Here is a 144179-nt window from a genome sequence, read left to right as displayed (position 1 = left end):
CTCGGAAGCTCAAAGATTGAAATTATTCATATTTTTGTTGGCATTCAAACATATGAGCATTAGAAAAAAGGGCATTACATTATTTTATAAACTTTGTAAACATTCTAAACATGGGGTTCTGTGTCCCAGCATTCTACCTACCGTGACATAATAACTGCCCTCTCCCACACAACCACAACACACACCAATAAAATACACTGGCTGTTCATTTGTTCACTATGAACATGTTTGAGTGTGTGCATGTATGAAGGCCATGAAACCATAAAAAAGGAAAGGGGAAATAGATCAGACGGTGAGAATAGCAAAACAAAAGAGAGAAATTGAAAGAAAGAAGGAGACAAAATAACAGTAGAGAGAGAGGGAGAAAGAGAGGGCACGGCCACTTTGATGGATTTCAGCTGTAATCTGTCCACTAACTCATCTCCTGACATCTCTTTTCCTCTCTCTCCATCTCTCTGACAGTCCTTCTATTAGCCCAGCCCAGACAGACCCTGGCTGAGCAGACGCACACACACAGCCCATTTATCAGCCTGTCACTCCTTCCAGCCTGCTAGTCGACCCTGCCTGGCTGCCTGGAGGACTGCTTGACTGGCTGGCTGTGTGACCGAATGGCTGGTTGACAGATTGGCTGGCAATGGTGCTTATAAGACTGACTAACACACGCACACGCACACACACACACACACTCTCTCTCTCTCTCTCTCTCTCTCTCTCTCTCTCTCTCCCTCTCTCTCTCACACACACCATACCTGCCAACCTCAGACCATCCGATAACAGGAGATATTTTCCCAGGGGGGGGGGGCTCTTGACCACGCTGGGGGTCCCCCCCAGGACATTTTTAACAGAGTAGATGTAATTTCCAGTATTCTGGTGGATTTTGGGAGTTTGACACTTTTATCAGGCTTTACTTACATAGGATCCATTAAAAAGTTAAAAGTAGCAATAAAAGAGCCATATTTAACATTTTGCTGGGGACCCCCTGGAACCCCCTGGAAGGAGGGGGGGTCCCCGGACCCCACTTTGAGAACCAATGCTTAACGCTTTTTGAAAGTCCTGAAAAAAAAAAAACAAGACTCGCGCAACAAAAATCGTCAAGACACACCGGCCGTTTCTCAATACCCGAACTTGTCTGTACTCCCGTCCTCACGAACTTGTGATACGTCATCAGTCGCTGCCCAAGTACTGTTCCAATCCTAAATTCGCATTTGCCCAAGTACAGACCAAATACCTGGATGTGAACTTGATCCGCCCCCTTTATCGAGCATGCTTCAGACTCGCTGAGGACTTTTCACAGCAGATTGCCCAGAATGCAACACCGCACTGGACCACCAGCGCTTGAAAAACAGGACCAATATGGCGGACACGGACTGCGGTAAGAAATGTCCAAATTCTTTTTTTGTTTTGCCACAGAATGTAATTTTAAGATTTATTTTAGGCTTGAATGTTGTTAATTAACTTAAAATCTGTGGCTGATTTGTGCACCGAACTTTCGGACGTTTGTGTAGCCGGCTAGCCGCTGTTAACCCGGCCGCAGATGACCGGCCCGTCAGACCACTGTACCCCGCCTAAGAAGCCTTATTTGCGGCCAGTCCTTTTGAAAGTGTCCGCTGGTTCAGCTGGGTCTTCTTTGTAGTGGTTCAAATGAGATCTAATTAGTTGTGGATACATTTATTGGACTTCTATAGTCTCAGCCAATTTTGGGGAGATAGAACTGCCTCTGACTAATGTTTGATATGTGTTTATGCGAGTAGTATTAACGTTATTTTACTTCAATTGAAGGTATGCGTCCAGGGAGTTCATTCTGCGCTGAGCTGTCAACAAGACTTTTCACCAAGCAAGAGGACTTCATCCAGAGAAATATGCATGTGTTTATCAGTTGTGGAAAAAGTACTCAAATTTTTTACTTGAGTAACAATGCTGCAATGTAGAAATACTCTGTTACAAGCAAAAGTCCGGAATTAAAAATGTAATTGAGTAAAAGTACAAAAGTATTGGTATAAAAATGTACTTAAATACCAAAAGTTGAAAGTAATCCTTATGTAGAATGTCCCATTTCACAATTTTTCTAATGTATAGAAATCTTTTGAAAATAGCAGACCTACAAGTCCTACAAGTGAGCTTGTAGATCGGCTATTTTCTAATGGCCGAAATGTAGATATGGCTCAAGTAGTTGATGTATGTTTTGTAATAATAATCTAAATCTACAAAGTAATTAAAGTTTTCAAATAACTGTAGTGGAGTAAAAGTACAACATTTGCCTCTGAGGCGTAGTGGAGTAAGAGTAGGCTACTGAAAATTGGAAATATACCAGTAAAGTAAAACTACCTCAAAATTGGACTTATACAGTACTTAAGTAAATATACTTAGTTACTTTCCACCACTGGTGTTTATTAATATTTATCAAGCTTGATTCATGTCGTACGCCTGTACATCATTCATGTATTTTTTTATTTTGTCATTCCATCAATTTCACTCTGGTTATTTATATTTTGGAAATACAATTTGAGGTCCACTCTTATTTGTGTGCGATTTTGTCTGACTATAGGCCACTTTGACTTTTGTATGTGTGACTGTGAATGTAAGTTTTAACTTCTTTTGATGTGCAGACCTATTGTTCATTATAGTGTAGCCTACTTAGGCTATTTACTTTTAACTAATATAATCCACAATGACGGCACTATATTTTCAAATGTGTTAATAGCCTTAGGCTAAATGGTGTGTGTGTTTGTGTGTGTGTGTGTGTGTGTGTGTGTGTGTGTGTGTGTGTGTGTGTGTGTGTGTGTGTGTGTGTGTGTGTGTGTGTGTGTGTGTGTGTGTGTGTATTCGGTTATATATGTTTATTCTGTTTAGTTTTATATTCTATAATATACCACTCACTCAATACACAAGTGATACCTAGGGGGAAACAAATTATTACAAAAAGCCAGAGAAGTGCCATATTACAACATCACGTCGCCTCGCTCGCCAGCCTCCCGTTCTGATCAACTTTATTCCACACGGGTAATTATTTGGTCCAGTGCTCCCAGACCCTCGCCAACGCAGGCTTCTCACCCGCAATCGCCTCCTGACTCCAGCAGGTATGAGGTATGCCAACGGATACAGGATAGGTGGGCACTATGGACATCTGGGCACCTCGATGTAAAACTGGCTATTTTGTCCAAAATGTTAAAACATTAAATATTTCAAATATGGTCTTAAGTAAAGTACAGTATACATGATGTGAACATGCACGGTACATCATTATCAGACTTAATTAAGTCTAATAGTAATAAGTTTAACCATTTGAAACCTCTGCAGCGGAGGGCTGCGCCGAAATGAGGTTCCACAATCCACAGCGTCGCGTGCAGGAAAGTGACGACACGAGCGAAAATTGGTCACTATGCATGATTATTACATTTTCCCGCACATCGTATCCAAACAGTAAAGGTAGTCCAGATGTTTTACATTTTAGCGGCCAAGAAAATGTTACCGACGCGATGAAACAAGCGTTTAAATCGCTTATTTAGTCAGCCTGTGCCATGTTTTCCCAATGCAATCTTACTGGAGCAGTACAGCGCATGCGGACGGGGGTTGACTGGCCACAGGCTGACTAAAAAGCGAGTTTAAACGCTTGTTTCAACCCGTCAAAACCCGTAAAACATCTGAGAGAAGGGGGGCTGACCTTTACCTTTGTGCGGAAAAAGGTAAGAATCATGCATAGACCGGCAATAGACATTTAAAGGGAAACGAGTACAGACTACTAATCCTACATACTTACTGCTAGTAACCCCATTCATACTTTAAAATGTTCATCTTACTGTGGACATGTTTGCCTGAAAAGGAATCTTTGAAATGTTTAATAGTTTTAGAATTGTACTCCTTTAAAAGTTCAGAGATTTAGAATGGAGGTCGATGGACGAATTTGGGACCTCAAAAAAACACTTTCACCTAGAAAGTCCATTCACAGATCAAAAGTTCCACCTTACTGTGGACATGCATGCTTGAGATTTTTTCTTTGAAATCATTTGTAGTTTGGGAGATATTTAACTTTAAGCGCCCAATGCATTGTCAATACGGCAATGGACATTTAAACTTTTACCTGGGGCTTTACCTTTATTGTCTCCGCCAGGAGACTATGTTTTCACTTTCCGTCCCGTCCCCCCCCCTCGGCCAAGCTAACATTGGTCAAGCCTCACGTGACACGTGACAATACGTTGAAAGAGTGTGCTCTGATTGGCTAGTGAGACGCATGACGTATAGCGGCCTTTAAATAGATGTGTCGCTTTGAAAGAGTCTTGGTCTCTTTCAAAGTGAGGTAAGACAGGAATAATCACGAAATGGCTGAGAAATGGCGGAGCAATACATTATGTAGACACACTGGTGTCATCACAATACGTAATATAAATAGCTTAGACAGGATTAATCAAGAACAGTACATTCCAGTACAAACTGATATCACAGTTGATGACAGTTGATAGTACGGTTCTGCTGGCGGAGACTTGTGCTCCGAGGAGCACATTTTCTAGTCTAATATTGTAGTGAATACCACACAAGTTAACAGACTATGTCAGAATCTCTGTGGTGCAGTGGTTTAGATACAGGGCTTAAAACCAGAAGGTTCCTGGTTCAAATCCAACAAGGACATCTTTCTAACTTTTATCTGACTCTTGTGGTCTGTATCTAATCTTTCAGTGAACATCCTGCAAGAGACCAGAAAAACTATGAACCATGGTGGAGCAGTGGATAGGATACAGGCCTTGCACACAGAATGTTCTGAGTTCAAATCCAACAAGGAATATTTTCCAACTTTTACGTGGCTGTTTCACCTTTATCTAACCTTTCAATGAAGAACATGCAAGTGAACAGAATTAGGATGAATCAAGAGACCACAGAAAGTATGAACTTCAAATTTCTCTTTTGGGCCTTGAGTCTTGGGACTTAGGCCCAAAAGAGAAATTTGATGTCTACTTGGATCTAATGCGTTCGACTCAAGACTCTTTTGGGTCTTGAGTCTTGGGCCCTCTACTGGCCCTCTACTGGCAGTGACCAACTTTCGTTTCGGTAGTGACCCAATGGTGAAAAAATAAATTTACTAAGTCCAGAGCTCGATGAATGTTAGGGACCAAAAAAAGTCACTACAAATGGTACTACCAATCAACTCTAAATTGCCTGAAACGTACTCCTAACAGGTTTTTTGGGGGACGATTTTGGCCCCCACACTTAGTGATTTTTTCGGATTTAACTTTCGTTTCGGTAAAATAAATTTTACCGAAACGAAAATTACCAATCAACTCTAAATTGCCTGAAACGTACTCCTAACAGGTTTTTGGGGGGACGATTTTGGCCCCCACACTTAGTGATTTTTTCGGATTTAACTTTCGTTTCGGTAAAATAAATTTTACCGAAACGAAAATTACCAATCAACTCTAAATTGCCTGAAACGTACTCCTAACAGGTTTTTGGGGGGACGATTTTGGCCTCCACACTTAGTGATTTTTTCGGATTTAACTTTCGTTTCGGTAGTGACCAACTTTCGTTTCGGTAGTGACCCAATGGTGAAAAAAATAAATTTACTAAGTCCAGAGCTCGATGAATGTTAGGGACCAAAAAAAGTCACACAAATGGTACTACCAATCAACTCTAAATTGCCTGAAACGTACTCCTAACAGGTTTTTGGGGGGACGATTTTGGCCTCCACACTTAGTGATTTTTTCGGATTTAACTTTCGTTTCGGTAGTGACCAACTTTCGTTTCGGTAGTGACCCAATGGTGAAAAAAATAAATTGACTAAGTCCAGAGCTCGATGAATGTTAGGGACCAAAAAAAGTCACTACAAATGGTACTACCAATCAACTCTAAATTGCCTGAAACGTACTCCTAACAGGTTTTTGGGGGGACGATTTTGGCCTCCACACTTAGTGATTTTTTCGGATTTAACTTTCGTTTCGGTAAAATTAATTTTACCGAAACGAAAATTACCAATCAACTCAAAAATTGTCTGAAACGTACTCCTAACAGGTTTTTGGGGGGACGATTTTGGCCTCCACACTTAGTGATTTTTTCGGATTTAACTTTCGTTTCGGTAAAATTAATTTTAACCGAAACGAAAATTACCAATCAACTCTAAATTGCCTGAAACGTACTCCTAACAGTTTTTTTGGGGGACGATTTTGGCGCCCACACTTAGTGATGTTTTCGGATTTAACTTTCGTTTCGGTAAAATACATTTTACCGAAACGAAAATTACCAATCAACTCTAAATTGCCTGAAACGTACTCCTAACAGGTTTTTGGGGGGACGATTTTGGCCTCCACACTTAGTGATTTTTTCGGATTTAACTTTCGTTTCGGTAGTGACCAACTTTCGTTTCGGTAGTGACCCAATGGTGAAAAAATAAATTTACTAAGTCCAGAGCTCGATGAATGTTAGGGACCAAAAAAAGTCAATACAAATGGTACTACCAATCAACTCTAAATTGCCTGAAACGTACTCCTAACAGGTTTTTGGGGGGACGATTTTGGCCTCCACACTTAGTGATTTTTTCGGATTTAACTTTCGTTTCGGTAAAATAAATTTTACCGAAAGTAAAATTACCAATCAACTCTAAATTGCCTGAAACGTACTCCTAACAGGTTTTTTGGGCGATGATTTTGGCCCCCACACTTAGTGATTTTTTCTGATTTAACTTTCGTTTCGGTAAAATAAATTTTACCGAAACGAAAATTACCAATCAACTCTAAATTGCCTGAAACATACTCCTAACAGTTTTTTGGGGGGACGATTTTGGCCTCCACACTTAGTGATTTTTTCGGATTTAACTTTCGTTTCGGTAGTGACCAACTTTCGTTTCGGTAGTGACCCAATGGTGAAAAAATAAATTTACTAAGTCCAGAGCTCGATGAATGTTAGGGACCAAAAAAAGTCACTACAAAATTGTACTACCAATCAACTCTAAATTGCCTGAAACGTACTCCTAACAGGTTTTTGGGGGGACGATTTTGGCCTCCACACTTAGTGATTTTTTCGGATTTAACTTTCGTTTCGGTAGTGACCAACTTTCGTTTCGGTAGTGACCCAATGGTGAAAAAAATAAATTGACTAAGTCCAGAGCTCGATGAATGTTAGGGACCAAAAAAAGTCACTACAAATGGTACTACCAATCAACTCTAAATTGCCTGAAACGTACTCCTAACAGGTTTTTGGGGGGACGATTTTGGCCTCCACACTTAGTGATTTTTTCGGATTTAACTTTCGTTTCGGTAAAATTAATTTTACCGAAACGAAAATTACCAATCAACTCAAAAATTGTCTGAAACGTACTCCTAACAGGTTTTTGGGGGGACGATTTTGGCCTCCACACTTAGTGATTTTTTCGGATTTAACTTTCGTTTCGGTAAAATTAATTTTAACCGAAACGAAAATTACCAATCAACTCTAAATTGCCTGAAACGTACTCCTAACAGTTTTTTTGGGGGACGATTTTGGCGCCCACACTTAGTGATGTTTTCGGATTTAACTTTCGTTTCGGTAAAATACATTTTACCGAAACGAAAATTACCAATCAACTCTAAATTGCCTGAAACGTACTCCTAACAGGTTTTTGGGGGGACGATTTTGGCCTCCACACTTAGTGATTTTTTCGGATTTAACTTTCGTTTCGGTAGTGACCAACTTTCGTTTCGGTAGTGACCCAATGGTGAAAAAATAAATTTACTAAGTCCAGAGCTCGATGAATGTTAGGGACCAAAAAAAGTCAATACAAATGGTACTACCAATCAACTCTAAATTGCCTGAAACGTACTCCTAACAGGTTTTTGGGGGGACGATTTTGGCCTCCACACTTAGTGATTTTTTCGGATTTAACTTTCGTTTCGGTAAAATAAATTTTACCGAAAGTAAAATTACCAATCAACTCTAAATTGCCTGAAACGTACTCCTAACAGGTTTTTTGGGCGATGATTTTGGCCCCCACACTTAGTGATTTTTTCTGATTTAACTTTCGTTTCGGTAAAATAAATTTTACCGAAACGAAAATTACCAATCAACTCTAAATTGCCTGAAACATACTCCTAACAGTTTTTTGGGGGGACGATTTTGGCCTCCACACTTAGTGATTTTTTCGGATTTAACTTTCGTTTCGGTAGTGACCAACTTTCGTTTCGGTAGTGACCCAATGGTGAAAAAATAAATTTACTAAGTCCAGAGCTCGATGAATGTTAGGGACCAAAAAAAGTCACTACAAATGGTACTACCAATCAACTCTAAATTGCCTGAAACGTACTCCTAACAGGTTTTTGGGGGGACGATTTTGGCCTCCACACTTAGTGATTTTTTCGGATTTAACTTTCGTTTCGGTAAAATAAATTTTACCGAAATTACCAATTTCGGTAAATACCAATCAACTCTAAATTGCCTGAAACGTACTCCTAACAGGTTTTTTGGGGGACGATTTTGGCCCCCACACTTAGTGATTTTTTCGGATTTAACTTTCGTTTCGGTAAAATAAATTTTACCGAAACGAAAATTACCAATCAACTCTAAATTGCCTGAAACGTACTCCTAACAGGTTTTTGGGGGGACGATTTTGGCCTCCACACTTAGTGATTTTTTCGGATTTAACTTTCGTTTCGGTAGTGACCAACTTTCGTTTCGGTAGTGACCCAATGGTGAAAAAAATAAATTTACTAAGTCCAGAGCTCGATGAATGTTAGGGACCAAAAAAAGTCACACAAATGGTACTACCAATCAACTCTAAATTGCCTGAAACGTACTCCTAACAGGTTTTTGGGGGGACGATTTTGGCCTCCACACTTAGTGATTTTTTCGGATTTAACTTTCGTTTCGGTAGTGACCAACTTTCGTTTCGGTAGTGACCCAATGGTGAAAAAAATAAATTGACTAAGTCCAGAGCTCGATGAATGTTAGGGACCAAAAAAAGTCACTACAAATGGTACTACCAATCAACTCTAAATTGCCTGAAACGTACTCCTAACAGGTTTTTGGGGGGACGATTTTGGCCTCCACACTTAGTGATTTTTTCGGATTTAACTTTCGTTTCGGTAAAATTAATTTTACCGAAACGAAAATTACCAATCAACTCAAAAATTGTCTGAAACGTACTCCTAACAGGTTTTTGGGGGGACGATTTTGGCCTCCACACTTAGTGATTTTTTCGGATTTAACTTTCGTTTCGGTAAAATTAATTTTAACCGAAACGAAAATTACCAATCAACTCTAAATTGCCTGAAACGTACTCCTAACAGTTTTTTTGGGGGACGATTTTGGCGCCCACACTTAGTGATGTTTTCGGATTTAACTTTCGTTTCGGTAAAATACATTTTACCGAAACGAAAATTACCAATCAACTCTAAATTGCCTGAAACGTACTCCTAACAGGTTTTTGGGGGGACGATTTTGGCCTCCACACTTAGTGATTTTTTCGGATTTAACTTTCGTTTCGGTAGTGACCAACTTTCGTTTCGGTAGTGACCCAATGGTGAAAAAATAAATTTACTAAGTCCAGAGCTCGATGAATGTTAGGGACCAAAAAAAGTCAATACAAATGGTACTACCAATCAACTCTAAATTGCCTGAAACGTACTCCTAACAGGTTTTTGGGGGGACGATTTTGGCCTCCACACTTAGTGATTTTTTCGGATTTAACTTTCGTTTCGGTAAAATAAATTTTACCGAAAGTAAAATTACCAATCAACTCTAAATTGCCTGAAACGTACTCCTAACAGGTTTTTTGGGCGATGATTTTGGCCCCCACACTTAGTGATTTTTTCTGATTTAACTTTCGTTTCGGTAAAATAAATTTTACCGAAACGAAAATTACCAATCAACTCTAAATTGCCTGAAACATACTCCTAACAGTTTTTTGGGGGGACGATTTTGGCCTCCACACTTAGTGATTTTTTCGGATTTAACTTTCGTTTCGGTAGTGACCAACTTTCGTTTCGGTAGTGACCCAATGGTGAAAAAATAAATTTACTAAGTCCAGAGCTCGATGAATGTTAGGGACCAAAAAAAGTCACTACAAAATTGTACTACCAATCAACTCTAAATTGCCTGAAACGTACTCCTAACAGGTTTTTGGGGGGACGATTTTGGCCTCCACACTTAGTGATTTTTTCGGATTTAACTTTCGTTTCGGTAGTGACCAACTTTCGTTTCGGTAGTGACCCAATGGTGAAAAAATAAATTTACTAAGTCCAGAGCTCGATGAATGTTAGGGACCAAAAAAAGTCACTACAAATGGTACTACCAATCAACTCTAAATTGCCTGAAACGTACTCCTAACAGGTTTTTGGGGGGACGATTTTGGCCTCCACACTTAGTGATTTTTTCGGATTTAACTTTCGTTTCGGTAAAATAAATTTTACCGAAATTACCAATTTCGGTAAATACCAATCAACTCTAAATTGCCTGAAACGTACTCCTAACAGGTTTTTTGGGGGACGATTTTGGCCCCCACACTTAGTGATTTTTTCGGATTTAACTTTCGTTTCGGTAAAATAAATTTTACCGAAACGAAAATTACCAATCAACTCTAAATTACCTGAAACGTACTCCTAACAGGTTTTTGGGGGGACGATTTTGGCCTCCACACTTAGTGATTTTTTCGGATTTAACTTTCGTTTCGGTAAAGTTAATTTTACCGAAACGAAAATTACCAATCAACTCTAAATTGCCTGAAACGTACTCCTAACAGTTTTTTTGGGGGACAATTTTGGCGCCCACACTTAGTGATGTTTTCGGATTTAACTTTCGTTTCGGTAAAATAAATTTTACCGAAACGAAAATTACCAATCAACTCTAAATTGCCTGAAACGTACTCCTAACAGGTTTTTTGGGCGACGATTTTGGCCCCCACACTTAGTGATTTTTTCGGATTTAACTTTCAATTCGGTAAAATAAATTTTACCGAAACGAAAATTACCAATCAACTCTAAATTGCCTGAAACGTACTCCTAACAGGTTTTTGGGGGGACGATTTTGGCCTCCACACTTACTGATTTTTTCGGATTTAACTTTCGTTTCGGTAAAATAAATTTTACCGAAACGAAAATTACCAATGAACTCTAAATTGCCTGAAACGTACTCCTAACAGGTTTTTTGGGGGACGATTTTGGCCCCCACACTTAGTGATTTTTTCAGATTAAACTTCGTTTCGGTGGTGACCAACTTTCGTTTCGGTAGTTTGATTACAAAATGTAAGTTGTGTAAAAAATAATCTGACTATAATACTAAGTTGTTATTTGTTTGTTTAAGTCAGGCTATACTCTACTCAGAGTCATAAGTTTACAAAATGTACTAAAGTACAGTGAACGTCTGTGCGGTTTGTCTTCATCACTGAAAATAACGTACATGTAAACTGATGTCATGTGCAGTTGGGGTGAAGAAACACAACCATTTCACTCCTAATAATACCTATTTGATTTGACATCCTGACTTGCTGCTGTAGCTGAGGCTTGAACCTGTTACCTGCGGCTCACTAGTCAGTGACTCTATCCATTCACCTACAGCTGTTTCCTTGGAATCTGCGGTTCTGAAACGTTTTGTTGTCAACCCCTCAAATTGACATGTATTTGGGCAGTGGACCCCAATGTGAAAAGATGTAGTGTCAGGGCCCCCCATGAAAAAGATTTATATTTATGCTGTAACACATTTTTTTAAAGTTATTTGTCTTGTTTGTTGTTCAAGTCAAAGCACCAGGAAGGCTGTACTTGTCAGCCATCTGTTAGCTCAATGGGTTGAGACGCAGTATTCATGATCCAGAGGCCATGAGTTCAAATCCCATTGATGTCTTTCCTATGATTCTTTCCTTTACAGACTGGCTTCCAGAAGATCAACTGAAAACTAGCAGGAAGGCTATATTTGTCATCCAACTGTTAGCTCAATGGGTTGAGACGCAGTATACATGATCCAGAGGCCATGAGTTCAAATCCCATTGATGTCTTTCCTATGATTCTTTCCTTTGCAGACTGGCTTCCAGAAGATCAACTGAAAACTACCAGGAAGGCTGTACTTGTCAGCCATCTGTTAGCTCAATGGGTTGAGACGCAGTATTCATGATCCAGAGGCCATGAGTTCAAATCCCATTGATGTCTTTCCTATGATTCTTTCCTTTGCAGACTGGCTTCCAGAAGATCAACTGAAAACTACCAGGAAGGCTGTACTTGTCAGCCATCTGTTAGCTCAATGGGTTGAGACGCAGTATTCATGATCCAGAGGCCATGAGTTCAAATCCCACTGGTGTCTTTACTGTGATGCTTCCCTTTGCAGACTAACTTCTAGAAAAACAAGTTAAAACCACCAGAAAACCTGTAACTCTCAGCCAACAGCATACCTCAACTGGTAGAGCGTCTGTCTAATGACTTGACTTGACTTGAGTGGGTTCGATTCCCACTCGAGTCAAGTGTCCCCGGTAACTTGGGGCAACGGATAAATTGACTGATATCCTTAGTGATGCTTCCCTTTGCAGACTAACTTCTAGAAAAACAAGTTAAAACCACCAGGAAACCTGTAACTCTCAGCCAACAGCATAGCTCAACTGGTAGAGCGTCTGTCCAATAACATGACTTGACTTGAGTGGGTTCGATTCCCACTCGAGTCAAGTGTCCCCGGTAACTTGGGGCAACGGATAAATTGACTGATATCCTTAGTGATGCTTCCCTTTGCAGACTAACTTCTAGAAAACAAGTTAAAACCACCAGGAAACCTACAACTCTCAGCCTACAGCATAGCTCAACTGGTAGAGCGTCTGTCCTATAACATGACTTGACTTGACTTGAATGGGTTCGATTCCCACTTGAGTCAAGTGTCCCCGGTATCTTTGGGCAACGGATAAATTGACTGATATCCTTAGTGATGCTTCCCTTTGCAGACTAACTTCTAGAAAACAAGTTAAAACCACCAGGAAACCTGTAACTCTCAGCCAACAGCATAGCTCGACTGGTAGAGCGTCTGTCCAATAACATGACTTGACTTGACTTGAGTGGGTTCGATTCCCACTCGAGTCAAGTGTCCCAGGTAACTTGGGGCAACGGATAAATTGACTGATATCCGTAGAATAACTTGTGGGAGTGTGCTGGTTCAAATCCAGTCACCACCTTAGTAACTGAAACCGAATCTGGCCAATTCGGTCTCAGTTACTGAGATAGATAGAGGGTGTGTAGAGTAGGCGGAGTACCAGTTGAGCTAAGCTGTTGGCTGAGAGTTACAGGTTTCCTGGTGGTTTTAACTTGTTTTTCTAGAAGTTAGTCTGCAAAGGAAAGCATCACAGTAAAGACACCAGTGGGATTTGAACTCATGGCCTCTGGATCATGTATACTGCGTCTCAACCCATTGAGCTAACAGATGGCTGACAAGTACAGCCTTCCTGCTAGTTTTCAGTTGATCTTCTGGAAGCCAGTCTGCAAAGGAAAGAATCATAGGAAAGACATCAATGGGATTTGAACTCATGGCCTCTGGATCATGAATACTGCGTCTCAACCCATTGAGCTAACAGATGGCTGACAAGTACACTGCCCTGCCAAGGCAGAGTGCAGTAACTACGAAAACAAAAATCACTGAAAAATGGGTTTAAAAGTGATTCAACTGGTCAGCCAAATGAGATATTGGCATATAAGTGATATTACACTAATTGTACATCTGTTCATGAGGTAATTGTTTATCCCCCAACATCACAAAGGCTAATTTGACCTTTGGGCAACCCAAATAAGTTGGTGTGTCCAAAAACGTAGTTACTGCTCTTTGGCTTGGCAGGGCAGTACAGCCTTCTTGGTAGTTTTCAGTTGATCTTCTGGAAGCCAGTCTGCAAAGGAAAGAATCATAGGAAAGACATCAATGGGATTTGAACTCATGGCCTCTGGATCATGAATACTGCGTCTCAACCCATTGAGCTAACAGATGGCTGACAAGTACAGCCTTCATGGTAGTTTTCAGTTGATCTTCTGGAAGCCAGTCTGCAAAGGAAAGAATCATAGGAAAGACATCAATGGGATTTGAACTCATGGCCTCTGGATCATGTATACTGCGTCTCAACCCATTGAGCTAACAGTTGGATGACAAATATAGCCTTCCTGGTAGTTTTCAGTTGATCTTCTGGAAGCCAGTCTGCAAAGGAAATAATCATAGGAAAGACATCAATGGGATTTGAACTCATGGCCTCTGGATCATGAATACTGCGTCTCAACCCATTGAGCTAACAGATGGCTGACAAGTACAGCCTTCCTGCCACTGCCCAAATACATGTCAATTTGGGGGGTTGACAACAAAACGTTTCAGAACCACAGATTCCAAGGAAACAGCTGTAGGTGAATGGATAGAGTCACTGACTAGTGAGCCGCAGGTAACGGGTTCAAGCCTCAGCTACAGCAGCAAGTCAGGATGTCAAATCAAATAGGTATTATTAGGAGTGAAATGGTTGTGTTTCTTCACCCCAACTGCACATGACATCAGTTTACATGTACGTTATTTTCAGTGATGAAGACAAACCGCACAGACGTTCACTGTACTTTAGTACATTTTGTAAACTTATGACTCTGAGTAGAGTATAGCCTGACTTAAACAAACAAATAGCAACTTAGTATAGTCAGATTATTTTTTACACAACTTACATTTTGTAATCAAACTACCGAAACGAAAGTTGGTCACCACCGAAACGAAAGTTAAATCCGAAATAATCACTAAGTGTGGAGGCCAAAATCGTCCCCCCAAAAACCTGTTAGGAGTACGTTTCAGGCAATTTAGAGTTGATTGGTAGTACTTTGTAGTGACTTTTTTGGTCCCTAACACCACAAATGGTTTACATACTCTTTACGAATGTCTTACGCATCATTTGCTTAACATGAATGATAATTCTAGTAATTGTTTGGTGTCTGCATTCATGAAAGCCAGGTAGTTTGCAACAGGTAAGGAGAAAGTCCACATTAACAGACAGTCATAAATGATGAACTGTCTTCACTTTACTGTAGGGCACATAATAACACGTACAAAGGATTTATAGATATTTTAGGAATGTTTTACAAAGCATGTTAAACATGAACAAACACATTAACAGACAGTTGTAAATGATGAACTGTCTTCACTTTACTATAGGGCACATAATAACATGTACTAAGGATTTATAGATACTTTAGGAATGTTTAACAAAGCATATGTTAAACATGAACAAGCTACCAATAGCTTGTATATATTATGTAACATCAGTTACAAATGATTTAATAATCATTTACAGATGTATTATACATGGCTTATTCATGAATAGTTACTAATACCTTTATAGATGATTTGTAACCGTAGTTATAAAGGTTTTAGTAATCATTTACGATTGTCAATAAACAGGTTGTTAATGATTTGTTAATAGTCTACAAACTGCTTATAAACGTTTATAAATGCTTTAGAATGGGTCGTTACAAATGATTTAATAATCTTTTACAGATGTATATAAAAATCCGTTTAAATAAAATGAATTTCATTGGTGGAAAAAGTACTCAAATGTTTGACTTAAGTCAATACTGCAATGTAGAAGTTTACTTGAGTAAAAATGCAAAAGTATTGGTATCAAAATGTGCTTAAAGTACCAAAAGTTAAAGTACTAAAATGTTTGAAAATAGCAGATCTAAAAGCTCACAACGCGTCGCGTCGGCACTCCCCTCTAACCTAGTGTTACTAGCATAACATTACTGCATGTGGAAAGGACCCCATCATTGCATGTAAAAAAAACCTGAACATTCTGAACACAGAACAGACAGTAGGTCTGAACAAGTGTCTCAGGACATGGTGATGGAAGGTGCAGTGCGAGGCTTCATAGCTGAATGGAGAGAGAATCCACCTGGAGAGTTCATCGGAGTGTGTCATCGTGTCTATGAGCAAGGCATTGGACCCCTAACTGTGGTAAACCATCAGCTGGGTAAAGCTGGAAACTGAGTCTACGCCACAGGATCAAATAGGTCAAATTATTATTATTAGGGTGATGTAATGGTATTTTTTATTCCCCTAAATGCACAGGACAGCAGTTTGTCTGGTTTCCTCCTCTCTGTAAATTAAAGATCACACACACACACACACACACACACACACACACACACACACACACACACACACACACACACACAATATGTTGGGGTCTTGTAGATCGCTTATTTCTGCTACTTTTGACACTAAGTTTTAACTGACCATGATACTGACCATGTTACTGACATATGTCATTGAGTGAGTGAAAGTGTGAGGAGGGATATACACTTTTATGAGTATGAATTTATCTTGATTTTGTTCACCTGTGTGATACTCATAGCTGCACGTTATTATATGGGCATACCTAACAATAGATGCCCAAAACAAATTAAACTCATTTTTGTGTATTTTTGTATCAAAAGTCCCTAAAAAAACAATCTTAATTACTCAATCTTAAAAACGTGTTCCTTGTCAGAATCTAGTTGTATAAAAATATCAGAAAATGTCATTGCACCGGACCTTTAAGATTCAAACCCCCAATCATCAGATTTGTGAAGCATCTCCACCTTCTCTTGTGCAGCCAGGCCTTTCACATCGATGAGATGTTTAAGGGCATATTTGAGGTTGAAGGGAGAGGTCAAAAGATGGTTTGTGTGGATCGGCAGATTCGTCACTCCGCTAAATAATTCAAGATGTAAACTCCCGACAATGGCGTTGAGTGATGCTAGCGGCGGCGATGATATTTTGACTGCAATTGATGTTCTCTTTCTGTAATCAAACTGGGGAGGTTGTGGCTTCATGTGGTGTTGCTTTTACACTATGGAAACATCCAACGTAGTATGACAGCATATACTTTCTTTTACAGCATAATATAGTCTTGACTTACTTGACTTAAGTGTCCTCCATTTCACTCGGTTCTTAGCGGTTCTTTCAAGATCTCCCCAGTTGAGCCCACTCTCTAGTATAGAGCCTTTCTTTACACTCACATACACAATGCACTTTGCAATGCTTTTTTAACACATGTTTTCACCTCTTTCTTTCATCTTCGCTTTTATGTGTATGCTTTTTACAACGCTGCCTTTTCCCCATGCTAATTCACACCCTTTCTATTGCACATGTACGATTGTTTTTTTTGCCTCTATTTCATGCCTCTTCACATTCATGCCATAACATGTTTACAAAGCACCACAGCACACACCACTTTCACACAACGCCACAACAAATGTTTCCCATGCTATCACGCCTTCACAAACCAACAATGTAATGTGTAATGCCTTTTTAACACTCATGTTTTCACCTCTTTCTTTCATCTTCCCATCTTATCTCCATGCTTTTCACAACCTCGCATTTTCTCCATGCTAATTCACACTCTTTCTATGCACATGTATGATTGTTTTCTAAACGGATGCTGCTTTTTTCCCCTGTATTTCATGACTGCTAACATTAATGCCATAACATGTTTACAAACCACCTCAGCACACTGCTCTTTAACACACTGCCACTACAAATGTTTCACATGCTATCACGCCTTCACATACCAACAATGTAATGTCATCTCATGCCAAGGCAGTACATCATTCAATACAACTTCTTCACACACAAAACTATACTAAGGAGCCGTTGCGCACCACAACTGCCACCATGTCTCCATCTAACTGAATCACAACAACGCCATACACACCCATCACCTCACACGCTGTCTGTGGCCCCACTTACTGCACGTGTGTTTCTAAGCACACGCCGACACTTCTTCCTTCAGTCTAGCACTCAGTTCCATTCCTCTCTTCCCACTCTCTATGTTCTAATTCATCTCTTCACTCTTTGCCTCACTGCCTGTTATGTTGTCTTGGACCCATTACTTTCAAGACATTGTTTTCTTCGGCCCTCTTTTACATTGTCAATCCTATTGTGCCTTTTGCTGCTTCTCGTTGGCCACAGCACTTTGCACAGCAAATGAGGAACGCAGCTGTATTGTACACACCGTTATTACATTTTCATTTGCCCTCACAAGGTGTCACACCACACTTACACTGCCTCACAATGTTCCCTACTTCACAGTTTACCTACAACCACCCCACTCCTGCTTGGGACCGTCACATTGTCTGGCAGTCATGAAAAGGAAAAGGCCTGCATTGGCTAGACGACGCAAGCGGCCACACTTGCCACACACATCAGGTAATGCAGTACTTCCATTTCACCACCTTCTCTGTACGTCTCTTTCACTATGCAGTCCCCTCCATTGCATGTCCTTAGCTCTTCCCTTGCGCATAGCATTACACATCATGCCACAGCCACTATGCATACATATGTGTGTGTGTCACCACACATGCAGTCAATCCTATTCAACAACTATTAACATGCATACCTCACTTCTCAGCTGACAAGCACGAAGTGAGTCCACATCACCAGCCCTACCTCCCACACCTTCACCGCAGCAGCCTGACAGCCAAGGTGATGACTTCTGTTGTCCTCATCCCTTCCATGCAGTCTTTCCACTCTACACTATTTCCCACCTATAATCTCTCATCACCAACATATGCTCTGCCCAGCACAACAACACACCACCACTTCTTTTGTCTCACTGATTCACATATATCGCATTACTGCTCATTACTGGCGCACACTTTCCCATCATGACTACACTCACCTTCTCGCACATTCTATGTCCACCCAAAGCACGCCACGTCTCCCACCTGCACTTAATCCTTTTCATCCAATGTGTACCTCATATACTGTACATGCCACATCACTTCTCAGATGCCGGTCATGATGCCACACCACAACGCCAGCTTCACACCCCTTCATTGTAGCTGCCTGACAGCCAAGGTAGACTTTACTGCATTCCCAAACTTCCAGCCATTCTCTTCGCAAAAGCATATGTACAACCTTTTCCCTCACATCACCAACATGCACACAGAGGAACACTGCCAGTCTGTGTGTCTGTCTATGTGCGTGGCCCTTTATCGTCTGCAACACGCAGCCGTCCTTGCAATAATCACATCCACATGCCATTACTGCTCATTCCACTACCTCATCTCTAACTATCTTCACTTCCAAGCTCAACTCCTCGCAAAGGACACACACCCGCACGACCAGCAACAGCCGCCAGACACACGGACACGCACATTCACCCAGCCCCATGCCACAGGTGATGACTCATGCTATTACATTGACCTCCAACACATTCTCTTCACTTCAGGGACCTCTTTATTTCACATCCTCACCACATCACCCTCACCTACTTCTCTTCCACAGTACACCTAACGTGTCAAAAACACATTGCTCATTGATGCCTTTACTTGCCTTTCCAATGCAACAAATATATCCACCTCAACTGTCTTCCATTATTAGGTGCAGACCATCAACCCAATCGCCTCAGCACACACCTGCCTACTGGCACAGAACAACACCAACACCATCAACACAGTCACCACACACCGGAGCACGCTGCACACACAGCAGGCCCTTCCTTGCAGCTGCCTCACAAGCAAGGTACTGCCTAATGCAATTCTCATTACTTCCACTCATGCAGTCCACTGTCATCCATGTACTACCTACTCTTTCACATCACCACCATGCACACACAACTACAGCCTGTGTGTCTGTGTGTGTGTGTCTGTGTGTGTGTGTGTGTGTGTGTGTGTGTGTGTGTGTGTGTGTGTGTGTGTGTGTGTGTGTGTGTGTGTGTGTGTGTGTGTGTGTGTCTGTCTGTGTTGCAGTGTGTGTGTGTGTGTGTGTGTGTGTGTGTGTGTGTGTGTGTGTGTGTGTGTGTGTGTGTGTGTGTGTGTGTGTGTGTGTGTCTGTGTGTCTGTGTGTCTGTGTCTCTCTGTCACACAGAGTGTCTGTGTTTCACTCTATTGTCTGCACGACACAGACGTCCTTGCGCACATCTGTTGTCCTCAGGTGGACGTCCACTGCTGTTGCATTGGCCTTCACATCACACTCTTTGCCCTCATTGCCTTTCACCTTCACATTGCTTCACCTCCACAAACAGCACCACACACTATATACACCGCAACATACATGTGTGTGCAATTCTTTCCGTCTCCACCCCTCATTCCTATGTACATCTTCACACTGAACACTAGCTACCTACTACACCAGCCCCCAATATCTATCACTTACATCACACAGACTGCCTTACTGCCAATTCATGCACCTCTCATCCACACTGCATAATTGCTCCTCACACTACTTCATAGCCAATTGTCTTCACTTCTCAGCTCAACTCCTCGCAAAGAACACACGCTGCCAGCAGCACCAACCGCAGCCCAACACACCGAGACGCTCCTTGAGACTTTTGCGCCAGGCTGCAGCCACAGCACAACCTTCCTTGCAGCTGTCTCCCAAACAAACACTCATGCTCTTCTCCACTCTTGCACACATTCTCTCCACTGCACTGTCATACACCCTATACTCACACACCACATACATGCACACAGTCTGGGTATGTGTCTCCCTGTGCATTGCGTGTGTGCGTGTGTGTGTGTGCATGTTCTGTCTGCAACACACAGCCCTCTTTGCCCTTATCTCTGCTCCTCAGTTGCCCCTCCTCTGCACTTCCATGCACTTCACATTCCACATGACGGCAGAGTCATTTCACACATGCCCTATAACTAATACACTGCTTCCCCCTCCACAAACAGCACACCACACTACATACACACCAACATGCAACGCCTGCATGTACTACTCTCTCCACCCACACCCCTATCTACATTTGCCTGCCAAAGGGCCTGACCGTGCAATGGTATCTGCTGAAGCGGATGGCGTCCAACCGGCACGTGATGAGATTCGCGAGTATGTGGACATGCGGTCAGTTGGATCCAGTGAGGCCTGCTGGAAACTCTCCTCCTTCAACATATCAAAGAACCACCCTCCTGTCAAAGCCCTCCGCCTGCATCTGAAAGAGCAGCAGCAAGTCTATTTTGCCCATGGTCATGAGGAGACTGTGGTGCAGCAGGAGAGGGCCACAGAGTTGACTGCTTTCTTCGACAACAATGACAAACAGAAAGCCCTCGCAGGTCCACACTTCGACCCTACAACCATGCCGCGCTATGTTGACATGCCTCAGAAATACACCTACCTACCACAAACCAAAAAATGGAAGCTCAGAAAAAAAAGGCAGTCGGGTCCACACCGTCAACCCCGTGGCAGGCGACGTCTTCTACTTTAGAATGCTACTCCACCATGACCACTGCAGAGGGAAAACAAGTTTTGACGACCTCTACTCCATCAATGGCAGGACCCTGGAAACCTACAAGGAAGTGTGCAGGGAGCTCAGCCTATTGGATGACGACAACGAGTGGGCCACTGTCCTCACTGAGGCTGCAATCACACAGCTGTGCCCACAGATTCGTCTCTTATTCGTAATCATCCTCCTCTCAACGATACCAAAGTTCACTACAGCACAACAACAGATTTACGACACAGTCATGTCAGCTGTCACACAACAACAAAGCCTACAAGTCTTCATATCTGCACGTGGAGGCTGCGGTAAAACCTTCCTGCTCAATGCCCTCCTAGATGCAGTGCGGAGTCTGGAACCAGGTGGCTGCATTGCCCTTGCCATGGCCACCACTGGCATTGCAGCCCAACTCCTTCACCTCGGCAGAACGCTCCATTCGCGCCTGAAAGCTCCTCTCCACCTCACAAAGAACACTACCTTGAACATCACAGCACAGAGCAGCCTGGCCAAACTACTACGCCGCTCACGTCTCCTGCTGATTGATGAAGCCACCATGATGCACCGCCACCTGCTAGAGGCACTTGACCGCTCACTGCAAGACCTACTCCAGAAGCCAAACACTCCATTTGGTGGCAAAATTATTGTCTTGGCAGGTGACTTCCGACAGTGTCTCCCAGTGATTCGAGGGGCCAATGAGGGCCAGATTATAGACAGCTGCCTGAACAATTCCACACTCTGGGAAAAATTCTCTGTCTTCTCCCTCACAGAAAACATGCGCGTCAAGGCCAGTGGAGACCCACGTCTGGAGGACTTCGACACGTGGACCCTCAGCCTTGGCGATGGCACAGCAAATGATGCCAACGACTTCGTCTCCATCCCTGAAAGCATGCGTTTCCACATTCAACCTAACACAGATCGCAACAACGTCGCAGAGGCCACATCCATGAAAGAATTTTGCAACACAGTGTTTCCAGACTTGCCAACCAATTACGCACGCACTGACTGGCTGCACGGCAGATCACTGCTTGCCCCTACCAACAAAGAGGTGGACACCATCAATGACATCATGGAGACCTGGATGCCAGGTATGGCTACCAAGCTCACCAGTGCTGACACCCTGGTGGACTACCAAGATGTTATGCGCTTCACCATCAAATATCTCAACACCCTCTGCCCCAGTGGATTTCCCCGCCACATCATCACCCTCAAGCCTGGAATGCCCTTGATGCTACTCCGCAACATCAGCCCTAAAGACGGACTGTGCAATGGCACCAAACTCTTCTTCCAGAGGTCCCTCAACAACAAGCTCCTGCTGTGCACAATCGCAGCCACACAACAGGAAGTCTTGATCCCTCGCATCAAGTTCCTTCCTGAAGCTGGACAGTTCCCTTTTGACTGGGCCAGACGACAGTTTCCGATCCGCACTGCTTTTGCCACCACCATCAACAAATCCCAAGGGCAGACCCTCAGAAGAGTGGGAGTCTGGCTACAGTCCCCTGTCTTCAGCCACGGACAGCTTTATGTTACCAGTTCAAGGACGGGTGACCCAGCAGCCCTGACGTTTGCCATACCGCACCAGACAGACCACACTGAAAATGTGGTTTTCAAACAAGTGCTTCTTCCACATTGAGATAAAAGTCTTGCATTCTTCCATGTGCCATTTGTAATTGCTCTACATAATTGACAATACCTACCGCTTCAAACACAAATCACTGTCTTCACTGTCACATGATCCATGGTGGACGTCTCACATTGTGTGCTTCCTTCCCGCCTTCTCCATTTCTCCCATTCTGCAGCCTCTGTCATGGATGACTATCAGTGTAACCTCAGCCCGTTGCAACTTCCCTTCATGGTCAAGTGCTCCTTCACAAAGAGGTACGTCTGCTGCATTGTCACATGTGCCATTTCTCATTCATCTACATAAGTGCTGCTGACAATGACGCAAATTACCACTTCACAGACATTTCACTGCCTTGCCCGCACACCAGTGCCCGTTCCACAGACCATCTCACAGCAGTCCTCCACCACCTGCAGTGGCCCCCCGTCAAACAAACAATCCACTACTATTACTACAGTTTTCCCCCCTAATCAACGTGACGATGAGCTGACTAATTGGTGGTTGCCAAAGTCGTTGTGATACAGGGATACACTTTTATCCCGTACTGTTCCAACAACTTCTGGCACCACATAGGTCACAGCCCCCTTCTACTTATCACACAGCACCACAACCGCTGTCATCAAAGTCACCGCTGCCATTTAGCCATTCTGCAGAGCCTCTCATGACAACCCGCGCCACCTGCCGGCCTTGCTGCTTCTTTCCTGGACTACTGCTTCGTCCCCCTTGAGGCAAGGTTCATGCATTGTTACATTCCTTTCTCATAAATCCACATAACTAATAGTGCTGCTGCTTAACACTTCACACACATATCACTGCCTTTCCTTTCACATAATCCCTCTTCAACATGTCACATTGTGTGGTTGATTCCTGGCTGCTCTTTCACTCCCATTCTGCAGGCCCTGCGTTGCCAATCTCTGGAACCTGATGACGTGCCAACTTCCTTACAACATGGACATCTGCTTCTTCCCCATTGAGGTACATCTGTTGCATTCTTCCATGTGTCATTTATGCTTGCACTACATAATTGTCAAGGCCTACCACTTCACACAAAAGACGCTTCCTTACACGGTTACATCTTTTCAAAATATCCATTCCTATGCAAGGCCCAGTAGCAAACAAAAAAGCACACAAACCCGCAAGCTATTCCGCCCTACGTACACACAACACTCACTCACACGATCAGGTGGCAATAAGGTGAGTCTGCAATGAGACAATATTCACAACGCCTCTTTGCAAACAGAATCCCACGATCCACCTCCCTTAAAGGAGCATACATCCCATCTTAATGCCCACTCTGTGCTACAGCGACACAAACACAAAGACAGACACACGTAGGCACCAGCGAACGCAAAGCCCCGCGCACCGGCTGGGGTCTCGGGGGGCGTAGTCCCCCGAGACTCTAGTAAATGGATAAAGTGGTTAAAATGTTTATGATGCTACCTTAACTACTCTAGCTGGGAACCCCCTGAAATCCCCCCAAGGACCCCTGGGGGTCCCCGGACCCCACTTTGAGACAGGCTAAGAGCTTGTAGCTGCGTTAGCATTTGGAACCGTATCCATCACACTAAGAGCTGGTGTGTGGACTTCACGTCTGATAAACCATTACAATACCAGTGGTCTTCAAACTTTTACGTTTCAAGGACCACCATAACGGGTCCATTTGGTTCCATTTGTACACTAAAGAGTTACAGACCTGTAATGGTCCATTTGGTCATCAACAATAATAATGATAATGAAGGATCCCAACCCTACACAATGAACATAAAGAATAAAACAAACCATGTAAGGGTAAATACAACACAATGAACATAAAGAATAAAACCATAAAGGGTAAATACAACACTATGAACATAAATAAAACAGACCATATAAAATGGTAAATACAACACTATGAGTAGGGCACTGCAGGGAATTGAACCCCATCCCGGTAAACCAGGAGAACCACACCAGAGCCTTTGTTTTTATGTTGTTATTTACAAATCACATGGTAACATTCACTCATTTACATTTCAACAGTAAAGTCACTTCACAATTTTCAATGTAGATATTCATCTATACTCTTTGTCCAGAGTGACTCACAATAAACAAGGTAAACACATACATAGAATACCATCACATTCAAATACAGTAAATGGAAGTTAAAACAAAACATACATTACAACTGAAATATTTTTTGTGCAAATATTACATAATTTCCAATGATATTATCCATCAAGACTAATGCTATTATGTAATTTTGACAAGCCTATGAAGTCATGACGACCAAGAAGAAAACAGGAAAACAATAACCCAAAATACATGTCAATAATTAACATTACAACAATAAAAAAGGAGAAAAACTAAAACAAAATACAGATAAGATACAATAAACTAACAGATATTCAAATTAATGTTTGCACAAAAAAAACTCTTGCTGACCTCCCTCATCTATCCCGTCACAGTTCATCCATTTACCAATTTAGTTTATCCACTTAACAAGGCTGCCATGTTAAAGGACAAGTCCGGACTAGAATAACAGCCTTTTTTCCTACTTTTATTGATCCCAAATGTCTGGCCATGGAAAATTCATGAACAGGCCATAAATAGGTAGCCATGTTTTCACTCCACAAAACACTTATGGAAAACTCCTTAGACAAAGACTAAGTAAATATATTAGTGTTTTAATTTTTTATGCTCATAAAGAGCTCCAAGTGCTAAAAGTGAAAAGTGCAGCAGCAAACGTTTGGGTCAAAGGACCATTATCAGTGCATCGCCTACTGACCGCTGTGAATAATGAAGCTTTACCCACAAATGACAACACATAAATCCACATCACATATAGCGTATGGCCTATGGTCATATGTGATGTGGACTGACGTGATGAAGACTTACCTGCAAATGACTTATAAGTGACGTGAAATGATAAGACGAGACGCAAATCAAATTACGCAAAATGATACGAGACATAAATCCACATCACATACTACACTACACTACACTACACCAGACATACACTATGGTCATTATGTGATGTGGACTGACGTAATGAAGCTTTAACCGCAAATGATTAGATCTGATGATATAGCACTGACGATGGTCCTATGACCTAAATGTGTGTTGCTGCACTTTTCACTTTGAGCACTTGGATCACTTTATGATCATGAAACAAATAAAACAAAAATAGATTTTCTTAATCTCAGTCTATAAATCTTCCTCTTTTTCCTTTTAGTTTCCTATTTTTTTTTTAAATAAAACATTTACAGAAATAAAAAGTTCTCATATTTCAAAAGAACCTCATACATTTAAGGCAACAAATGGACCCTGGTCCACTGTTTCCCAAGTTATGGGTCGGGACTCAATAATGGGTCGTGGACACATTTTCTTGGGTCATGAGTAAATAACCCCCCCCTCCCCCGAACCTGTTAATAAAGTATTCAATCAAAGCTTCCAGCAGGTGATTGGCCTGTGGATTACGGTTCATTGAACATTGTAATGTATTAAATACATTTGAAAATGACATTGGTTTGTTCTGAATGGAGCAGATATGACATATTGGAATATTGTTGATGTCCAAAAAACATTATACAATGTGAAAATAGCCAATCTACAAGATCAATGTCACAAAAATAAAGAAACACATTCAAAATAATGTCATTTAGGAAAATGCTAAATAAGAAATTCCATAAAGAAAAGAAAATAATGAAAATCTACAAGAGTGAAGATCTACAAGCTCAAACTCATTTCATAAAGTAAATTAAAAAAAAAGCAATTCCATAAAGTAGGGGAATCATTTGTTTAACATACAACTTACATTTAGTTGAAATTTAAACCAGTGGTTCTCCTCCTAAATATTTGGCAAAAACATTAAGATTTAATATAAAAAAGTTATACTAAATGAATAATTTATACTAAGTTAGTACCAATGGATTGATTGGTCTTTAAAGCATGATCTGAAAAGGCCCACCCATCTGTCCACTTAACACGGCTGCCATGTTAAGTGGTCAGATCCAGAATAAGGTTGAGAACCACTGATTTACACATTTCAAAGATCTACAACTACAGCAGAAATGAACATTTAATTAAAGATCTACAACGCCGGCAGATGAAAACCTAACCCTATGGATTAAGTACATGAGCAACATGTAATTAAGTTTCACAATTAAGATTGACATTTTTAGAGGAACTTTATTTTATTTAACACTTTTTTAAAGCTCTGTGGACATTGTTTTACTTTGTTTTAATAAAAACCTGATAATGCTTTTAATCGGGTAAATGACATATAGATCATATTTGTTATCAAAAAACAAAAATGTCCACAAAACTTACAAGTGTGAAATAAAATCTTGACTCCTCCAACCAATTTTATATTTTTAAAATTTGTAATAATGTAATCATTTACAGACCATAAATGGGTAGCTATGTTAACATCTTTAAAAAAAAAAAAAAAAACGATTGAAGAAAAGACTCACTCCACAAAAACCTTATGAAAAACTCCTTAGACAGAGACTAAGTAAATATATTAGTGTTTTATTTTTTTATGCTCATAAAGAGCTCTAAGTGCTAAAAGTGAAAAGTGCAGCAGCAAACGTTTGGGTCAAAGGACCATTATCAGTGCATCGCCTACTGACCGCTGTGAATAATGAAGCTTTACCCGCAAATGACAACACATAAATCCACATCACATACAGCACCTATGGTCATATGTGATGTGGACTGACGTGATGAAGACTTACCTGCAAATGACTTATAAGTGACGTGAAATGATAAGACGAGACGCAAATCAAATTACGCAAAATGATACGAGACATAAATCCACATCACATACTACACTACACTACACCAGACATACACTATGGTCATTATGTGATGTGGACTGACGTAATGAAGCTTTAACCGCAAATGATTAGATCTGATGATATAGCACTGACGATGGTCCTATGACCTAAATGTGTGTTGCTGCACTTTTCACTTTGAGCACTTGGATCACTTTATCATCATGAAACAAATAAAACAAAAATAGATTTTCTTAATCTCTGTCTATCAATCTTTCTCTTTTTCCTTTTAGTTTCCTACATTTTTTTAAAATAAAACACTTACAGAAATAAAATATTCTCATATTTGAAAAGAACCTCTTACATTTAAGGCAACAAATGGACCCTGGTCCGCTTTTTCCCAAGTTATGGGTCGTGACTCAATGGTGGGTCGTGGACACATTTTCTTGGGTCATGAGTAAATACCCCCCCCCAAACCTGTTAATAAAGTATTCAATCAAATCAAAGATCTACAACATCAAAACATAACCCTATCGATTAACGCTCTGTACATGAGCAAAATGTAGTTCACAATTAAGATTGTTTTTAAAGGAAAAACTATTTTATTCAACACTTTTTAAAGCTCTGTGGATTTTTTGTTTTACTTTTTTTTTTAAATGACAACCTGATAATGCATTTAATCATAAGGTAAACAATACATCATATTTTTATCAAAAAAACAAAGCAAAAATATCCACAGAACTTACAAGTGTGAAATACAATCTTGACTCTTCCAAACAAAAACATTTAGAAATTTGTAATAATTTAATCATTACAGACCATAAATGTGAAGCCATGTTAACATCTTTATACAAAAGGAAAACCGGTTGAAGAAAAGACTCGCTCCACAAAAACCTTAAGAAAAACACCTTAGATCGAGACAAAAAATATATATTAGTGTTTTATTTGTTCATGCTCATAAAGAGCTCCAAGTGCTAAAAGTGAAAAGTGCAGCAGCAAACGTTTCGGTCAAAGGACCATCGTCAGTGCCTCGCCTATTGACCGGCATGAATAATGAAGCTTTACCCACAAATGAAAACACAGAAATCCACATCACATACTACACTACACTACACTACGGTCATTATGTGATGTGGACTGACGTGATGAAGCTTTAATTGCACTGACGATGGTCCTACGACCTAAATGTGTGTTGCTGCACTTTTCACTTTGAGCACTTGGAGCACTTGATGAACATAGAAAAAATAAAATAAAAATATATGTTCTTAGTCTGTCTAAGGAGTTTTCCTTAAGGTTTTTATGGAGTGAGTCTTTATTTCTGCCAGTTTTCATTTGTTTTTGAGATCAGTCAATAAATATTCCCCTTTCCTTTTAGTATCCTACATTTGTTTTACATGAATAAAATAACATATTTAGAGTAGTAAAACGTTCTTATGTTTCAAAAGAACCCGATATATTTAAAAACAAAAATCAAAGAAATTCCATTTAAAATATTAAAATAAGAGTAATGAAAATAGCAGATCTACAAGCCGAGCTTGCAGCAGATCTGCTATTCTCACTAGGTCCCAGGGAGACATCACATTTCTCTTTTGGGTCTCGAGCTAAAACGTTATGAAAATCTTTACACTGAAATGTTTACATTCCAGTGTGTTTTTGCCATTGCTTGTTTATTGATAATTTCAGATCCAGATTCAAACAGTGACTATTTTTTCTGGGGTCAAATAGTAAATTAAAATGAATTAAAAGCACATATAAGAAGCAAGCAAAATAGAACATGTGCTATTTCGTGAAAACAACAAATCTAAGAAATAAATTAGAAACAAAACAAAAAAAAGAGGTTGTGAAAATAGATTTACATGCTCGTTGTGAGCTTGCAAATCTATTATCTTCACTAGTTTGGGTCCTGAGCTAAAAGGTTTGGGAACCTCTGCAGTGGCACAATGCCTGGTAGCTGTTAAATATAGAGCTTACAAATTTTGAATGACATCAGTTATGACTGTAATGTTTAGAATGCAATCACACAGTTATGACTAAGGTTTATTTTATTTTCCAGGAGTAATACAGTCTACAGTGACTGAACTGCCTCTTACAGTGTCACAGTGGCTGCTAGCTGATGCCTATGAGTTCAATTCAAAGTTTACAATTTAAATGGTGAATTTATCTATAGTACCTTTAACCGAAGCACTTTGTAATGTGCATTACATTCACCAACATACTTAGCAGGGGGAGAGATAGAGAGATGAGGGATAGAGATAGAGAGATGAGGGATAAAGAGACAGAGAGAGGGATAGATAGAGAGACTCGTATAATTTACATCATTTGTGAACGATTGACATAAATCATACGAGGCGCATATGACGCAATGGCAGCAGCATTCTTTGTTTCATGTTCTCTGCATCAGTCTCAGTCCAGCATCAGTCCATTTTCTTCATTATTCTCCTGCCAAATGACGAGCATTGTACGCAAACAACGTGAAACGAAGTCCACATCACATACTGGTCATATGGTTGTATGTATCGTTTATATTATATTATTATATTATTATTATGTGATGTGGATTGACGTGATGAAGCTTTACTCGCAAATGACGGCACAAATAACGAGTAACTATACGTGATGCACATGCCGACATCCGTCAAACACCTTCACATCACATACTGGTCATATGCGATGTGGATTGGCGTGATTAAGCTTTACCGCAAATGATGCAACGCAAAATCAATTGTGCCAATATTTGTCAGCAATACAGCAACAGCATGAATGACATTAGTACACAACACTATGAATGACATTAGTACACAATATACAACACTATGAATGACATTAATACACAACATACAACACAAGCAACAGGAATAACCAAAGTCATTAACCCTTTAAGACCTGAAGCCGATTCTACATGTCTCCTAAATCCCAACAGTTTTCTGAAAAACATAAGTTTCTATATCAGTGGTTCTCAAACTTTTTCATGTCAAGGACCCCCAAAATGATATGTATTTGGCCGCGGACACCCATCAAAATATTTTGTTCCAGGGACCCCCCCCCCCCCCCCCCCCGCAGAAGCAAAGATTTGAGTTAAAAAATATTTGCTTTAAATATATACATTCAAAGATTTGCACACATTTTCACGAATTTTCAAAAACAACAGATCTACAAGCTCATAGCGCGGCACTCGGTGCTGCGCTATGAGCTTGCATATCTGCTATTTTTGAATAGCCAAAGTGTAAAATAAAGCTTTTTAGCTCAAATCTAAAAATGACACAGTTCCAGGTCTTAATGGGTTAAATGCATATGATATGAATGATGGCCCTACATCTCTTCCTGTTCTGACCTACTGTAAACAACGGTGTGTACCTCGCCTAAAAGAAAAAATTGCCGACCGATGTGAATGACGAGCTATCCGCAAATGTCGTGAAATAATCACAAAAATCCACATCACATATAACCCTAACCCTACGACCAGTAATATGTTATTGTTATTATTATTATTATTATTATTATTATTATTATTATTATTATTATTATGTGATGTGGATTGACGTGATGAAGCTTTACTCGCAAATAGCCTGAAACGGTACAACGGCAATAATATTACGCGAAACGACACACGACGTAAAGGACGACATGCATCACATACCTCCACATATGTTCATATGTGACGTGGACTAACGTGATGATGTTTTACCCGCATATGTTGTGAAATGACACAACACAAGACATACATCACATCAATGCACATCACATACGGCCCCCGTGTACGGTCATATGTGATGTGGGCTGACGTGATGAAGACTTACCTGCATATGACGGAAGCGACGTGAAATCAAATGTAATTTTTACCCGCATGTGTTGTGAAATGACAACACATACATCACATCAATCCACATCACATACTACACTACACTACACCATGGACTTATGTGATGTGGGCTGACGTGATGAAGACTTACCTGCACGGATATGACGTGAAATCCTGAGACGCGACGCAAATCAAATCAAAACGCAAATGACGCGAAATGCTACGAGACATAAATCACACAAACGCTGGCCGTGACCCAATAATAAAAAACACTGGTCCAGTCCCTTACATATTCTTCACGAATGACGGGCATTGAACGCAAACGACGCAAACCGCTGGCCCGCCACCCGTTAAATGACGCAACGCAAGCGGCGCTGATAGTGCAAATTTTACAGTTAAAGCTAAAAAAATGTTTAGTTGATACTATGACAGGGCAAAAAAAAACTATATTTTTAACTTTATCAAAAATAGATAAAGCACAAATAGGTTTAACTATGTGAGTTTGCTATGTGACCAAGAGCCACATATACTGTACCCTGTCACTATATTATACAACCTAGTATACATATACTGTACCCTGTCACTATATTATACAGCTTAGCGTAGGCCTACATATACTGTACCCTGTCATTACATAAACAGCCTGGATACGTATACTGTCAGTACTACAAATAGAACCAAATGGACCAGTGATGGGTCCATTTGGTTCCATTTGTAAAAAACTCAAAGACACACTAGAAGGAAAAAAAGTTATAACTTTATTCAAGCAAATAATGAAGAGAAAAGAGGGGAAGTTAAAGTATGGAGGTCAGGCAGAAACCTTGTATGTCCAAAATTGTTACTTTTTAAAATGGACACAAAATAACCTGTGTTCCAATGGATCCAATATAATTATCATGATCTTTGCGTTGTGAGCTTGTAGATCGGCTGTTTGTACTGCTTTAGTATGTGACACTGTCACACGGTATGACCAAGTAAAGAAATGTCTTTACGACAAAAAAAAGATATATTTTATATATATATATATATATATATATATATATATATATATATATATATATATATATATATATATATATATATATATGGTTTCTGCCCGACAACCAATGATAGACCGTGTCACTACTATCACTTACCTTGAACAGCAGCCACGACTCAAACAGCAGATGAAATTAAAAAAAACACTAAGAAAGAAGCAAATGACACGTCGCACATCATTTGCTTTCTCTTTTAGTTTGCACAGACCTACAGCATAGATGCCTGTTAACACAGTGTTAATGGGGCTACATGCTACCATAATGATACCAGACATAAATCACATAGCTCCACATCACATACATTTGTACACACAAACCACTAGTGAAGAACTAGTGCAATAGACAGGCAAGAAGAAAGAAATGTGTTTGTGAAAAGAAAGATAGACAAAAATAAAAAATCGATCAAATAACTCAGACACAAAAGTAAATAAAAACAAATAATCTTGTTATTGCTTTATTAAAGCAAAGAATAGAGAAAAAGAGGAGAAGTTACAACCACATATGGTCATATGTGATGTGGACCGATGTGATCAAAGTTTTGGGCGCAAATGACGTGAAACAATAAATAAAATCACATTAATCCACATCACAGAAAGGCACATGGTCCTATGTGATGTGGACCGACGTGATGAAGCTTTACCCACAAATGACGCGATGCAAATGACGTGAAACGATAGACGACGCAAATGACCACATACATGGTATGGTAGCATGTAGCATGTAGCCCCCTTAACAAGCAGCAGCTGCAATCAAAAGGTTCCTACCTTCCTGCCATCTTCACTTACGGACGTCTACTTCTTGTCATCTTCGTGTTCTGTAAAGACACAAAAAAGAAAACAAAAACGTTGAGTTGAGCAGGCCTTACAGGGTGACATTTTGGAAGCCAAGATGGTCTGTAGAGCCATAAGCTGGTCACTGACAGGGCTGTGTCACCATTATGGCATTTTACTTGAGTAATTGTCACAAATAATTGTGATTAAGGATTTAATTGTCTTGTACATGAACATTGAACATGTTTGAAAATAAATCAACATTTTTGTAACTAGAAGAGTGGGCACCCGGGAAAAGTGGGCACTTCAATGTGTAATTGGCCATTTCTATTCCTCCAAGTAAGTAATTAAGTAACTTAAAGGAGTAGTTCACCCACAAAATGACTTATTTTCTATCAATTGCACACGCCATGAAGCCTTAATTCATGGATTTGTTTTTGTCGCATTCCTATGCCAATAATTAGATTCCCGTCTCCTACCGGCTAATGTATCCGGTAGGAGACACAAAGTAAATTATTTGTGTCTCCTACCGGAAATACACCCGGTCATCAAATGATTGTCTTAGTAATGAGACAAAAACTAAATCATGAATTCAATTCAAGCAATAAATTAGAAACAAAACAAAAAAAAGAGGTTGTGAAAATAGATTTACATGCTCGTTGTGAGCTTGCAAATCTATTATCTTCACTAGTTTGGGTCCTGAGCTAAAAGGTTTGGGAACCTCTGCAGTGGCACAATGCCTGGTAGCTGTTAAATATAGAGCTTACAAATTTTGAATGACATCAGTTATGACTGTAATGTTTAGAATGCAATCACACAGTTATGACTAAGGTTTATTTTATTTTCCAGGAGTAATACAGTCTACAGTGACTGAACTGCCTCTTACAGTGTCACAGTGGCTGCTAGCTGATGCCTATGAGTTCAATTCAAAGTTTACAATTTAAATGGTGAATTTATCTATAGTACCTTTAACCGAAGCACTTTGTAATGTGCATTACATTCACCAACATACTTAGCAGGGGGAGAGATAGAGAGATGAGGGATAGAGATAGAGAGATGAGGGATAAAGAGACAGAGAGAGGGATAGATAGAGAGACTCGTATAATTTACATCATTTGTGAACGATTGACATAAATCATACGAGGCGCATATGACGCAATGGCAGCAGCATTCTTTGTTTCATGTTCTCTGCATCAGTCTCAGTCCAGCATCAGTCCATTTTCTTCATTATTCTCCTGCCAAATGACGAGCATTGTACGCAAACAACGTGAAACGAAGTCCACATCACATACTGGTCATATGGTTGTATGTATCGTTTATATTATATTATTATATTATTATTATGTGATGTGGATTGACGTGATGAAGCTTTACTCGCAAATGACGGCACAAATAACGAGTAACTATACGTGATGCACATGCCGACATCCGTCAAACACCTTCACATCACATACTGGTCATATGCGATGTGGATTGGCGTGATTAAGCTTTACCGCAAATGATGCAACGCAAAATCAATTGTGCCAATATTTGTCAGCAATACAGCAACAGCATGAATGACATTAGTACACAACACTATGAATGACATTAGTACACAATATACAACACTATGAATGACATTAATACACAACATACAACACAAGCAACAGGAATAACCAAAGTCATTAACCCTTTAAGACCTGAAGCCGATTCTACATGTCTCCTAAATCCCAACAGTTTTCTGAAAAACATAAGTTTCTATATCAGTGGTTCTCAAACTTTTTCATGTCAAGGACCCCCAAAATGATATGTATTTGGCCGCGGACACCCATCAAAATATTTTGTTCCAGGGACCCCCCCCCCCCCCCCCCCCGCAGAAGCAAAGATTTGAGTTAAAAAATATTTGCTTTAAATATATACATTCAAAGATTTGCACACATTTTCACGAATTTTCAAAAACAACAGATCTACAAGCTCATAGCGCGGCACTCGGTGCTGCGCTATGAGCTTGCATATCTGCTATTTTTGAATAGCCAAAGTGTAAAATAAAGCTTTTTAGCTCAAATCTAAAAATGACACAGTTCCAGGTCTTAATGGGTTAAATGCATATGATATGAATGATGGCCCTACATCTCTCCCTGTTCTGACCTACTGTAAACAACGGTGTGTACCTCGCCTAAAAGAAAAAATTGCCGACCGATGTGAATGACGAGCTATCCGCAAATGTCGTGAAATAATCACAAAAATCCACATCACATATAACCCTAACCCTACGACCAGTAATATGTTATTGTTATTATTATTATTATTATTATTATTATTATTATTATTATTATGTGATGTGGATTGACGTGATGAAGCTTTACTCGCAAATAGCCTGAAACGGTACAACGGCAATAATATTACGCGAAACGACACACGACGTAAAGGACGACATGCATCACATACCTCCACATATGTTCATATGTGACGTGGACTAACGTGATGATGTTTTACCCGCATATGTTGTGAAATGACACAACACAAGACATACATCACATCAATGCACATCACATACGGCCCCCGTGTACGGTCATATGTGATGTGGGCTGACGTGATGAAGACTTACCTGCATATGACGGAAGCGACGTGAAATCAAATGTAATTTTTACCCGCATGTGTTGTGAAATGACAACACATACATCACATCAATCCACATCACATACTACACTACACTACACCATGGACTTATGTGATGTGGGCTGACGTGATGAAGACTTACCTGCACGGATATGACGTGAAATCCTGAGACGCGACGCAAATCAAATCAAAACGCAAATGACGCGAAATGCTACGAGACATAAATCACACAAACGCTGGCCGTGACCCAATAATAAAAAACACTGGTCCAGTCCCTTACATATTCTTCACGAATGACGGGCATTGAACGCAAACGACGCAAACCGCTGGCCCGCCACCCGTTAAATGACGCAACGCAAGCGGCGCTGATAGTGCAAATTTTACAGTTAAAGCTAAAAAAATGTTTAGTTGATACTATGACAGGGCAAAAAAAAACTATATTTTTAACTTTATCAAAAATAGATAAAGCACAAATAGGTTTAACTATGTGAGTTTGCTATGTGACCAAGAGCCACATATACTGTACCCTGTCACTATATTATACAACCTAGTATACATATACTGTACCCTGTCACTATATTATACAGCTTAGCGTAGGCCTACATATACTGTACCCTGTCATTACATAAACAGCCTGGATACGTATACTGTCAGTACTACAAATAGAACCAAATGGACCAGTGATGGGTCCATTTGGTTCCATTTGTAAAAAACTCAAAGACACACTAGAAGGAAAAAAAGTTATAACTTTATTCAAGCAAATAATGAAGAGAAAAGAGGGGAAGTTAAAGTATGGAGGTCAGGCAGAAACCTTGTATGTCCAAAATTGTTACTTTTTAAAATGGACACAAAATAACCTGTGTTCCAATGGATCCAATATAATTATCATGATCTTTGCGTTGTGAGCTTGTAGATCGGCTGTTTGTACTGCTTTAGTATGTGACACTGTCACACGGTATGACCAAGTAAAGAAATGTCTTTACGACAAAAAAAAGATATATTTATATATATATATATATATATATATATATATATATATATATATATATATATATATATATATATATATATATATATATATATATGGTTTCTGCCCGACAACCAATGATAGACCGTGTCACTACTATCACTTACCTTGAACAGCAGCCACGACTCAAACAGCAGATGAAATTAAAAAAAACACTAAGAAAGAAGCAAATGACACGTCGCACATCATTTGCTTTCTCTTTTAGTTTGCACAGACCTACAGCATAGATGCCTGTTAACACAGTGTTAATGGGGCTACATGCTACCATAATGATACCAGACATAAATCACATAGCTCCACATCACATACATTTGTACACACAAACCACTAGTGAAGAACTAGTGCAATAGACAGGCAAGAAGAAAGAAATGTGTTTGTGAAAAGAAAGATAGACAAAAATAAAAAATCGATCAAATAACTCAGACACAAAAGTAAATAAAAACAAATAATCTTGTTATTGCTTTATTAAAGCAAAGAATAGAGAAAAAGAGGAGAAGTTACAACCACATATGGTCATATGTGATGTGGACCGATGTGATCAAAGTTTTGGGCGCAAATGACGTGAAACAATAAATAAAATCACATTAATCCACATCACAGAAAGGCACATGGTCCTATGTGATGTGGACCGACGTGATGAAGCTTTACCCACAAATGACGCGATGCAAATGACGTGAAACGATAGACGACGCAAATGACCACATACATGGTATGGTAGCATGTAGCATGTAGCCCCCTTAACAAGCAGCAGCTGCAATCAAAAGGTTCCTACCTTCCTGCCATCTTCACTTACGGACGTCTACTTCTTGTCATCTTCGTGTTCTGTAAAGACACAAAAAAGAAAACAAAAACGTTGAGTTGAGCAGGCCTTACAGGGTGACATTTTGGAAGCCAAGATGGTCTGTAGAGCCATAAGCTGGTCACTGACAGGGCTGTGTCACCATTATGGCATTTTACTTGAGTAATTGTCACAAATAATTGTGATTAAGGATTTAATTGTCTTGTACATGAACATTGAACATGTTTGAAAATAAATCAACATTTTTGTAACTAGAAGAGTGGGCACCCGGGAAAAGTGGGCACTTCAATGTGTAATTGGCCATTTCTATTCCTCCAAGTAAGTAATTAAGTAACTTAAAGGAGTAGTTCACCCACAAAATGACTTATTTTCTATCAATTGCACACGCCATGAAGCCTTAATTCATGGATTTGTTTTTGTCGCATTCCTATGCCAATAATTAGATTCCCGTCTCCTACCGGCTAATGTATCCGGTAGGAGACACAAAGTAAATTATTTGTGTCTCCTACCGGAAATACACCCGGTCATCAAATGATTGTCTTAGTAATGAGACAAAAACTAAATCATGAATTCAAGGCTTCATGGGGTGTGCAATTTATAGAAAATAAGTGATTTTTTGGGTGAACTACTCCTTTAAGTACATGCTTTGAAGATGCTTGACTGGCCTACAGCCACTGTGGGCATAAAACAATACGTTTTAGGTCTGATAATGATGTACCCACCCGTACATGTTCACATCATGTATACTTTACATTACTTAAAAAGGGATAGTTCACCCAAAAACATACTTTTTTTCTATCGATTAGTCACCCCACGGAGCCTTGAATTATGGACCGGTAGGCACAAAGGAGACTCTTTGTGTCTCCTACCGGAACCGCTGCCGGTCATCAAATTATTGGTTTAGGAATGAGACAAAAACAAAAACATATTCATGAATTCATGTCTCCATGAGTTGACTAATCCATAGGAAAAAGTGTTTTAAACCGTTGGTTCTCAAAGTGGGGTCCGGGGACCCCCAGGGGTACTTGAGGGGGTTCCAGGGGGTCCCCAGCTAAATGATGGACAGGAACCAAATGGACTCTTATGGGTCTGTAACTCAGAGAGTGTACAAATGGAACCAAATGGACCCTAACGGGTCCATTTGGTTCCATTTGTACACTCAGAGTTAAATTGACATTGGTTTTACAATGTGAATTGGGGTCCCAGAGGTATAAATGCCACTAGATGGGGGTCCGTAGCCTAATGCATGTCAAACTGGGGGGTCCTTGAAATGAAAATGGTTGAGAATCACTGCTAGAGAGCCGTAAAAACCTTCTCTTATTGGGGTCCCTGGCTTATCTTTTCAAATGGGGGTCCGCGGGGTAATAAGTGTCAATTAGGGGGTCCTTGACATGAAAAAGTTTGAGAACCACTGTTTTAAACTATCCCTTTAAGACAGGGGTCTTCAACGTTTTCAGGCCAAGGTCCCCCTAGCTGAGAGAGAGATGAAGCAGGGACCCCCTCTATATTGTATAAAATTGTGTTTGGGATAAACTTTTGCTGCTCTTTTTTCCCTCTACACCTATAACTCTTTGCTAAAAAATAGCCGATCTACAAGCTCACTACGCCTTGCAGCGCGAGGCGTTGTGAGCTTGTAGATCTGCTATGTTTGGCTTAAGTTCTCCTCAGCAAAGGGATGCTAGGGTTCAAGTGGTTAATGTAAAAAAAGATTTGGCGGACCCCCTGTAGTAACTCTGGGTCCCGGACCCCCTGTTGAAGACCCCTGCTTTAAGAACATTTTGCAAATTCTTCATTTGCTTTACATTTTGGGAGAAACATTGCCAATTTAGCAAAGAGGTGCTGTCTATTCCTGTATCAAACACCATGTTCAAGTAAAGTCTACAATGCTTATCATTTCATCAAGTTTCAGAAACAACTAAAGACAGTGGCTCTCAAATGTTTTCATATCAAGGACCCCCACATGAATATTCATTTGGCCAAGGATTGGGCCTCTTCCTTACTTCCTTCACATTACCACGTTACCAATGATACAAATGAAGGCTCTGTTCTATTTAGTGTAGCACAGTGGTTCTCAAAGGACACCCATAACTCTGACTGTACAAATGGAACCAAATGGACTGTAATTTGTTTCCATCTGTACACTCAAGAGTTACACACCCGTAAGGGTCCATTTGGAACAGAGCCTTCATTAGCATCATTGGTAACACCTGTGAAGGGAAATGAGGAAGAGGCACGATTTATTTCCAATATGGCCGCTGATTCCAAAACTCCAGTTTGTGCCTCCTACCTCCAGCATGGTTGTGTGTTACAGTGAAATTGGTGACCTTCAGAAAACATGCGACCATCTCGTGGACTTCACAAAAACATCACCACGTCCAAATGTAAATAACAACCGTTTGTTTATGAACAGAGCAACTCTGTTCATGAACTAACAGCAGTGATTTTGATTTACTTTGGATGTTTGACATGTGATGGACACGATGGACACATCTTTTGCCAGGTCACCAATTTCTCCATAACACTGGAGGAGGCAGAATGTTGAGGGTTGGGATTCGGCTTGAAAATAAAACCACAGACGTCTTGGTTCAGCTCTCAGCCGCTAGACCAGTGGCTCTCAAAGTGATGTCTGATACCAGTCATCAGTTACCATGAGTATAAACCCTAGGGTTTATACTAGACCGGTCACAATTATTACGCAATAGCCTAATTGCAATTATTTGAATTTGCAATTATGTTTTGCATAATCGTCATAAATCATTACCATGTTAATAATATTCATATATTTTCAAACATTTTGTGGAAATAGCAGATCTACCAGCTCAAAACGTGTTGCGATGCGACACGTTCTGAGCTTGTAGATTGGCTATTTCCACTCTGCTAATCCCACGATGAATGTATTTGTTGTAATTAAATGATGTATATTATGTGTCATATCTACCTTGTGCAACTTTTGTTTACGAAGCCCTAAAAGCCAAAAATAAATTACATTTGTATTCATAATGTTCCCATGCTCAACGTCAAACACAATTAAATCTTTGATCGCAATCAATCATGTGACAATGAATCGTCAACTTCCATTTTGTAATGGTGACACAGCCCTAGTTTATAATGGCCAGCAGTGGTGGAAGAAAATACTGATTTGTTTTTACTTAAGTAAAAGTATCACTACTGCAATGTAGAAATACTCTGTTACAAGTTAAAGTCCAGAATTCAAAATTCACTTGAGTAAAAGTACAAAGGTACAGGTATCAAAATGTACTTGAAGTACCAAAAATAAAAAGTACTCATTATGTAGAATATCCCGTTTCAAAAGTTTTCAAAATATATTAAAATCTTTTAAAAATAGCCGATCTACAAGCTCACAATGCGTCGCATCGCATTGTGAGCTTGTAGATCGGCTAATTTCAAATGGCCAAAATGTATATAGGGCTGAAGTGGTTAATAATTGTTTTTCTTAATTATAGTAAAAATCTACAAAGTAACTAAAATAAAGTTTTCAAATAAATGTAGTGAGGTAATAAGTACAATATTTGGATCCGAGATGTAGTGGAGTAAAAGTAAAAGTATTGAAATTTGGAAATACTCAAGGAAAGTACAAATCCCTTGAAATTGCACTTAATACAGTACTCAAGTAAATGCACCTAGTTACTTTCCACCACTGCTGGCCAGGTGTGATCCAGGTACGTACCGTGTGGGGCCTCCCGCCGCGTGGTTGAAGATAGCTGGTATTAATAGAGCCGCGTAGGTTGTATGGCACCACGTCCCGAGCACCGTACGCCTTGTATCTCAAACGGAGAACGTTCGTTGGCACCGTTATACGTTTCAGCTCTCAGGGCCTCGTTGTTGCGTCGACGCCATCGAGGTTCCATCTTCAAGCCCCTTGTCCTGAGTTACAGACACTCTATTACCAGCTATCTCCTGATGACTCCATCCATCCTTTGAACCTTCCCTGAAGCATTCATACAGTGAGTCAAACGCTGAGTCATAGCTAGAAGCCATGACTCAGCGTTTTTAACTCACTGTATGAAGTAGATTTAGTCCACTCTGCAGAAGGTCACATGATTAACCTGCAAGACACAGATATATACCAACATTAAATTTAATATATTGTATAATAATAACAATAATAATAGAAAATACAGTTTTTAAGTAGGCTATAGTGCAGGGGTGATACAACTTTGATGGTGTATAGGGCCACTATATTTCCACACTCACTCCAGAGGGACACATTGCATATTATTGTTACTGTCGGGCAGACGCCTCTTATCTCCATATTTTTACTTTTTTTGTAAATTAACCCATTGAGACCTGAAGCCGATTCTACATGTCTCCTAAATCCCAACATTTTTCTGAAAAACGTATGTTTCTATATCAGTGGTGCTCAATCTTTTTCATGTCAAGGACCCCCAAAATTATATGTATTTGGCCGTGGACCCCCATCAAAATATCTTGTTCCAGGGACCCCCCCAGAAGCAAAGATTTGAGTTAAAAATGTTCGCTTTAAAAAATATATATATATATATATTCAAAGATTTGCACACATTTTCACGATTTTTCAAAAATAGCAGATCTACAAGCTCGTAGCGCGGCACTCAGTGCCGCTCTATGAGCTTGTATATCTGCTATTTTTGAATAGCCCAAAGTGTAAAATAATGCTTTTTAGCTCAAATCTAAAAATGACACAGTTCCAGGTATTAATGGGTTAAATTCGTCATTCTAGTATGTCACACAAAAGTAGCAAAAAATAGCTGATCTACAAGCTCAAAGCGCGTCGCATCGCGACGCGTTTTGAGCTTGTAGATCAGCTATTTTGGAATTGGAATCCTGACAGTTTTTTTTTTAATTTAATTTCAAACGGATTTGCTTATAATTAAGTTAACTTTATGAACTTAAATACAAATACATTGGATATAAGTCATTGAACTAATAATATAGACTGGAGTAATTAAAGCGGGTCATGATTGCATGTTTGGAATTGGAACAGCTGAAATCAATAACATATATCACTATTAACCTGCGGGCCGCATTAAGTTAAGGTGAGGGCCGCATGTGGCCCCCGGAACGCCAGTTGCCCATGTATGCTATAGTGTTAACCCTTTAAGACCGGGAACGCGTCAGTGTAAACACTTTAACCATTATCTTACACTTTGGCTATTCAAAAATAGCAGATCTACAAGCTCACCGAGTGCGGCGCTATGAGCCTGCATATCTGCTATTTTTTGAAAAATTGTGAAAATTTCTGAATTTCTTTTACTCAAATTTTTGCTTCTGGGCGGTCCCTGGAACAAATATACATATCATTTTGGGTGGTCCTTGTCCTTGATATGAAAAAGTTTGATTATAGCAACATAAGTTTTTTTTTTTAAACGTATGATTTAGAACATTGGTTCTCAAAGTGGGGTCCGGGGACCCCCAGGGGTACTTGAGGGGGTTCCAGGGGGTCCCCAGCTAAATGGACAGGGACCAAATGGACCCTTATGGGTCTGTAACTAAAGACCCATAACTAATTAACATTGATTTTACAATATGAATTGGGGTCCCAGAGACATACATGCCATTAAATGGGGGTCTGTAGCCCTAATGCATGTCAAACTGGGGGTCTTTGAAATTTAAAATGGTTGAAAATCACTGCTAGAGAGCCGTAAAAATCTTCTATTATGGGGGTCCCTGGCTTATCTTTTCAAATGGGGGTCCGCGGGCTAATAAATGTCTATTTGGGGGTCCTTGGCACGAAAAAGTTTGAGAACCACTGATTTAGAAGACATTTGTAGAATCCCCCCAGAAGCAAATATTAGTGTTAAAAATGTTCGCTTTAAAAAAACATATTGAAAAATGTGGACACATTTTCAAGTAGTACCATCAACAGTAGCAGATCTACAAGCTTGAAACGTGGCACAAAGCAACACGTTTTGAGCTTGTAGATCTGCTACTTTTGCCTTTTTTTTAATCCTGAAAAGTAACAGTTTGGGACATTCTATGGTTTCCTCCCGATAGAGACGATATTATAGTTTCATCTTAGCCTTAGATCAAGACTCAGATTTCTTATCGATTTTGATATCGATATTTAGTTTAGATTACTTATTATCCTGCCTGAGTGTTATTTATCTTATGTTACAATTTAGCTCAGTTTAATCTCTATCCTTAGGCTTTTACATTTGTTTTGTTCTAGATATTTCATGAAAAGTATGAAATGTGAAAAGTGCTGTACAAATAAAATGACATTATCATCATTATCCTATCTTTGACATTCTTAACACTCTCCAAAAATAGTGTTTGTTTGTTAGTTGGTTCCATGTTAAAGTCTCAAACATCTTGATAAATATATGTTACTCTAAATATAACGTGTTTATCCCAAAGCCACAGATGTTATCCCACCATACAGACCCTTTATGTTCGGTAATATTCCGCATTATTCGATAAACAAATGTTCAATCTGGTCTGTCTGAACATCACTGTATATATCATTCAATGGGTGTAAGTGGCGCTGTTGCAGGTGAACACCGGTATTACACCCCATGTAATCCAGGAAATACAATGACGTTCATCCACAGAGGGGATTAAAACACTTCTTTATTAATCTATACTGAACATTAACTGAACACCAACACCCCGTATGTACGGATAACATCTGTGGCTTTAAGATAATCACTTTATATTTACAATGCGTACATAAGTATAGACGCACGAGCCTTAAACACAGAACCACAAACTATTTGGTAAAGTGGCTGTTGCAGCAGGTAAATGTCCATGTAAATGTGGAACTAGAACGGCGTTCAGACGCACACGGGACTAAGACGCGTCTTTATTAAACTCTACGTAATATTACGGAACACAACAGACCCGTACGGACGGGTAACATCCGTGTCTTTGTGTTTAAACACTTTATATGTTGGATTGGGTTCATTTATGAGGATTTATGATCCGTTTAAAACTACCAACAAACATCAGACTCGATCACCATAAATAATACAATCCCTGACGGGCCGTCTTGATCCAAGACTAAAGTAGATTTATAAACACACATGAACATATGGCAGGGTTAGATCTACAAACCCCCACACAGTGAGTGTTTAAACTTTAGATATAAATCAAACATTACCTTCAGCAGAGCGGCGCGACGTGGTGCAAGCTAAAATGTTTGAAAGCAGACGTAGTGCGCTTGCGTTTTTTTTAAATCCGTATTCACATCCGGTTTAAAGCCCCGCCTACTGGATCCGGTGCGTTGAACACGTTCAAACGAACGTCACATGGACAAACCATTTGCGTTTTCTGACCGGATCTTCATCCTGCAGAGTGAATAAATCCCCACAGACTGCTTTTTACTCATCAACACTAAATCATCTTCACCTGTGCAGAGCAGCGGTGTAAAGTAACTAAGTACATGTACTCCTCCTGTACTTACGTACAATTTTGAGGTGTTTGTACTTTATTTGAGTATTTTCAATACTTTTACTTCTACTCCACTACATCTCGGAGGCAAATATGTACTTTTACTTCACCACAATTACTTGAAAGCTTTAGTTACTAGTTACTTTATAGATGTTTAATATGATTACAAAACATGCATTAACCACTACAGTCCTATGCATACTTAGGCTATTTGAAATCTACAAGCTCACAATGCGTTGTGAGCTTGTAGATCTGCTGTTTTCAAAGCATTTTTACACATTTGGAAACTTGTGAAATGGGATATTCTGCAAAATGAGTACTTTTACTTTCAGCACTTAAGTATATTTTAATGTGAATACTTTTGTACTTTGCATATGTGAATCGTGTATATTTACATATTTGAATAAATTGTCTGTTTAAAACCAATATGTTTTAAAACAAAAAAAAATCGATTCAATTTAAAATACAGCATCACAATCATTTTAACCACTTTATCCATATTTTATACTTTGGCCATTCAAAAATATCAGATCTACAAGCTCACAGCGCGTCACTTCGAGGCGGCGCAGCGAGCTTGTACATCTGATATTTTTAAAAATGTTTGAAACATCTTGAAAATGTTTGGAACATTTTGAATGATGTTGAATTTCTTAACATAACTTTTCTCTTCTGGGGGTCCCTGGCACTAAATATTTTTCAGATGGGGCCCCTGGGCCAGGGGGTCCCTAGGGGTCCGTGGCCATAAAGCATACGTTAATGTGGGGGTCTCTACTCATTTATAGCATCCATAACTAGACGCGTCGCAATTCTGGGAAATTGCAAAGTGTGGTTGCGCCGACCGTATCACGACTCGAGGGATACGCCGGGAGGAATACCGTCGGAGGCTGTGCGACGTGGCATTCGAATCGGGTGCCGATCGGATCCTGCCTTCGTGATACGTGCCGTTTTGATTTTAGGAAATAGGCCCCTCCCACTAAATAAATAGGCCCCTCCCACAAATGTAACAGACCAATCGTATTGTCACGTCACTCCTGATATCGCTTTTATTTCATTTTGAGAGGACTGATCCCCCCAAAAATCATGTTTTTGCCTCGGTTACATTTTGTGCATTTGTGGCGCCCCCTATGGGTCAAAATGGAAATGCTTTTGGGGATTTGTTGAGTAAACCATCCTCAACATGTGATTCAAATTTGGGATTCACCGGACGTTTCGTTCGTGATTTCTGGCATTTTTGGTAAAACAGGCCCCTCCCACTAACTTTGGAAGCCATTTACAGACGAACGGTAAGGACTATCAAAATGCCGTTTGGATATGTTTATCGCATGGGCCCAGAGATCATGTGTACCGATTTTTGACATAGAAAATTTGGACAAAATATGTGGGAGGAGGAGCTAAAAGTGTGTTTTGATGAAAATTAAAAATGGCGGAAAATCTATCCTGACACAAATGCGTCATGACCCAAGGAATCTAGGGAAAAAATATTTTTAATTTACGACCTACGGTTCAAGAGTTATAGGCCAAAACGTAAAGTGGGCTGTTATAGCGCCACCATGAGGCCGACTGGTGTAATTTTTTTTCCAATAATTTTGGACTAAATCATGAACCACCCCTCCAAGTCTTGAAACTCTAGCCCTTACGGTTTCTGAGAAATAAATACTTGAATGGGAGTTTTTTCATTTTCCCATTAAAGTGGATGGGGACATTTAATGCACTAATAAATCAATATCAATTAAACTATGAAACCAATCTCTTAGCAAAATACAAGCACACGATTCCCGGTGAAGCCGGTCATTTTGACATATGGCAATAAATTGGGAAAAATAAATTGTGGGAGGAGATGCGGTTCAAAATAAACTGTTATGGCCTCGGAGGATAACAATAGTCTGGTTGCCCTGTTAGGGCAACCACACTAACTAGACGCGTCGCAATTGGCAATTGCAAAGTGTGGTTGCGCCGACGCCGGTCGGGACTCGAGTAATACGCCGGGAGGAATACCGTCGGAGACTGCGCCAATTACATTGTCACGTCACTCCTGAGATCGCTTGCGTTTAATTTTGAGAGGATTGATCCCCCAAAAATCATGTTTTTGCATCAAACGGTTACATTTTGAGCATTTGTGGCGCCCCCTATGGATCAAAGTGGAAATCATTTTGGGGATTGGTTTAGTATACCACCCTTGACATGTGATTCAAATTTGGGATTGACCGGACGTTTCGTTGGTGATTTTTGGCATTTTTTGTCAAACGGCCCCTCCCGCTAACTTTGGAAGCCATTTACGGACGAACGGTACGGACTATCAAAATGCCGCTTGGATATCTTTATCGCATGGGTCCATAGATCACGTGTACCGATTTGTGTGAGATTCGGAAAAAAATTGTAGGAAAAGGAGCAAAAAGTGTGTTTTGAAGAAAATTCAAAATGGCGGAAAATCTATCCTGACGCAAATGGGCGTGACCTATATGGGGAGATGCGTCGTGACCCAAGGAATCCAGGGGAAAATAAATTTTGATTTTGCGACCTACGGTTCAAGAGTTACAGGCCAAAACGTAAAGTGGGCTGTTATAGCGCCACCATGTGGCCGACTGGTGTGATTATTTTCGTAATAATTTTGCAAAAAACTATCAACCTCCCCTCCAAGTCTTGTAACTGTAGCCCTTACGGTTTCCGAGAAAAAAAAACTTGAATGGGAGTTTTTGCAATTCCCATTAAAGTGGATGGGGAAATTTAATGCACTAATAAATCAATATCAAAAAATCTATCCAGACGCAAATGGGCGTGGCCTATATGGAAAGTTGCGTAATGACCCAAGGAATCTAGGGAAAAATACATTTTGATTTTACGACCTACGGTTCAAGAGTTATAGGCCAAAAGGTAAAGTGGGCTGTTATAGCGCCACCATGAGGCCGAATGGTTTAATTATTTTTTTTAATAATTTCGGACAATATTATGAACCTCCCCTCCAAATCTGGTAACTGTAGCTCTTACGGTTTGTGAGGGAAAAATACTTGAATTTGAGTTTTTCCACTTTTCCATTGAAGTGGATGGGGAAATTGAATGCACTAATAAATCAATATCAATAAAACTATGCAACCAATCTCTTAGCAACATACAAGCACACGATTCCCGGTGAAGCCGGTCATTTTGACATATGGCACAAAATTGGGAAAAATAAACTGTGGGAGGAGTAGCGAACCGAAAAAAAGTTTATCAGGTGAAATAAAGTGTATAGAGTACTATAGTCTGCACCACACTAATTATAACGTGGTTCTGGCACCTGCTCCCACAGCATGAACAAATGTGGGCAGAGATCACCATCTAGTGGAGAACACTGAAATCACATGTAACCAGAGTGTGAGGTCAGATGGGACAATCTGCATTTTCAGGACTGTTCTTGTCAGATTAGATACACATAATCAATCAATGCAAGTCAGGAATGGATGCCGGATATTGCATATCCGGGTAGGATATATTATATATTATATATATCATATATTTTGTAACCATCGTCTGAGTAGCGTACCTGTTGTACCCATCACCATCTGTCTGTCTGTCCCTTGTATGCTCATACATGGATATCTCTGTATGTCTGCCTGCCTGTGTTCCTTTTATTCAAATATATGGAGATCTCTATATCTTCTAGTCCTTGTCCCTTTTATGCCGATATATGGAGATTCCTGATGTAATCAGAAATATGTCCATATATTATACATTCATGCAGATTTTTAGGATACGGTTGATATTGAACTCTGGGCTACACAGTATATTTTACTATGTATATGATTTGCTCAAAGGGGATCTAATGTTTCATGTGATATAGCTTTCTTTTGTATCAGTTGATTAAATGTCCTGCTGTGAGATTAAGATTCAACTGTTCACATTCCCTTTTCACACCCATTGTTTAAAACTTCAACAGATAGTCACCTTTACAAATAGCTTATATCTGTTCCACTAATATCGGCTCCTCACACACAACCAGTCCCTTGAATGAGAACACAGAGAATGATTTATGCGCATCAGCATTTTTAATTGGACAAAGCAAGAAAACATTGATTACAGTAGCAGAGTCAATATCAATTATCAGGGCTAGCCACCTTTCTAAACAAAAGGGTCTGAAAATGTCCGTAGGCACTGCCTAAATTTTTTAAAAAGAGTTTTCATGTCTGCTAAAAGAAACCAGCTCTATAAGGCAACGATTATACCATAGGCCTCCCCATTTCTCTGGCAAAAAAGGGTGACAGTGTAAAGTTGGATCCATTCAAGGTTTGTGATACAAAATACTGGCATTTCAATATTAAAAAGAAAAAGAAAAAAACATCAGAAATGTCATTTTATGTTCACCCTTTTAAAAATCTTAATTTTGTTAACGTTTAGGTTTTTTTCTGCACTGCGTGGCAATGCTCTCTCATCCCTGCATGGAAGCATCACGTGTGTTGCACTGTGCCAGTGTCATGTTTGATAGTGCTGCTCTGCTACGTACAATGTTGGAGTTAACTGTTGAGTTATCAAAACCAAAAGAAAAAAAAAAGCAAGCACCCACAGTTAACAGTAGCATTTTTACTTACATTGTTTCAAATGAATGTATGGTTATTTACATGTGGAGGGAAAAAATAATAATTTGAGGCTGACCAAAATAGATATGGAGAAGAGAGATGGAATGCAAAACAAAAACCCTCTTGGTAATCACAATTTTTTTTGTCAAAAGTACAAGAGGAAGAACTGTGCAATATTTATCTGCCCTTACAGAGAAACAGCAGTGGCTTCAAATCCCTGCAATTTTTTTAATCCGAGAAGCAAAAAATAAAAATGAGGAAGAAGAATTACAGATTTCCATTCCTCAGATAACTAAGGTTCATAACTTAGCACGATTCATCTGACCCTTACGGTTTCTTTAAATCTTCAAAAGAAAAAAACAAAAACTACCCTCCCCCCGCACTTTGACTTGTCCCAAGGAAACGAGTGAAAATGATGGAAGCAATATTTTGAGTCAAATATCAAACCCAAAAAAAAAGGCGCAAAAAAGTGTCTCCTTTACAGTTTTATATTCATTTACAGTTAACTTAAAAACGGTAAGAGCCCCTGGTTCACGGCCAGTCTTGCCTTATCACAAAGGGCGTGAATACCTGCGTGGGTCTCAAAAATTGCTCCTCCCTGACTATTCCCCTTACCTCAAGCCCATGGCCCATTCTCCCCCAACCACCCACTCACCTCCCCCCCACCCCATGAAATCCCATTTACATCTGTCTTTTTTTTTTCTTTTTCTTTTTTTAAGATGTCAACCTCTCTGTTCAGGTCTCCGTGTCCCATAGTTTGTTTCGTTTAAAAAAGTCCTGCCGCAAAAGGGAGGCGGTGTTACACATCCCAGCGGGGGAACCTCTCAGCCAATCAGAGGGCTGGCACAGAGTTGACAACAAAACTTCTCCCACCCCCGGAAATAACCCGCCCGCCCAACCCTTATCAGTGTGTGGGGTATCCGGCGGCGCCCATCCCTGGCTGGTTGGCTAGCATACTCCCATTCAATCCCTGCGTAGGCTCCATAACCCCACCGTTACTGATGGCACTCACGCCAGTCCACCCAGCACTGGCCGGTAAGTGACTGCGAAAACGAGGGAAAGAGAGAGAGAGAGACAGAGAGGAGAAAGAGAGAGACAAAACGCCAGCAGGTTAGAAGTGAGGAGGCGATAGGGAGCTGAGGGAGGGATGGAAGGAAGGGTGGGTGGGGAGGAGGGGTAGGTTTGATAGGGCAAACATTAGGGGCCAACTAGAATCTCAACAGACTTGAATGAGAACAAGAAGGGAAATGCAGTTATGGGAGATCATGAGGATTTTTAGGCAGGCTGGGGCAAAAATGAAGCTGGCGAAACAGGCTAGCTGAGAAAAAGTGTGTGGGGGCATTTTGGAAGGTCCAAGGGAGGGGCTTAATTTCAGGGAGCGTGAGAGAGCAAGCAGACAAAGAGCAAACAGGCTAATAAGCAGAGCAAGCTTTGGACCCCTACCACCCTCTTTACTGCTAATGAACACAAAATTGCCAAAATTCAAGCTCCAAAGGGATATTAATTGCAACGGTTCTAGATTTGGCCATAATGTAAACCAAACAAAAAATATAACCAAAATAATGTGACTCTTACCATCTTTATGCAACAAAATAAAACTCACAAGAAAGGAAAATTAACAATTTATACAGGTTTATCTACCGATGATATGTCCAAAACGAAAGGCATCAATTATGCAGTTCCATTAGACTTGTGGTGTCATATGCTATGGAGAGCAAGAGTAGGTAGATTTTAATTCCAAACAGACACGACACCAGGTGATTTCACAAATTAGTGAAATCCACCACTTGGCATTTGATGGAAATTAAGATCTGCAGACATTTGGTCCTCTGTTGCACATGTTGGGACACTACTGGTAGATAAACAGTATCTTTGCTTATCCATTTCCGCAGCTATTTCAATAGGAATTTTGTTGTTGACATGGTATGGCATTTTGTTTGTTGGAGACACGAAACGTCATTGCACATATGCTGTCCAACATTAACAAAATTAAACAATAAATTCAAATGGCCTACAAGCAAATATTCACACAGAATTTATTCAGTTATCGATGTAAAAACAATTCAATGAAAATTAAAGAAAAAAAAAGTCTCAAAGCGATGATATGGTTGTTGAACAAACAAAAAACAAAGGGTGTGAATCCTTCCATACATTTCAGCAGCCTGGGTCAGCCATCATAACAAATGTGACCTGCACTACCAAAAATGTGTCAGATGTTGCAAAAACTCCTTTGGAGAAAAGTGAGTTTACGACAAATTGTTGACTTTGGGCTCTTTTAAGATTTCACTGCAGTAAAACTGAGTGTTGGCTTTCAGTAAATATGTCAAGACTCATACAAACTTAGGTGATGTGAAATGCAAACTTGCGGCCTTTTGTCCTTCAGTCTACCTTTGAAAACATGACTCGTCTACAAGACTCGTGACTAAGCTTAAAAGGTTCTAGCATCAAGACCATCAAATTACCACAAGGACGAAACGCAGCATTGTGAGCCGCTTTGGCTGTGCAATGCCATTTGTAAGCTAGAAAAATACAAAGCTCACAATTCAACTCAGTTTTCAGCAGCAGCCAAGTGATTTTGGTAGAGATGGTCACAAATGTTAGTCAAGAAATCAGACCATATATATATATGAAGGTTTGCTCCTCAATGACATATCAAATTAAAACAAAACAAAAATACTTTATTCAATGAGTTACTCATTTAAGAGAAACGTTTGCCATTTGCTATTTTAAGGGTTTTGCCAGCCAGTCACTGGTATTTTTCAAGAGGGGGAAATCGTTTTTTTAACTGTTTTTGAACATTATTTTTTTGTAAAAAACAAAAAGGGGGGAGGGAGAAAGAAAATTAAAATGGTAAGCGGCTTTTTGGATTGAAATCCCTTCACGTGATGGAGCATGCTTTACCAGAGAAGGGTTTGATTGCGTGGCTGGCGGTGGTTACTACAACATCCTAAACGACAGTCAATTACAAAATAAAAGATAACGTGTATGTTACATATTGTTGGTGTGCTTTAGTCTCAATCTTCATAAAGCTGGACATGGTGAGGGCGGTAAAGGTAGAGTTGTGGAGAGGAGGAGGGTTACGTGTCTCCCTCACGTGGCCCAGAATTGATGCCCCTGTCCTTGGTCTTGGAAGAGTCCACACATGAGACCTCGACTGATGCTTGGAGAGGATGGAGGATGTTGTGGAGGTGGGTGGGAAGCCATGTGCGCACCGTTGTTGATACTTACTTGAAGCCTTGCTGGTTCCAGGCTTGGCCATACACGCCGTAGGTGGGCACCTGCCAGCCGTTGGGGACGTACTGGCCGATCTGAGGGCCGTTGCCGTACCACTGGCCCCACTGGCCATATGGCTGAGCTGCTGCAGGGAAACTCATCTTGTTCTGCTGGAGAGGGTATGAAGCCAGACTATGAATTTAGACATCCCAAAGTTTAACACAGATCAATACTGAGTGAGTGAGTGAGTGAGTGAGTGTATATAGAAAAAATAAAGAATCTCATGATTAAAGCACAATATGTAAGATTATGATGTTTTGGTATTATCCATATGTTCCTGATGTTCTTAATACAGCAAACATGTTGTAGAAGAGTTATAGACTTGAACCATCTTTTATATTATATCCAAAACCATTAGATTTATTCAGAAAAAAGAAAGTGTCTGGGTCCCCGGAAGTTCAAAAAAAGTGTAGCAAAGGTGCTCTTTGGTTGGAGACTGAAAACTTGCAACAGAAGGGAAAAAACCAAGGCACTGCTCTAGTAAAAAAAAGTTTAAAAACCCTTATCAATGTCGTTAGATCATAACAGAATGTGTTAAAACGATTATATTTATGCTCTTGAACATTTATTCTACTTCGAGTTTGACCAATTCAAATGCTCTTTAATCTCAACATCAAAGATGACCTATTATTACCGTAGGGCTTGACTTAACAGCCATATGGTGCAGTGTTAAAGTTACAAGCGAGGAAGACATGCATTATGCCTGTAGTCTTCATTAATCATTTGAACCATTATCAACCACCTTGCATGTGGGAAGAGGAAAATGTGCAAGTGAGAAGAGATACTTTACTAGGGCTAGTTTATAGACCAATTGGTTTTGGTAGCTAACATAGTATAGATTGACGTGCTTCCATAGAGGTAGTTCTCACACCAGGAGAACCGTAGTGTTTTAGAGTGGGTACGGCAGCCTTGTCACTGGGTACTGTCATCGTGAAAAAACACTTTTTGCCATGTCTACCAAAAATACATTTCTTACTGCACACAGAACATAAATGCTCCTGGAGCTCAGAGCTTTTTGTACTCCAGACTGCATAACGTACAGCAAGAACACCAAAGTTATTTTACTTTACTATATCTGCCTTTTGAGCATTTAACATGGCTGTAGCATACGTCCGATTGAAAAACCTAATAATAAACTTGGTCTAAGTCAGATTTGTGAGGTTATTTGGTCCTTGCAGGCTGCAAGGACGTGGTATGGTGCGTTTTTTTTTTTTTTTTTGCATTAACCTGCCACATGACGGAAACTGCAAAATAAACTTTTGGCTAAATCTGGCACATTTACACCACAGATGTTAATTAATGCAACACACTGATATTAAAACATTCTATGAAGCCGTGAGTATAATGCTAGTGACAGTAGTATACTGTCCTCCAGGATTGTAACAAACCACCAGAATACATGGCTTTAATTATTATCTACTAATCAGTAGCAAGAGCTGCAGCGAAATAATGCATCCTTATTTATGCTTACCTGGGGTATGGGCATCTGCTGCATGGGGTTCATCATATCTGGCGTCTCCTTGCCCCAGTAGCACTTGACTATATGGCCCTCTATCGAGGTCCCATTGACTGACACAATGGCATGGGCTGCCGACTCGTGGGAGTTAAACCTAGATGGAGAAGGGAACAATTAAAATGAATAGTTCACCCAAAAATGCAAATTATGTCATCATCTCCTAGCCCTCAATTCAAAAAACAGATTATTTCTTTGTCAACAATACTGTTTTTGAATGTTATGTGCGCACACATTGTTTTGGCTTCAAATGTCTTGAATAATGTTGCAAGAGCTGGAGTAATTTTATAGTAATTCATATGTTTACCCCTTTTGGAACTCTAAAAGCCATGGACCATGAACTCAAGTAGGCTAGTTTTGGAGAAAGCTGCTACATCATTTTGCTGGCAAAAATGCTCATCTTGATTAGACAAAGAAACGTAACATGTATTTCAACTGGCATGACGGAGAGTAGACAATGCCAGAATTTTCATTCTTGACTCCAATCATTTAAAACCTCTAATTGAGCAAGTTACCTAACAAACATGTGGCTCCAATTCTAGCCATTTTAAAAATTCATAAATATCAATTATGCAGTTACTGGCAATACTTATTTGCAATTCTTGCAATACGCATTTGCCAGTTACCAGCATGAATGTGAAAACTAAGCAGTATGAATTTGAAAACTACAAACTTTTATTTCCTTCTCTCTGCGCCTGCACAAGATAAATATATTACATTATTACACCTCTATATTAATGAGGGCCGTTTCACTGCTGCAATTTATAAGCTCTAAAATGGCAGGAAAAGTTTTTCATTACTGACTGTCGACCCGGGTGGTTATAAAATTGACAGGGGACATGGCAGCTTGCTGAAAAACGGTAGCAATAATCACAAATTACAAATCCGCTGTGAAATTTATATTACCAAAGTCCCCCTTGTAATACTAATCCTGTACAGCTTTTGTTTTAACAATACTGCAGTAGAATTGAATGACTATACATTCAGGTTTTACTAAGTGGAATAAATGAGGGAATATTTATTTGTGCTAGAATACGGCACCATGGAGCTACAGCAGTGATGGCAATGAGTGAAAAGAGGCGCTGCCCGTTTGCTGGTTGATTGCGTCATGTAGGAACCATCCAATTTTAAAGATAGTTTAGGGCTCTGGAATTTCACTTTAAGATGCAAGTTGGGAATGTATGCCCCACCCGGTTATAGGATACCCGTTGTACCCATTGTCAGAGTACCCGTTATCTTTTTTTTGCCCTTTCTCATGGACCTACCTGCGGATTATACCTGTGTCAGTTACCATATGTGGATTACGCGGTCGACACGCGCTGACACTTGCACCTTAATCCCATGTACAACACACTTGACTTTTTCTTCCCTTTTTCTCGCACCTTAACGAACGCCCATATCATGTACAGTACACATCTGCTGCCATGCTCACGCACCTCTATGTCTTACCTACTTAACGCACCTTATGTCTTACCTCAGGTACTATGTGTAAATATGTAGATGTTTGTTTGTTTGTTTCTTATTGATTGATCTCTCTTCACCCTTGCCACCCCTTTCTTTTTTATGGAAATAACAAAAATAATGGAGCTTGCACAAAAATAAATTTCACCCATTTTACACCTGTAAATTTAGTATGTGACAAGTTCATTCTGATTGCCTGTCTGTGTCCCCTTTATTCCCATATATGGAGATCTCTACATCCGTCTATTACGCCAGAACCGCTCTCCCTCAGGCACACTAGAATAGTCTCCATACATGGGCATGTTACGCATGTGATGCCCACTGTCCAACCACAAGGTAATTTTAATATAGGATGTGGAAATGTACAATGACAAAAATACTAAACTAAATCATTATTACTACAATTGTTATTTATTATTTATCTTTTCCCTTAATCAAATTTAGCAAAAGCTTTAAGACCAAAAGTCACATTCATTATCAGCTGAGGGAAAGTTATAGAAAATAAATGATCAGTTCATACTACCTTACATGGTAGGGAAGGTGTGTAATTTAATTAGTAATGTTGGTATGTTTATAGCATACAGTAGGTGAATTGGACTGGGATGACTACCCCACAGGTACTGAAAAGGGCACAAGGACTCCCTCCAGCGCCTTCTTTCTTACCTCACGAAGGAGTAGCCTTTATCTGGGAACACACGGATTTCCATGATTTGTCCAAACGGAGAGAATGTCTGTCTCATCAGTTGTTCTGGAGGACAAATGTAGAGGAGAGAAAATCAACATCAGATAAATCTCTTTTTCCATGTGGCTAAATGTGCCATGATGGCAGTGTGTGCAGCCTGAGATCTGCAGATTAAACAATTTTATTTAAAACCAAATGAAGTGAAGCTAAATTCAAAAGCAGGGTCTTATTTTTGCCATTACTGGTCACTAAACTATGAACTGTGCTGTCTCATAGGACGCAGTCCAAAAAAAAGAAAATGCACCTCTTTCAACCTATGTCCTGGCTACTGTAACCACATGCTATGTCCTGGCTACTGTAACCACGTGCAACTTAACTACTCTATGTACTATTGCTGTTATCATTAGTGGGATCGTTAGCAAGCAATCTTCTCTTCACTTTTATTCTGCCAAAAACGTTGACATATTTAACATTTTATTTCTTTACAGGAATACTTCACCCAGTGGTGTCTTTGACTCAGAGAATTTAGAACAAATTTGTGATTTGTTAATTGTAAATTTGGGTCTCGGATAAATTATTTATCAAGTTCTCTTCATTTTTGGATTCTTCATTCACCCTTAAGGAATGTTTTACAAAGTAAAAAGATGCAGCGCAATGACATTTTCGGTCATTCTATTTTTAAGTTTCAGTCTGAATCGGCCTCGCAACCAATCAGAAGGTAACATCCCTTCAGGTTATGGCACAGTAGAATCTCACTCACATGGTGTTATTGTTTGTAGCCTGCAGGAGCAGGCTGGTCAAGGGAGAGAAAGACGGCCACTGTGTAGAATGTTTGTTACCAAGTTGCTTATTTCTAACCTATAAATGTTTTCAGATACATATTTTAGTGTGCTTCAAAACAAAAAAAGATTCAAAACGGAGTAGCTCTGTCATTAAAATCAGCTGTGTTTGAAGGAACATGTAGCTATGGGAGTCACACAGGTGAACACAATCAAGATTAATTTATATTCATTATAGTGTATCTATGTCATCACGCAGAACGTTTTCGCTCACAGGAAGTAATTAAGATTAGCTTTATAGGGACTTTTGATATAGAAATACACACAAAAAAAAATTAATTGGCATCTATTGTTAGGTATGCCCATATGATGACAATGGCTATGCTCTAAAATTGTGAAAAAAATATTTTTCATTTCACTATTAGATCTTTAAGTCTGTGGTACCTCCAGGGCAGGCTATGGGATACAGCATGTCAGTTGGCGTGACAACAAACTAGCCAATCACAGAGCAATTGTCCCTCCTGTGTATGAGATCAAAACAGCTTGCGAGAGCAATGGGGGTAATCTTGAAGCGAGATCAATCACCTACAGGCCAACGGATTACATTATAGCCTGTCGCGAGACAGGTTAGTTTTACCCTATTGATGACCCAAACCCTGTCGGGTTATGAATGAACAGCTCCAATTCTATGGCCTAGAGATGTTAGGATATCTGGGTGCCCAGGTATCTCGACTGGACTTGCCTTGGCAGGCAAATGCCCGGTGCGGAGGGCCATTTGTGACTGGGGGTCAACCGAATGCACACCGGCCGATCTTAGTGGGCTTTTAAGTCGCCCACAGAGCTATTTGAAAACCACCATTTGGACTGTCCACTGTCTAATCGCCCTCAGGTTTGCTGGTTTAAATGTGAACTCCAACAAATCATATCAGCAGAGATGTGCAGCGCACATTAACATCAATGGTTTAATACGAGCTACAACTACTCTTAAACCACAGCTTGTTTTGTCAAGTCGATTGCATAGAAAGGGATTTTGGATTGACATTTTCTGAGAAACCACAAATCATGAGACAAGATTTTTCCAGCCCACAGTGAACCGAGCAAAATAAAGGTTAAGGAACTGAAAGCTCAACTAAGAACACAGCAGACAGTTTTCACAAAGACAAATAGTTAATGCGACCACTGCAGCCTAATATTGTGTGTACCACGCTCTCGTCAAACAAAGAAATAATTTTGGGTGAGATATTCTAGGAGACCTTGCTTTCAGACTTTCTTATGCAGTCCAACCATGCAGAATATGAACGTTTGGATGGCACACAGTGGCTGATGGAATTAACTGAATTTACAGTTACAAGATAAATTAATGGATAATTATGCTTTGAATGCTGTTATGTTACTTTTTGTTTGTGCTGTACAGTATATACAATGTTTTATTGTTTAGTGTCTTTTAACTCAGCCATGACTGGTGCCTAACATTATATCCATCTATATTTATTGGTAGATTAAAGACAGGCATGTAATAGACATGATCAGTATTCTTGATTGCAGTCTTTCGAAGTCAGGCTGAAGATTAACTCTTCAACTTTACAGTGACAGATGACCACCTTGTTGCATCTCAGAATTGCAAAACAACCTGACTTTAATCTACTGGCAGATAGTTCCCAGTGCCAAAAAAGTTTTGTGTACTGACCTGTGAGTCCTGTGCTGACTCCACCACAGTAGACGGTGCAGTTGCTGGGACTGGACTGGTTCACCACCTCATCAAATGACAGGTGCTTTGAGTTGCCTGGTAAGAAACCATGGACACAAGACATGTTCACATAAATCTACCAACCCGATACAACTCAATGAGTCAATGTGCAAAAAGTAATTACATTTTTCAAAAGAACCCAACAGCACTATTAACACATACTGCCTAGTGTCCCACATGACATGAACACATTACTCTGCTGCCTAGGGGACACATGACATGAACACATTACTCTGCTACCTAGGGGACACATGACATGAACACATTACTCTGCTACCTAGGGGACACATGACATGAACACATTACTCTGCTACCTAGGGGACACATGACATGAACACATTACTCTGCTACCTAGGGGACACATGAACACATTACTCTGCTGCCTAGGAGACACATGAACACATTACTCTGCTGCCTAGGAGACACATGAACACATTACTCTGCTACCTAGGGGACACATGACATGAACACATTACTCTGCTACCTAGAGAACACATGAACACATTACTCTGCTGCCTAGGAGACACATGAACACATTACTCGGCTGTCTAGGGGACACATGAACACATTACTCTGCTACCTAGGGACACATTACTCTGCTACCTAGGGGACACATGACATGAACACATTACTCTGCTGCCTAGGAGACACATGAACACATTACTCTGCTGCCTAGGGGACACATGACATGAACACATTACTCTGCTGCCTAGGAGACACATGAACACATTACTCTGCTGCCTAGGAGACACATGAACACATTACTCTGCTGCCTAGGAGACACATGAACACATTACTCTGCTACCTTGGGGACACATGAACACATTACTCTGCTACCTAGGGGACACATGACATGACCACATTACTCTGCTGCCTAGGGGACACATGAACACATTACTCTGCTACCTAGGGGACACATGACATGAACACATTACTCTGTTGCCTAGGGGACACATGACATGACCACATTACTCTGCTGCCTAGGGGACACATAAACACATTACTCTGCTACCTAGGGGACACATGACATGAACACATTACTCTGCTGCCTAGGGGACACATGACATGAACACATTACTCTGCTGCCTAGGGGACACATGAACACATTACTCTGCTACCTAGGGGACACATGACATGAACACATTACTCTGTTGCCTAGGGGACACATGAACACATTACTCTGCTACCTAGGGGACACATGACATGGCCACATTACTCTGTTGCCTAGGGGACACATGACATGACCACATTACTCTGCTGCCTAGGGGACACATAAACACATTACTCTGCTACCTTGGGGACACATGAACACATTACTCTGCTACCTAGGGGACACATGACATGGCCACATTACTCTGTTGCCTAGGGGACACATGACATGACCACATTACTCTGCTACCTAGGGGACACATAAACACATTACTCTGCTACCTAGGGGACACATGACATGAACACATTACTCTGCTGCCTAGGGGACACATGAACACATTACTCTGCTACCTAGGGGACACATGACATGAACACATTACTCTGTTGCCTAGGGGACACATGAACACATTACTCTGCTACCTAGGGGACACATGACATGAACACATTACTCTGCTGCCTAGGGGACACATAAACACATTACTCTGCTACCTAGGGGACACATGACATGAACACATTACTCTGCTACCTAGGGGACACATGAACACATTACTCTGCTGCCTAGGGGACACATGACATGGCCACATTACTCTGTTGCCTAGGGGACACATGAACACATTACTCTGCTACCTAGGGGACACATGACATGAACACATTACTCTGCTGCCTAGGGGACACATGACCACATTACTCTGCTGCCTAGGAGACACATGGCCACATTACTCTGCTACCTAGGGGACACATGACATGAACACATTACTCTGCTGCCTAGGGGACACATAAACACATTACTCTGCTACCTAGGGGACACATGACATGAACACATTACTCTGCTACCTAGGGGACACATGAACACATTACTCTGCTGCCTAGGGGACACATGACCACATTACTCTGCTGCCTAGGAGACACATGGCCACATTACTCTGCTGCCTAGGGGACACATGACCACATTACTCTGCTGCCTAGGAGACACATGGCCACATTACTCTGCTACCTAGGGGACACATGACATGGCCACATTACTCTGCTACCTAGGGGACACATGACATGGCCACATTACTCTGTTACCTAGGGGACACATGAACACATTACTCTGCTGCCTAGGAGACACATGAACACATTACTCTGCTACCTAGGGGACACATGAACACATTACTCTGCTGCCTAGAGGACACATGACATGGCCACATTACTCTGTTGCCTAGGGGACACATGAACACATTACTCTGCTGCCTAGGAGACACATGAACACATTACTCTGCTACCTAGGGGACACATGACATGGCCACATTACTCTGCTACCTAGGGGACACATGACATGGCCACATTACTCTGCTGCCTAGAGGGCACATGAACACATTACTCTGCTGTCTAGGAGACACATGACCACATTACTCTGCTGCAAAGGGGACACATGACCACATTACTCTGCTACCTAGGGGACACATGAACACATTACTCTAATACCTAGGGGACACATGACATGAACACATTACTCTGCTACCTAGGGGACACATGAACACATTACTCTGCTGTCTAGGACAGGGGTTCTCAACCTTTTCAGGCCGTGACCCCCAAAATAATGATATTATTTCCCGCGACCCCCCGCATGCACGCGTGCGGTCCCGTTTGCGCGTGCGAGCGGTCCCGTTCGCGCGCGCGAAGGTTATTTAATTATAATAGGTTATTTGATAATTGTTTATTATCAAAACATTTTTGCAAAAAGTGGGTAAATTGAGTAAATTAACTGATAAAACATGAATTAATGATAACATAAAAAAATATTTTGTAAAAAAAAAAAAAAAAGTTTTTTTTTCAAATTCACCCAAAAATCTGGCGCCCCCCCCCAAATTATTTGGCGACCCCCCTGGGGGTCGCGACCCCCAGGTTGAGAACCACTGGTCTAGGAGACACATGACCACATTACTCTGCTGCAAAGGGGACACATGACCACATTACTCTGCTACCTAGGGGACACATGAACACATTACTCTGCTACCTAGGGGACACATGACATGAACACATTATTCTGCTACCTAGGAGACACATGACCACATTACTCTGCTGCCAAGGGGACACATGAACACATTACTCTGCTGCCTAGAGGACACATGAACACATTACTCTGCTACCCAGAGGAAAATGGTAAATGGTGCATTTATATAGCGCTTCTATCCGAAGCGCTTTACATTGATTGTGCCATTAACCCATTCACACACACATTCATACACCGATAGCGGAGGAAACCATGCAAGGCACCAACCTGCTCATCGGGAGCAATTAGGGGTTCAGTGTCTTGCTCAAGGACACTTCGACACTAACTCTAGGGGAGCGCCCCAGCCCGGGATCGAACTGGGAACCTTGCGGTTTTCCAGTTCCCTCTACCCGGCCACTCTACACCTGAGCCACTGCCACCCCCCAGAGGATACATGACACATGAACACATGAACACATTACTCTGCTACCTAGGGGACACATGAACACATTACTCTGCTGCCTAGGGGATGCATGAAGACGGTGTTTCTGACAACTGAGTATGAAGAGCATTAACAGAGGTAGCCCATACCAATTCCTCAGAAACATTCAAGAGTACCAAGTACCTTGTTAAATGGATAAGCCAATATTAGCATTTTTCAATTTACAGGCATTCATGTCATGTGGTATTGGAACGACTGCTTCAGTTCAGTTGCATTTCTTAATTTTCTCAACTATGCACCTGTAATGTCAGATACAACATGAACTTGACTGTGACTTTTTGTTTAGGTAGGTTTGGATTACTCTTCACAGACTGCATTTTAGCATTGTTCATGTGCCGATCAACAGGTTCATGTGCTGATCTGACCACAAGTACTTTGGCACAGATACAACATGTTATTACCAAGGCATCTTTATGTAAAATGAATGTCAATGACGACATACTTTCATAGTTGGTTTTTGGAGCAGGGGGCTTTCTTGTGGCCCAGTTGGTTCGGATCTGTCTACCTCCCAACCACTGCCCACCCATCTGCTGAATAGCGTTCTCTGCATCCTGGAACATAGGGAGAAAAAAAAAAGTAAAATAAAATTCTGTGTTTCCCACACACAGGCTTTATTGGTCAGGCTGTGGCACATATATTAAAGCAAGTGATATTTTTGGTTAAAACTTAACAAATAGAGCCATGTAACAGTTATTTTAACTAGCAAAATATATCACTTGTAGCAACTTTAACGGTCTCCAAGGTATGGACAGAAAGCGATAACATAATCACTCGATTAACTAGCTGAAAATGTTCTCTCACTCTAACCCTCATGAACAGTCTTCTACCGAGTGTGCCAGTGAGACACTGTTTTCTCTCTTTCTGCATAATGTGTAAATATTCTAATTTTGTAGTAGCTGCAAATTGTATGGAGAAAGAAAAGCAAATATATTGCTGACCTGGTGTATGTAAACTTTAACCATGACAAACTACAACAAATACATGCATTAAAGTGAAAAGTACACAATTTTGTATTTAGTCTAATATATAATATAGCTTAGATTGCATTGTTCCACGTCTCTAACCAAATGTTTTGCGCTTCCAAGTAACTCCCGGTGCTTGGAGGCAATTCTTTTTTCTGTGCCCGTTCTTTCAAAGTTCCAGCGGGGCTAAGCAGGGTTGAGGCAATACCAAATAGTGAAGTGCAACGCTTCGAACTACTGGTCAGATAATTCTCACTAGCAACAGACAAGACGTATTCACAGACTATTCCATCCATTGAGATTTGCAAGTTGTCTTGCACTCTTCAACTATTAACAAATGTTTAAACTAGATGGTGTAAATGAGAAATTAAATGGATTAATGTTGAGAAACTGCATGGAGCAGGACGGAGGGCAGTTGTGGGTGTCGCTTATAATGCGTTACCCCCGGTACTGCTGTAGATGGGCCAGAGTGATCTAGTGATACTTGATAAGAGCTACAGCACAAGTAAATACAGTACTGAACCTGTTAGAAACCGTGGCAATGGTAGTGCCTTGGGTTGCAAAATTCCAGAACATTCAAGGTGTAAATTTCCCATTGGGAATTATCTGGAATTTAATGAGAATTAAGGGGAAGTAAAATGAATAAGATGGAAATTTACAGGTTATTTGCTCAGGCTGTATTTACCATGTAATATGCAGATAGAAATATCATAAGCAGACAATTGTAAAGCCTTCTATTGAAGAAAAGAAAAGTTGAAATTAAATTGACTCATTTAACATTGTAATACACTATAAAGACAGTCTCAGGGCCCCACACTTACCCACTTGTTGAAGAAAGACACAAAGCCATAGCCTTTGGATTTTCCTGTAGCCATATCTTTTACAACACGTGCATCCCTGCAGACGCATGCGTGCACACACACACAAAACGGTCATTCAGAAATGCAATCATACCGGTTAATAATTATTTTTAATGATGATTCCAAAAGAGTGTGCACTTTAACCAATAAAGTGTGAGGGTAAAACTAGTGCTGCACTTACGATATCCTCCCAAACGGGCCGAAAGCAGCTTTGACGTCTTCTGTGGTGATTTCAGGGCTCAGATCTCCGACAAAGACATGGAAGTGATCTGTAGAACATGCACCGTTTAGAAATGATATGATGTTATTTACACAGGCTGTCACAACATTGCAGAAGACAACAATAATCTCGCAATATTTCTGCTAAATACTTGAGTGCAATATGTACTTCAATGCACATCGAATAGGGATGAAATGTTTTTCTTCTAAAAAAAATGGTATTAATCAGTACTAGTGCAGTGCCTGTTCGGAGTGGGCTGATTGCTTGAAAAGCGCAACATGCAGTGTTGTCGAGATCCGCAAAATGGGTGCTTTGCAGTGTTCTCGAGAACCGCTCATCTGATAAACTTCACACTCGACACTGTACTCCTTTGGGTCTTCAGCAATACACCAGTGTTAAGTCAATCAGATAAACAGTTCTTGAGACATGCGAAACAGACAGATATACATCGAGATTCCAGGAAGTTATAGACTGATTGAAATTGAACTATGTGATATATTTTGCATCCCTAAAATTACATCAGCGGCTATATGGTTTTACATTTTAAAACTGTATATATTTTCCAATACGTTTTTCTTTCAGAATTCAGTGCTCATTTCTGATCTATGCTGACAGTGGCTTGGCATTGTGTTGCGCTAAACTCCAGTCCTGGGGACAAAGTACAGCTGGGTTTCATTCAACACTAATACAGGCCTACCCTAATGTAACAGAAAACTAGAATTCATCCGATTCCCAGGACTGGAGTTGTGACTTACTAAACCAAGTCATATGGCTGAAGATACCCGGAATTAATTCTATGCATTTACCCATCCTAACTATTAGGAGCAGTGGGAAGTTGGGGTTAAGCGTTTTGCTCAAGGACACCTCAACGCTAAGCAGTAGAGCCGTGATCAGACCGGGAACCTTCTGATTCCAAAACGTCCGCCCTACCCCCTGAACCACAGCTGCCATTAAAAAACTGGTAGCTACATCTACAGGATAACATCTAATCATGTATGGCATCCACACTAACAGTATGCTCCCCCACTTTCCTCATACTTTTTGCTTTATCCTAAAGTTGTCCAAATGTGGACATGAGACCCACATTTTCCAGTCTGACCTGTGTAACAAACTCTGTGCTACAAATGACACATGACAGCGGAGTTCTTTGGACTTACTGCTTGTGTCTTTTTTCTGACTGGTTGGCGTCGTGGCCCAGTTGACTTTGACTTCCTGGGGAGAGGGAGAGAGAGAGGACAGGCCAGGTGGGGTATGTTTACATTATTCACAGCTTAACACAACTGCCTGCAGCTGGGGTGACGCCAGGGTAATGAACTGCCAGTCACACACACACTAGTGGTGGTGAATGGGGAGGAGTGCCTAACAAACAGCTACAGAAAAATTGAAAATGAGAACAAAAATGTGTGTGCAGTCTTTGTCTAATGTGAACGGCAATATGACCCTGCACCAATGCCTCGAGGCCAAATTGCAGTTTCTATGCAAGTTGATAAATGTGATGTGAGCTTAAATACTACATCTGTTTTACATGAGAAAAACTGTTGGCATCTGGTAATTCAAACAATGGTATTGTCTTAAGGTGGTCACAACTGGGATAACTGAAACTTTGATATAGCTTGGATGGCTTTCAATAGTAGTTCATGTAGATGGCTGCAGGAAACAACAAAAAAAAAGCCATTATGCTTGTTGCCAGGTCAATGTTGGTTGTCTAGGAGTGTAAGCTTATTCCATTGCTGCACTCAATGCAACGCACTGGTTAAGAGTATTGCCTCAAATGTGTATGTGATAATCCAAACTTCAGTAATTGGCAGTGTTCAAATTCGCTAGAGCAGTGGTTCCCAGCAGGGGGATCATGCCTCAAAACGGGTTTGTGAGTGATCTTGACAATGTCACAGACCAACAACTTAAAATCCAGGAGATGTTGTGCCTCCATTTTTACCTCAGAAAAGGTAAAATTAGGGTGAAAGTCAGTTAAGAACCACTATTCTAGAAGGTGCGTCATTAAACTTCCCCGCCCCAAGCCCACCCATCCCCACTCACCCTGTAGATACGATAGCTTACCTTACCCATTATTTTACGTCCGTTCATGGCTGCCAGGGAGGCAGCAGCATGCCTGTGCTCATAGAACTCGACAAAGCAGTAGGGATCATTGCCGGCAGTCTGTTAATAAATGATATTGAAAATTGCTATACAGGTTATATCTTTACTTTTATAACTATACAGACAATAAAAAAAACAAGGAAGAAAAGATATTAGTCAATGTATGTAACATAATTAGGAAAAAGGGGTTAACTGCAATTTTTGAATTGAAAAGCCAACAACAAAAAAACAATGCTTTCAGAAGAATCTGTACTGATTTTACCAATCTACATATCAGGTTTGGACTCAATGTCATGGTGACAATTAATGACAGCCTATGCTGTGGTCTAAATTAGTTTTTCATTTGTCATCGTTATCATTTTGGTAAAAGACTGTTGAAAAGACTGAACATTAAACTGGCATAACATCATGGGATTAATAGAGAAACTCACATCCCAACACTACAATCTAATGGTTTAAAAATGCACTGGATAGTACACTGGTATTTTAGTGGAGTTGTTCAATTTGGTACATTTATTGAGTATTTTTAAAAAAAAGAATATACAAGTACAGAAAATTAAACCCCAACCATGTTAAATCCAGATTGTGTGCCAACACCATCAGTGCCTAGGCCTGTTGACTGTGATTTCTGTCAGGCCCTTATTTAATGATATTAGTCCCAAAAACTGGAGGCCAATACTCACGTCAACTATCATTTTACAGCTCTTGCACGGCCCGATCTGTGTGAAGACCTGCAGGATGAGGGGCTCAGTGACATCCCTGGAGAGGTTCCCCACATACCTGCAACAAGGATGGACTCTCTTTGTCAAACAGGAAGTAGCATGCAAACAAAGGCTAGTTAACCAAGCTAGTAGCTACAACCTCGGACTTTGACGAGAATTAAATCACATCCACCGTAACGACCGACACCTAAATAAAAACGATCGGAGAAAAAAAAACAACCGGGCCAGACAACTGAGGGGTGATGATGAGCCCTTTGAAAAAGCAGAGTCTTGTGTGTCTGTTTGGTGCGTTGACGTGGCCGGTCTGTCATCCAGTCTGTCTGTAACCCGCCGGTGGAAAAATTGCATTCACATGGGCCTCCTCGGTGCTAATACAAGCTAGCTCCAAAAAAACATTTCACCCCGACGTTACTACTACCCACAAACGTATAACACATACAACTCAAGTTCAAAATAACAACGTTTTTTTGTTGCGTGGATGTAAAAGAACAAAACGTACACACACGTCAACCTTTAAAATAACCAAATATCATTTGCAGGCCCCGGTTTACTGAAGTTAGCGGCGTTTGCATTCACGCTAACGTTAGCCACGTTAGCAGCGCTGCTTCACTTTCATTTCAGAACCAACTGCAAAATGTGACTCGCGTTGATACTTGGTCGCGAAACCCTTTCCCCGCAGACAAAATGGACGTAATTCCAATCGAATACGGTTTCTAAATTAAAACATTGGTCATTTTTGTCGAGCAAATTCAACATACATGCAGCCATAGCTATATTAGCTAGGGCCCGGTCTATTTACACATGAAGAGAACACACACCGCAAGGAACACGCTCGTTTCATAAAAACATTAGAACATCAGAACATAAAAGAAAACACCGAGCTGAGATTGTAACATGTTGGAAGCGCGTGTTGTGTTAAAACAACAGCGGCTTTCATTGTTTATTGATGGAATGTGGAAACGTTGAGAACATTTTTCGGAATGTGCCGTACATATAATATACAACAAGGAACATTTCCATTCACCAGGCGATAGACGGAGCCCCGCCGTTTACTTACAAGGTTTTGGGTTGATCGTCGTCCATCATCATGCTTCCAACGGTCGCGTCCTGAGAATGTCTTTAGTCCGTGAACATACAAAGATACGTTCCCGTTTTTAAACGAAAACTGTGCCACGAGCGTTAACGGGAGTCGCTTTCAATTTAACATCAAACGTCGGCCCTCAAAAATATCTACTCCACTCACACACACACACACACCAGCAGACAGCCTCAATCTGATGCAAACAATGGGAAGTTGAAGATGGCGGAGGACGGCGCGTCAGCAGCGTGAACGGCGGCGTCGCTTGCCAAAAAGGACAGATCTACATGCGAACGACGCGTCGCGGCGTGACGTGTTGCTAGCTTGGAGATCTGTTTTTTTAGGCAAGCGACACTCGTGCGATGGATGATATCTGCCGCCACATCTGCACACAGTAGTTCGGGAATGTTTTCACACCATATTGCTTCATATCTATTCTATAGCTATATACATATATATATACAATATATAATATACATATACAAATACAGATAAATATAGATATAAATGGACTTGGTCCAGAGAAAGCTAATAAAGTGCTTAACATGTGTCAAGACCAGTATATATAGTACATAATCACTGCTCACATCTGGAAAATACACGTTGGCATTAGTGGAGGGCATTTGTCTTGGAAATGTGCATGAGCAACCTGTATTTATGGGCTTGTAGTGCGACATTTGAGGTTGATGTAATCAATGCATTATTAGATAATATAAAAATCCGTAATTTGTTAAATCAATCCATATGCGAAAAGTACGTGCGCCGCCCGGGAATCGAACCCGGGTCGCAAGAATGGGAATCTTGCATGATACCACTACACCAGCGGCGCCCATGATGTACTACGGTAAAACATCCCTATTAAATCTAGTATTTGTGCCATTCATTTGATAGATTAGGTAAATAATAAACACAATAGGCTGAAGACGGTGCTGTACGTGTATTGGTAGTTTTTCGTTTTTGTTAAAAAGTTAAACTCTATATTCTGATAGATTATTCTGGTGTTTTTTCAGTAAACAGAAAATATATTTTCAGGTGGGTCAGCAATTTCATCCAATCACGAGAGAGAACCGATTTATCTGCTTCAATTTTAACAGAGATGGGCAGACCCCCGTTACTGAACAAACACTCTGGTCTAGGAGTCTTCATGATTTTCAGGACAAGGACCCTTTAGCCGAGAGAGAGAGACAAATCAGGGATCCCAACTACTACATAATATCATAAATTGTGTTGCATTTCAACGTTTTTATTTATTTATTTAGAAGGAAAAAAAGAGTTCCTATACTATTCCTGTTGAAGACCTATAGCAATGATTAGGCCTAACTACGGGAATATAGAGCTAGCTATCTAACACTTAATTTAACAAAAAATATCACTTACACTCCCTTTTTTATCTCCACATATTTTTTATTGAAGGATTGTCACAGTTTACACTTACAGAATAAGAAACAGTGATAAACACCACACAATTATTTATTGTTTAATTAGGGATTTAAAAGCATAACAACTCAAAGAAGTATCATGGCACAAAATCCCAAATGATAGCACTTAAAAGCATTAGCTACAAACATTTATTTCCAAGTCCTCGATGGAAAAACACAACATACAGTTGTGTCATGTGTGCAGTTGTATATTGTCAGTGCTCCATATATCATTACATTTAGTTTTTTTTTAAGTGTTGTCATATTTGCCTTTTATTTGTTGTGTTTTGAAGCTCATGACATCACTGAGCTCATCTAACATGATATTATAAAGGTTAGACTTGTCTTTCTCTGGCTGATGATTCTGCTCTCCTGGTTTCTTCTCAGGCAGGACGAACATATCTTTCCTGCAAGAAAAACAAAAGATATTGTGAGTGACCGTTATATTTGCATACTCTGCCAGACTCAAACAATTTCACATATTAAATTTTTTACAATTGTTATATTCATTTTTCCAAAAGCTTTGGTCGGTAAAATATAACCTTGGACTGAATATGTGCCATGCACTTTGTGATTTGATTCACAAGGAAACTTCATTAACTCAGCGAATTAAAGTTTGTATTTTTTTGCCCTTTCACCAAACAGGCATAAGCATAATTATGTTGTTGTGAGAATTGCACTTACCCAGTCAAAACTGGTGGTGGAATGCGTCGCAGACGTGTCACCACATAAACGCTCAAGACTAATCCAAGAACTGATGAGGCACAGCACCACCCCAAACAGAGCCAGAAGGCATTCTATATGAACACAATGAAAATATAAAAACAATACATTTGATATACAGAGTATTTGAGATGTTATGTTTTCTAGAGCAACTTGGAGAACATAACAGTAGCAAACATCCTTGATTGGTTAACAACATTAACAACCAAACAGCAGCAAGAAATATAAGAGTTTTATTTTATGTGAAAATGGCTATTTTATGTTTACCTATTTAGTTTTTATTTCAATTGTCTTTTATTGTTTTGTCTTTGTCTTGTTTTTTTGTTGTTGCCTGCTGCATCCCTTCGCCAAAAGTGCTGTGTCTTATAAATGCTGGAAATCAAGCCAATCAAGCCATTCTAGATGAGTGTCAACTACATGTCTCAAAAGTACAAAATGTAATGAAGATGTCTCACTCACCCATGGGTCAACCACATTCAGGCACATTGCTGTATACACATTGTCCACAGACCTTGCTAGCCAATTGCAACCCATAGCCTCATACAAGATCTAAAAACAAGAAATATTCAAAGACTGACATGAGCTTCCATTGCACATGTAAATCCAAGTCATCCACAACCAGAGGAGCTGCATGTAATTATGGGACCCATGGCATAATATCACACCAGACTCACAATATTTATTAAACAATAAAAAATCTATAAACTGTGGTCATTTATGGGGTCCTCGACCTCCCAGGATGCTCAGCATTTTTCAGACATTTCAGTGACCACACCACATTGACTCTTGACACATCTATGTAAATCCATTTGTCACAAAAAGATTTTCATTATCAGTACAGCAGAAGTTCTTTAGAGAGCCACAATTATTGCAGAAGCTCTCTAGAGGGCGACAAGGAGAATGTGATTGAAATAGTCTAGTGAACCACACAGGCACTCCATATGAGCTTTTTTTGAACAATTCATTATGTTGTAGCCTGTTCATTGCTTCTTCACCCACCGAATGCCGGACCCAGCCCAAGTAGTGCACTAGGGATCTCTCTGCTTTCTGCTTCGTGCACTGGGACATCTGAGAGAATAGAACACATAAACTAAAATGAAGTCAGAATGTGTACAGCAATGGGAACATCTTTATTAAAAGAAAATATAAGAATCTCTTACATTAGCCACGATATACGGGACTTGGACTTGCATTGCTCCTTCAGTCACATTAACACCACTCAGGGTTTTGTCAATATTAGTCTGCAGGTATGAGAGAGGTTATTCCAATAGACAACATGAACTCATTTACATAATTGTCCTTTCTATATCATGCAAATAACACTTTTGTAATGGGGGCAGAAATGCTTGAAGAGTGCCTGTAATATTCAGTACCTACCTTGTATGCTTGGTTTATGTGTCTCAGAGCTCCAACACTTTCATTCATCTTGACCTAAAGCGCTCAGAAGATTTATGGAATGTCAGCTAAACATTCTTGACATTTGATGGATAAACGATAAAGCTCACAAGAGACAGTGAGACACCGTCTCAGTATTGCCATCTACGTCAACTAAAACATCCCATTTGTTAGTTTTATACACTGCACTGGAAATAATCTGTCATTTAGATTCTATTGATGCACATCACCGAAGTTGCTAGTACTCACATATCAACCTGTATGAGTGCTCTCACTTATAACACACACACCATACATCTTCATCCCATTTATTTGGCATCTGGCCATAGTCAAGAGCTAAGGCTCTGACCATCTGGTTCAAAGCATACAGATTGTTTCTACTGTGACATGTCTACATGACATGTGTGTGCGTGTGCGTGTGCATGCACACACGCACACACATGTCATGCACACACATCCAGATCACACACAATCCTAGTATTTAAAATCGGTGACACTTCTATGAAGACTATGCACTTTTTTTTGCAAATGGATGTAATCTTTTTTGGCTTGAGGGGACATGATTTGACTTGACACAGGTTGACACAATTAACTCACAGCGTCTGCTGTCTGTTGTTTGACCAGGCGGTCCAGGTCTCGTGTTTTCTTAGCCTCTTCTTGTAAATCGGCCTTAATCAGTCCATTTTCCTGACAGAATAGATGCAGAGGCTGTAAAACACTGCACACAGTTTACAGGATGTCAGGATCTGTCTTTTCACCTTATTGCTTTGTTGGACAAACACCTACAGGGAGTTGTGCCTTCTCATCCAGTTCCACAGCCAAATTATTAAGGTCTCTCTTCACAACACGTGTGTTGAGCTGAAGATGCAAAAATAAGCAAAGAAAAATTTTACTCAACAACTCGACAACTAAGGAGTAAATAGCCAAACATGTGCATGAATAGAAACAGCTTGGGAGACACACAAAGTCACACTTTGTAACAACTCACACAGTCGTGTGTACATGTACACAGAGACACACACAGACAAGTAAAGTCAATGAACAAATGGACACATTGAAAGAAACACATAGATACAGGACACACATACATGTACAGTAAACACACCCACCAAAGTGCATGCATACAGACACAGACAGAAAGGAGAAGAAGAGAGCAGAGAAAGAGAGTGAGATAGAACTGATAGCTGTATATTCATACCAGTGACATCAATAAATTGTAGTTGATGGTATCAAGGCCAATATTTCTGAAGGCCTGTATGCCCTGCTTGCCTGTGTCAGGCAGCAACTTCACTTCCGTCATGTCTACTGAGATGCTCTCAGCAGTCTCGCTGAAGTTCTCCATGTACTAGAATGAAAATGGAACAGGTGGACAGTCAAAGTACAGCCCATATTCTGTATTCTAAAGTTATAACATATGCCCATAAGAAATAACATTAAAGTAAGTCAAAAGATAACGTTAATGAGAAATGTAAAGCCATGACTATCCAGCAGTGGAGGGACAGGCTAAAAAGCATATCTGATGGAAAGCATTACAGCTAGACTACATATGAGGACAGAAGATTTCAATATCAGATGGACACCGGTAGTACTGCAGCTGCCCAGACTGATTAGGGATGCGGTTCTTTGTACGTTTTTCTTTGATGTGTCTGATGCTATTTTCATTTTTTGTTTTTGCCTGTTTTTGTTTTGTGTATGTACGTATGTCCATATAATGTGATTACAATGTATAAAAATGGAAATAAAAGTCAAGTGCAAAAAATATTTCAGTTTTGAGTGTCGTTAAACGAAGCAATTTAAAGATGCCGTAAGTGATTTCTTTCTTTTCTTTTGTGTTAAAATAAGTGTTAAGCTCTATATTCCCATAGTAACCTTTGCTATAGTGTGTTTGTTCAATTAACAAGGGTCTCCCCATCACTTCAGCTCTTAATACCAACATCCAATCAGGAGAGAGAACTCATACAGGATAGAGGATAAACAAGAGAAATTGGAAGTGAGCTGACAAAATTGGAATAGCAACACTATAAAACTGAAGCTGATAATTGGGTACTTTCTCCTGATTGGCTGACCACCCACCTGAAAATGTATGTTCTGTTTAGTAAAGATCTAGAGAGACGCAGAGACCCCTGTTACTGAACATACATTCAGTAACATAGTGCTTTAACCTTTTAACAAAAAAAAACGTTTAGTTTTAAACAAAACGTATCACTTACCCTAGCTTTAATTTATCCATTCATAACAGGTCCATTACATTTGTACACTCAAGTAAGACTGAGGATTACAGAGTTGGAAAAAATGCAACTGGTAAATGCAATAATCGGACCAACACCTTGGTAGTATTGAGGAAATCTTCCAGGTCAAATAGTTGATTAATATCCATACTGTGAAACATGGAACGTCCTTTCCCACAGCCCCTGGAAATAAAGTCAAATTACAGGACACAATTTGTTCCACCTGAAACTCACCACAGAAAACTAAAATCCAGCACAACTGGCTAGGCTGTTCCAGTGAAAAGACTCTTTATCAGCTAGTTAACTTGACATGTCATATTGCATTGCATTGTTATATTGCATTTTCTAATGTAATTTGTCTATGTGCAGACTACACATATGTGTTTAGTTTCCGAATGGATAAAATTGGTATCGAAACCTGAAAATAAGGGACCCCTATTACTGAACAAACACTCTATCGCACAATTAGACGAGCCGTCACTGTGGCCTCCCCTGTCCTATTGATAGTATAGGTTCTCCCACTGTATGTGTACAGTTTGCGGAGGAAGCTTCACAAATCACCATGTGAAGTTCAATGGTGAAGCCGCACTATACATAAGTCTGTCTGGAACTCTGTATGACAACCTCCCTGCATGGATGAACTGGCTGCTTGTGGGCATGGTTTGTGTCTACTGTAGCGACGGTCTATATTACTAGAAGTGAGTATAATACAATAACTACTGAAAAAGAAGCAGGTAGCCCATATGGCGAATACCTTCATACACTCCACGGGGCCACCCCATAATAAATGGTAAATGGTGCATTCATCTAGTTAGTACCTTTATCTATAACACTTTAAAACAATGATAAAAATGTGTCCTGTTCTGGTTGCATTCATAAGTTATTCTTTAGATTTCACTTAGAGATTACAATAAATGCTATTTTGAGAGTATATCATTTACGTATTGTGATGTATTTAATAGTGAAACAGGAGCTGTGCGTGTCTCAGTCAATCGCAGCAACAGGGGCGGGATTGGAATTCACATGGAGTTAGTTTGGAAACCTAACTCCATGTATCCAAAATCCACACACCAGCTGTCCACACATCTTTTTTTCTGGCTATAAGCACTGTACCGTGAATGTACTCGATTTTCTTCTTTGTGACCATGGTATACATGTATGACATTATCACTCACATACTTAAATAGAGTACTTACTGATAGACGGCATATGTGTTGGGGTGAATATTCAAGCTTTGATTTCCTTGATTGAGACTGCTGAACAGGTTTCCCTGCTGGTCTAGGAACTGTGTAGGTAGAGATTGTAATAATGAAGCTACTGGACAACAAGAGCTTGTGACAACCGGGCCAGTTATCTGATAGGTGTTCAGTTCTGTGCATGCCTGTGGCTCTCTGAGGTGTGGCCGGTGATAGTTGGGGAGCAATGAAACAGTGACTGACCTCATTATAAACAAACAAACAAACAAATACATTGAAACAAGTTGGTCTGGGGATGTGCGGTCGAGGCTTTTAAACTTGTACTTTATACAATATCATGTCCTCCATTCATTTGTATTCCTTATAATTTGACACAGCAACAGCTCAAATTTAATGGAGAAAACAACAATAATATCAACCATTTGATTTAACATTTACACCAATATGAGACCAATAGCACTTACTGTAAAAATCTGACCACTGGTGAAGCTGTGGCATCCCAAAGTGTAAGCATTCCCTCCAAAGAACAGGGTGACAAAGACTAAGATGATGGAAACCCAAGAGAATGCACAGTTCAGAATCATAGAACTGTGGAAACAAGAAACAAATCATTACTATTAAGTATAATGAATGCATGAGCAGTTATCTGCAATCACATAATTTTAACATGGTCACAATATTGGCAAAATATAGGACTTTGGTGTGGGTGGACATAATCTTAGTTTAGTTACGGGAGTGTGTGTGTGTGTGTGTGTGTGTGTGTGTGTGTGTGTGTGTGTGTGTGTGTGTGTGTGTGTGTGTGTGTGTGTGTGTGTGTGTGTGTGTGTGTGTGTGTGTGTGTGTGTGTGTGTGTGTGTGTGTGCGCGCGCGCGTGCGTGCGTGCGTGATACTGATGAAGGGTTGAAGAAGTTATGACAATTTCCTAATGAGGCAGAAGCAGAGGCAGAACAGAGAACCATTGCTTTTAACCAGAATGGCTACTTACACTTTAAACAGGTAGAGAGCTATTCTTTCCAGTCCCATGTCTGGGTACAAGGAGTATACTTTGGGGTTGAACAGCACAGGCAGTCCCAGAGAGATGGCAGTCACTAAGAGCAGCACTATCAATAGCATCACTGTGCACACTGTAACTGACACTCCCCACCTGTAGAGGGCATCACATACACATGTAATTTTGTTGAGCAAATAAGTCAACTGAATTATAATAAACAATAGTCAGTAAGCAGATTTGTGTGGTTTAAATGTGAAAGATTGTGGTTAGCATTCAGAATACATAACAGTAGAAATTTCAAATGCCCACAAAAGCTACTAAACCTTCTAGGCAAGGAACAAGGATAAGTTATGCAGGGATAATTAAAGAGATTTACATGAGTAAGGCGGGCCATGCCGGGGCTGGCCTTGCTGTTGCAGTCCAGACAAAAAACATAAATAAATAAACACAATGTGATTTGGATTATATGTATGCTGTATTTAGGTGGGAAAGAGTGGTGTAAGAGTAAATGCTGTTTTACTGTACTTGATACATGAAATTAAGCAACATTTTAACTGGTGTTATATACACACCAAAAGGAAACTGGCACCAATACATAAAAGGCATGAGGAAGAAAACCAACTGTTTCATTGCACCATGTGAAAACTAGTTTGATAAGTCCTCAGTGGAAAACCTATCACTCATCATTCAATTATGAGGTCAGTGCAGCTGTTTGAGCTACAAGAGCACTAGTTATATTCGTCTCTCTCTCACACACACACACACACACACACACACACACACACACACACACACACACACACACACACACACACACACACACACACACACACACACACACACACACACACACACACACACACACACACACACACACACACACACACACACACGTCAGACCAGTGGGTAGGATCCCAATCTGTACTGTACTGTAACTATGAAGAGCAAGTTACTAGATGTGCAGTTTGTGAATGAAGAACCGAGCTTAATAGTGTAAGGTGTGCTGTGAATACTGTATCAGTGTCAGCTGAGCTCTGTGGTTCTCTGTGAGTATTGGTCTACTTTTGTGGAAACATACATGGTTTACTTTTGTGGGGAGTCTGGGGACGTTCATACCAAACAACTCTGTTCTCATTTTGATGGTGTTCAGTGTTCAGTGATGCTGCAATTCTATGGTGCAATTGTGACTTACAGTACAGTATGTACATTTTAATTAGGCCTTCTGGTGGGGATAATAAGAATGCAAAATATACCTGACATAATCGTAGAAGGCTATGGCTCCTTCATATCGCTGGATGATGGTTCTCAGATCAGAGACCACCTCAGTGAGAGACCACAGGCTAGGGAAACTCTGGCTTGCATTCCTCAGTGACTCTTGGATTTCATTCAGCTCCAACAAGAGACCTACACAATAAAATGTTAATTTAACCAAGAGTGTTTTTACAATCTCAATTAACTGAGGATTATACTAGTGTTTCACACAGCACATGTTATGCTATTGGAGGGAGATAGGCAGGGAGGCTGGAAAATGGAAATAAGGATTAAAAATAAGAACATTGAACAAACAACTTTGTTATTATCCTGGAGTAAATATTAGACTGTGGGAAATACCTGTGAGAGCAGGTGCCATCTGGTTGGAGCAAACTTGAGGAATGCCATAGAATGTGCTGTTACACTAAAAGAAGATACGGTCAAACAGTAACACTTAGTTACGTTCAAGTCATTTTCAGAAAAAGATCACAATCACACACATTCTTTGACCATAAATCACCACACACTGCATGGGAACTTGTACTGCTATTCATAATGAGGCACACATATGCTGGTAGATGGCAGATCAACATTAGACAACTGGTATATGACCACTAGATGACTGAGGACTGGAGGACCTGTTGATGACCGATAGATAACCGGTAGATGACCGGTAGATGGTAGATGACCAGTAGAGGACTGGTACATGACTGATACAAGACCAGATGACCAATAGATGATTGGTACATTACTGGTACATGACTGGTCAATTACTGGTAGAAGACTGCATGGTAGATGCGGTGACCACATAATCGCAACATACCGGGTTTGATTCCGACTACAGACCTGTGTTGCATGTCTTTCCACTATCTGCTCTCACTCAATTTCCTGTCTTTCTACATTGTATGGTCTAAATAAAAAGCAATTAGTAGTAATCATAATATGTGTCATCCTTACATGTGCCACAAGACCCTCAAAAACACGCTTGGGGGGCATTGAATCCAACTTGTCTTGTACACTGGGGATCTGAAATGACAAATTCACAGATTGGAGCAAGACATGGTCACACAGCAATAATACAAGTAGGCATATATGTTATACCAATGTTTTAAATTGTATATTTTCATATTGTCAACAGGCCATGGTTTATCAATTTCATTATTTCCGAGCAAATGACATCATATCAGATATGATACAATACCTGACTGTAGTCAGCATCAGTCTCCAGGTTGCCAGAGTCAGGAACATCACAGACAGCGCATCCTTTCAAGGTATTCAGTTGGGTCTGGAGTTGCTGCAACCCTCTCTCCAGCATTATGTGTCTGTCCTGCATGGCAGCTCTTGTTGTCTGAATGATCTGCAGGTTGTCAATGGTATCAGCAGCATCTGTGTGTGTGTGTGTGTGTGTGTGTGTGTGTGTGTGTGTGTGTGTGTGTGTGTGTGTGTGTGTGTGTGTGTGTGTGTGTGTGTGTGTGTGTGTGTGTGTGTGTGTGTGTGTGTGTGTGTGTGTGTGTGTGTGTGTGTGTGTGTGTGTGTGTGTGTGTGTGTGTGTGTGTGTGTGTGTGTGTGTGTGTGTGTGTGTGTGTGTGTGTGTGTGTGTGTGTGTGTGGTGATGAAAAATCACACAGACAGGAAGTAAATATGTACAGATGAAGTCATTGGATAAACTGTATGGCAAACACTGAGTTAAAGTTGCTGTCTTTCAAAGAAGGCAAAAACTATTGTGTTAACTATTTTAAGTGGATCTGATTGAAATAATGCAACTATCTCTCCTCAAATCAAAGACAAACAAAAGACAGAGGGAAAAAACAAGGTCAAGAGGAGAAAATATATGACTGGACCATATAATTACAATTTTATTAAAATATCCGATCTATACTATCTACATGATCTACTTCTGTAAGCTTGTAGATCGGGTATTTTGCTGGTTTTTGAACATTCAACAGGTACGAATGTTCAAAAACATTTTTAAAAAGAAAAAGAAGAAAAAGGTGTGGCAGAGGAGAAGCAAACAGCATACCCTGCACTGAAAATCTCATGGCAAAAATCTAAAACGGGTTTGCGTGACAAATATAGTATGCATTGTATGTTTTGAACAAAACACATCATACGTAACAATGCGCTTGTCTTCTATAGATGACACACCTCTCACTGTAAGTGACAAATGTCCGAGGACTATCGGAATATCACTGCTGAAAGACATGAATATTGTTGCTCCCACGGTGTCATTAGCTTCTGAAATGATGAAATGGTGCATATTCTTTAACATATGTAAAACAAATGAAAGTTAAACAAATACTCTGACAACGCAATGCAGCATACTGTAACGTAAAGTAAAACTATGTTTGTTTTAAATAATATGTATTCATAATTCTTTGATTTTATCTTTACTTTTAATCACATCAGAAAACAATATACACACAGAACATTATTAATCAAAACAACCAGCAGATTTGTATTACCATTTATTGCCTTTGAGATTTCTGCATTGGGAATATTGTACTGCTCCATGATGGCTTCCAATCTCTACAGAGGACAAATGAATAATATTATACCAGTAAACATAGTGTAGCATAAATTGACTATTGCATTTTGTATGTTAACAGTTCTGATCTGAGAAACATTTTCCTCATCAACCCAAATTAAGCATATGGTATGTTCATGTGACATAGCTAGTGATAGTAAGTTATTTTAAGCATGTTTGGGTTTGTAAAATTATTTTTCTTTATATGCATCTTTTTATTGATCTTTTTATATTATTCATATTTAACTTAATTGTTACATAACCACTTAAACGCAGGCAGGCAGGCAGGCAGGCAGGCACGCACGCACGCACGCACGCACACGCACACGCACACACACACACACACACACACACACACACACACACACACACACACACACACACACACACACAGGCACATACTCGTTCAATCATACAAGAATAAATTATTAAATTACAAAGAATATTTGGGAGCTGAGTACTATGTTATATAGCTCAGACTCAGATATTATGACAAATAATGTTGAAGCTAATGTTGACGTGATGAAAACCTCAGGGATAGAATGTAGGTTGTCCTGTATGATCCCAACATTGGTGTCGAAATGTCGGAGACTGGGGCGCATGTTGACATGGGTTCTGTTGTTGGCTGTGAATGCTAAAATCACCCCTGTCCTGCATATGGACAAAGAACAGAACATACTGTAATTATTACCTGCCAACATTAGTACAAAGACAGCTAAAGAAAAATGTGTAGAATGTACATGTATGTGACAGAGAGATTGATTGAGAGAGGCGGAGAGAGAGAGAGAGAGAGAGAGAGAGAGAGAGAGAGAGAGAGAGACAGTGCCGGCTGCAGACAGTAATAAGCAGGGGGGCATTAATTATTCTAGGGGGGGCACCTGCCTGTCCCTCACGCACGCGCGCGCAGCGCGCGTGCGTGATGGACCCGTGCGCGCCGGCGCTTCGCGCCGGCGCGCGATTTTTTTCGGTTATTGGATGGATATTTTACTTTTTTGGGGTGTTTTGTAACTCTATTTCGGTTAATTCGGTTCATTTACCTTGCCCCTATATGCACCAACAATAAATACAATTACAGCATTAGGCCTATAATGTCTTTAATGTAATGTCGGCATTGCATCTCCACAGGCACAGACTCCACAGCGGGAGAAAAAAAAGGCAGGCTATACTGCGCTGCGCTGCGCTGCGCTGCTTGAAAAAAATTAAAATAATAAAAACATCTGGCCAATCTGAACTGGGGGGGCACAAAGTCTAATCTGGGGGGGCATTGCCCCCCAATGCCCCCCCATAGGGCCGACACTGGAGAGAGAGGATGAGATGAGGTGAGGTGAGATCAGAACTATCCTTTCTAAGCTCATCTCTTTGCCTTACAGTAGTAAAATTGTGATGAGAATGAGGCAGCCAGACACGCCGATGTCCTTGTAGTAACTCTGTGACATGGACGAGGGGTCGCTGCTCTGTGCATTCGAACTGTGAAAATACTTCCAGACAAGAAGTCCACCGGCTATTGGCATCAGTAGAAGGTAAAGCAAAGCCAGGATCAAACAAACCACATACCCTGCCTCATAACGCGCCAGCTATGGAGGTGGAAAGACAAAAACAATTGTCAATGACTCTCATGTTTTCTCTCTTTCCTTTCTCGTTTTCTTTGCTATATGGGAACTGAATTTCCCCATGGAGATCAATACATTCTGGTCTATTTATCTATGTATTGTTTAGCCAACTTTGTAGGTTCGTTTGTCAATGCTGCTGGTTAGGGGCGGAGCATATCCACATCACACTGATCATATTCTAAAACACACATTCCTTAGTATAATGCTAAATATTAATATATTATGATTAATGATAATTTTATAACCATTCTTTAAACATCTTGTTTTAACTCACTGTGGATAACTTCACCAAGACAATTCATACAGTAGTGCAACGTGAATCGTAAATCACATTAAAAAGTATTGAATTCACTGTCAGATACTTTCCTGTGACGGTCTCTACTCTTAGTACGTGGAGCTTATAGTTGCACAGGTAGGCATGCTCTATTGCAATTATCGGCACAATTAGAACACCTCATATTGCTTGGCCCAAACTAGTCAGAAGAGTTGAAAGCAACAGTGTTGACCAATACAGTTGAGATTATAGCATTTCAGTACTCACTACTACACTGCAATACATTGTTTTACAATAGAAGCTATATTGTAGTAACATGTAGTGTTAGTAATGTGAGATAACAACATTAACAGAAATACAGTTGCAACAAACCCTCCATAATTCATGGAGGGTAAAACAGGTCATCCTTTTGGAGAAAAAAAAAGATCACTTCACACCTCCACAAGAATAATATTCTTGTGTCTAATGATAAATATTTAAATGGAAAAGAATAGTTATTGCAAATGTGGAAAGTAATACTATATAATATTTACTTAATAGAATTATCTACAAAATGTACTACTCATATTTACATATATATATATATATATATATATATATATATATATATATATATATATATATATACACAAACGAAAAAAAAAAGTTTGCCGTACCTGTTGAATGTTCTGTGGTTCATTTTTCCAGGCTTTGGATACAATATCTAAGATACACAAGTGAACATGTTGTCATTGTCTGGGTATATTGTAATGGTTATGATCTAAACATGTTGTCATGTTATCATTGTGTGCATATTGTAATGATTAGATCATCTCCGCTTGGCCGGCGGCACGGCCAGGGGCAGGGATTATGTTTTCGTCCCTGTCCGTGAGTATGCCTGTCTGTCAATGAGTCTGAGAGCAATCTCGGACACTGTCAGGCAGATTGGTGTGGATCTTTACACACGCACTCAAAGTAGGCCAAGGAAGAACCTCGACAACCTCCTTTTTAAATCAGCCTTCATGATGGCGCAATAACAGGCCGCAACACGTTTTGTCCTATAACTCTTGAACTGTAGGACATACAATCAAAAAAAAAATCCTATGATCATGATGTAACTCCCCATAGGCCCATTTCCGCCCAACTAGATTTTGAGTTTTCTTCAAAACACACTTTTGCACTAGTCCTACAGATTTTGTCCAACACACACAAATCAGGACACATTCTCTCTGCAGACATGTGATGAAGAGTACCAGTCATATTTTTTATATTCCTTTTCTATTGGGTACGGGTGGCTTCCACCAAATTAGGCACAAATCAAATGATCTTATGAGTCATGGGAAAATGACCATCAAACAAGGTTTTGTTACTCCATTCAGTTTGCCTGTAATTTCCTTAACAAATTTGTGTCTGGGGCCTATTTCTTTCAAAAAACACCATATTTCATGATCGTAATCTTTTATTTGGAAGGAAGGAGCCATCCATTGTAAGACAGAAAAGGGGTAGCTAATATTGCAACAATATTTTCATAGCTTATGCAGGCACAGTATAGTGCCAGCCAAGTGTCTCCTGTTTATTTTTGGGGGCTATCTCAAATCATAGATATTTCAAAGTCAATATGAAGCACTCCAATTACTGTATTGACAAAAAAAAACGTATGTCTATTGTGTGTGTGGGCGTGCGCGTGTGTTTTTCTGTGTAACTGTGTTGATGATGAACAATGAACAATGAACCAGAAGAACCAGAAAAAAACATTTCTCACCTTCAGGTAGAGGGTTTGGCTGCACCACCTTGAGAAAGGCACGGGCGAAGTTGTAGAGGGGTGCAAGGCCATCTTCAGATCTCACCACCCTCCGAGCTACAGGTTGGGTGAAGGAGATGAAGGGCTGTGTGTCATTGTCACCACTGGGACAATGTTGAGCCTCCGCAGCTCCCAGTAGGAACATAGAGGCCCAGAGCAAGGCAGTGAGATGGAGCCGCATCATTCAGGCAGAGGACAACCCCCACTGATAGGCTCTGTAAATGTGACATGCCATCTCAGTTATGTCAAATATGGTTTAAGCAATACGTTATCATAATCATGCCAGCACACAACAAATATTCCCTATATCTTGGAACTGTTTCATTTGAATCCCATTTCACTATCATTATTATTATTATTATTAATAATTATTATTATCATTATTATTAATATGTATTCAATGTTATGATATGTAGCTTATAGCTAAAATATAGACAAGAGGTCATTTGATTGACAAGGATGAAAAAGACATTTGCCCTACAAAACAGTTGCCATAGTGTAGCCTACATAAACTTGTGCAGTGATTATTGCATCTATAGAAAAGAGTTTTAAATGTGCATTACCTTTGAAAAGAATGGGAGAGTACTCCAGGGACTGTCCTTCCTTTGGCGGTGCCTCGTTCATTCTGACAGATGTTTAAGATACTGTCTTAAAAAGCTTATCTGGGAGGTGTGTTAGGAACCAGTTAGTCAAGATCTTATTCCCAAGCACAAAACACACATACTTGGTCCAAGATACTTATCATCATCCTTATGACCCAAGAAAACACTAGAGACCATACAATTTTCCTTCATTTCTGATGATGTTTTAAAGAAGGCTCTCCTCTTTCTATATACATTATTCATGATTCAAGAGGGGTTTATTTGTCACTCACTCATAGAGGAACAAGCAGCAAAATGTTGGTGTGGCATGTTCCGCAAGACTGTGCTAACAATAATCACTCAACAAAATAATTATATACTGGTTGTGATGAAAATAAGAAAATTTTAAAAAGAGAAGAATATATAAAAAATAATGTTGCAATAGTGCAGGTAAAATAAAACAATAATAAAAAGAATAACTAGACAAAGTGCTCCTCGGAGCACAACTCTCCGCCAGAAGACTTGTGTTGGTTCGAAGGTCGCGAAGGTCGCTATCCCTCTTGTATATGTAAGTGTCCTATCCATCCTGTCTGGGTAAGTGTCCTCTTCCGTCCTGTCTGTGTAAGTGTCCTATCCCTCCTGTCCTATCCGTCCTGTCTATGTAAGTGTCATATCCCTCCTGTCTATATAAGTGTCCTATCTGTCCTATCTGTCCAATAAGACAGATAGGAACAATTGGACCGCGACTACTTGACTACTTCCGGTTCGAAGTGGCCGGTTCGAAGTGGCCGGATTTTCGGTATTGGAATCTGGCTTATCACAGTGACACATGTATTTATAGGTCGCTATCCCTCTTGTATATGTAAGTGTCCTATCCAACCTGTCTGGGTAAGTGTCCTCTTCCGTTCTGTCTGTGTGAGTGTCCTATCCCTCCTGTCTGTATAAGTGTCCTATGTCATATCCCTCCTGTCTATATAAATGTCCTATCTGTCCTATCTGCCAATTATGTATCAGCCATGCAGCCATTTCATGGTTCCCGTCTTACCTCACTCTGACAGTGGCGGAGACACTGTCAGAGTGATGCCATGTATATATAGGCCCGGTGGCGTCACTAGCCAATCAGATCACAGTATTTCACGTGTCACGTGAGGCTTGACCAATCCGTGTGTCATGTTTAGAAAGTGAAAACGCAGTGATAACAATACTCTCCTGGCGGAGAGTAATAACAATCCTATAAATGGGTGAAATCTTATAATCATACTATAACAGTGATTATAATGCATTATAAAATCATTATAATGTATTACATAGTATGATAATTATAATACAACAAAGTAACCAGTGACCAGTAATTATGAAGTATTATCATACTTTAATTTATAAGAGGCTTTATAATGTGTTGATTGGATTATGAGTACTTATGAGTGCTTACACAGTTTTTATCAGCAGCAGATTACATTGCATTTATACTTGACCTTATAAATCATCATAGAATGCTTTATAATGTGTCGTGATTATTGTTATGAGTATTTATGAGTTCTTATAACTATAATTATATAAGCAGATTATAATGCATTATTATAATGTATTATTATAATGCATTAGGCTATAGACATGGGATGCATAGCAAGTGTACCCATTGCATATAACTAACTGTAGGTGTATGAATCTGGCAGTCACTGTTCCAGTCCCAGAGAAGACTTTTCTTGACTTTGTAAAGCAAAAATACATGTCCAATAACTACAAACGTTCATATTATCAAATTATTTCAATTGATTAAATCTTTGTAAGTTTATGTGGGAGGGGGGGGGGTCCCAATCCCAAATGCATTTTCATAATGTTGGTACAGGCTACATATTCTTAATGTCAGATCATATGTGTATATTTGTAACAGCTGTCAGAAAATATAGACACAAAATAATAATAATAAACTTTTCATTGGTCCGGAGTGAAGTCGCTAAAATTTCCGTGGGTATTGTAGTCCTTTGTCCCATTGTCCCGTATCCGATGAATTCCTAGACATTTTCCTCAAAAACTACAAATACAGTGCGGCACGTGATCCATCGGCTGGAGTGGGCCCTGAAATAAAGGGGAGTTTTTTAAAGGGAAACCAAGGTTGTTCAGGTCCGTGGTGGTGGTGGCTCACAGTGGGATCGGGGTACTGGTAGGTGAAAAGTGCTCTTCATGTACATGACTATATAACCGCTATTGTTGACCGTATAGCACAGAATGCCTGCCTGTATGTCCGACGAGGGTAGCGTGAATTAAACCGGCTGGGGGTGTCAGTCTGTCTGGGTCCAAACAAAACGAGTGTAGCTGCAAGCTAACCAGCTAACCGGGGGCTAACGTTAATGTAGGGTTCAGCTACATTATATTCTCTCTCTGTTTAGATCAAATAATATCCTGTTCTCTGGGAGTTCACCTGTAAAGTGTACACGGGCTTGCTTATTACATTGTAACGTTGTATTAAGTAAGCGGGGTTGTTCCTCACAGTATTATGTTACACCTGCAAGCATTATACGTTGGGTGGTCGTAAATAAAGCCAGTTGCATTCCAAGAACGTGTTTTTATTGTATCTTCGTTAAGCTACTATGTACTATCACTATTGTTTCACCTAACACTAGCTACGGTTAGCAGCACTTCAAGTCTTATGACAGAAGTTGCTGAATTCTGATATGATTGATGATCAAATCAATAAATGATTCAACCATTTGGTCAATTTCTTCCAATCAAAAAGTAGTGAGCTGGGTTTAACGTTGCACTATGGCAGAAAGAGACCCACTGAAGGATAAGAAATCACAAGACATTTTTAAGAGAATGTTCCACATGCTATTATACCTCCAGCAACAAGCCTAAATGTAGGCTAATTAATAATTAGGAGATACAAAAAATAGTAGCCCACTCATAATGCTCAGTCATTACAAAAGGTTCTGTTACCATGTCTCCCATTTTGTTAACAAACAATGGTATACCTTTTGACCATTTTATGAAATACTATCTAAACAACATTCTTTTGTATTAGATTAACCTCCCCAAATAGATTTAGATTTAGAATTTAGATAGCCAGCATTACAAGCAAACAGTACCAGCGAGAAGGGCAGGGTCAGAGACACATTGCACAAACACATATTACAAATATTCTCCTGTCTCTAACAAAACAATATGTGATGGATGGATAAAAATATGACTTATCATGCAAAGTCATGCAAAGAGGTTTACATTTCCTCAATCCTCATGTCTGAGTGTGACCTTGCTTGGAGAACCAGGGCTTCTATTTATTGGGCTTTTCTTGGGACAAATTCCTATAATCCCTTTGAGCGAAGGTCAGATTTGTAACTGAACACTGTGGAAAATGATACTGCCACTCTTCCGTGTTTTTTTTTTTGTTGCTCCAGACCTGACCTTGGTGGAGTCAACATTCTCCTCAATGTATGCTTTTCATCTGTCTATGTCAGGATTGTATGACCTTTTATACCTTGAATGCAGCTGTCCACGTGTTATAAAGAGGTCTTAACAACAATCTTACTGTGGTTTATGATTAGGGCTTTTGTTCCCTATGTCCACTTCTCTCTCACTCTCTCTCTTCTTTCTTGTCTTTCTCCTGCTCTCTGTTTCTCTCTTTTTGTCTCTCTTCTTCTGTCTCTCTGTTCAGATTGCTGCTGGTTGCAGGGCTCGCTGGAGCAGCAGAAGTGGTGTGCCATTCCCCAGTCCTTTACATGCCCCTCCCTTGTGTGTGTCCCTGTCTGTTAGTGTCCCTGCCTGTGTCTGTCCCTCTCTGTTAGTATCCCCTACCTGCTTTCCCTCTTGTCACCTTACTTCTTCAGTCCATTGAAGCCCCTGAACCCCCTCCATGCTTTGGACACAGCCAGCTCACTGCCAGCCCAATGACTGCCTGGATCGTCCTGCCTGTCAGCCTATCTGCTTTTTCCATCACAGGAATATGGATAGTGTAAGCAGCAGTTTAATTATTTATTCATACTAGGGCGATGCCCGTTGGGAATGCATGCCACTTGGTTATGTACCCGTTGTGGGAGTAATTAGTCCAGCCAGTACCCATTATCATAGTACTTGGAGGCCAGTCTATGACGTCAATCACGTCATGCGTCCCGTTGTACCCGTTAAAGTACATAGTGCAATTATTCTTAGTACCACTAGGCCAGTCCATCATGTCAGGACCATGATGTCATACTGATGACATCAGGGATCTCCATATACAGGCATGAAAGGGACACGGAAAGGCAGACAGACGGATACACAGAGATTTGTGGATTTTCGGTTCTGGGCAACCACTGATCTGACCGACTTCCCAGTCAGCGCTGCGCTCCCTCGGGTCCTCTGTGATACACATGCCAAGTTTGAGGTCGATCAGTCAGACGGTTCTCGAGATACGAGGAGGGCACACACACACACACACACACACACACACACACACACACACACACACACACACACACACACACACACACACAAACGCACCTATACACACACACACATACTATTCAAGCTACGTCTGACCGTCCGGTGATGATCTGACCCACTTGGCACATCGTCAATAGACACACGCCAAGTTTTAGGTTGACACAGACACACAGATTCAGTGCATTTATACATATAGATGCATGATGCCACCACAGTGTTTAATCATCGTAGTAGTTATGAACCGTAATTGTATAGGACCATTAATACATAGAATGTAGCTCAGCTCAGATTTATTTCGGTGTGAATGTTTGTTTTGGCAGCAGAGATATTCTATGGGATTTTGTACATTTGAAACTCCAGATCTTCTCAAGAGAAGACCCTTTAGCAAAATAGGAGACGATCAATTGAGCACACACCACCCTATGCTCTGAATGTAGGATATAAGACAAAGTGAGATGCAAAAGCCATAACAAGTGGAGAAGACTTGATACGATAGTGAGTGACAATTTTGAAAAACAGAATGAGTCGTCTAAACATATTTCATCTATACAGCCTACATCAGCATGTATATCTAAAATCACTGTGAATATTTAATAAAAACACTGGTTGTTAATTTTGTAAATATTGCTGGCTGTTCTACCAGTTTTTGCAAGTTTTCAGAACCAGAACCTTTTACCTTATTTTATGTGTTTATAGTTTTTCTAATCCTCCCTGTAGCAAATGGCCAGAACCTTACAAGTATGATAATGGTAACGTAATGGGAGTTATATTCCTGTTGTCTACACTCTATACTTAATAAATCTCTTCAAAGTATTTGGCGGCCAGTCTATGACGGACTATGTGCGTCTGTCTATATAAACGGTTTTGGTTTGTAGAAGTTGTTTCGGTTGTCAGAGTATTTGCCGGCCAGTCTATGATGTGAGTAGTGATATGACGTACCCAGCGTCAGCTTCAACTTTATGGAGAAGAGATGTCATTTTGGTTTATGTGTTTGTTAACATTGTTCATTTTGACTCTGTCCTCTCTCCAGCTATGCCATGGCTGTGATGAACCACCATGTTTGTCCTGTGGAGAATTGGTGAGTGATGACTTCATACCAGGAAGTGGTGACTTGATACCAGGACGTAGAATCAACACATGTGTTGGAGTTTTTGCTTTAGAACAATCTTACCCAATTGAATTCCTTTGAATTCAAAGCTCTATTGTCTTCTAATTAAGTTGGCATACTGACAGTATTAAAGCCCCTCTCCGGTATTATTATTATTATTATTATAATACCATTGCCAACCTACAGTGTACTGTTACAGTATATATTCCTTTTAGAGGCACCATAGACCATTTTTGACAAATAAGTGCATTTTGAGTGCAAAGTTCAACATTCTAATGATTAAAAGTGACATAATTATCACAATTCCATTGTCCACTCCAGAGTGTCTCATACAAAGCCCCTTTTCTACAAGAATACCATAATTGGTGGATAAAAAAGTAACACAAATTGCTGGCATTGGCAGTGGAAAGTCTTTCCCACATCCTTAATGGAGAAGTACCGTATAGTGACGTCCCCACATTTATATATATGTAACGCGTACAGTATGTAATGCTGAGGTGTCTAAAGCACACTAGACTAGGAATTTGGGGATAAAATATGTATTTTGGACAAACAGAATTGATAACATCCATCTGCAAGATCACAGATCTCCGTTGGCAGTGCTCTGTCTGTCTCTCACCGACTCCCTACACAAAATGTACGGAGATGTTCCTTAAAGGATTTATGCTACTGTACTTGTATAACGCCAGGAAATTGCAACTCATTCTAGTTGGATACTTCATGTGTCTCTGTGTACCTCTCTCTCTCCACCAGTATGCACACAAGAGCTTATACCGTCTCGCATTAGTTTATACTTGCATATAAGACAAATCTGTCAGCGACTCTTAATTACACAACACTGGCTTTATGAAGCATTTAGTTCATAGTACAACCATTTTTACATAGAACTAACGTCACCGTGATGGCGCTACTACGGGTTAACAGACGCTTTTCAATCCCACTACAGCTGTGTGAGAACAATTACTGGAAATCAGTCATGGTAGGGAGTTGTGAGATTGGCGGTACAAAATAAACCGACATTCGAAACCGGCGCCTATTCCCACAGGAACGCCAAATGTTGATTACTGGCTTTACATGCCAGTGGGAAAGGGGTATTAGACTCACAAGTCTGTCTCTAAAGACTTTGCACAACTAGAGACTGAGGACAGTCTCCCAGCTTTCATTGCTAAAACTGTGTGGGAACAATTAGAGTAAAACATTCAAACCAGAAACAGGGAGACCAAATACAACGGCCCAAATTGTATTTGTAAGTTATATTGTATTATCATACTCATAATAGAGCTTTAATCTAAACTCAACTATTTATTGTGTCTTGGTTGCAGGTCTTACAACGTGACATGCACAGAGGAGCTACCACGTCCCGGCTTCCCCAAGACATGTTGCACCATCCAGGACATTCCTCTCATCAGGTCTGCTGTCTTTTTCCTCTGCACAGATGTCCCTTTCACTCTCTTATGTCCACAACAACACAGGAAGTAATTGTCTGAGCGAAGTCCCCCCCAGCGTGATTTGTTTTAGCGCCTTGTTTTATGGCACAGCTGTGGCCATTATTAGCGCACATGCAGTATAAAATTGATGTGTTCAATCTGCTAATTGTGTTTAACCACTGATAATTGAGCACACATGTACTTTTGTTAAACATGCATCAAAGGGGCAAAAAGAGGTACTGATGATGGTCATGTGCACCAAGACATCAATCCTTAACTTGGTTTTGTTTTATACACAGAGGATATGATTTGAAATTCATGACCAAATCAGAAAAGGTCATTTACATCCGCAAATCTCTACCAGGAGGCATGCCCCAATAATATTTACACTGTCTGACATAGTAACGAATAGTAAGCAAACTGCATCTCTCTCTCTTTCTCTCTCTCTCTCGCTGTCTCTCTAGGATACATTGTAAAACATAGTCAAACATAGTGCTTTGATGAGGTGTCGAATATATAGTACAGTGTACACAATGTTCTCATTATGTCGTCAGATTATCAAGTTGGGAAACTTGGAAACCTTGATGCAACACTGCGTGCTCCAGTCTTTAAACAAATAGCACTACACGTGATGACAATATTTTCGTGTTGTGCGCAAGTATATAAAGGCATGGGGCAATGGGAGGAAATAGATCATTATGGTATGGAGACAAATCTTTGGATGGAGATCACAAAACATAGTGTGGCGTGTAGACATCACTATGACAAACATGACATTACAATGTTATAGCCTAATGTCCAATTCATAGTCCAGATAGCATACATGGACTGGACTCCGATGTGGTCTGTGCAAATGTGATCTCGCGTGGCTAACCTTGCACGAACCGGCATGGCCTATAATGAAACTGTTTCACAACAACATTGCAGTCTGAAAAGCTGTTTTAACTGTTCTGTCTTTAGACTTGGCAAATACAATGAGCTTCAGCTTTGCATGATTTTGACTTCCAATTGCTCAAAAATTAGGACCGGACATATAATGATCTGTAGCGGTCTTGATAAACTCCAACAATTAGGACAAAACTAATTCACAAGCACAATGTTGTTTCAATGTTGTTTGTTACTAAGTGATTCACTGGAAAATAGCTTTTGTATGCATAGATTATCAACTGCTCAACCTACATGTCTGTGGGATGACTTCTCAGTTTGTTTCTGGTTCAGCCGTGATTTATCGTATGATGCACACTTAACTTTATCTTAAATCTTTAATTTATTTCATTGAAGGTTTGGAAGATTCCAGGGAAGATTCCAGGGTTCTTGAGATGACATTTTATTTTATTTTATTTTATATTATAGTTTAATAAACATGACTAGATAACCAGTCTAATATGTTAACATGGCTCCACAATTATTCATAATAAGTAACATTCTGTGTCTCTGAAGGGAGAAATGGTCCTAGCATACAGTGCAAAGTAACAGAATAGTACTCTACTGGTAATGGTAATCTAGTGAGGTAAATATTGAGTTATGGATTTGTATGTTAAATGATGGGTTTCCTTTGTTATAATGATCGATGTTCTGTGTCCACTCTCTTCTTGTGTTCTGCAGTAAGTGTGGCTCCTACCCTCCGGAGAGCTGCCTGTTCAGCCTCATTGGCAATGTGGGAGCTTTCATGGGTAAGGAATCCATACTCTGTCCTAGTGTTTCTCAAACAGTTGGTTTGCACCCAAAGGTAAGTTGTGTGATGTTGTGACAGGCTCACATTTCACCCAACAATTTCGATAGAGAAAGAGCGTGTTATTTGATACATTCTTGGTTGGCCTCACGGTTATTGCAGAATTTGGTTTCCCATTGTGAAATCCCATGGACTGATCCACTGCTCAGTCTTACTTCTGTCGGCTGGCTCTGTGCCCTTGGTTGAGAAGGCATACAATATGTAATCTTTTAACATGGATGTAAATTGTATTAAAAGTCATGGCAGACTTTGTTACTGATAATTGGTATTTAACATTGAAGTTTGCAGTTTTTTACTGCAATGTTTTACTGTCTGTACATACACCTGAGAACTGGTGGCAGTTTATCACAAATTATGTGCTTGTTACTATTACACCGTAGTAAACACTGTATATCACAATAAAAGCTCTTAACCGGAGTATACCATAAAGTATAATAGTATAAAGCATGCTGTCCTTGAAAGTATTATCATTTTGTCAGCAAAATGAACGTAGTCACGTACAGCCATTTAAAAAGTTGTTGTAGCCACTAGACATTACTTTTTGGATGGCGTAAATTTCACGTGCTAGCCACTAAACCTCAGAGCATACAGTGGGCCTTTAAATAGCTGGCGCTCGGCTATCAATAATAGATGTGGATTTTCTTCCTCTTCCTTCCTCTCTCTCTTTCCTCTCCCCCTCCCCCATCCTTTCTGACCTTCCCCCATTACTGGCCTTGCGTTCTTGTTTATCATCTACAATCTCTGTGCCCTGTTCTCCACCCCTGCGCTTACTCACATCCTCCTTCTCTTACACTTTTTGTCTCACATTTCACTTACTCTTTCTGTTGTGCCCATCTTACTCTTCGTTTTTGTATTCATCTGTTGTCTAGATTCAGAACTGTGTGTGTGTGTGTGCGTGTGCGTGTGCGTGCGTGCGTGCGCGTGTGCGTGTCTTAAGAAGTTGACAAGTCACAGCTCATGCATGACATCATGAAATAGAACCGCTTTCCAGCCATGAAAAGCCTGAAATGCTGGGTTGGGTCACAATCCACAATCTGTTTGATTTATGGAAGGGGGGTGGAACTGGAGGAACACATGTTCTTGTGAATAATTTTGTTTCATACAGGTGAAGTATTTATAAAGACATGCCATAGACACGCATAGACTGTCACCACAACAGTCGTCATTCCCATAAGCAGCCAGCTTTTTTGGGGGGGCTTTGCAACTGACCATGGCATTGTGACATTTGCAGCTTTGTTTCCTCCTAACTTAAAATTGATAGCAAAATATTGGACAAGGAGGCCAGGCTGTTATTAGACTATGGTCTTGTTCTGCTGTTGGATTCATTGTAATTAATCGAGAATACCTTCTTCTATGAACGCCTAAAAACTAAAATGCATGTCTCCTCCAGTGGCAATGATCAATCTGAATACATGGATCAACTATAGATATTATAAAAATGTAAATGTTTCCTCCCTGTTTTCCTACAGTGGTAATGGTGTGTCTACTGCGCTACGCCCAGATCATAGAGCACAGTCATCAATGTTGGATCAACACCAGCGGCCTGGTGTCAGGCTGCACTAATGCTGTGGGCCTGGTCATGGTGGGAAACTTCCAGGTGAGCGTCTTGTCCCGTTTTAACCCATTCAATCCGGGAACGCATCTGTGTCAGTTTAGATAGCTATAGCCTATAACCATTATTTTGTACTTTGGCTATTAAAAAAATAGCAGATCTGTGCCTCACTATGAGCTTATAGATCGTGAATATTTGTGCAAATCTTTAATATATATATATTTTTGAAACAACATTTTTAACTCAAATCTTTGCTTCTGGGGGTCCCTGGAACAAAACCTTTTCATGTCAAGGACCCCAAAAATGATATGTATTTGGCCGCGGACCCCGGCATTTCAAAATATTTTGTTCAGGGACCCAGTGATGTTTTATTAACTAGTTAAAATCTAAAATGACAGATGCTTTCCCGGTTTTAATGGGTTAAGATAAGAGCATTTGAAGTGGTCAAACTAGCAATTATGTGCAGAAGCAACTTCCATAAAATCCTAATGGTCTGGGATATTTCATAAAAGCAAATGTGAAAGCCTCAATCTGTGATTTCTTCACCTGGTTGGCAGTATGTAGAACAGCAGGAACAATATTACTAAAACATCATAACTTTACATATTGTGGTAATTGTTTAGGAAACTGCGCTAGTGTTGCACATTAGGACACAATTTTTCAGTTTTTCATTTTGCTTTCATACATGCTTCAATAGAGCTAAAATATTTAGTACCACATCACAGTATGTAAGTAAGTGAGTAAGTAACTGTGGGAACCAATAGTTACCGAGCCATGTGGCCCACAGGTCAGGAGCCTATCTCCTGTTTCTGTAGCGTGAGGCAGCTTAATGGACATGACACTAGTCAAGTTAAAACATAATAATGACACCTTGTTCAACAATTTTAATGTTCCTCACTTGGAAGAGGGAAAATCTTTGGGGTTTATGATACCCTTTCAGAACCGGTTGTATAACTTTGGTTTAGCTTTGTGGTCAGAGTTATTTCAGGCTCATTTCCGTATTCCTGAACAGTTCCTTTCTCTGCTTCCTGTTGCTTGCAGTATTGCAATGCTTACTGATGAATTTAATCACATATTCTACTGCCACATTCATTCACTCTGGGTGTGTGGTCAGCTAAATCCTTTAACATGTAAATACAAGTATATCTCTGATGTCGGGCAGAAACCAGCTAACTCCAAAATGTAAATTATTCAAGAAATTAAAAAACCAAAAAAACAACGTATATTTAAAAAAAAAAAGCAATACTGCCTCATCAAAGTTGGTATTGTGACTTTATATATTGTCAGATACTTATATGTGTCATGTCATTATATTATCACCACTTTACCCAAATCCAGCTCAAGTGGAGTTAGGAGGTTTTGTCCATCATTGATAAGAACAGCTAACTATGGATCTCCAAGCTCACAATGCTTGAATTAATGCCCTAATGCTTCATGACACTGCTTATATAGGCCTACAATAATAAGCACAACGTTAAATATTACAATAACTTCTACAAAGAGGGGTTCTCATGGTTGCAGTTCAAAGTTCAGAGAAATGTTATATGAACTAATTTCTTGTCACATTGCCCTCCTCAGAAAACACTACATAGATTTTAGAAATAGAATTAATTGTTTTCATAACATTAGCATCAGCGCTAAGTTTGATAAACAAGTGCACTGCATAGTTACTTTTAACAGACTTCGGGGGAAAAAACCTGCCTCGTTAAAGTTAGTTTATCTGCAGCTGCTCTGTGTGCCACGCAGGGGAGAGGGGTTGGAGTTAGCTTGTTTAGCCGACAGTTTGACGAACCAATGGAGTTAGCTGGTCAGAAGCGCTTTTTAATACTTTTCATTGACACATAGACAATTCACACACAGACGTAAAGGGTGTTCAATATCATTGATTTATAAAATAAAATTTTAAAAATGAGTTAGCTGGTTTCTGCCCGACAGCAACTATATGACAATATTGTGTACAAAGATATATGATAGAATACTCTTAGCACTGCATTTGTAGCCCACAATTTTGTAATGATATTTTTTTGCAACTATGTTTTTGCTGGCAGGTTGACCACGCAAAGTCTCTCCACTACGTGGGCGCTGGTGTGGCCTTCCCGGCAGGGCTTCTTTTTGTGTGCCTGCAATGTGTGCTCACCTACCGCGTGGCAGTGACTGCCCTCGACTACTGGATGGCCCACTTCCGTGTTGCGCTCGCAATTGGAGCCATGATCTCCCTTGTCCTCAGTATCCTTTTGTGTCCATCTTGGGCAAGAAATGGGAAAGAGAAGAGGTGGTATATGAATATGCATTCACGCATCAATGTGAGTCAGCGATAAAGTTGAGGAGGCTGTACATTTGAAAGAGCGACAAGAGAATAATAATAATACATAACATTTATATAGCGCTTTTCTTAAGTCGCTTTACAACAAAACAAAACAAAATAAACAACTTTACTATAAGAGAGAAATAGTTAAAAGGCAAAACATTTAGCAAGGAAAAAAAACATTAAGCTAAGACTAAAAGGCAGAAAGGGAGATTTGAATTAGACGGGGAAAGAGAGTCTGAAAAGGTGGGTTTTGAGGGAGGCTTTGAACAGGGCAAGAGTGGGGGCGGCTTTGATGTGAGGTGGGAGTGAGTTCCAAAGGGAGGGGGCTGCAACTGAGAAAGCCCTGTCACCCCAGGTGCGCTTTTTTGTTTTGGGGATGTCCAAGAGGTTGGCATCACTGGACCTGAGGGGGCGTGGCGTTGGAGGAGGTCAGAGAGGTAGCGGGGAGCCTGGTTGTTGAGGGCCTTGTAGGTGGTGATCAGTATTTTGAAATCTATTCTGTGTTTGACTGGGAGCCAGTGAAGGTCATAGAGGACTGGGGTGATGTGGTCTCTGGATCGGGTTCTGGTGAGGAGGCGGGCAGCAGAGTTTTCTGGTCTGAGGACGTGTAGGATTTGTCTACACCTGTTTGTTCCATCGTAGACCTGCGGTGCAGCATTGTCTAACAATTTGACAGGCATCTGGACACATATATCCACTCCAAAATGTATATATACACACTACTAAATAACGCTAATGCTGGTTCGAATCCCGATCTCAACCACCTTTGCTGCGTGTCACTCCCCATCTCTCTCTCCCAATTTCCTGTCAGTCTACTGTATACTATCTTTTTTTTTTTTTTACATTTTATAAAGGCATACATGGACATGCACGCCTATTTTATTTCCAAGTCGCAGTGACAAGCAATTAAAATCAGGCTAGAAACCCGACGCTCCAAACCTGTGCCCAGCGCAGGTGATCTTCACTTTGTGGATTTGGGCCACGGGATATCGCAGATATAACCATCCCAGCACACACCAGCCTTCATCCATTAATGTTTATGCATGCATTCATCAATCACTCCATAAACGTTCAGATTATGACTGCCTTGCCAGGTTATCTCTCATTAACGTGGCGTCACATCAGCCTGTGACTCACGGGGAATACATGATTGCTTCATTTTAGTGTAACTCAAACACGCACTGCTCGTAATGGGTTAAATTAAAATACAAACGTACATACAAAGATACAAACACAGGCGCTCCAACACAGGTGACATGGTGGTGCCTAGCTCTCCTCCTACCACCAACTCAATCTGTTTGTTACTGGCAGCCTTTTATACTCAGCTGGAGGCAATTAGTGTGGACTCCACCATGTTGAGGGGTAGATTAATGAATACAAATACATAAATACATATAACATGAACTCTCATAAAATCTATTAAAACTTCAGGAACTACAACACTAATGATTCTCATACAACATAACACTACAACAATATCCTTAGCAATTCCAAATACACATTACAACCCCCCCTCTGACATCCTAACTTGGTCCAGCCCAATTACACTGGAAGACAGCAGCAACTTGAATTTTCAATCCTCACTTAACAATACCCATTGCACTTCTCTCTATTTTGCACTTACTATATGTAAAGTGCCACTGTGCTGTGCAAAAATGTAAAGTGTCAATATGCTGCAAATAATCAATACCTCAAGTTACAATGTGCAAAAATGTGTAACAGAGGACCTCTCTGTTACAATTGGCTTTCCATACTTTGTTTGGTCGTATTCCGTTTTTTCATGTCGTAAAATCGGGGGCGTTTTGAGAATATTTAGGGCGTGTCATTTAAATGACGGTCGGTTTCAGCCGTCAGATTTATGAAGCCTCAGACCAAATGTACGCTGGGATTGGGTGTATACGATTGCTTGATAAATCACATGTGGATGTGGTCGTACGCTGATTCCTGGGCTCGAATTTAAGCTGGTTTCTACGTTGCATTGATAAATGAGGGCCAGAGTGCATTTAATCTAGTTTTAGTTTTTTTTTGTTTTAAATCACTTCACATAATACTTCACGAGGACAAAGATGTTTCTGGTTGTGAACAATCTACAACCAGAGAGTGATATCACCTAATGTTACTTGACAGTCATATTTTTCTGCTACTATCAACATGCAGAATAGTGACAATTTTGTTTTTAAAAGAAGTATGTTGAAACACTGACTCATTGTATTTTAATGCATACTGGTGCTTGTGCAACATGGTTAGAGTGCAGCACATGAAAAAGTGGTTGCAAGTGGCCTAAGTGATCACTGATTATGCTTATAGTTTTCTGAATCAGTATTTAAAACTATATACATATAAATGACTTATTTTTCCTTGTTGGGGGTGCGTACAGGCTGACATTCGTGCATGAGAATATAGGAATCATATTGAGGTCATAAGTATTAACCAAAATCTACTTTGTATTTCTTCCTTGTAAGATGTGCTCCTGTGGGTAAAGAATGACCCCTCAGTAATAAAACCAAGTAATGACTTGTGTCTGTGAGTGTTTAGAGAAACCATCGAATCATGACCATGACTCATATTTCTTTGAAGTCACTTCTAGATTCCTGTTCATTGATGAGTAGGCAGATTTCTCTCCTGCTCCGCAGAGAAGAGTGGTGGGGGCTGTCAAGAGTGAAGTATGTTGGAACAGGATATGTTGGTGGGGTGGGCAAAGGAATGGCTAGCATAAGGAAGATTATACAAGGATGTCTTGCAATTTTAACTAGTGATTTACAAATGATGACTAGTATGCATAGAATGTATAGTAAGGACATATGTATAGTAAGGACATTCGCATTCATTTAAACTGCTGTTTGTGTTATGAGTATAGTACATGCACACTAAGAGCGATTATGACGAGGTGATGAATCGACATAATCATTTTTCGAAACAAAAATATTTCCATTACTAGAGCTCACTAAATTAGAACTTCAAATAAATTGGAGAGTGACAAATGCATTTTGGGAAATACATTCTGAAAGGGCTTAACACACTGTTAGGTGATTAATAAAACATGATACCCCCTTGTATGAATGCAAAGGTTCTTTGAGTCCTTATCTTCCTTCTGCTCCTCTTCATACTCTGTGCTACACTACAGTTGTGCTGGGAGGGATGTAAAAGCAGATGCTGTGTACTACTGGGAGCATATGGGCCTGTCAGCCTGTTCCAGGCTTAAAAATAACATGATCTACAGTGACGAACTGACGATGCCTCAGTATACTACAGTACATCATCCTATTACCATACAGAGAACTGACAGGCATTTTTCATGGGGTCCTGGTGCAGTTCACAACATGAATATAAAGAAAATCTATATTGACAATATAAACAGTGCAATGTGACAACACAACAAAACAAAACAACAAATACAAGAAAATAGAGTACGACTACGTATTGTGACAAAAATGTGAATAACATCACCCACCATCCATATCAGTATTTGATTAGATTTTCTGCACAAGAATGGGAATTGCCCTCAACTTTTGTAAGTAGCAGTTTATCTTGAGATAAAACTGAGAGAAAACATTGAATGGATTTGCCCCAGGCCTGCTTGGGATACATGTGGCAGAGGTCAAAATTCATTACCCTCAACAAGCATAATGTTACACGCTCATTGTTACACGCTAATTAATTTTTGTACCAGAGAGTTGTTCCTTAACTTGCTTCCTCTAGGCGGCATCTTCTTCATCCGCGAGAGCTTTGTGCTGCAGCACGCTGCGGCCATCTGTGAGTGGGTCTTCACCGTCGACATCCTAGTCTTCTATGGCACCTTCACCTATGAGTTCGGCACAGTCACTAGCGAGACCTTGATGGCGGGCCTGCAACAGACACACCTCCAACACCACCTTCACCATGGCTCAGGGGTTATCTTGGGATCTGGGGCCAGGGCCACGGCACTTGGTGGGACCTCCAAGGGCCCACTGAAGTCGCCCGGTGGAAGCAGCACATCCACTCATCTCAACTGCACCCCTGAGAGCATAGCCATGCTGTAGCTTGCTCTGCCAGCAGGCACCAAAACAAAATGGTTGTAGAAGGTCATCACAGAGATGCCACAAAGTCACCTATAAGCTACAACTCTCGTGGGAAACGTAGGTCTCCCTTATGGCATGTGGGAATGGAGGAGAGTTTTTTTTACCCCAAGAATTGGACTTGACACACTTGCTAATTGTGTCCGTTAGGTTTTTTTTTGTTGTTGTTTTTTTGTGTTGTCAGAGGCCATTCTGTTGAGCCATTCCTGTCAAACCTCTGTTTGCATCTGCTGTAGGGGCACATGAAGAAACACTGAATGTGTGGTTGGACCTGGGAAGAGAAGGGTTGTGGGATACTAGTCGTAACGAATGTTTTCCAAGATGGCCACTGACTTGAGACACCGACCTGTGACTCTGCAACAGGTTGTGTTTCCACAACGGGTGTCATTTTGTTCGGCTGTTGTGGCTTTTTAGTCACAATTTATCTGTGGTCTTCATAGCAGAATATGAAGAAAGAAGTTTCCTTGAGCCACAAAGATTTTTTATTTGACTTTTTTATTTCCCCCCCAGACTCTTTATCACGATACCCCCTCTATCCCAATGCTTGCCACAGCCACCATTTTACTGTTTTAACCCCCCAACCCTACCACTCGCACGCCACACTTTGAATGAGAGAATAGAGTACTCTTTTTAAGTTTGTACTGTAAAAGCATCGTAATAGAAAATACTGAATGTTCGAGAAGCAAATACCGTGGTAGTGAACAGTTATGTACCTTTTATGGGGCTATACATACATGGACAATTTTTTACATGTCAATCAAGTATAAATTAACTGCCAAATGATTGGTGAAAATCATTAACATAATTTGACTTGGCAATGTTTGTGTGCACAGTGTCTGTCTGATATCTGGAGTAGACCCTCCCCCCCATTTGGGCAGGTGATATAAATCCTAATTTTGATTTATTTATTTTTAAATATATATAAATCTCAATTGAACCTCCGAGAGTTTCATCCCAAAAATAGACATCTGTTATTTGCAAAATGCTTGCAAGCACCTCATGTCAACCGCTGTTTTTGAGGAAATAATAATCAGTGTTTTTGAAATGTTGCTTGATAAATTTCAGGCAGCAAACAATATGGACATAGTGTTACATTTTGGAATGAAACCCTTTTTTGTTCTTGTCAGGACATTGCCCATTGTGTCAACATGTGAGTGCAGAATGCTTGCATAATCTCAATCACTGCTTTCAATTCCTGCTTTATGACTGCCCTCATTGATATTTTAATGTACTATCCCTTCCTTTACGTCATTCCATTTAGTCTTTCAAAGTCTTGTGATTTGATGTTTCTGTATGTACTGTACCTTTCATTGACACCACTTTTGGTGCAGTAACCTGATGCCTTCGTAATCCAGGAGAGGTTGAGCCCAGGGATCTTTATTTCTATGATGGGATACTTGAACTGACCTACTTCTATTAAGTTTAATTCAGTGGTTGTCAGCTCCAGTCCTGGCGAATTAGACCACTGTTTCTAAAAGGTTGTTAAATGTATTAATCTGGTTATCTGAACTGGTCCCTTATTAGATGACTAGAGCGAAAACCAAACCTCTACTGAAGTTGTATTAGTGGTTATGAAAATGGTAAACCGATACAGTCTGTCATTAACTCGTAGATTAATTTCACACTGATATTACAGTGGAGAAACACTGCTTTAGATTCCAGGCTGGACCCTTGGAAGCCTTATTTGTGGGGATATGATCTCAACTTAAAGATAAAAGATCTGAAGTAGTTAGTTCATAAGAACCATTTGGGGGTGGAAATGCAGATGCTGCCTGTAGAACAGAGGTATCTAATCCTGTGCCATGGGAGGGCCAAAGATTAGGCAGTTTTTTATTCCAATCAAACTACATCATTAGTTCTAATTAATTGGCACACATTCAATAGGATAAACTAAATAGTCAAATCACCGCTCTTTTTTGGTTGGTTTGAAAACGTCCTTACTTTTGCCACTCCATTCTCATTGGCACCTAGATGGATACTTCTGCTGTAGACCTTGTGCCATTAATCGTTGGGTGTGTGTGCATGATGTGATCATGAAGTTCTAAATACAGTGTTTAACCAAGCAATATCGAACACCCAATACCGGTTGTCTCCAATCACATGCCTGAGTGTATACAGGTTTTAGTACAACAGCTAATGTCACTCATTGGAAAGCCTTTGACCAGACAGAACTTATCAGTATAATGTTTGGTTAGAATGCAAGCCTGCATACACTCAGTTCCCCAAGACAGGTGATTGGTTGTCATTTACCTATACAATGCACCTGTCATTTGTCATGACAAGTGAATTGATCACACATTTTTAACATGTCTTAAGTTGGTGACACCTCAAATGGCAGCAAACTAGCACCACCTTGAGGAGACAATGTCTGATGCAAGTCCTCCACTGTTCGAATGGTGTGTGGTTATTCTTGTTGTCGGGTCAATCTCGTCTGTGACGAATGTCAGGGGTAACCTGTTGGTTTACTGTTGGTAGTATTGGTGTATAAACTATGTAAAATCACTGGATGCCAGCAATATACATTTAAGTTGTCATTTCAGCTACCTCTGTGAATATCAGTGAAGATGGAAGTCAGGGTTCTTACAAATACCGCCCCCCCCCTCATACTTTTTCCAGAACTTTGTTTTTTGTCTGATTTTGGAGACGTTTGTCTGTTCAATATGATGTATGCTGATACTGGCTTGGCAATGTGTCTTGGCCATATCAGCAGTGGCTCAGGAGGTAGAGTGGCCACCTGGAAACCCACGGTTCGATCCCCAGCTCTCCTGGCTTTCGTATTAAGACACTGAACCCCTAACTGCTCCTGATTATGAAGTTGATGCCTTGTATGGTTGCCTCCACCATCGGTGACAGTGTGTGACTGGGTGAATGTAATGCACATTGTAAAGCACTTTGGATAAAGGTGCTATAGAAATGCATGCATTTACCATATCGCCTATACAGGTTCAAGTTCTAACAAATATCACAAGATATGAAATGACAGTGGGTCTACAACTTGATAATACGAGCAGAGTATGCAACAGAACAGTTTTTCCCAAATACCTTCTCAGAATTCCTGTGCTATTTCAACCTAAGTCCTAGAAACAGTCTAGAAATATATTTATCAGATGTTCTCTAACTGTGTAGGAACCTGAAGTAGAACAGCTGTGTCAAAGATGGTGTTTCAAACTCCTACTCTTGCCAAAAAAGAAAGAAAAGAAGATTGGAATCTGCACTGGAATTTTTATGCATCTTAACGTTTTCAGCCATCTGGCCCCTGGCAGTAGGTGAGATACGTTGGATGTGCATGGTTGGTTTCATGTACTGTGATAGAAATTCTAGTTCCTGTATATGCACAATGTTCTTTGATTCTTTTGGCCTTATCCTGCCTCATCCTGTGCCAGATGTTTTGTAGAATCTTGCTTTCTGCTGTAGCCTATTTTCACCATTCTGTAAAACGAAGTCAAATAATCATTTGATCAAGACTTCACTTGGCAGCTTGTTAAACTGTACACAGTCAGTTTTATTCTGTGACAAAACCTCTTCCATCTTCCACTGGACAGGCCAAAACATAAAAGTGGCTTTACAACTGGCTTTGTCAACATGTCATTTCTCTGCTTAATGGAACCCTATGGAAAACAAATGTCTGTAACACTATCCCCCCCCATGTAAAATGTGCACTCGACTCAATTTGATGGAACACTGAGGACAACCAATGAACCCCCCAAACAAGTTAACAAGGCAACACAGAGAATATTTTGTTTCCTTTTTTTATATATAAATTACTTATGTACATACAGTATGTATGATTTGTTTATCATTTAGGTATTTTCTTTTGTCAGAGATTTATATTAAAATATGGAATAAAACAAATTATAAATGCTTGTACGACTGGTTCTTTTTTCATGCCCAAATAATACCACTAGAGGGACCCTGGGCAATAATTCATTCATTTGACAGGCATACACATTACATATCATAACCTATTTACATTACATTTGAGGGAATGAGCAACTTGATCAGTTCAGCATGTTTTGAAAATAGGTGTAGATTATTTGATGTGTAGATCATCTACTCCTGACAGTGCCTCAAAACCACAATTTAAAGCAGCAGGGTAAATTATACGATTCAGTATTTTTGTTGGTACATTTGGCAACAAGACATCGCTGTGGTACCACTGTATAGTACAAAAGAAAGAACAGCCAGGCAGCACACACAACCACCTTAATATAATGTATTGCAGTCAACCAAAAGCAGGGCAACCATGTTCTTTTTGTTTTAGTGCTGAAGAAGGCAATCTTGGCTAAAATGCATTGACTTCATAGGACTGCTTCAATAAATTATATTAAGGTTGTTGCGTGTGCTGGACGTTCTTTCTTTTGTTGGCTTCTAGGGATATAGCACCCATATGCTTTGAGAAACTTTTACTGTATATTAGTGAACTGCAAACCCCTTCTGCTTTGGACTGATTTGGACAGTTTCCTCTCTCTCTGCAATCATATAGCTAAAATAAAAGCATAAAAATAATCTTTAAAGAAACAACCAACCCTCATTCAGGCATCCTAAGGCAAAGAAAGTAAGAGTTAAGACTAAATACTGGTACATACAGACTTGGATTTCCTCATATTGTACTATCACAAATCATACTTTTAATTTCTTTGGGAAACAAATTCCAGTAGAATAGCCGCTTGTACACAAATGTTTAGCATCCATAGTTATATAAAAAAAAGAAATCGCTAAAAACTTTTCATTCACTCTAATTGAATGCAAGCAAAAGTAAAAGAAATCTCACAGTTATGCAACCCTATCACTTTGTAGGGACATGGCAAAAAAATCATTCATGCTACCTAGACAAGTGGAAGAAAATAACCACGTGTTCTACCTTATATCCAAAATAGACATGGGCCTTCTCACATTTACATTTTTACAGATAGGTGTTCCTACATTTCTTTCCTTTGTACTTAACATCTCCAGGGAATTCCTTGGGAAACATATCACTGCAGACTATGTCATGAATTGCACTAAAGGCGCATCTATATTTAATTACAGAACCCTTTCGTTGCTCAACAAAAATGATATATTTTCAGGTGAAAAACATGTCACTTGTCGAAAGGGTTGTGTCATGAAATATAATTTGGCCTTAAGATTGACAACTCAAACGTTATGTGTACATGGCTCCATGTAGATCCTCTAGTCTGTGTTCCCTTTGTTTTCTTCTCTCCTGAAACATATCCACAATCAGTTATTTTAATCACCAATTCTTCCACAAGGCACTGACAAGAATGAATTTACTGAGAAGTAAAGTGAACATAAGGAACAATGTTGTACAATACAGCTTTTGCAGACTAACCTTGTCTTTTTTAAATTCTTCATACTCTGGATTGTCGGTTGGTAATTCGAGGCGACATAGAGGACAGGAGTTGGTCTATGGTTGAAAAAGGAATATTGTGCACATAAAACATAATTGAAAAGTGAACATTGTGCCCATAAACCATATCATTATGGCCAAACCACAGAAACAGGGTTGCCTAGAATCAAGTCCCACCAGAGCCCACTTCCTCTGTCTCCCCCTACAGTATGAGTAACATTGAACTAGAGTTGTGGTGTGGTTTTAGCCCCTCTAACCTCAAATCCCATCTACTCCAAATTGCATTGGATGGTCACCATTCAATTGTTTACCATTCAAAAGTTACCATTCAAAAACCTGTGTACCAAGAGTCCAAGGTTTTGCTGTACGGTGGTGACAGATCGGCAATGTATAAACGATGACAAGAAGCATTTGTGAAATCAAGAAGAGCAACCTAGGTTGCTTGGCATACTTCAATCAACGCAAAGGATGATTTGTCTGATATCTTACAAGATTTACAACTTTGTGTGTGATTTACCTTCCCTAACCAGGGCAGGATGCATCCTGAGTGGAAGAGGTGTTTGCAGGGCATTTCTCGAACTGTCTCTTGCTCCTCAAACTCCAGTAGACACACGGGACACTTCAGCCCTTTATCTGTGAGAAGAACAACAATCAGGTTGACTTTGCTTACCTATTATTTATCTATTATCTTCCTCGAAAATATGTACACTCTATTGGTTGGAATAACAAGCCTCCACACACAGCCAATTATCATCATCATTACAGATCTCATTCAGCATATTAGCTGCTTTAAGGGGATGAAAACAGGAGGATATGCTTCTATACAGGATATTACCAAGCTTTTCTCCTCAAACTTCAATTTAAAAAACAATTTGGCTAATGCTCAATTCTGTTAATCTATACTATGTTAATAACAATGCATTACTGACTCTCAAAATGTCACAGACGTGAAAGCACTACAATTATGGTCATTCACAAGTTCACTTGTCCTAAATTCAAGACGATGTCATCCCTTTTCTCTCCCGTCTTTCCCATTTCTCTGCACAGGCCTGCCTGTCGCCCCGACCTACAGTATGTGGTGATTAAAGGACAATACATGCTCCTTCCGACGTCGGACAAAAATGCCGTTTTGGAATTTGGACAGGCGTCCAGAACTAGTTCAAACAGTCAGGACATCTGGGGGTGCAGGAGTTCTGAGAAACAGTTCTAAGACCTCCCATCAGAAGTTCTGAATGACATAGATTTGTAGTTATATCACCTCCCTTTCTGAAAACTTCAGAAGGAGCATATTTTGGCCTTAGGATCTTTGGGAGACTGGTGCTGGCCCATCTGAAGGACATCACAGTCATACCCTCTACAGTTCAACTATCAGGCCAACAAATCTGTCGAAGACGCAGTCAACATGGGATTACGATCATACCCTCCAACACATTTACTTCCCAGGGGGACTTATGCAAGGATTCTCTTTGTGGACATTCTTGAACTGCTGCTCTTCATGCACCTACTTAAACGCAATTGTTTTCACTGACTAGTGGCAACGCTGTCCTCCCTTTTCCTGGGTGGAGGCGATGTGTGCCCGCATGTAGCCAGTTTGTTTACATTATATAGCTTGCTAGCTGCTAGCTAGCCCACTAAAATGTGCAATTTGGAAACAGATGATATACTATTCTGTCCACCATGGCTTGCCAACTCAGACGGCACTCATCCACGTGTTAGGCCATCGGCTACTAGGGGCAGGCAATCACTTAGGCGCATCTCACAAGCCTCAAGGACTCCCTTTTGGCGTGCCTGCCTTGTTTTCAAGTGAAAACGTACAGCGATGGGGCATGGTTTGCGGAATTTGCTCATGCAAAAGACAGACATGCCATCCAGGTAAGGAAACTCACATTCGGCTCCCTGACAATCAGCACTGGTGCCACCCCCCGAGGGATGTATGCTCTCCCCACTGCACCTCCAAGGGCGCCTCTGTGAAATTCCTCAAGTTTCCACGATACAATCTGTATACAGATGGGAAGTCAAACATATGGTACAGTTGTTCCAATACCTTTACCAGCATCGTAAATGCCTCCGATACTGCCTAAAATACTGGATCAGGTATCGGCGAGTACTATGCAGTATGAAAAGATCCGATATCATGTAATTTATCATGTGAAGATATGACACCGTAGTTAATTTACGCTACACTGGCAAACAACATGTGCCACTCACGACCAACAACACGACCACTGCCCACAACATAATAAATGACTTCCCTTTGGCAGCTTCAGCTGATGGAGCACCAATACGAACAGACACACCACATGCCATCGCAATTGGATGAATGGCTCAAGCTGCACAGGTGCACAGAGTATATCAGATATATACGTGTATATAAGTATACTGAGACAAAAGGTAGCTGCATACTACATCAGAACAACCAAAGTCAGTTTGGTTCGGGAGGGCTCCCTGAACCAAAATAAAAAATAAAACGTCTGACGGACAAATTGCATTTCATACTGCCACAGAACAGTTCTGTGTTCTGGAAGCCAGACACCGCCCCCTGCTGCACTGCTGTAACCGATGGTTAAATGAATACCTGGATATTGCGACTGCGACACCACCACTATGGGGAATTTGTGACAGAGGTATGGAGGTTTTGTCCTTTCTGGCGATAGGTTGTGTTTATGAATGGTAGAGAGATTTCAGAGGTGTTTGTACCATCTGGAAGTTGGCTTGTGTCTCTTCCAAACTACCGTTGTTTTTCACTTACTTCACTGCTGACAGATTGAACTTGTAGCTGGGCTGTAAGCGGAAACAATGCCGAATGTCTGACCAATCACAGTAGCCAAACCAGTTCGGCTAATCACATCATCTCAGAGGCACAGGACATCCACATTTTGTTCTGATCCCGCCCACCCGAACCTCTGAATGACATATTGTAGTTTTGTTGCTGCTGCTGTAAATTCAATCAATATGTGTATAGGCATACTGGTATACTCCCTTCACTGTACAATCTAGTAATAAGCCAATTAAATGAAGTCGCACATCACTGAACCCATAACCAAAATTCATCATTCTTTCTGACATCAGATTTGCTGATCATTCTGATTTAAGAATTAGCAGTATAATTAACTCTATGAAGACTCTTCAGTGTGTGGTGGACTACTTTAACATTAGAAAACAAAACATAAAAGGTTAATTGTCAATGAGGTCAGTTTCTGTGCTGCTGAGTCACCTGCTTGTTCTGGAGAGATGATGACCACGGAGAGGGTTTGTACTGCAGTTTTGGCTGCTGGAGGTGGAAGACGCTGGTCCCAATCTGATAGGTCAAATGCCCCTGAGTCAATGTCCAAGCCCTGCATCAAAGACCTTCACAGAGAGAGAAATACCAGTAGTCTGTCAATACATCGACTTGATACATTTGTATTTTCTTTTTGACAAATTGTCACTAATATACATACATATTTAACCTGGAGACAGTTGGGTACATTACATTGTCCACATTCTTAAGAAAGGGGAAAGGCTCCATTGAAATTAGTCATTTAATGTTGGCACAAATGTGGTTACTTTATTTGAAATAAGATGTTCTCACCTGGCCAATTCAAGTAGTGCATTCTGCCGGTACTGTTCTTCTGGGTTAGTAGGCTCACAATCATGTTCATCAAAGTAGGATGCCATTTGATCCTCCTAACACACAGATATGTACCTGATAGGGGAAACATTTTAAAAGTTTTACTGCTTTATCAAATCATCCAAGCTGTATGACATCCTCATTTATATATGTATATATTTGTTTACAATTATGGCACTGGTAGCCTTGGAGCAAGACTATCATAGATGTATTATCGAGTCTGACTTTTACTTTCATATCTACGACAGTCTTGGCCAGCACCACCACTGCGTCCTGCACTTTCATTAGTAAAGCTCGTACGTGCACACAAATATATATACGGTGCTTACGCGGTTGCCCCAAATGTTAACTCGCGGTTCGGAGTCTTTGTGCAATGTATTAGTCCGTATTTTTCAATAAAGAAGTGTTTTAATCCCATCTGTGTCGGATTCTGTCGGAAATTCCCTGTATTCCTCAATGGGCGGTAGTGGCGAGGCGCATCCGGTGAAAGCCGGAATTACACTCAATGTAAACAGAAAGTAAACCAGGGGGGAAAGCTGGCGGTCGGCCACAGACGGGATTAAAACACATATATATTGAACAGTACGGACTAATACATTGCACAAAGACTCCGAGGTGCGAGTTAACATTTGGGGCAACCGGGTAAGCACCATATATATATATGTGTTTACATATACGTTGAAGTACGGGCATTACTGGTGAAATTGCAGGACGCACTGGGGGGTGCTAGCCAAGACTATCGTAGATAAGAAAGTAAATGTCAGACTCGATAAAATACATCTATGATGGTCTTGATCCAATGCTAGCACTGTGGCGTGATGTAACTTAATAACCAATTAATAACTAATCTCCAGTTCTCAATTGCGAGAACAACTCACTAACTTAAGCCTTTCACGGACACAAACATGTAAACCAAAAAGTTGCCTGTAGTAATAGCACACAGGCTAATAACAGCTATGGCTGTCTGGAGCTATCTAAGGTAACACTTGATAGCCATTTGTAACGCTTTCTGAGTACTTCTATAACTGGCAGACAGACACGTAACAGACAACAGCAGGGAATCGCATTTTACAAAAGTTGTCTAGAAAACAAACAAACTGCTCATAAAATCAACACAGTAGAAGACTCACCTCTGTTAGCAACAGTAAACATTGGTCATTCTACCGGGTATGACGCGTAGGTATGACGATACAATCATGTGCAGTGTTGCCAGATTTTGCGAGAGAAATAAGCAACCAGGTCTAGGAAAACAAGCCCAAAAGAAGCGACTAGGCTACGGCTACATGAGCACTTAAGTTTAAACCTATATGCATTGGCTATTTTCAAAAGAAGCTGGGGAGAAAAAATAAATTTGAATATTTTAAAAACATTTTAACAACACAAATCTTGTATGGGGGTCCCTACAATATTTTGTGTCAGCTGGCACAACATATTTTCAGTTGGGGGGGGTCCTTGGATAATTACATATTAATTTGGGGGTCCTTGACATGAAAATATTTTAGAACCAATGGTTTAAACAATATTTAGGAAGCAAGTCCAAATAAGCAAAAGCAACTAAACTTTAGAAGAAAAAAAACAGGTCGCTTATAATAAGCGGACATGGCAACCCTGGTATGACGATAAATTAATGTGTCCGTTTTCCCAGGCCCGTTGTAATCCAATCAGAAAGAGCCAATACATTTCTTCAAGATACCTCATTGGCCGCTGTTGTTCACTGGAGCCTCTGATTGGAGCGATGCGTCATCGCGGCCGCCCTACATGTCGGCTTATTATAAGCGACTTTGGGCTTCTTTTTCTGTAAAGTTGCTTGTCAAAATTGGTAGTTACAGGTTGGGTTTTTTGGGTCTGGTTTCTAACCTGTACTTGATTATTTAGGCTCACTTCCACATTGTTGTTTTTATTTTTTCAAAACATAAATGTTTTGTTTTTTTCATAAATGTTTTGTGCCAGGGAGCATTTGTGTTGTTTAGAATGTTTCAAAATATTCCAAATATTTCACATTTTATTTCAAGAGTTTTTGAAAATAGCAGATCTACAAGCTCACAAGAATATCACAACACTGAATGTATCAATGCGCCAATGTAGGTCTCTCTACACAATGACAATCATCATAACTCGCTGAATTCTCAACCGATTTTCACGCGTTTTGGTTTGTTACAAATATCAGCCATGTAGTTATGTTGTTATGACTCAGGCATACTGTTCTTCCTGTTCTTATTCTTATTTGTGTTGCATTACTGCCATCTTCTGGAGTTTATTTTACAATGTGTCAGATTTTTCCTAGATCTGTCCTGTCCTTATTCACAAGAAAGCTGTTCATCAGATATACACATAGAGGTATGGATACACACGACATGACAATGACATCATCACGTGACTACAATTTGTTATTGTTAGCGGATGAGACACTCCTGGTCTTGGACAAGGACAAATTGCAGGTTGAAAAGGCCCTGAACTCGGTCAAATCTGCACCTGGCTCACTGTTAACAAACTATCATTACACGTGACCTGGGCAAAAATAAATCCATTCTCTTTGGGTCCAGAATTAACCTCTGCTTCACGGTCAAAGTGGGCGACAATGTTATCACAAGGACAGGAGAAATTACCTACCTGGGTTGTATTTTAGAGGACAACCTTTCCAGTGGAAAAAATGGCAACAAAAGTAATCAGAAAAGCCAACCAAAGAACAAGATTTCTATTCAGGATCTCCTCGGTGGTCATAGGAATACTGACTGAGGACTCTATAGCTGGAGCACTCATCCAATGTCATTTTAGTCTATGCATGCACCTCATGGCACAAAGGCCACAAAGGCATTCAAAACAAAGCTTCAGACCGCTCAAAACAAACTGGTCAGGTTACTACTTGGCCTCTCACCTGGAACTCATCTACCCCCTGCTCTTCATTATGCTAGGCTGGGATGGCTCAGGGTAAAGGACGGACTAAAAGCAACTTGCTATGGGCCTGGCCTTCAAGATACTCAAAAACTGTTTTGTTTACTGTACATATTGTACATATATATTTTCGATTTCTACCCGTTTATATGATGTTTTTGCATAGTGTATATTTGTCGGTCACTAAATGTTTCGATGAATTGAGTACAAAGAACCGCAATGGAAACAAGCCATAGTGCTTTCCTGGGTTTAAAATCCTCTCAACAGACCTTGTATTGAACTGTACTTCCCTGTGCTTGTCTTTGCAAACTGTTAATAAAGAATTCAATCAATTCAATCAAAATCAGTACAGCGATACCCTAGAGGAAGCTCCACTGATCTTATTCAACCCAGATTTGGCACAAATATGGGGATACATTTGTTCTACTGCTATGCCACCACAATGTGGAATGCCCTACCAACAAACAACAAAAAGTGTGACTTTCGCTCTGTTACTGGTACCTGATGTATGTTATGGCTTAGGCAAGGCATAAGGACGGCTCACAACTCTGATTACTCATGGGATAGAGGGATATTGGTGCTGAAAATGGTCTTCAATTGACCTTTGACAGCACAGAATTTTGTGAATTATTTATCAGCATTGTCTTTTTAATCTTTTAAAACACTGTGCATTACACCTTTAGACAGTTTGAGATGAGAAATGTCACAAATGGTAACATGCAAACAAAAACACAGAATAGCATAAACCCTTGACTTTACAAGAAAGAACACTAAATGGATACAAAAAAAACTCTTCTGTGTTAAGAAGTGTTATAAGTGATTTCTCAGCATCTCTGATTTCTCTGAAATCTGATTTGTACATAGTGCTCACTTGGATTGAGCTATTTACTCAGCACACACATCTACTTGTTTGATTTGGCAATATTATGTTTATCTTACTTATTTATGTTTGTTTTAATAGGAAATTACTTTTTATAAACCTTACAGGGGTTCCTTCCTCAACTGCAAACATCTCTACCAGAGTGCAACATGGACTTCATTTAAATGTTTAATTTGAATATGACATATTAACCATTTCAGTGTCAAAATGATTGACAGCACAACATTTTAACTTACAATAAGTCCCTTAACATTTATTACTGTCTTCATCCACTGCATTATTGAGGCATTGAATGACAGTGGTGGGCAACGTATACTCAAGTAAATATTCAAAGTATTCAAAAGTACAAATTACAAAGTACATTTTCTTTTGAAGATCAATATGCATTGCTGTATTGACATTTAAAACATTTCCAAAATAATGTAAAAGAAACAATCTGAAATGGTGTGATGTGTTGTGGGCTTGTAGATATATGTATAGTTTATATATAGTTTATATACTTTTGGGGGGGGGTTCTAAGAGTCCCTTCTGTAGTGGAGTCAAAACTACAATATTTCTATTTTAAATGTAGCGGCGTGAAAGCCATGAGCTTGCAAATACAAACAAAAATACTTAATAACAGTAAGTAAATGACTTAGTTACTGTCCACCACTGTTGAATGATGAACATGAGGTTATTACTTTTCATCTATAGGTCACTGCTTTGTATTCTCAAATGAATATTTAAAATGTTGGTACGGAGCATTTTCACTCTTTGTGATAATCCATTTCAAATGAACAGGGATACGAGTAAACACATGTTTACTCTGTCAGACTGTAATTCCTCTGTGGATATTGTTAATACATGTATAACAACATAGAAAATGCATGTATTGACGTGTGTTGCCAATGGTATTATGGTAATACTAGGACATCTTTCCTCTTTTACATAACCTATCAATGACTATTTACTGAGTGATATTCCACGTTCCACATTCCAACTTTTCAGAGGGCTGGTAGTGGTTAGAGAATGAGATGTAACCATTACAAAAGAGAGTGAAAAAGCAGCTGAGTTAGCGACGGTACCATTTCAATTGACAACCTACACATAAGTGAAAAAGAGTGAACCTGACATACGTCCCTAAATGACTCTAATAAGTGGCTTTCAACCTCAATCCTGGGCACCCATATAGCTGCTAGTTTATCATTGTGCAAGATTGTTAACTGCATTACCTTGATATCACAGGTCTAAATGAGTCCTGCTGGTTTTCATGTCATGGCTTAAGTAAAAACCAGTAGAACTCGGAGCACCCATGGCCGGGACTGAGAAGCATGACTTTAAACAAGCAAACATCACAGACATCAAAGGGTGGTTTTGACGTGGTACGTGACAGCTTATTACTAGCAGGCCTGTCCAATCATCACCATGATTGTACTTCTCTCAGCTGTCTCCACTGGTATCATTTCCATCATGTCTGTCATTTTAGTCCTGAAATCTTAATTCCCCATGATGCCATTTTTACTGGTTAGCCTTGCGTAGAACTAACTGCCGATGCTATAATAGATTATAATTCCAACAATGACAACTCCCACGACGACTCCAATGCCAATCAGCACCACTTTCATCTTAACGCTGTCCCAACGTTTCTGCTCCTTCACCTTCTGGGTGGTCTTTTGAAAGGCTTTACTCTGAAAAAAAGAAGGCACACGAAATACAAACATTACATATGAAGATTAGAAATCTCTTAATAAGGATGATCCAGATTGTCCTGTACACACACATGATGCTTGTTTGTGTTAAAATATTGCTCTTTAGTCCTATAATTCAAATCATAATTAGTCAAATAACTCAAACGCAGCAAATATTCTCAATCAATGGAAAACATAGGCCTGTGAAACATTTGAAAATTATTCTCCTGCAAAGACGCTGTTGTAGTCCATGCCAGTTTATTTTCTCAGTGTTCTAGATTTCACAGCTGGGATGTCCTGGTGGTTCAATCAGTCAACATGCATACCAAAAAGAAACCTTGTATTTTGGGCCTAGGTCATGACCTGTGTCACTTGTCTAATTGTCTTTATAATTTCACAGCAGTTTTCTTGGCATGCCTGCTAGTTTGCTAGTTTCTCCCCAAAAAAAGCAGGCCATCCATCCTTAGATAACTGTGCGACCCAGTGATGTAACAGGCCAATGTGGGAAAGAGGTGACCCCCTTAACTGACCCCCGGACGGACATGCGCCTCGTGGCATGTCCTGGACACACAGTCATACCTAGGGAGACCAGTTCACTTCATTCATCTTAGGAAACAATAGGAAATACCTTTCTAAAAATAGGCCCATAAAGCACAATCAGGATGCAAATTGTACATTTGTTTTCCCATCTAGCTCCACCTAAGGTGTATTTATAGACATCAAGATGACATTTCCTAGTTGATTCCCTGGGCTCCTTCAAGACCCCTGAAAGCTGTAGTAACAAAACCAGTGAAACTGAAAACCAGTGCTCACACAGCCTTCAAAGCCTGTCATGTAATGTCCAGAGAGTGTCTAGACTACTAATCTAGACTGTCTACCTGTGGTTATTTGCATCTTGCACTAAGTAAGGAAGGAGTAACAGTAAAGGTTTAGATTCTTATCTTACATTGACTCTTCATTGCTTACCTTTCTTATATAATTCAAATACCATACCAAAGTTGTCTTTGTGTTTTCAGTGAGGAAGAGGTAGTGTTGCAATTACTTTGTTGGTGCTTTTATGCCCCCACCCCCCTATTTGAAAACATATGTTTAAGTAAGGTTACACTAATTTCATCTTTCCACTCTCTATTTTATCAACCCCTTAAATTTGCCGGTCCATACTCCCACAGTACCAACTCAGTGGCCTTGGGATTAGAGTGTCTACCCTGAGACTGGGAGGTCGGGGTCCATATTTGGCGTGAAACCTGTCCTCTGAATTTACCCAGGGTGCTATAATTACAGCGCTCAGGGAGCAGTTAGGCCTTAGGGGTTAAGTGTCTCGCTCACAGACACTGCAACACATGGACCAGGGCCGGGATGCGAACCGGCGACTTTCGTTTTCCCAGGCGGCCTTTACACCCACTCTACGGCCACCCCACTTTATTTTTCTGCAGAACAAATGTGAAAATAAAACCTTAAACTTGTACCTTGGTCAGGAGCACCTCGGCCCTGTCATCCAGATCGCCGAGCTTGCTCTCCCTCTCACTAGCCTTGTTGAGGTTGTCCAACATGATGACCCTAACGCCCTCCACGTCCTCCTGGGCCTGTTGCAGGCGACTCCTTCCATTCTCCTGGGCAAAACATCAAACAGGAACATCAGAATCAGAATCAGAAGACTTTACTGCCATGACATGTGAACATGTTAGGAATTTCATTTGGTACAGCGGAGCACAGTTTACAACAGACAGAAACAACACCCCCCAACACCACAGCAGCGCTATCTTGGGCCACAATTGAATACATGATAACATTATGGCTTATAAACAACACTCCCCAACACCACAGCAGCCATGGGCGGCGCTATCTTGGGCCACACTTGAATACATGATAACATTATGGCTTATAAACAACAATCATTTTGAACCAATGGCAATATTAGACAAACTGATTGCTACCTTAACTCTGGTAAATGCAATTGATAGGTTAATACCTAGAGAGGTTTCCTGCAATGACCTAGAACAGTGGTTTTCAAACTTCTGGTCTCCAAGGCACACTAAAGGGCCAGTCAGAATCAAGGGACATTCTACTCAAAGTGGCCAGACTAATATCACTGCGTAGAGTCTGGAATCTCTGTGTGGAACCTGCATTTCCAAGGGGCGGATTAAAAAAATGCCTCTGGTGATAAACCCGCCCCATATTTGCGTACTGGGCCCTGATTGGACCCTCACTACTTCGGAGGGAGTGAAATCCAATCACAACTGAGCGGTGCCAGACCAAATCTTTTTTTTTTTGTCTGGTTTCCAGGCTAGTTGTAGCTCACATAGCAAAGCAAGCTCTGATAGGCTCTCTCCTTCTCCCATTCTCAAAATTCCCAGGCACACCTGGACTTGTCTCATGGCACACCAGTGTGCTACAGAGTGTAGCACACAGTTTGAGAACCACTGAGATAGTGACATTGCAGGAGAAGAACAGAGAGCACTTGGGCAGCCAATCGGAGTTGATCAAAAGTTGCCAGGCAGGTTTTCTGTGCCCGATACAGGCAGCCTACCTGATTCTTAACAACAAACAAGCCATATCCAGGAAAATGTATGCCTCTGAGGCCTCAACAGATTGATAAGAAACTAGAGCAGGATATGTTGAGACATAGCTGGACCCCAGAGTATTTTTTTGTCCTGACAGATTTCTCCATGACATTTTGCCATCTGTAGCCAGAGGGGAAACGTGTGTCTCAGAGAGTCAAGGCTACGATGCTTAGCCTTTGACATGGGCAGGAAACCAACCGACAGGACAAAACAAGTATGACCTCTGCATCTTGAGTGGATTCATAATTCACCCATTTCCTCAGACTGTCCCATAACCTTACACAAGCAAATGTAGGCTATAATGCGCAGACATGGTGAAGAAGTGTCAGTTGATAAGTTGATCATTGATTTTTATTTTTAGGTTTTCCAATTAGCCTAGAGAGCTAAGCATATTATTTGAACAAAAGTGTTCTAAAAAGTGAACCAGCATTGACTTAGCTCAGGAACTGCCCATTAGAGTGCCTTCCTTCCTTCACTCCCTCCCCCCTCCATACAGAATGAGTGGACCTGGCATTTTCCTACCAAATCCCAATTCAGTTTAACCACTTAAGGTTACTGCACATCCTCATACAGAGATGGCAAAACTAGCAGATCTACAAGCAACATGACACATCGTGATGTGAGCTTGTACATCTGCTATTTTCACTATAATTTTCTTTGAGAAAAATATAACAAATATAATGTTAAAACGTTTTTGATTTTTTGATTTTGACATTTTCCCAAAACGCCAGGGGTAATGTCATTAACGATTTACAGCCCTCTTATAATAGGCCTACCCTCAATTAGGCTAGCTAGTCAAAAAACTCTATTTTCATCAACCATTCAAATTAAATGTATTTTAACATAAATTTAAAAAATAGGCTACTATTATAGGCCTACTTTAGTAGTGTAATAATTTATCAACAGGTTTTTGTTGATAGTGATGTTCACTTCACCTCGTTGGTCCCACGCTTTCACCTTTGAGGACTTTGCCCTCTAGTGCACAACTGTTTTTGTAGCCTACATAATACAAAAGGCTTTAAAACCGTAAAATATTTAGTAGGCTACAACTTTAATGTCGACATAAACTTTATGGAAAACAAAGAAACAGGCTACACACACACTGCATACGCACTTATTCTGCTTCTGCAACGTATTAAAAATGAAATACACTTACCATTGCTCTCGCGTCACAGACTTTATTTCTGTCCGACTTTGTCACCGAATCATTTGATCAGCGGGGCTTGAGCTCAGAATAAAACTTGCGCTGGATTCACACGACAGTTTCACTTCTGAACTGAAAGAACTTCGCGGCGTTCTCTTTCACTCTGTTGCCCTTTTTAACTCCTCTGTTTTCCTCACCGATACTTTCACTTCAGTTGAGCAGTTGAGTCGTGAGTGCCTGGGTCGTGGGCTCAGCTGGCCTGGTTGACAGACACCACCCACATCCTTATCTGATTCCAACCAACCAACTGAACTTAACCAGCCAACTGACGTCGCGGTGCGGGTCTGTGGGACAGGAATCTATCGTATTAAGTTACAGTCTGCTCTGCGAATTGGTGGAAGCAGGCCTTTTTACTTGTTTGTGTGTGTGTGTTTGTGTGTGTTTATGCTTATGAAGGAATGCGTGTGGAGTGGATTTTGTAGAACACTGTTTCCCAAGGAGTAGGTCGGGTCCCATATTTGGGTCGCGGACCAATGTCAAAAACATTAAAAAACAAAATAAAAATAAAAATCATGAATACAAAAATGCAATGATTTTTCAAAAGAATTTCATGAATAATCAAAAAACCTAAAAGACATTTAAGAAGTAGTGAAAATAGCCAATGTACAATCTCACAACGTGGCGCAAAAAGTAGCGTTGTGAGCTTAGATCTGCTATTTTCACTAGTTTGGGTTCCGGGCAAATGTCTAATTTCTCTTTTGGGTCTTAAGCTAAAAAGTTTGGGAACCACTGCTGTAGAAGACACTTAACCAGTGGCACGGCAGCCCAGTCCCAGTGGACGAACTGTAGCGCATTACCTCATGTAGGCTAATGGGTGTAGTCAACTTTAAAGCAACTAAGAGAATAAAATACAAAATACTGCTGAAGATGTCTGCCTTTTCAATGCAAGGGTGTCCTTGCGTGGCACTAGCTGGACACCAGTGGTGTAAAGTAACTAAGTACAATTACTCAAGTAGCCTACTGTACTTTTTTAAAGGTATTTTTTACTTTACTGGAGTATTTCCAATTTTCAGTACTTTTACTTTTAATTTCGGACTTTTATTTGTAACAGACAAAGTATTTCTACATTGCAGTATTGCTACTTTTTACTTATGTAAACAATGTGAGTACTTTTTCCACCACTGGCTGGACACTAAAACCAAGTGGGCACTGCAGAACTGGGCACTAAACTGAGGTAGAACAGCCCCGCCCCGCGGATACGGAGGTAACTAGCTGAGAAGAGAACACAACTCTCCATTGTATTTTTTTTGCATCAGATGCACAATTAACATTCCTCCCAACAAGCTTCGTCTGTGTATTCAATGATGCTACTCTGCCAAAAAGCACACCAAAGAGTTCTTGTGACAGAGAAATCAAGACGAATTAATTTTAAAATACATTATTACATTATCCACTCAGCCTAGCCTATAGGCCTACTCAATTCACTGATAAACAAAGAAAGTGACTGTTGTTATTAGGCCTAATTTTAAGTTCATTCAAATGCTTTACATAATGTTCATGTCATATCACAATACGTAGGCTATATCATAATTATGTCAAATCGTATCACACAGGTGTCTATATCATATGATATCATATCAAATCAAGGTAAAAATGCATAATGGCATGGATACAGGATAGGTGGGCACTAATGACATCTGGGCACCTCGATATAAAACTGTCTATTTTGTCCATAATGTAAAAAAATAAAATATTTGAAAAATGTAATGTAATGTATACATGATGTGAACATACACGGTACATAATTATCAGACTTAATTGTATCCTTCAACTTCTTGTTTCTGCCCCAAAATGACATAGGATATAGGCCTACAGGTTTTGTAGCAATTGTAGAAATATTAGACCTTAATTGTCGAATGTTTAAGCATGTTATAATCATGTATACTTTACTTTAAAACATTTTCCAAATATTAAATTATTAATACATTATATTGAAAAAAAAATAGCCAATTCAACACAGAGGTGCCCACTCCTCCTCAGCCCATCTATCCTGTTACCAATGTCATGCATCAGCCAAAGCCCCCTGGAATCTCCCCAATGTTAAACCCCATTCAGTGTAATTTATGATAAAGATCAGTGCTTTGAGGAAGAAAGAAAAAAACCCCAACAAATTCTGAGTCACTGGCTGTGCAATCTATTGACTGTAGTTCATAGCCATGTCATGTAACATGAAAGTAAAGTAGGCTAGGCCTTTGAGAGGATGTTGTGTTATACAATCTGTCTGATAAAACTTCAAAATTGCAAACGACATTCATGGGATGCTTTTATGAATTAATGAATTATACATTAATACACAAAAAATGTCTATCCCATAAATGCATACTCATTACAATCTTTGAGCTTGCTGCTACAACCATTTCTCTTCCACTTGAGCAGTTGGGCATTTAGTCTTACAAAACAAAACATAATCAATCCAATGTAACCGGAAACCACATCCTCAGCTCAAAGAGCCTTTCTTTTGTCTCTTGGTGAACTATTTGCATTGTGTATTAAAGTGTTGACTTGTCAGAATGATAATCTCACACTCAGCTATTAATTGCCCTTTCAAATAAAATGTACTTGAAAACTATCGTCCCACCTTGACAGTAACTGGTTTCATATATTATATTATACCAAAAGGTATAGGCCTAGTATGTTGAAATAAAGTATTCACCTATACTTTCGGCTCAAAGGATGAATGTTGTATCAAAACAATGGATTCTGTTAGATACCCTCACCAGATATTGGTTTGTAAAAGGCTTTTCAACAGTTGCAGATCATTTTTGCAGGAAATGTTTAATTTGCAAGCAGCACAACCCAGCAGGTTGCCGAAAGAGTAAAACAACAAGGTGCTCAACCACAACCATCTCAACCCTGGGACTCACTGATAATAGAACAGTTGCAAAATTATGTGGCCAAAGTATTTATAATAAACAGGAACATCAGCACACTGTCCATCTTGCAAAATTAAACATCACATACACAAGTGAAATGTTTGTTTCACTTGACTGATGTGCTGATGTTCCTGTTTATCATAAATGCAGTCAATTTACAATTTATAAAACCGGGGTTACGTAAGTAACCTATAGTTCATGTAAGGTTCAGACGGAGAAGTTCATTATGAAATTACTTAAATGGAAGTTGTTCAATTCTTAACAGCTTGGTGAAACTTACCATTAATGGTATAACCTTTACTGAAACAAGAAGTTGTTCTGTGGACACAGCAGCACCTACCTTCTGTCAACATTGACTTAATCAGATACCACTGATTATTTCTGGCTTCATCAACAGAGAGGCAGGGAAATCCTGGTCCTAATGGATTTTCAGTGTTTATGTTCCCAGATACTGTAAGCTTCTTACACACCTGTTGTTGTGACAATATCTGACCAAAAGTTCTCATGTAGGAAAATGTTACCCAGATAACTGATTTTCTTCACAAATATTCTGTGACATGCCAGTGGCTAAAGCAAAGCCAGCATATCATCAAATACTTCATTTAGTCAATTATGTAATCATATTCTTTGTATCGTTTCCATAAATACGTTTGGTGTCTAGAAATCACATAGACTAAAAGCATGGATAACAAAATAAAAGATGTCTTAAAACAGACTTAAGTCCATCATGTACTCTCCTGGTGCAGGATGGCAAGACAGCCTATAGGCAAAACATGTTTTACATTAGCATTTGCAAGACATTTTAAAAATCATATTTTAATTACTGAGGCCTCATATGATTCTGTAGCAGGTCGCCTGGAGCTAATAGTCTCAGAAGTCCCACCCAACAATGGGGCTCTTTTTTGGCAGAACCACACAAAGGCCATATTGACCATGCCAACCACTCTCTCTCTCTACATCATTGTCCAACTGCACGGTGTTGGACTCACATCCGCATGACTGGCTGACAAGCTGAAATCCACTGAGATTTCTCATTGCTGATAAATGGGCTCCTATTGTTGTTTTTCTGGGAACCTGTCATGTGAATCCATTGTCGATGTGTTTTGTCACAGTTTCTTAAAAAGACAGCAGATTCATGGGTGATGACATGCATAAATGGGCTGAAATATATATATATATTGAAACAAAGCTGTAGAGAGGCAGGTCTTGTCGGTATCATTGCTCTAATTATTAGAGGTGGGCAGTAATTCAATCATTGCAACTTAACAGCAACATAGCAATAGTTTGCAAGTCATAATTCCCCTTTATTTACATACCCAGGTGGTGGGCCTTGAGTTACAAAAGGTTGAGAACCCCTGCTCTAATATGCCTATAATAAAGAGAGTGACTATTACCCAGTTCCCTAAAAACAAAACAAACAAAAAACATAATAGTAGAATAGAAACTTAAAATGATCTAACATCATCATGAGCTAATTTGGGTTATTAGGAAACATGACGAAAAGATAGAAAAAGAGAGAAATATGACTAAGTAACAGCTGTCAATTTGATCAACTTCATGTTGAATTGTGGCCACTAGCAAAGCAGTCCCCCCCGCCCCCCAAAGCACCCTCACACAACCCACACAATATATAACATTGCATTGTCGATGTCAACATTGCAAAATAAACATACACTTTCACTGGAAAGGGTTTACAACAAAGCTTTTTTTGTGAGTTTGATACTTTTTCAGGCTTGCTGTAAGACCCAACTTTAATAATAACCATTCATTACTTAAAAGTGAATATCGCTGTATGATTGAATGCACTGACCAGTGACCACAACCCCCAAGCGGGGTGTCTGGGGGTCCTCCCCCAGAATTTAAAAAAAACATTTCAACAACTACATTTTGAATGGACTTGTCCTTAATGATTTATTACTTGTCAGGACAAGTGGGACAAGCCTTACAGTAATGTCGACCCCTGTTGTATCATTACATCATTACATCATTGTAGAGTATGATGTAGAGCAGCAGGGGTGGGCAACTTTGATGATGGAGAGGGCCACTATATTTCCACACTCACTCCAGAGGGCCACATAGCATATACTGTCGGGACATTCTATGTCACACAAAAGTAGGAAAAATAGCAGATCTACAAGCTTGTAGATCTGCTATTTTTTATCTTATTTTTTTAATCTCCGATTTTTTTGTTGTTGCTATTTTTGAATTGGAATCCTGAAAAGTAAAAATTGTATTTCATTTCAAATGCATTTACTTATACTTACGTTAACTTTATGAACTTAAATACAAATACATTGGACATAAAAAAAGACAATTTTAGAATCTTAATACCAGTCATTAAGCTACTACGACTGAAGTAATTAAAGCGGGTCATGTTTGCAATTCTAACAGCTGAAATCAATAATATATCAGTATTCTGATATTAACCTGTGGGCCGCATTAAGTGAAGGTGGAGGCCCCATGTGGCCCCCGGGCTGCCAGTATGATGTAGAGCAAAATGGCCACTGTGTGAAGGTATTTATGTTGACCTGAACAGCTGGAGATCAGATCTGAACTGAAGTTCTGTTTTCTTTCAAACGCCTTGTTATCAGATGACACTTAGGTCAGAGGGTTTGGCTTATTACTCTCATCATTGTCTGTCAGTTTGCTGGAGCCCCCCACACTCAGAGCCCCCAACCTCACGTCTAAAATACAGTTTTTGTCTAGAAAAATCTGGTCAATAGAAAAATTCCATTGACCAGATCTGTAGAGGGCCCAGTGGGGTAACTCTTTTTTTTCCCCTTCCATTGAAATATTATCTTGATAAGAACAATATACCTTCATCGTTCTTTTTGCTTATAGAATCTGCACACATGTCTGTCTTGTGTCTGTCTTACTTCATGTGTGTGAGAGACAGACAGACAGACAGACAGACAGAAAGACAGAGAATGTTGGTATTATTATAACAATAGATCTGCATATGAAGACTGTGAAGACAGATTGTGCAATAAACACAATCAAAGACTATTATTGATATTGCCTCCTCTTAATTAGGCATACAAGTTATAAGGAAATGTATACATTGAATAGTCCTCTTTGTAAGCAATGTGCCCCAAAGTTTAAAAACTACAATAAAGCAACAAAAATACTATTTATAAATTACACAAGGGCATGCGTTCACACACTTACTATGACCGTGGACTATCAAGGGCAAGACAGACAGATTTCTGAACAGTGTCGAATAATGTGAACATTTAAATTAACTCAATTATGCAAAACATTATCCTCTCAACATTAGCAGTTGTGGGGAAGTTCATGGACATGAGGGCCTTGAGGGCAAGGTATTTATGTTAAAGGTATTTACTGCTTGTGTTGACCTGAACCTGGCTCTGTAGAGGATCTGAAGATCTGTTTTCTTTCAAACCAGATGACACTTAGGTCCGAGGGTGTGGCACTGTGGCTTATTACTCTCATCATTCTTGTCTGTTCTTGTTTGTTGGAGCCCCCCACCTCACGTCGTCCAAAATACACTTTTTGCAGGGCTGCCGTGCCAACATTGCATTGCATTGTCAATGTCAACATTGCAAAATAAACATTCTATACACTTTCACTGGAAAGAGTTTACAACAAAGCTTTTTGTGTGAGTTTGATACTTTTATCAGGCTTGCTGTACTAGCATTGGACAATGGGTACAAGTTCACCCATTAAACCGCTTAAACTAGGCCTACAGAAATTAATTTGATGACTGAATGTAAGACCCATCTTTAATAATAACCATTCATTACTTTATCAAAAGTTAATATCTCTGTATGATTGCCTGCACTGACCACAATCCCCAAGCGGGGGGTCTGGGGTTCCTACCGCAGAAACGTTTTAACACACAGTAGTAGATCATTTCCTGTGTTCTGGTGAATTTTGGGAGTTTGAGACCAAATCCAGGAGATTGTCAGGAGATGCGGTCAAAATCCAGGAGACTGCAGGATCCAGGAGTGTTGGCAGCGCTGCCCATTGGTATGCCTTTGGCTCAATAATTTAAAAAAATAGTGAAGATGTAGGTCAGTACAGTCAAGGCATGTTTAAAACTTGGTCTCACTTAAAGGTTTCAATCTGTATTCTGATATGCATCATAGTAACAAATGGTTTGTAACATACAGTAATTTGAGGTCATTTTGGGGTGGTATGAGTATGAGGTGGGCGGGTGGGCAATTGTTTTGGTATAGGGGTGGGGGTATGGAGGTGCTTTCAGGTAGGATGGGGCCAAATGCCCGAAGGGCTCTCTTTTCTGGTTAAGCTGCGTTCACACTGGCAGATAGATACAAAGCTACACAGCATATCTGTCACTTTGTAGCTTTGTATCTGAAGTTGAAGTCTGCTCAACTTATTTGTAGCTTTGTAGCTGTTGTTAAAAGCTAGCTACTAACATCGAATGTAGCTTTGTATCTTCATGTTGCTGGCTTACATTGAAGCAACATTAAACATCACAACTACTATCCGTGTTCACCAGTCTTCTATTAGAACTCTCTGTCGCCCTCTTGTGTTATTCAACATAATAAAAAACTAATATCCACATAATCTCACACATACAGTAAGTGTAAACGTGTATCCCATTCCCCGAAACCATTGTAGTGACTTTAATAATGAGGGACAATGCTAGGAAGACATAAATAACATTACCGGTAGTTGCATTTCACTGATTTTGGGGTGTTAGGAATTCAAAAGCATTAAAAACAAATATCTATCTATTGGAAAATCAATAATACTCAAGGCATGACAAATATATAGTAAACTGGCAAATTAAATGAAAACCAAAGACATTAAAGCAACAAACTTTAAGTAAGTCAATACTATTTATTGTATTTTAGATTAAACTACTAACACCATAATCAAGATGAGTTCATTCTATTAGTCTAAATACAGTAGGTGTGACCATCTGTGGCAAGCATTTCCCCATCTAAATTACAACACAGACGATGGATTCTGGTATGAAGTACACCTCTTAAAAAGGATTTTCAACAAATCCCTGTAGTTTAAAATATTTTCATTACTGTCATTGAACATTATTATTTTGATTTTGATGTTCTGTAATCTTCATGTGAAAAGTACCACAAACATTTTTTTCAAAACAAAATTGATTTTATTTATCTAAAGAATAAGTATTTTTACATATCAGTATAATACACTACCCCTTAATTTTCCAATATTTATATATGTATATTAAAAGAAAACAAACGATTAGAGAGATAAAGCATTATGGAAAACAAAGACCGTAAAATAAATACTCTAAAGACTATATACTTTCTTTAACACTGAGGTTAAGGGCCATTACAAATATACAAATGGGTGAGGACACTTTAACTATGTACAAGTTTGAGACCTCTTCAAACCCCAACAGGTATTAGAACAATTGCTTTGGACTGACATGGACAGAACTCTAATAATTGTAGGTCATATCTTTTTTTCCAGCATTCTTCGGGACAAAAAAACAAAACAATGACTGCATTCATTTTACTGCATGCTTACTGATTTGGGATATGTTTGCAGAATTCATACGGATTGTTTGCAGACATTTGAATAATAATCTTAATCTGACATTTTAATTTTAAGACAAACTAATTTGATTCCTGTGTAACAAAATGTTGGCACTAAATAGCAAATGTGCCCATTCGTTTTCCCACTAGGGGGAGACATTGCTAAAACATGCTACATAATCTCTCACAGATGGCTGGCTGAAAAAGTTTATGTTTCCAGAGGTATGAGAATGGACTGAAACAGATCGCCAAGCCTATTATTTGAACAAATAATAGGCTTATTCTTCACTGCCTGGCATGAGTTCTCCACTGACTTACCAGTGGAAGGAGAACAAGGCTATTCTGCAGTTGAGGTTAAAAGCAGCAGAAGAGTGCTTCTGACAAGCGAGGGAGAAGGCGGCGTACAGTGTAAAGGCCAAACACGCATCTGGAATTAAAGCCAAGCTGGGCAAGGAGATCCGAGACCTCGTTGGACAAAGGAAAAGTCAAAAGACAAAAAGCAGGGACAAAGAACAACTATGGACTGGCTTGTACATAGTAACCCCAGATTACTCAACACTTGTACCAGAGCCCCCTTGCCGATGACTCTTCACTTGCATCAGAGCCCCCTCGCAGACGACTCTACACATGCACAGACCCCCCTCTATTTTATTTCATATAGCTTATCAATGTATTCAGTTAAAGCAGTGATGTCCAGTAATGTGCAACGGAAGGCACAGTATGCTTGTCTCCAATTTCAAGCATAACATTGCTGGACCCAAATCTCTTACATGAATGAATACAGGTATGCTAACATCTCTACTATTAGTTAAAACTCAATCAGACAAAAGGATGAACAAGATGCATTAAAACAAATGATTATTCAACCACATGTGTCAGCACAATATTACAAATCTTGCATTTCTGGTTTGATATATTTCACATAAACTAATCTGCCATTGCTGCCCACAGCAAAGGCAGTGTAGTTGATAATATGAAAGATATTGCGTCAAAGTCATAGCTATGATTCTGATCTACTATCTATTCCTTTCTTTTATTTAAGTAATATACTATACATGGTCAATCCATGGAGCACATGAATCCTGTTAGCCCATGAAACCTAAGCAGAAGTTCAAAATTGCATGGTCATTCAGTTGATCATTTACGGAAAAGGAAAATCTTTACAGGCCATAATTTCTTCTTCTTTTGCTGTGCTCATTGACCCGTAAGCACAAGGGACCATTTTTCACTCTCAGATTTAAAATATTTTTTTTCCATGTGTATAGATTTGGACAGGAAGAAAACTAACATACAACAAAAAAAGTAATGACAATACACAGGTTGCACAGTGACTGGCGACATACCGACTTTAAAAATGTGCAAATAGGTCATATACAAATGAATTAAACAGACAACTATAAGATCGGCGAAACCACATTCACCATTTTAAGCTATACACGTCACATTCAAATGCATACTGTGCATCTCCAAAGTAATAATTGAGAATAATATCAATTGAAACGACATAATTTAAAAAGAAAGTGTATGCAGATTAGGAACCAAATAATATGGCGTTTGAAAGGGTTTTATAAGTCTCAAAAGGTGATAGAATTTTCTCAAATTTTCACATAAGTCAGATGTCGCTTTCCTTGATTCAACTGAGGACAAGTGAGATTTTCCATTACAGCAAAAAAAGAAAATATTGATCAGTGGAGTGAAGAGGTGCAAGAACAACGGATTTACAAGTTTTTACCAACAATTTACAGTATATGGATCCATTTTTGTGTGACGTAGAATATAAATGTGTGTGTATGCAAGTGCGTGTTTACGGGTTTGTTGGTGGCGATTTGGTGGGGCCGATAGGGGGGGTTACAGGAGCGCTGACGGGGATGACTCCCGTGGCCAGGAGGATGATGATGAGGATGATGACGAGCACGATTACCACAATAACCACAATCAGCTTGACGTTCTTCCACCAGTATTTGCGAGCCACCTTCTGTGACGTCTGCTTAAAGTGCTGGGCCTGGTGAGGAAGACAGGGGGGACGGGTAGAGATACTGCGTTAAGTGACAACTTCACTGTACAACTTGGGGGTCCCCAAATGATTTTGGGGGGTCCCCAGATGATTAGCTTAACACATTGGGTGCCAAAACCGTATATATACGTTTTTTGCAATACTTACACGGAGTGCCAAAACCGTATAAATACGTTTTTTGAAGAAAAAAATTTTTTGAAAAAAAAAAAAAAAAAATTCAATTTTTTTTACCTTGTAAGCACCAGGATATATCATTTTCATCTCATTATCATTTTCCGAAGATTTTGACTCCAATCCACTTTCTGGTTAACTTATGACTTCAAAAGCCTGTATCTCGGCTCCTAAAAAATGGTTAAAAATCCTGGCACTCAGTGTACTCTGTGTTAATGTGCAACATTGTTTTCTCACTCAACAGTAAATAAACCAACATACAGTACAGATACAGGGTATCTGCACATTTCTAAAGCGACAATGTAAGGACTTTTAAGACCTTTTTAACACCTCTGAAATGAAAGTTTCATAGCATCAAAAGTAATCAACAAACTATACTATAAAAATTGTCAACCATAGGCCAAATTGTCAAATATCACCTAAGAAAGAGGTAACACTTTTAGAGCACGTAGAGCGCCTATTTTCACAATATTTATCTGTGGAACCGAGTCAAACTAAATGTAAGGCCTCAACTCCTACTATTCTAAGTGCCTGTCAGGGTGGGGGGTCCCCAGTTCAAATATGATTCATTTGGGGGGTCGCAGCCTGAAAAGGTTGAGAACCACTGGTCTAGAACAGGGTCTACAACATGACGTTATTAGACCTGTCTGTTATATAAAGAAAAACATATCCTCCTAATCTAAAAGCACAAAGTCATATAGCTGGTGCCAAACTAAACAGTACAGCTGAAATTCATTCAGTGGAAGCCAACTAGAAAACAGGACCAGGTCCAATAACTGAGTGGCTCCCATGTGGATCTCTGACATCATGTTGATGATCACGTCAGTCTTTTTTTTGTTTTTATCCCACGATTTTTGTAACACATTTTTTCACCCAGTGCCAATTGCCTAAACTGTAATCCTGGGCACTATCTCCCTCTGCCAGCCTGGAAAGAGCCCCGAAGTGAGCTCATGCTTCCTTCAATGGATGAGGAGTGAGCAGGCCGCTTCTTATCACCTGACAGGGGGGAGTTTCCCCGGTAGGACGTAGCGCGTGGAAGTAACTCGTTATTCCAACCAGTTCCTTTCCCCTCCATCAGGTGCCCCGGCTGACCAGGGGGAGGCAATAGAGATCAGGATTACAGCATGTTTTTGTGAGGGTACCTACCCTAGGGGACACAGGGAGAACATGCAAACTCCACACAGAAAGGCCCTTCGGCCAACCCCACCTAGGGTATGGGCACTGATGACGCGGAGGAGAGAACAGGCCCCAGCGCCAACAGCGTCCCCGGCGCGAATTGAACCCAGGACCTTCTAGCTGTGAGGCGACAGCGCTACCGACTGCGCCACCGTTGCCCTCATCACATCAGTCTTGACCAAATATGGAGAGACAGCGGGATGTGGATGTGAGATTACGTATTCACCAAATCGTTGTTGTCCGGTGGAAACCTTGCAAGCCCATAATTGTTACACTCAAGAAAACAACCTACAATATGTGCCAATGGATCCAATGTACTGAAAATATCCACAACCTAACAATGCTTCGCAACACGTTGTGAGCTTGTAGATTGGCTATTTTCACTGTGTTGCGTTGTATGACAAAGTAAAGTAGGGCATTCATTTGTGAAAAAACACCCCAAAAAAATGGAGATACAAGGTTACTGCCCGGAAGCGACGAAATGTAAGAAATATTTGATTAACTGCTGCCAGAGATCTGCAGTTTCTGTCAGGTGATCTGGCATGGTTTTCTTCTGCATTTGCATTTGCATGTCTCTTACAGAGCCACACCATGTAACTAGCTCCAGCTTTTATCATTTATTTATGATGACCTCATAGCTACCACTGGGTTCTCCAAAACGGACTACAAAAACAAACATTACACAATAGGACTTGGCCAAGCCTGAAAATAGCAGATCTACAAGCTCACATCGCGACACGTTGTGAGCTTGAGAAAATCACATTGTGAACCATATCAAATTGTGACATTGGTGAATCTCGCTACAGCCGTAGATGGCTGGCCTCCTATGAAGTCATGCCGAAAGAAATATATTCAAACCTAAGAATAAGCCTGCTCTCCAAGGGACTACCACAGTGATTCATTGTAGAATATACAGTACAGTGTTTCAATGTGTGGCTGTATCCATTTACTGCATATACAGCCTGTAGCCATTTTCTACTACTGTATTTTATACAGTAAATAGATACAGCCTCAAGTGTTCTATTTCGTGCCACTACCTGATGACAACCTTTTGCCCTACTGTCATGGTTACAATTGCAATGTACTTAGTGTACTACCATCAAACAAGTAGAACTTTGGGCTTAGAGCCAATCAGAAATGATGTAACTACCATCAAGTCTATAGTAAGATGCAGCAATTAGAGGTAATACGCTCCACGAGAGACCATTCTGGCTCAGCTGTTGGTCCAAGATAGCGGCACCCTACTAAGTACACCAAAACGCCTGTGGTGAATACATTTTTGGCATCAAAGACAAGTTATCTTTCACTCTGGCACTACATCACACAGAGACGACGACCCCTGCCTGTGGTTCTGGAGGGCTAAAGAACTAAATAAAAAAACGGGGAGATCATTTACAATTGCTTCCAATCTGTATATGTAAAATCAGCAAAGCATTGCAGCTGGGGTCCAAGCTATGGCACATCATAAATACATTGGTGCAAGTGGAAAAATAAAATGCCACCCTTCCTCAACCCCACCTCCTCAGTCAACCCAAAAGGTTAAGTCCGTTGTTTCCCTCTTTTCCAGGATGTTTTAAATCCCACACAGAGATACTAACCCCTGCCTGCAGGTCTTCTGACTTGTCCATGAGATCGTCCAGCCTCTCTCCCCGCGCCAGAATGCGGTCCACATTCTGGGTCATGATGTTTTTAACTCCATCCACCTGGGATCTCAGGGCCGATACCTTATCCTGTGCAACCTGCGACTCAGCACCATCCCCATTCCGCTCCTACAGAAAGGAAGGGAGGGGGAAAGAGGAGGAAAATGGGAGAAAGAGAGAGAGAAAATGGGAAAAGGTGGGGTTGAGGGTGAGGTCAACATTGATTCTGTACAGCATCCTTTGTTTTGATAAAGCTTGCAGCCCACTGAGACACGGCAGTATTCTATTTCACAATTGTATTATTTTTCGATTAATTGTAGAGCCTCTCTTGTAAAATGCACAGCAGTAATCTACAAAACCACATAGAATTCTCGGTAATGATACCTCACTCCCATTTCTCCCAACAACCAACCCAGGAAGGATAGCTACATTAGATGTGCTCGTAAAAGATCAGTGATTTAAGATAAAGTTGGTGTGCTAAGGAAACACTTTTACATTAAGGTCGGGTCTGTAATACGTTATAACCACATTTATAATGTATTATAATGCACATTATAACACTGTCAAAAAAAGTTTATAATTATGCATTACTATATATATATATATATATATATATATATATATATATATATATATATATATATATATCTTACAATAACAAAATGTATAAGTGCTGGTCATAATGCATCGGGGTCGGGTCTATAATGCAATAAAATCACATTTGTAATGCACTTATAATGCTTCATAAGACTCATTAGATGTGTTTATAATTATGCATAACAACTTATAAAGTTTATAACTAAGTTAAGGTAGTTATAATGTGCTGTTCCACTGAGCTTATAATGCATTATGACCAGCACTTACTGTATAAGATGTTATAAAGTTGTAAGTTGTCATCCATGATTATAAACATTTATAACAAGTGTTATAATGCTTTATAGACCCAACCCTTAAGTAAGGTGTTACCATTATGGTTTACTGGATTTTAACTGAATAGACTAATTGTTTTTCTGAAGAAAAAGCAGATTAAATGTTTTAATACTAGACCGGTGCTGGGAAGATTTCAAACTGTGTTTTTTTTTTAATGGAAAATAACTGAGGGTATGATGATTTGAGAGAACAAAAGACAAAGAGAGAGAATAATAATGAACTTCTATTTGTGCTGGGGGGGAAGGCATGGGGCAATAAAATGTTTTTAATGTTGAAAATAAAATAAAAAAGTAGTTATAATGTGCCGAAACATTGGTTTATATTTTAATAAGATTCACACAGCACCAAGGCTACGAATGTGACTGGACTGCTTCTTCTGTTTAAATGTGATCCATTCATGAATTTTAACATATCTGGGAATGTAGGGATGTTAGAGAGAAGGGATGTGTGTTTGTATTGGTAGGCTACACAATGGAGTAAAATCCTCAGTGTTCATTTATCCATTTGTAACTCAGAGTGTGAACAAAATGGAACCTTACAGGTTCATAATTTGTACAAATTTATAATTTATACACTCAATAGTTAAAATAACACGCAGGATTTTAGTGTAAGTAATGGACAAACTGTCTTGGAAAGAAGGCTAAGGCCTGTGTTGATGTTGGTCTTCCTCTCAGCAGAGGGTATGATGATTTGAGAGAACAAAAGACAAAGAGAGAGAATAATAATGAACTACTATTTGTGCTGGGGGGGGGGGGGAAGGCATGGGGCAATGAAATGTTTTTAATGTTGAAAATCAAATAAAAAGATAGAATAGTTTCAACAAAATGAAACTTGATTTCAAGAGTGTTTTTATAACAGTGACACTTTCAAGAGCTACAATGACGTGTGAGCACATATAAACAATAAAATAAAAACAAACATGTGTGTGTGTTTTGTGCGTGTATCAGTGTGCCTGTACCAATATAGATTTCCTGTGCAACTACTGTACTTGGTAAGTAAAGTAATTATAATATAACTATAACCACTGTCATCTGCAACACGACTGCAGCAGCTGACCGTAAAAAGTGGAAGCGCCCCGTGAAGCCTTATGTACGAAGTGGATAGGTAACAGGTAATAGAACTATATGCTATAACTGCATCATGGTTTTCATTTCTATATATAGTTCACATTTCTAATATATAAACGTACTGGTAGTAGGTGAGTCATTTCTCTATAGGGAAATAATAAAGCACAGTGAACATACAGCATTTCTTTAGCTCTATCTAAATCAAGGACAAGTTCACGTGCCACCAGTATCTAAGGAGGAAATCAAATGATGCATATCAGGAAGGAACATATTTCTAGTCACCAGTCTGTGTGCTGACTTGATTGTGCTGGCCAGAGTGTCACTTGGTAGTTGGTACACTCCCTCAGCTCAACCTGTTAGCTAACAGTGCAGCCACCAGATCTGCGTGGATGTGAATGACACCTGACACTGTGTCTGCTAATAGATAAGCAATGTGGTCATTGTTACGTGGTGGCTTATAATGATATGGTAATTAGATTAGGATGTAGCCATGTTACGGTTAATGTGACACATGGTGTGCATCTGTGTGCATGTCTATAGCCCTTCTTAGTCCTTTGTGACGCCACCAGACAATAAACAAAACCGTCTCCGGGAAACCGGCTGCTTTAGCTACGTCATCCAGCTCTCCTCCCTCCCTTCTTGTCTTTCTTTCCTGTAAAAAAAAGACTGCTCCCTCCCCCTCTTCAAACCAGCCAACATGCCTCTCTACCGGCACAAGGAGCTCCATGAGGTCTGCTGAATGGCAGAAAGCTATCGCATGTCAGCTAACTACATCAGAGAAAGGGAAACAGTAACATGCCCTGAAAAACAAGTTTGTTGCAGTAGTTTGTTGACGGCAACATTACGCATCATATTAATTTCAGGTCAACTTCATCGTCCTTCCAACTTACATTTGGAATGACTTGTAACTTGCACTGAGTACATTAGTTGAGATGTCCTAGTTTTGATTTAACTGACGCTTTAACTAAGAAAATGATTTACTGAGATGAGTCATGTGTGTTTTCAGTTATTTTCTATAAAACAGCCCACTGTGAATCTACACAGGCCACATTAAACTTCAGTTTATTGAGCCTTAATTTAGGCAAATTACCCTCACCACTAATCTGTGAGTATTCACAATTATAACAATAACCTATGGATATAATGTGAAAATACGATGAGATATCCTTGTGTTTTCATTAACTCTTAACTCCTCTTTTTCATTAACCACTTGAACACCAGCATCCACATTCTGGGGGGAACACTAGCCAAAAACAGCCGATCTACATATATTATACTGTATAAATAGCCGAAAGCATCACGAGCGAGGCGTTGTGAGCTTGTGCTATTTTGGGCAAAGAGATTTGGTGTCGACGGGTCCAGTTTACTAAGTCTAGAGGTTTTAAGTGGTTAAAACTCAAATAAAAAACATGGCACTCACTCTATGTGAACATGATTAACATAATGAAGTGTTAAGTCACTTTTCTGCGCTGACTACATTCAAACATTGATCAATTCAACAAACAAAGGAAATGATTCCCCTAAATAGGTACATAATGTACTTTTTTCAATGGTTTCCAAGACAAGAGGACACCAATGTTGTGGTGACAATCACGAGGAAGAGATAGATACACGTTTTAAATGAAGCAGTCACACTGACTCACACTTGTGGCTTCGATGCAGTGTGAATTTCATTCAATAGAAAGGAACGTTTTGACAAAAGACCCTGAGGAAGACATCTTTTGTCAAAACATTGGTTTATTTTTTAATAAGATTCACACAGCACCAAGGCTACGAATGTGACTGGACTGCTTTTTCTGCTTAAATGTGATCCATTCATGAATTTTAACATATCTGGGAATGTAGGGATGTTAGGTGTGTTTGTATTGGTAGGCTACACACTGGAGTAAAATCCTCAGTCCATCCATTTGTAACTCAGAGTGTGAACAAAATGGAACCTTACAGGTCCATAATTTGTACACATTTATAATTTATACACTCAATAGTTAAAATAACACACAGGATTTTAGTGCAAGTAATGGACAAACTGTGTTGGAAAGAAGGCTAAGGCCTGTGTTGATGTTGGACTTCCTCTCAGCAGAGTTATGGTTCAAAGGTTGTCTAAACCTCCACAAATGAGAGCTTATTTTCCCACAGCACTGGGGTCATGTCTGTCATCATTTAGCAACAACGTAGCATAGCATAGAGAATTGAAGAGAACATTGGAATAATTTAATACACTTTGTGATGTGCTCCTCTTTCTGATTTATATGTTTATATTTTACTTGTATTTTTTGCATTTATAGCAAACTAAAGGAAGCACTGAGGTCATGTCTGCTATCATCATGCACAACTAACGAAATCTTTAGGATGTAGCTGAAATATGGAGCTTTAAACTTGTTTTATTGAATTGTAAATACATTACACACTACGAGGTGATACGCCATGTAAACTATAAAACATTTACGACCAAAGTATCTTGTGTCGACGATGTTTGTTAAATGAAACATCAGATTTACGCAAATTATCTTTACGCAGATAAAGATAAAAGTTTGAATTGCCTTAGTGGCTGTAAACATAGGCTGTAAAGACCAGCGTTGCCAGATTCTGCGAGAGAAATAAACAACCAGGTATATTGAAAACAAGCCCAAAAGAAGCGACTAGGCTACGGCTATTTGAAAATAGCCGATCTACAAAATATTTTCAGATGGGGGGGTTCTGTGGACAAATACATCCTTGCAATGAAAATGTTTAAGAACCAGCGGAAATAAGCAACTAGACTTCAGAAACAAGCCCAAATAAGCAACTACACTTAAGAAACAAGCCCAAATAAGCAACTACACTTAAGAAACAAGCCCAAATAAGCAACTACACTTAAGAAACAAGCCCAAATAAGCAACTACCCTTCAGAAACAAGTCCAGAAAACCCGCAACCACTAATAATTTACAAGCAACTTTACAGAAAAACAAGCCTAAAGTCGCTTATAATAAAACGACATGGCAACACTATATAGTGGCCGTAAGAGGCTGTAGAGGCCTGGTTGTCCAGGCTACAAAACTTCCTCTCTGTGGTCTTCTTGTTAACGTTGCAAATGCATACGATTAGATTGTGGTGGAGAAAACAAGCATGGGGAAATCTGACAGAATAGGTGTTGAAAATCTGTTGGGACAAACAAGATGGAGAAGGAAAAACAAACACTTGTTGCACCTGAGCTCTAGAACATGGAGACAGACAACCCAGAAACACTCACTTACCGGATCTATGTCCATTTTGTGTGAGAATACGAGCCCTTATTGTCTCCTGACGACCACGGTGGAAGTTGTCTTGGGCTGATGGTGATAGTTTAAGCCTTTATGAACTTGTTTTCTTTTAGTTAGTTTCCAACGCTCGCTCCCGATACTGTTTGTTTCCTCCTCAGACGGTGTTTAACTTCCTGGTTGTTTTCTCCCCCTCACCAAATTCCATCGCCTTGTTCCTCCTCCTCCTCCTTTCACCTTGTCCCTCCTCCTCCTCCTCCTCCTCTTTCACCCGCCCCCCTCCATCCCTCTGGAGGGCGTTTCCATCAGTCCAGGTGTTTGTGTGCCTAGTGCAGTGTTTCTCAATCTTCATGTGAAAGACCCCCTACGAGCTTGTAGATCTGCTATTTTTGAATAGCCAAAGTATAAAAGGTTAAAGTGGTTAAAATGATTGTGACTCCATATTAACACATTTTCCAGGGGACCCCCTGGAACCCCCAAGGACCCCTGGGGGTCCCCGTTCCCCACTTTGAGAGCCAATGGTCTAGTGGGTATTGATTGAATATTTCATAACATTCTCTGCTTACAACAAAAACATCTAGAATGTATGCTCAGGAGTTATGACACAAGTTTGATTACACTTTAAACTCAGGTTCCTATCAACTATGTTGGAACTTGTCATATGGGGCTGTTATGACGGCTGACACTATGGGAGCCAACCCAGGGCAAAGCCAGGAAAGGCAAGAGTGCTTCTGCCAGCACACCACCTACGTAGATGCACTTCGGCATGACAGCTATAGAGCTGAAGACCCTGATGTTAGATGGGAGTGCATGGTAGTGTGGACTGTGGAGGGCAGCGATCAAGGAGTCCGAGTTGGTGTTGGCTAGACCACTCTCGCATCACAGTTTATGCAGTTGATCAATGTTAGGCAATAAACAATTAAGGTTAGCATCATCTTCTTATCCAGTTTCTGCAGGCTCCTCCTTAATAGAATATCCAGTAAGCTGAAAATAAATTATCCATACAAAACATGCGTCTATGAAATAGAACTACAATGTTACGTCTTCTCCAAAAAGAGAATTGCAACTTTACTCTACAGGATTCGAGCATGAGTCTCCCCTGTGGGAAACCAAACACAAAACATTCCTCATTGGAAGAATAGAGAGACCACCTCCAACCACTGGCACAGCAGATACACACAATTATATTGTATACATATACTTCTATACAGATTGGTTAAAATGTAAATGTTTTGTTCATTCACCCCAATGATGACCTCAAGTGTATTATTGCTATTATACTTGTTGTATTACTTATTAGAGCAGCATTGGCTAGGTAACAATGTTACAGGTAGTGTAGCCATTTTCAGTGTTAGCGTGAACAGTGGTTTGCAAAGTGGAGTCCAGGGTTCCTTGAGGGGGTTCTAAATGAAACCTTACAGGTCTGTAACTCTGAGTGCGCAAATGGACCTATTATAGGTAGGTTATAGGTTATGACTGAGAGTACCTTAAATTTAAAAGTATTACCACTGCATTAGAATCCTCTCAGCCAATCATGCAAGGTCAAAAACCGTGGCATACTTCTGTATAAAAAACGCTTACAACTGTGATGTAGTGGGCCTATACTAGGTGGATATAATGTACATAGGGACACTGGAATAGAAAATGTTAATTTGTCTTCACCAGGGTAGAACTAAATCAGACATGGTAAAAAATAGCTACATAAATCCAACTTTCCAATCCAATCACTCTGCAATTTAATTCCACACATTCACAGGGACATTGGACCATAATAAACGAAACCTAGATGTTCAAGGATTCATTGGACTGTATTTGAAGAACAGGGTACATTTTTGTGGATGTTTGCTTGTAATCTCCCAACCATCAACAAGTTAAGATGGGAACCAAAGTAGGTTGTGAAATGTTCTTGTAGGGTTGTAGACAGAAACTCTCAAATCCATCTTTCCATATCAATCCAGATATTCCTTAGCCTTGTGAAGGAACTCTGCATGTCTGCAAGTAACACCATAATGATTTTTCTTTGCTTTCTCTTTACAGTTGAAAGACTGCCTCCTCCCTGCCCAGAAGGTCTTAAAGTCACATTGTCTCACCCTGCCAGCACCACTAACCCTGGTCCAACCGGTTTCTAAAGTCAGGGAAGGCAAGAGGGGGGGGGGGGGGGGGGGGGAGAGTAGGAACAGGACAGAATGCTCTGTCAAGACTAAAAAAAGACCAGCAGAAGTTAATGTGGTTCCAGAGACAGGGATCTTAAAATGTAATGGTCGTACAACAGTGTCACTTCGCAAATATTAGTTGTATCTGTTGAGCAACACTTTCGAATGACAAAGCATAAATTAGGCTATAAAACATCACACCATCATTAGGCAATAAGCACCTTTATTGATTTTTTTTTTTTTAGATTAACCCATTTAGACCTGAAGCCGATTCTAATAACTTGTCCTGACCTAAGTTTTCTGAAAGACTTCAAATATTTATTAAAACATTATTGTTGCTATATACTGTACAAAACAACAACAACCCCAAAAGGGGTTCCTGTCTTGAAAGGTATAGTTACAAATAGGGGTTCCCGCCCTAAATGGGTTAAAGTAACCAAGCAATAAAACACAATAAAAAAGGAAAACTATTAAAGAAACTAAAAGCGACAGGTTACAAGGTACCATATGTACAGTTTCAACATAACAAAATGTCTGAATAACTTTGAACAATAAAGTGTGTAATTTATTATGTATACTGAGAGCTAAAGAGCTGTGTGGCTTTGACATAAACAGTACAGGAGACACAATTCCAGATAGAATAGTAACTAAAATCAATATATCCCGTCTTCCATTGCCCCTCAGTGGCCTTGTTTGATGATTATATCAGTCATGTCATCGACCTTCTCCAGCTCCAAATTCTAATGAAAAAGATCATAAAAAGTAATGTCAGGTTCCCTAACACGTAAACCAGGGATTCACAATATTATAGAAATGTTAGCCGATTCATTCTGAACAGTGATTTTTTAATGAATGACGCACTTTATACACTCATGCCCAAAACAGATGTGTGAACACATAGCTTACCTTTTCATTGGCGAGGTGCAACAAAGCCACAAAGGCCAATGGAACTGAAAGGTTTTGAGCCATCGTCGAGGGCAATCTGGAAAAACATGGAGACAGAGAGAGGATAGCAGGAAAGAAACAGACACATGGATGGGATTGAGAGAGGCAGTAGAGGAAGCAGGGTGGGGGGTTGGAAAGAGATAGAGAGACCAGATACAGATAGTAAGAAGACATTTTAAGTTAGAGGGTAAGAGACAGAGGCATGTGTCCCATAAATCATCCAGTCTTGCCTATGTGGCTTTAATATCACTTTCAACCTGGTGCCTCTATTTTGGATATGTTCTTACTCATTAAAAAGGCAAAAAATAATAATTGCAAAAGAGTCAAAGCTGAGAATCCAAGTGATACCAGTGATAGTCCAGACAAGAACTCTGCCTACGGTTGCTTTTTAATGTATTTTTTACCCAGGCTAAACAGAGAGCCTGCATAATCATTGGATTATCGTTCTGATCGGACAGTCTGAAGCGGTTACCGCCAACCTAGAGATAGAGTACATCCATTCATACAAAACTTGGTCTGATATTTTCGAATAGCCGAAGCATAAAATAGGGCTGAATTTCAAATAAAAAAACCATCTAGTGACTTTGAACGGGCCTTAAAGTGGTTAAGGATGTAAATGCCAGAAGTGTTAATGCTTGGTTCACAGCAGGGCCTAAATGAAACATGTGAGCAAAGTCCACAATGCGTACACACTTCTGCTATGGTGTATACCACAATACAGAACACACACAGTGCCTTTTTTTGCTTCCTTAATTTCATATTTATATGTATAAAAGTGTTCCAAAATCAAACTACACTCCCGTTTCCAGAACTGCGGACACCCTGAGCCCAAACAGTGGAGATGTGAGTATGTGCCCAGAGGTAAAGTAGTGGTTAAGACCCCATCTTTGAAACTAAACCCTGCTGGCAAAGGATCAAAGACCACCACCGCCTTCTTTCATCAGCCTCTCCAAAGCTGTCTTTCTCCTAAGGTTTCTACTCCCCCCCCAAAAAAAAACCTACAGGGAGAAAGCAATGATTTGCCTTCCATTTTTTATTTATTTTAAATGGAGGTATCGTCAATAGATATGACATCTGGTATAAACCCCCATATTAAATGATGCATAATATATTACTCAATATATTATCACTGTCAGGCAGAAACCTTGCATCTCCATATTTCACATTTTTATGTTTTTTTTGTAAATGAATGCCCTACTTCAAAGTGTCACAAAAGTAGCGAAAATTCAGATCTACAAGCTCACATCGTGTGGCAATGCGTTGGGAGCTTGTAGATTGGCATTTTTTTTATGTTAATATTAATAAAAAAAGGAACCATTTTGGCCATACAAGGTTTCCACCCGACAGCGACGATATGCAACTATGTAAAGCACTATTCAGAATTTGCTATGCAGTATGGTGCATTGGCCAGCATATAATTTTGACTCCACTCAATGAATTTGTAGTCAACTAAATCCCCAGAGAGATTATTATGTCTTGAACATCGCAGGGTTTATTTGGGGCCAAATTTCCCAGCATCCTTTGATGAAACTTCCTTGTTTGTAGCTTTTCAGTGCCAACTATGACTTTCTTATTGATTTCTTTTCAATGAAAGATGTCATATGATAAACACTACAGTTATGCAGTGTCAAGTCAAGCACAATGATGATCTTACCTTTGAAGAAGAGAGTTTGCAGTCTCACTGAACAGTTTCTGTCCAGGCACCTCTGGTGCCTCTCTTTTCTCTGCCTCCTACAGAGAACACATCGAGGTGAACAATGGATGGAGGGCACACACACACACACACTTTTTCAAGTAGCCAAATTAAGAGGAAACCAACAATCATTTCAACATTCAGTTCTATTCTAAAATCTAGCCGACTGATGAAATGGTGATACCAACCCATGTTGCCTTAGAAAAAAGTTGTCAGGCAACATTTCCCTCTCTCACACAGATAAACATACCTAGACACACGGAAACTGACAAACACACAAACTCATAACAAGCATACAGCATATCCACACAATTTACACTAGAAATTCAGGCATTTCAGATACCGACTTACAAAGTGCAACACAGACATATGGGTAGCAATACTTAAGGCCAACAAACACACCTCCGGAGGTTTTTCTGGGCTCTCAGTGAGAAGTGACCACATAGAGTTCTTGAGCCTCTTCATATCCATTTTCTTGGCTGTCTTGGCATAGTTGATCTCAATCTTGTTGACCTAAAGAAGCAAGCACAGTTAAACATTAAACACACTGCAAGCCAATTAATTGAATTCCACCAAACCACTCAATAGTGTACCCTTTTAACCCGTCCTCTGAATATGCATGGTTTTATTGATAACACTTGGCATTTTTGTTGGAATATAAAGGAGATAAAAGATGTTCCAACTTCTATATTTAAGTTACAAGTACTCATATTATGCACAAAAAAAGTATTATGGCCAATAACTGATGAGCAACAGAGCTCAATCTTTTCATACTTTGAACTTTCACACGGCTGACACCATTGAACAATATTAATTGCTATGTTGACTGTTGAGAACAGCAGCGTTGAAATTCTCAGGACCATACACAGTAGAAGGGGTTAAGACTAGACATGGGACAATATGAACATTTTAATATGTCACAATTATCCTGGCCAAAATAATTGTGATTCACATTGCAGTGGTTAGTGAGCCCGCCCGGGCAGCAAGAGGCCCTGCTATAAATAAAAATGAATAGCTCACCCTGTGTGGCTCGGGGACCAAGTTGTCCTCTCCATAGGTGGAGAGTCCGTCTGGGTCTTGGGAGGAGGGGGGCATGTTGTCCATAGGTGGCTGGGTGTCATCTGAACCAGCAAATCCTTCTCCTTCATCATCACTGTCTCCACCCTTTAATTGGTAAATGGGAACAAAGAGTTGAACATTTGTGAAGTTGGGCGAGAACATTTTTAATTGACCAGAACCGTTCAGCCCATCTACAGCTGGGTGTTCTAGTCAGTGGGTAGAGAGATTGTCCCTTTAAGCTTGATACACTCAACAACAGTCATTAACATTCAGTGTTGCTGAGCAAGACCTGCCTGCTCAATCATTAAAGACACTGTGTGTACTTCAGTGCCATGCAAAGTGTTAAATAAAAAACAGACCTGTAGACCAGGGCAGAAGTTGGCTGTATCGTTGGCGTTGTTATAGTCGTAGTCTCCAATACCTTCTCCAAGCTCTCCAGACAAACGTTTTGGGGATTCTTGACACAACTATAATAGAATAGGATACAATACTT

At 40.0% G+C, this 144179-nt stretch overlaps 7 protein-coding genes across 12 annotated transcripts in view; 1 reads left to right on the top strand and 6 right to left on the bottom strand.

Annotated features, from left to right (window-relative positions):
• Positions 1 to 48918: 48918 nt before the first annotated feature.
• tia1 (TIA1 cytotoxic granule-associated RNA binding protein) lies at positions 48919 to 68715 on the bottom strand. 5 transcript variants are annotated; one of them, XM_084054541.1, is made up of 12 exons: positions 68468 to 68715; positions 67372 to 67468; positions 66650 to 66748; positions 65749 to 65803; positions 64553 to 64640; positions 64333 to 64408; positions 62992 to 63100; positions 58864 to 58959; positions 56379 to 56463; positions 54213 to 54351; positions 52697 to 52848; positions 48919 to 50511 (listed from the first exon to the last, which is right to left on the bottom strand). In XM_084054541.1, the coding sequence occupies exons 1-12, from the start codon at positions 68497 to 68499 to the stop codon at positions 50373 to 50375; spliced, it is 1167 nt and encodes a 388-aa protein (XP_083910667.1). In that variant the 5' UTR covers positions 68500 to 68715; the 3' UTR covers positions 48919 to 50372. The 5 variants fall into 5 exon arrangements, 4 of the variants coding, with proteins under 4 accessions (XP_083910667.1, XP_083910666.1, XP_083910665.1 ...); XM_084054540.1 differs by having other exon boundaries at positions 52697 to 52851; positions 68468 to 68712; XM_084054539.1 differs by having other exon boundaries at positions 48919 to 52848; positions 68468 to 68712.
• Positions 68716 to 69880: 1165 nt separating this feature from the next.
• LOC311044202 (prominin-2-like) lies at positions 69881 to 84497 on the bottom strand. Of its 2 annotated transcripts, XM_084055639.1 has the most exons (24): positions 84442 to 84497; positions 83840 to 84093; positions 82755 to 82801; positions 81583 to 81788; positions 80745 to 80865; positions 80153 to 80216; positions 79836 to 79925; positions 78892 to 79076; positions 78648 to 78716; positions 78051 to 78114; positions 77693 to 77843; positions 76434 to 76592; positions 75913 to 76036; positions 75449 to 75537; positions 74351 to 74435; positions 73223 to 73369; positions 72811 to 72882; positions 72622 to 72711; positions 72007 to 72060; positions 71790 to 71870; positions 71629 to 71697; positions 71089 to 71178; positions 70591 to 70703; positions 69881 to 70313 (listed from the first exon to the last, which is right to left on the bottom strand). In XM_084055639.1, the coding sequence occupies exons 2-24, from the start codon at positions 84060 to 84062 to the stop codon at positions 70157 to 70159; spliced, it is 2550 nt and encodes an 849-aa protein (XP_083911765.1). In that variant the 5' UTR covers positions 84063 to 84093; positions 84442 to 84497; the 3' UTR covers positions 69881 to 70156. The 2 variants fall into 2 exon arrangements, with proteins under 2 accessions (XP_083911765.1, XP_083911766.1); XM_084055640.1 differs by lacking the exon at positions 71790 to 71870.
• On the bottom strand, positions 77877 to 111184 carry rnf181 (ring finger protein 181). The gene is made up of 7 exons (XM_084055643.1): positions 111148 to 111184; positions 109979 to 110092; positions 109622 to 109755; positions 106925 to 107040; positions 106390 to 106464; positions 105672 to 106260; positions 77877 to 77886 (listed from the first exon to the last, which is right to left on the bottom strand). Exons 2-6 carry the CDS (start codon positions 110062 to 110064, stop codon positions 106201 to 106203), a joined length of 471 nt encoding a protein of 156 aa, XP_083911769.1. The 5' UTR covers positions 110065 to 110092; positions 111148 to 111184; the 3' UTR covers positions 77877 to 77886; positions 105672 to 106200.
• Positions 86508 to 101035, top strand: tmem150aa (transmembrane protein 150Aa). Its single transcript, XM_084055642.1, has 8 exons — positions 86508 to 86623; positions 88112 to 88408; positions 89909 to 89956; positions 91309 to 91395; positions 93019 to 93086; positions 94615 to 94742; positions 96746 to 96923; positions 100705 to 101035. The coding sequence occupies exons 2-8, from the start codon at positions 88344 to 88346 to the stop codon at positions 101022 to 101024; spliced, it is 894 nt and encodes a 297-aa protein (XP_083911768.1). The 5' UTR covers positions 86508 to 86623; positions 88112 to 88343; the 3' UTR covers positions 101025 to 101035.
• Positions 111185 to 113567: 2383 nt separating the features above from the next.
• Positions 113568 to 119460, bottom strand: vamp5 (vesicle-associated membrane protein 5). Its single transcript, XM_084054832.1, has 3 exons — positions 119174 to 119460; positions 116923 to 117066; positions 113568 to 115456 (listed from the first exon to the last, which is right to left on the bottom strand). Exons 1-3 carry the CDS (start codon positions 119174 to 119176, stop codon positions 115310 to 115312), a joined length of 294 nt encoding a protein of 97 aa, XP_083910958.1. The 5' UTR covers positions 119177 to 119460; the 3' UTR covers positions 113568 to 115309.
• A 7724-nt stretch (positions 119461 to 127184) lies between these two features.
• Positions 127185 to 138024, bottom strand: vamp8 (vesicle-associated membrane protein 8 (endobrevin)). Its single transcript, XM_084055037.1, has 3 exons — positions 137834 to 138024; positions 132561 to 132731; positions 127185 to 129603 (listed from the first exon to the last, which is right to left on the bottom strand). Exons 1-3 carry the CDS (start codon positions 137846 to 137848, stop codon positions 129406 to 129408), a joined length of 384 nt encoding a protein of 127 aa, XP_083911163.1. The 5' UTR covers positions 137849 to 138024; the 3' UTR covers positions 127185 to 129405.
• A 2261-nt stretch (positions 138025 to 140285) lies between these two features.
• Positions 140286 to 144179, bottom strand: part of ncaph (non-SMC condensin I complex, subunit H) — a 15701-nt gene continuing 11807 nt past the window's right edge. The window contains exons 13-18 of the mRNA XM_084054911.1: positions 144046 to 144153; positions 143648 to 143791; positions 143030 to 143140; positions 142589 to 142665; positions 140896 to 140971; positions 140286 to 140729 (exon numbers count right to left, since the gene is read on the bottom strand). Coding sequence (XP_083911037.1) covers positions 140670 to 140729; positions 140896 to 140971; positions 142589 to 142665; positions 143030 to 143140; positions 143648 to 143791; positions 144046 to 144153 — 576 coding nt within the window. The 3' untranslated portion in view covers positions 140286 to 140669. The remainder of the gene's footprint in view (positions 140730 to 140895; positions 140972 to 142588; positions 142666 to 143029; positions 143141 to 143647; positions 143792 to 144045; positions 144154 to 144179) is intronic.

This window comes from Gymnoscopelus microlampas (assembly GCF_963454915.1).
Source record: "Gymnoscopelus microlampas genome assembly, chromosome: 4".
In the NCBI taxonomy this organism is placed as follows: Eukaryota; Metazoa; Chordata; class Actinopteri; order Myctophiformes; family Myctophidae; genus Gymnoscopelus; species Gymnoscopelus microlampas.
This window is presented reverse-complemented; position numbering and strand designations above follow the sequence as displayed.

Excerpts from the sequence above, each read along its gene's own strand:
- tia1 (XM_084054540.1), bottom strand. The coding sequence starts at position 68,499 with ATGATGATGGACGACGATCAACCCAAAACCTT. Across the intron at positions 66,749-67,371 it reads GCTGTAAAATGATAGTTGAC|ACTGCCGGCAATGATCCCTA; the intron begins GTGAGTATTGGC and ends ATTTATTAACAG. Across the intron at positions 52,852-54,212 it reads AGCAGATGCCCATACCCCAG|CAGAACAAGATGAGTTTCCC; the intron begins GTAAGCATAAAT and ends TACCCTCTCCAG.
- LOC311044202 (XM_084055639.1), bottom strand. The coding sequence starts at position 84,062 with ATGATGCGGCTCCATCTCACTGCCTTGCTCTGGGCCTCTATGTTCCTA. Across the intron at positions 78,717-78,891 it reads CTGATGCTGACTACAGTCAG|ATCCCCAGTGTACAAGACAA; the intron begins GTATTGTATCAT and ends TTGTCATTTCAG. Across the intron at positions 73,370-74,350 it reads ATTTCCTCAATACTACCAAG|TACATGGAGAACTTCAGCGA; the intron begins GTGTTGGTCCGA and ends TTTTCATTCTAG.
- tmem150aa (XM_084055642.1), top strand. The coding sequence starts at position 88,344 with ATGACTGCCTGGATCGTCCTGCCTGTCAGCCTATCTGCTTTTTCCATC. Across the intron at positions 89,957-91,308 it reads GTTTGTCCTGTGGAGAATTG|GTCTTACAACGTGACATGCA; the intron begins GTGAGTGATGAC and ends TCTTGGTTGCAG. Across the intron at positions 91,396-93,018 it reads CAGGACATTCCTCTCATCAG|TAAGTGTGGCTCCTACCCTC; the intron begins GTCTGCTGTCTT and ends TGTGTTCTGCAG.
- rnf181 (XM_084055643.1), bottom strand. The coding sequence starts at position 110,064 with ATGGCATCCTACTTTGATGAACATGATTGTGAGCCTACTAACCCAGAA. Across the intron at positions 109,756-109,978 it reads GCACTACTTGAATTGGCCAG|GTCTTTGATGCAGGGCTTGG; the intron begins GTGAGAACATCT and ends CTCTCTGTGAAG. Across the intron at positions 106,465-106,924 it reads TCCTGCCCTGGTTAGGGAAG|ACCAACTCCTGTCCTCTATG; the intron begins GTAAATCACACA and ends TTTCAACCATAG.
- vamp5 (XM_084054832.1), bottom strand. Across the intron at positions 115,457-116,922 it reads CCGAGGTGCTCCTGACCAAG|AGTAAAGCCTTTCAAAAGAC; the intron begins GTACAAGTTTAA and ends TCTTTTTTTCAG.
- vamp8 (XM_084055037.1), bottom strand. Across the intron at positions 129,604-132,560 it reads CAGAAGACCTGCAGGCAGGG|GCCCAGCACTTTAAGCAGAC; the intron begins GTTAGTATCTCT and ends CTTCCTCACCAG.